The sequence below is a fragment of the Peromyscus californicus genome, unplaced genomic scaffold (assembly GCF_007827085.1).
Source record: "Peromyscus californicus insignis strain IS unplaced genomic scaffold, ASM782708v3 Scaffold_4__1_contigs__length_199733344, whole genome shotgun sequence".
NCBI classification, from domain to species: Eukaryota; Metazoa; Chordata; class Mammalia; order Rodentia; family Cricetidae; genus Peromyscus; species Peromyscus californicus.
The window spans coordinates 193,005,276-193,149,454 of record NW_026294562.1 but is presented as its reverse complement, the minus strand read 5'-3'; the positions used below and the strand labels follow the sequence as shown (position 1 = coordinate 193,149,454).

Sequence of the window (144,179 nt, the reverse complement as noted above, 5' to 3'; positions counted from 1 at the left end):
AAGCACTGAGTCATCTCTAAATCTTAGTGGAGCCATGAGTTTTATTGGGGTGACCTCCAAGACTGGTGGTTAGAAGTAATTTATAGAATCACAAAGAACTCAGAGACAGCTGAATCACCCCATCATGGAGATGCCTAATGAAGCGAGAAACATGGGAAATCACTGCACATCTTGTAGGCAGCTTAAGGTAGGTTGGAAGTGTCTCTCAAGCCACTCACTACCTCTTCCAGGCAGCTTGTCTTCTCTTGTCTGGTCCAGGCAACTTGCATAGTGTCTGTTAAATGCCTTGTCTGAACATCTTCTGTGCATCTCAAATGTCTGACAATTTCAGTAGTCCTTGCTGATTATGTATGCTTGAGGGAGGAGGGCACTGATGAATCTTTCCAGTTTCTGTGACTTCATGGATTTATTAAGTTGTCTATGAGTTTCTGCAGTTTTTCTGCATAATGGGGTATTTCATCTTTCTTCACAAAAATAGCAGTCAACTCTTGTGTCAGAACACCCTTGGGATCACATATCAGATCCCCTGCATATCAGATATTTATATCATGATTCATATCAGTAGCAAAATTACTGTTAAATAGTATAACAAGAATAATTTTACAGTTGAGTACTACAACTAGGTACATTTTCAAAGTGACACAACAGTAGGAAGATTGAGAACTACTGCCTTGGGATATTCCATTCCTTTATGTAACTTTTAATAGCCTGTATTTAAGGATCATCCTACAAAATAAAAGTATTTAATCTCAGAGAATATAGGTATACAGTAAACACTCCTAAGCTGAACTCCATGGACTTGCCATATTTCCAATTTGAATTTTCCCAACATATTTAATGCTGCTTTATTGATAGTATTTATGATACAGAATCAACCTAGATATTCATCAACTAACAAATGGGTAAATCAGAATGAGCTTCCTACTTCAATCTTGTTGCTTTTTGTGTTCAAGTAAGACTACATGTAGAAGCCAGTAAGGTAGAAGTATACCTTTAGTGGGAAGATACAGGAAAAGAGGATGAATAGTATAATGTAGGTGATAGGAAATTAGAGACTGGACAGAATATTCAAATATGTGGTGCATGGATGGAGAAGAGAGGGGACTGCTGTAAAGTCAACCCAAATGAGATGTCCATGAGAAGCTACATGGGAACCTATCATTTTGTAACCCAAGTAAAAAATACAATAACAGAAGAGAGTAGAACACAAATATTCTTAAATATGGGTTATTGAATACTACATGCTAGGTTTTCAACTGGGGATTGGCAGGAAGAAATGAGGAGTTGTGGGAGGGTTAACTAACAGGATGACTGTATGAAGAAGTTTCATAAAATCAAACTGTTTTACTAGTTAATAGGAAGTATAATTTTAAAACTTTAAACAGAGTTATACCACATGGGTCAATAATGCTACTCCCAGACACAGGAATATTAAATGGAACTCTCTGTGCCAAGTACTGGTTACCTGCCTAGGACTTATTTGTCAGGGAGGCCTCAGAGACACCCTAAACAATAAGGACCTTACCAATGCTGGTGCTTGATTTCCTTAAGTGTATCGTGTTCCTAAAGACACCAAATACTTTGGGTGTGTTTTTTTTGTGTGTGTTTGTCTGTGTGTGTGTGTGTGTGTGTGTGTGTGTGTGTGTGTGTGTGTGTGTGTATCAGAGAGAGAGACAGAGAGAGAGAGAGAGAGACAGAGAGAGAGAGACAGAGGAAGGTGCACAATGTAGAATATACCTGGAAACACTCCTTCATGGTTACATTTTGTAGGCTGCTCTCAGAGAAAAGATGTTAACTGTCTTACTTACCCCTGGACCCTGTATCATACAATACCATCTTTCTAGGCAAGTTGTTTGTACTGGGATAATGGTAGCATGACTATTTTTGGGTGTAATCAGTGTCTTTCTTGATTAGATTTCAAAGCCGATTCATAAAGACAAATTCATGCCATGGTCAAAAACAAACTTGGGATCTCTAAGTCCAAAGAGAGAACCTATTGATGTTTTTTTAAGGATCTTTTTGTTAACCTGACCTCTAAATATTTAGAGTATAGAATTATCAATTTTTACTACTTTCAATCTTGGTGAAAGAAGTTGCCTCTTGAAATTAGTACTGAGTCATTCAGAGACTCATAACTATTTAGAAATTACTAAGAATAAGCATCTGTGTAAGATTGGGGCAATTACAATTCTTCATGTATGAGGAAGGCCCCATGAGTCTCCTTTATCTCCATGAGTGTCTAATGGAATTTAATGAAAGCTATGTCATTTTAAATTGTGGAGTAAACCCTTCCCCATTTTTTTGGTACTTCAAAATGAAATTGTGAGTTCCCTCAAGTATTTGGTTTTTATTGTTTTACTTTTTCATATGGGCTTTCTCTGTGTAGCCCAGGTTGTCTTGGGATATGGACCTTGGACCAGGCTGAACCCACAGAGATCCACCTGCTTCTGCCTCCAGAGTGCTGAGACTGTGCACCAGTGAGCTCAGAGCCTTTGGGATTTCTAAGTTGTTTGTGAGCATGCCTGTGAGGTCACATGCTGCAAGGGCATGTTGGCAGCTGCTTTGGTCAACAGGTTTCAGAGAGGACACAAGAAGGAGGTGAAGGTGGGTTGAGTCAGATCTTGGTGGTTGGGAGAATCAGAGTGACTGATTAACAGTCAGGTGCTTCTTTGTTTATATAGAAATCAGTTAAAATGGATAGATTCATGTTGTTCCAAAACATTGATCATGTCATTTTTGTTTCTGGATATGTGTTTAACATTGTGTTGCATCTTCTGGTCATCATTTATAAATTGTGAAAAAGCAGAGATAACTTTAGCAATCATTTTTACTCACCAACCCCATAACCAAACTTCTAAGAATATAGAGGCACATGACTGCCCATTCTGAAGCTGGCAGCTCTAGTGGCTTCAAGGATATTAGACAGAGAAAAATATCTCAAGCTACCACAAACAGACTGCCTTGTTCCAAGTAGTGTATTATCAACATTTAGGGGTCAGAGTGCCCAAGAAAAACCCTGAGGCCCAAACTGCGGCAGTTACTATTCGATTTGTGGCATAAAAATTTATATTTTATTTCATTATAAAATTAATTTATATGTCTATTCCTGGTATTCTTTTTGTTTTGCTCACACAGTGGCTCTGCACAAGATACTTTTCTAAGAAAGGGAGGTCCTGCCACCTCATTGTTTTAATCAATTTTTAACAACAGTCTTTGCCCATCAACATAAATCCCTGTGTAGGGCAGATGTATTCCCCCCAATCTAATTTTTTTTGCTGGATATGCCACATCATCACCTAACTGTATAGTAGTAGTAGGAGGCTTGTACTTTGCTTTGTTTTTTTTTATTCCTGAGTAATTACAGGGGCAGATGTTTCAAGAATATCTCAGAGCCTCAACATGAGATCTCTGACTTCTTTACGTGCATCACAACACTAAGACAAAAGGAAGACATTCAAGTAGATGATGATATCTCCCCCAAATAGGAGGGGTATAATGCTCAGGACTTTCCTGGGGAATCTTAGAAACAGTACTTTTGGAGGATAATGATTCATAAGAAATTCATAAATGATTCATAAGAAATTTCCCATCAAAGTAATATCCCAAAGTTGCTCAAATATGAATGCCCCCACAAGCATGCCACACATGAAGATCAAAGCCTAATATAGCACAGTGGTCATCCTGTCGCTCAGCTCTGCTGAATCTGTGTCAAGCAGCTATGCAGACTTTATGACTTTCAACATTTCCATCAGAAAGGGCTGCACCAATATTGACATCTTCTCTCTTTACAGGTTATCACCTTCTTTCTATGTTAAGGTTTAGCTCTAGTATGAAGATTTTGAAAGTGAACAAATGATGAGACTTTATTGGAGCATTTTTGTGTTTTCTTTTGGGTTGGGTTTGCTTTGATGTCATCAATGTGAGCACTAGGTAAAGGATTTGTCAAACTGAATGCATTTGGTGAATGTCATTTTTAATGAACAACAAGAAATATGGATTATATATGGTATAATATGGGATACATTTTTGTCATTTCTCAGAACTATGACTTTTATGATGTACAGCCACTGCCATATTTCTTATGTTCTATATTTTGTATTATTATTATTATTATTATTATTATTATTATTGTTATTATTACTGAGACAGGGTCTTTGTATTTTAGGTAGTCCTGGAACTGACTATGTTGACCAGGATAACCTCAGACTCACCGATCTGCTTGGTGCTGCTTCCTGAGGGCTGGGATTGAAAGCTTGACATTATTTTCAATTTTTAGATGGAGGGCAAGATAAATGTTTTTATTACACCAATTCTTTGGTGGTGGAGATATGGTTTAGTGGGTAAGAGCACTGTTTGCTCTTCCAGAGGACCAGGATTCAATTTTCAACACACACAATAGCTCACAACTGTTTTTATCTTCAGGAAATCTGATGCCCTCTACAGGCCTACACAGGCATCAGACAAACATGGAGTGCACAGAAAATTTTGTAGACAAAATACTCATACACATAAATAACAATTCACACAGTTACTGTTGTAGAACTTTATTTGAATATAAACTCTGACAATTTATAACTTTTAAAACGTCAATGAGTCCTTTCATAAGTTTCTAAATTTGTTTCTATTATGTGTACTTGTGCCTTTTAAGTACAGAACACCATAGAAATATCATGTCACATGGTTCACAATGCTATTTTACAGTCCTGTATGAACTGTCTGATGTCTTCTGGTACTGAAAAGTGGATATAGGATATGCCATAGTCTTTGCATTTGTGATGTTTCTCTCCAGTATGAATTTCCTCATGTGCTCTAAGATATGACCAACTAGTGAAAGACTTGTCACATTCCTTACAGCTGTAAAATCTCTCTCCAGTGTGTACTCTCTGATGTGTTCTAAGATTTGACATGTAGGTAAAGAATTTGTCACATTCCAGGCATTTGTTAAGGTTTGACTCCAGTATGAAGTTTCTGATGTTGATTAAGAAATGAGCATGTAGTAAAAGATTTGTCACATTTCCTACATTTGTAAAAGTTTCTCTCTAGTATGCAGTTTGCGATGTTCTCTATGAGTTGAACCAGTAGAAAAACATTTGCCACATTCCTTGCATCTATAAGACCTTTCTCTGGTATGAACCTTCTGGTGTTTTTTAAGATGTGAGTACTGGATAAAAGATCTGTCACATTCCATACATTTGTAAGGTCTCTCCCCAGTGTGGACCCTCTGATGTCTTCTAAGATCTTCAGAAACTGCAAAGTATTTATCACATTTGTCACAATTGTAAGGTCTCTCTCCTGTATGTATTCTCTGATGTCTTTTTAAATGTGAACCCTGAGTAAAGGACATGTCACATTCTCCACATTTGTAAGGTTTCTCTCCAGTATGAATTCTTTGATGTCTTTTCAAATGTGAACCCTGAGTAAAGGACATGTCACATTCTCCACATTTGTAAGGTTTCTCTCTAGTATGAATTCTCTGATGCCTTTTAAAATTTGAATTCTGGATAAAGGACATGTCACATTCTCCACATTTGTAAGGTTTCTCTCCAGTGTGAATTTTCTGATGTTGTTTAAGATTTGAGACGTTAGTAAAAGATTTGTCACATTCCCTACATTTGCAAAATTTCTCTCCAGTATGTAGTTTCTGATGCCTTACAAGAATTGAACATGTAGATAAATACATGCCACATTCCTTACATCTGTAAGATCTCTCTCTAGTATGAACCCTTTGGTGTGTTTTAAGTTGTGAATTTTGGTTAAAGCACTTGTCACATTCCATACATTTGTAAGGTTTCTCCCCAGTGTGAATTCTCTGATGTCTTCTAAGATTTGAGCAACAGGAAAAGGATTTGTCACATTCCTTACATCTATAAGGTCTCTCTTCTGTATGAACCCTACTTTGTCTTCTAAGATATGAGTCCCAGGTAAAGGATTTGTCACTTTGTATACATTTGTAAGAGTTCTCTCCAGTATGAATTTTCTGATGTACAGTGAGTCTTGAGGCATTACTGAAGCATTTCCCACACATCCCACACTGGTTTGGTTTCTCTTCAATGTAGATTGGTTGTTGCAAAAGACTGTGTGTAGAGCTGAAATAATCATCACATTCTTTCTGCCTGTGCTTTTTCTTTTCAGTGTAGAGTCTCTGATCTTGAGTAAGGTTGGAACTCGAATTTAAGAATATCTCACAGTCTTTAGATTTGCACGGTTCTTCTCCAGTGTGCATGCTTTCATGTCTATGTGAGTTTGAAGACTCAATGAATTTATCCCTGTGATTACGGCACTTGTAGTTATTAGAGTTTTCAGGAGTTTCACTTGTTTTATAAGAAGCACATGTGGAGGGGTCATGAACCATTTTACCAAGCTCATTACACTGACAAGCCTCCTTTTCAATCTTCACATGTTGATGGACAGGATCATATTTGCAATAGTTCACTGAAAAAGTAACAATTCAGATTAGCAGGGCTGCTATCAAACTTTTGATAAATGATGGTTGACATCAGATTTCTCTTATGATAATTCAACTAGCAACCACTTAGACATTTTTTCACTGTATTTCAATGTATTCTCACAAAAACTGCACAACAAACTTCAAGGGTCTGTGATTACTAATAAATAACTTGTCTTCATCAAAAATGTCTAATGGCACAAGAGGGATCAGGGATCTGTGGAATCAGTAATTAGCTTTATGATAGCTCATGGCTGTGGGACTGTGGGACCAAAAAAATTTCAGTAACATCTAATAGTTACAACAGGCAGGATGCATCCTGGCGCCTTAAAACTATAGTACATTAATGATGAGGAATCCTTTCAAGTGGAATTGAAACTCACAAAACCATTTTCAACTCTTGTTTTCTCTTTCACTTGGAGCCTTGAAGGTTGTCCTCCTAATACACTAACCCACCATACTTGCGGATACTCTCTGTTCTCCACATTCCCGGGCAATCTCATTTGCTCCTGACATGTGTCCAGGTCTACCTTTCATCAACCATATGTTCTGTAAAGTAGCCCATGACCCATGCTAGATTTTTTAGAAGGAACACAGAAGTCTAACATATTATTGTGCTTATTACACGAAATAAAAACAAAGTAGAGGAATCTGGGAATGATTTCCAATGGCTCTTTCCCATCAGAAACTATGTGAGGAGTACTTCTCAATTTGCACATCTTGAGCTTTTCTCAAAATTAAAACTAGGTGAGGTATAGTGATGTAATTGGAGCTTAAAAATATGGGTATAAATATTATATAATACTAAATTTCTGAATGTATTGTGGAACCAAATTAGGGATGCATGACACTTCTAATATGCAAAATGGAAAGAAAAATATTAAATACCGTGAAAAAGTAGTGGTGTCCCTAGTCTTCTGTACTTTCTAAGAAAGCTTAAGAGAGAGTTTACAACCTATAAAGCCAGTATATAAGAAGGATTACTTAGAAGCAAAATGTCCTCACCCACAGAAACCAGGTTGCTGTAATTCTCCAACATCACATCAATGTACAAAGCCCTCTGAGCAGTGTCCAGGCATTCCCATTCTTCTTGGGAGAAGTCCACAGTCACATCTTGGAATGTCAATGGACCCTGTAACAAAAAAGTTGTTAGATCATGTGCTACCAGACAGAGTGTTTTCCTGGATAAAAGTAGGCTTGAGGAAACGAGGGATTTAGACGATGAAGACCATTCCACAATCAGATGATTTCAATATAGTCACATCATATGATGGCTTTTCTAACTCTGTGGAAACAGGATGACACAATAGGCTCACATACAATATAAACAAAACAACACACATTTAAGGTCTGGACATGGATGTCTATCTATTATGGATGCTGTGTTTATGTCCCACAGTATCCCAGTGTACATGTCTCAGAATGAACATTCATGATGAGCAAATGTGCTTTAAATTGCTGTACCTGTAGATCATAGTAAGAACCTGCCACTCAACATTAAACCACATATGTATGAACACCTAATTTTGGACAAAGAGGCCAAAACTGTACAATGGAAAAAAGATAGCATCTTCATCAAATGGTGCTGGCATAACTGGATGTCAAAATGTAGAAGATTGCAAATAAATCCATATCTGTCACTGTGCACCAACCTTAAGTCCACGTGGATCAAGATCTCAACAAAAATCCAGTTACTCTGACCCTGATAGAAGAGAAAGTAGAAAGTACTCTCCAATGCATTGGCACTGTAGATGACTTCCTAAATACAACACCAGTAGCACAGACACTGAGAGTGACAATTAATAAATGGGACCACCTGAAACTGAGAAGCTTTTGCAGGGCAAAGAACACAGTCCATAAGACAAAACAAGAGCCTACAGAATAGGAAAAGATCTTCACCAATCCCACATCTGACAGAGGGCTGGTATCCAGAATATAGAAAGAACTCAAGAAACTACACATCAAAATACCTAACAGTCCAATTAAAAATGGGCTATAGAGCTAAACAGAGAATACTCAACAGAAGAAGCTCAAATGGTTGTAAGACATTTAAGGAATTGCTTAACATCCTTAATCATCTGGGAAATGCAAATCAAAAGGACTCAAGATACCATCTTACACGTGTCAGAATGGCTAAGATCAAAAACACTGAAGACAGCTTATGCTAAAGAGGATGTGGAGCAAGGGGAACACTTCTCCACTGTTGGTGGGAATGCAAACTTGTACAACCACTTTGAAAATCAGTATGGTGCTTTCTCAGAAAATTAGGAATCAATTTCCCTCAAGACCCAGCTATACCACTCTTGGGCTTATACCCAAGGAATACTCAATCATACCACTAGGACACATGCTCAACTATGTTCGTAGCAGCATTATTTGTAACAGCCAGAACCTGGGAACAACCTGGATGCCTTTCAACTGAAGAATGGATGAAGAAATTGTGGTACAATAAACAATTTTTACTCAGCAGAGAAAAACAATGACATCATCAGGTTTGCTGGAAAATGGATAGAACTAGAAAAAATCATCCTGAGTGAGGTAACCCGGACTCAGATAGACAAACATGGTATGTACTCACTCATAAGTAGATACTAGATGTAAAAGATAACCAGAGTGCATGTCAAAGCTCGAGGGAGGTAGCTAGTAAAGAGAACCTTATGCAGGACACAGGGATCTCCCAACAATGGAGAAATGGATGAGATCTACAGGAGCAAACTGGGAGTAATGGGGCTTTAATGGAGGGCAAATGTCAGGGGAAAGAGAGCTTAGGGGAGCAGGAGGTCCTAGCTGGACCAGGAATGGATTGGGGAGAACAAGAAAAGAGATAACATAATAAATGAAGACCCTATGAGAATAGGAAGAAACAGAGTGCTAGAAAGGTCCCCAGTAATCCACAAAGATGACTCCACTATAGAATACTGGCAATGGTCAAGAGGGTGCCTGAGCTGACCTACTCTGGTGATTAGATGGTCAAACACCCTAACTGTCATGACAGAACTCCCATCCAGTGATTGATGAAAGCAGATGCAGAAATCCATAGCCAAACCCTAGGTGGAGCTCCTGGAGCCCAATCAGTGAGAGAGAGAGAAGGGATCATATGAGCTAGAGACATGGAGATTATGATTGGAAAAAGTACAGAGACAACTAGCCAAACTCGTGAAAACATGTGAACTGTGAACCAATAGCTGAGGAGCACCCATGGAACTGCACTAGGCCTTCTGGATAAATGAGACAGTTGTTTAGCTTAAACTGTTTAGGGGATCCCCAGGCAGTGAGACCAGTACCTGTTCTTAGTGCATGAGCCGGCTTTTTGGAACCTAGTGCCTATGCTGAGACACTTTGCTCAGCCTTGGTGCAGGGAAGAGGGCATTGGACCTGCCTCAACTGAATGTATCAGGCTCTGCTGACTCCCCAGAGAAGACCTTGCCTTAGATCAAGTGGGAATGGGGGGTGGGTTGGGGAGGGAAGGTTGTGGGTTGAAAGGAGGGAGGACAAGGAAATCTGTCGTTGATATGTAAAACGAATAGAAAATCTCTCAAGAAAAAAATAAAATAAAATAAATTTTAGGAAATAAAAAGAATGAAAAGAAACTGCCACTCAATCAATTCTATGCATTCCCTGGACTTACTTGGGTATATACTAACATGCTCAGTTTGTATGTTTAAATTCTAGTTCGAATCCCATTTCAGTAGAAAGCAAAGTGGTATTGGGAAGGTAGAATTAATAATTGATTAGATAAGCAAAGAATTTTCCTTTTTTCCACAGTAACAATGAGTGTAAGAATATAGCATGCTGTCAATTTTAACATTGACATCCAAATTCAGGTAATATATGGGATTATTTTATAAGCATTTTGATCCACTACCAAGCAGGTAGAAAAATCTGTATCAATCTCATTTGATATAATCAAAAATTTCCCTAATACATTATAAATATTCTAACATAGGCTAATCAACAATTTCAGAAGTTTTGAAGAACATTTCATTTCTGAATAGCTACAAAAATTGAGGAAACTCTTGTTACAGGATATTTGTTTACATTGCGTGAGAAATACCATCACTTTTAAGTGCTTTTCAAACATAATAATGCTCAGATCAGTTCAGGAGAAAATATCAAAATTTTTTGTGCCCGAAATTTGTAGTTTTTAGTGTGTTCCTTTTTAGTACTTATCCTACACTGTCTAACGCTTTTAGGTTATTAGTGTTTATGATTCTTCCTTTATTTCTGTCAAACTGCATAGTGGTGACATATTGTTTCTGAGTCATGAGTCAAGAATAAATGCAAACCTGGCAGTCAGAGCTCATTCCCCAAATCTCTGCTTTAAAACTTTGCAGGTTCAGGGTTGGGGAGTAGAGTCATGACTCTCACAGGAACTGACTGGGGGAAAGCAATCCTGAGGAATGTCCTTTCTGCAACAAATGTGATGGATTGTGCACATCAATCAGTCAGTGTCCTCAAGACATGTTTTCTGATGCATTCTGTGTTCTGCTACCCAAGAGTCCCAGACAGTAATGACTACACAGTGGGATCCTGTTTAGGCAATAAAAAAAGAAATAAAAATGCTGCTCTCAAGCCAGGTGTGTTGGTACATGCCTTTAATCCCAGCACTTGGAGAAAAAGAATAGTGGACCTCTGTGAGTTTGAGGCCAGTCTGGCCTACAGTGACACTTCTAGAAGAGTGGGTATACAGAGAAACCTTCTTTCAAAATCCAAACCATAACAACACACCCAAAACTCTAATCTCTCTAGTTTTGGATATCCCAACTGAGCATTCTAACCAAGAGTGTGATGTGAGTAGCAATTCTCCTGAGACAAACAGATAGCAGGTGTCAACAAACATGTGCAGACATCATCATTACCATGATATTCAACACTGAAGAGAAATAAGTAGACTGCTGTGGTAGTTTGAATGTAATTAGCCACCAATGGGAGTGGCACTATTAGGAGGTGTGACTTTGTTGGAGGAAGTCTGTCACTGTGGGAGTGAGATTGGAGATCTCCTTTGTTTAAGCTTCACTCAGTGTGACATTCAGTTGACTTTCTGTTGCCTGGAGATATAGGACTCTCAGCTACTACTCCATGTTGTCTGCCTCTATGCCGCCATGATGATAATGGAATGAACTCTGAAACTGTAAGCTGCCTCCTCAATTAAATGCTTTCCTTTATAAGAGGTGCCATGGTCTTAGTGTGTCTTCACAGTAATTGCAGTCTTAACAAAGTCAACTACAATCTGAATCTACATTCAAGAACATGATTTTCATGGTAGGATCAAGCCACTTATGTAAGCCTTGCTCTGCATTGTCTAGTTTCCTTAAAATTTTGGTATTAGGAAGGAAATATTACTTAGCATTCAAAACCAAGCTTTGTCTCCTCAGTGCACATAGTGCTAAGATGTTGTGAAAACTCTCATGTGCTTCAATATGAGCTCTTTATAACCATGATTCAAGGAAATGGGACAGTTCCCACAAATAAAGCCTACATGACACAGGAGTCTTCAGTCACTAATATATAAAGATATAGCCCATCTTATACAATAATTACACATGACATAAATGTATTTATTGTTCACATGTTAAAATGGAAATTTTTTCAAAATTACTAGTCATAATTTCATGTAAGATACTTATTCGTAGGGGAATATAATCTGGGAAGTGCAGAATAGACAAAAATGCTGTAAGTGTGGATTTATGAAATTACATTGTATACCTGTATCATAAGTACAGCATGGTACAGTCATGTAAAAAAAGGCAATGAAAAGAGATTATGATAGAAGATCCAAAAAGAAATAAAAATAAGGTACTTAATATTTGAGAAAGGAGGCAAAATATACAGTATAAAAATGTTGTCTTTTTAACAAATGGTTTTGGTAAAACTGAACACAGCAGAAGAACATAATTAGATTCTTATCTTTCATTTGTACAAAAGACCATTCAAAGTGGGTCAAAATCTTATTTTAAATCAGAAACACATAGACAACTAGAAAACATAGAAAGGATCCTTCAGGATATTGGGATAGGCAAGGCCTTATTGATTAGAAAGAACACCAACAACACAGGAAGTGAAAAAATGGGACTACATGAAAAAAAAGTTTCTACTTGGAAACCATCATCCCAGCACACAGACCACCAAGTGATGGAAGGGAATCTGTACCAGTGACATTTTTGATAAGGGCTCATACCTAGAATTTATCAAGATTTACAGAAATTAAATACCAAGGAAATTATACTGCCATTTACAGATGCACAAAGGAGCTAAAGACATTTTTTAAAGACAAATACACAAATGGCCAATAAATATTGCAAAAGAGTTCATGATCCCTGAAAAAATGCCATCATGGAATCCCAAATTAAAACTGCTTTGAAACATCACCTCACCCCAGGCTGAGAATGGCTTTCATCAACTAACCAGAAAACAAATGTTAGGCAAGGTGAGGAGAGAAAGGAAGCCTTATTCACTGTGGTTGGGTATGTGTGGAAATTATACACTCAGTGTGGTAATAAGTTTCAAGATTATTAAAAAAATTGAAGATAGAACTAATGTATGACCCAGCAATGTCACTCCTGGAAACATAACTTGAAAACTCTACACGTCACTACAGAGATGTTTATAATCCTCATTCATTGCTACTGCCTTCAGCATGGCAAAATATTAGAATTAACCTAATTATATGAAGGCTGTACACATACATAGTGGAATAACATTCTGCTGAAGAGAAAATTGTAAAAAAATGGTTAGACATAGAATGTGTAATACTAAGTTCGGTCACACAGTGCCAGAAAGAAAAAATCTCGTTTTTTCTCATATGCAGAAACTGGCCAATAATATGTGTCTATGAGAAACAAAATGCATGGGGGCTTAGCAGAACATGGACAAAAGAGATCAAGAAATGTTAAATAACAGGGTTGAGGTAGGACTGAATACAGGTAATGAACAACAGTTGTGAAAAAGGACATAACCTAAGTAATTTTCTAGCTGTGATGCTTCCACAGTAATTATTCTTTTTTTTCTGATGGATAAGTTGATAAAAAATATATTCAATAACAAAAATATAAAGATCCACTTGAAAGACTCCAGAGCTTAATTTCCCATAGACTACTCTAAATAAAATTGCAATATTTGTACAGTACTTGTACAGTAATTGAGTCCAGTTAATTTCAGTGTGTGTGTGTGTGTGTGTGTGTGTGTGTGTGTGTGTGTGTGTATGTGTGTGTGTGTGTGTGTGTGTGTTTTATTTGCAACAATTGTCATAATAAAATTTAAAATATTGTCAGTAGCAGAAAATTAAAGGTTTGCAATATCTGAACATATAACATTTATAGAAAAGTAGGCATGACCACTGACCTGGAAAATACATACTGGAGAATCTGCCATTTCTTTCTGTATCTTTTCTCTGAGTTTTTCTTTCAGGAACAAGGAATAGATGACTTCCTGACCTTTCATATAAGGGGTCAAAAAGAAAAGGAAAAAATTAATAGTAAAAGCTGTAGCACAAATTCTAGTTGGTCTAATTAATAAAAACCCACAGTCTGATATCAGGGGGAAAGCTGAAAGATAAGAGAAGCAACAGCACAGAGCCAGCTGCTAGTTCCTAAACCTGTGAGATTCTCCAACTGGAAGAGTGCTGAGCTCCTGTCTCCTTCCACCTTATATTCCTTTCTCTGCCCAGCCATACAACTGACATCCTAACCCAAACACCTTAGCGTAGGGTTTAAAAGTGTGTGTGCCTCCCCAGCACTGGGAACAAAGACATGAGATCCCAAGTGCTGAGATTAAAGGAGTGTGCCACCACTGCCTGGCTCTGTTTCTCTTTTAAACTGGATCAGTCTTTTGTAGCTTAGGGTGACCTTGACTTTGCAGAGATCTGTCTGCCTCTGCCTCTGCTTCCTGAGTACTCAAATTAAAGGTGTGTGCCACCACTGTCTGGACTCTGACTAACTAGTGGCTGGCTTTGTTTGCCCTCTGATCTTCAGGCAAGCTTTATTTGTAAGAGCATACACAAACTACCACCACAGAAACCTGTTAGAAAACAATGTCAAACCACATGAAAACACCGAAGCAACAGAATATGACCAGGTGTCCAGACAATGATCCCAAATACAGAAGAGAGTGGAATAATATTTCAAGCTTGAAGAGAAAATCAATGTCAACCCTATTTTTGCATCAAGAAAAAAAAATTATCTTAAAATTGATAGAGACATAAGTGCATTTGAAGATAGCCTTGAAATAACGTAATTGTTTTCACTAAAGCAGCTTTGCTGACAATAACTAGAGGCTATCAGAAGAATTATCCATGTAAATACAGGAAATAATAATTTTATGTGGTGACTATATAAATACAGGAGAACTTGGAAGTAATCATCCATGGGCAAGACAGCAAATCACCAATTCTCACACAGAAGAAAGAAAAACATTTGTTGTAAGATTCTTAAAATGGTCTTGTAGCATGAATCTTAAAAGTTCTTATTAATAAAACAAACCCGGGCCACGTATTGGGGTGAAATGCTGCATGGTCAGAGAGACAGAACAAGCCACAGCTAACTCACCTCGCTGGATCCTCAGCTGGTCTTGCTTCCTCAGACTGGAAGCCTCTGAGTCCTCATCTAGAATGAATCTCAGCTGAACTGTGTTGCTCCGAAGCCTGAAAGCTTAACCAGCCAAATGCTTAACCAGCCAAATGCTTCTAGTTTCTGGTCCTCATGCCTTATATACCTTTCTGCTTTCTACCACCACTCCCTGGGTTTAAAGGCTGGCTTTCTGGGATTAAAGGCATGAGTCAACATGCTTGTCTCTTTCCAATGTGGCCTTGAACTCACAGAGATCCAGAGGGATTTCTATCTCTGGAAAGCTAGGATTAAAGGTATGAGTGCCACCATTTTCTAGTCTCTGTATTTAGTGGTTGTCTGTTCTCTGACCCCAGATAAATTTATTAGGGTACACAATATTTTGGGGAGCACAAAACCACCTCATGGTCTTATAAAAAAAACCTGAAACAACATATTGGGGTAAAGGCTGAAAGATCAGAGAAGCAGAGCAAGCCCCAGTAATGACCTCTTACCTCACCAACTCCTCAGCCTGAAAGAACTCAGCCAAGAGGCCTCCAGCTGAATGAGCTTCCTCAGCTGAAAAGGTCTCAGCCCAAATGCCTTTAGTTCTTGTCTCCTCAAGCCTTATATACCTTTCTCTGCCCAGCCATCACTTCCTGGGATTAAAGGGTGTGTGCTTCCCAGTACTGGGATTAAAGGTGTGTGCCACCACTGCCTGGCTTTGTTTTCTCTCCTACGCTGAGTCAATCTAATGTGGTCCAGGGTGGCTTTGAACTCTCAGAGATCCAGATGGATCTCTGCCTCCCGACGCCTAGGACTACGGTGTGTGTCACCATTATGTGACCTCTATGTCTAATCTAGTAGCTTGTTCTGTCCTCTGATCTTCAGGCAAATTTTATTAGGGTACACAACACATCACCACATAAACGCTACCAATAATCTAACCCACCAACAATATAAAAGAAATCTGAGTAAATGATAATGCCATGATCAAAAATCTAGCCATTCTGGAAGTTGATATGGAGAGTACTCAATTAAACAAATGCAGAAGTTAAATAAATCTAGCGCAATACTGCTCTCACCACTAGATGGTGGTCTTGTCATTTTACTAACTCAGGAACAAGTTTGTCTTCTGTGACTCATAATAAGCTGATTTGACTCACCCCAACACACAGACACACACACACACACACACACACACACACACACACACACACACACACACACACACACACACACACACACTAACCCCACCCATTTCTGGTGGGTGCAGAGACTCTTGCTGTGCCAAAAGTAGAAAGTAAGTAAGGTATGTGGTTCCTGGCCGAAAAATGTTGGTTACACCTTCCATCTATGGTTCCAGAAACAATGAGGAAGAGGAGAAGGAAAGGGAATAAGAAGGGAAAGAGGAGGAAGGGCGAAGACATGCCGTTCTCTAGACTCCACACAGCTGTTGTAATCAGTAACCAACAGCAGCTGTACTGACCTGCATGGACCTCACACTAGACCACAGACTAGGAAAGGGAAAGGCTCGCAGAGCCCACTCTTTACATTTCAAATGTTGGCTATAGATAGAGTGTAGGAGAAGAATCTCTGCCTTTAGCTGTAGTCCTCTCCTGAGCCAACCAGACTCCAACACAGAGCTCCAAACCCACAGTCTCACAGATGGCCCTGGATAATCTCGTGGGATCCCAAGCAAAATTAATAGAGATGAACACTCTAGAGAAATTGGTTGTAATTGCGGACCAGGATAGCAGACAGGTAGGAGGTGAGAGTGGGCAGTGTTTGATGTGTGCATGCTCAGACACACACAGAGAGTGTGTATATGTACACGTTTGTATGTGAGTGTAAAACAGGTATTATATAAAAAAAATCCTGGTTTTTGAATCAGGGTTACTATGTGGAACACTGGCAGTCCTGAAACTTCAGGCTGAGGTAAATTCCCAGAGATCTGCTTACCTCTGTCTTGGGTGTATTACTATGAATGGTGTGCACCACCCTGCCCTTCTCAGAAATTTATCATAAATGTCAAGACAGTCTGTACATTCCTTTTCATTGTATAATTATCTAGTTTTTTTGTTTTGTTTTGGTTTTGGTTTTTTGAGACTGTGTTTGTCTGAGTAACAGCCCTGGCTGTACTAGAATTCCCTTTATAAAAAAGGATGATCTGGAACTCACTGAGATTGACCTACCTCTGCTCTGGCATGCTGGGATTAAAGGAGTGTGCCACCACACCCTGCACATTATCTGGTTTAATATCAGGTAAAATTAAGAGTCAAGGGGAATTTCCTTTTTTGTGTGTCAAGGAGATTTTGTGTGTTTGTTTTTGGTTGCTTATTTTGTTTTGTTTTGAACAAGGGTTTTATGTTATAGTCTTGTCTGTCATGGAATATGAACACTAGGCTATCTTTGAACTCACAGAGATATGTCTGCCTCCGGTGTGCTGGTATTAAAGGTGTGTGCCACTGTTAAGAATTATTTCAAGCTGGGTGGTGGTGGTGGTGGTGGTGGTGGTGGTGGTGGTGGTGGTGGTGGTGGTGATGCATGCCATTAATCCCAGCACTGGGGAGGCTTGAGGCAGGCAGATCTCTGTGAGTTCAAGGCCAGCCTGGTCCACAAAGTGAGTTCCAGAAAAGGTGCAAAGCTTCCCAGAGAAACTCTGTCTCTAAAAAACAAAAAAAAAAAAAAGAAGTATTTCAAGTAACTTTGATGTTAGTTTTTGTCTGGGGTTCTGATGGAATCCTGTCAATCTGTTCAAGGGGTACTTTTAGAGGTGGCATTTTATACCTGCTTCAGTCACATTGCTACTGATGTTCTGATTACATATCTATTTACTTATTATTTCATGTTGTTTAAATTTGGTGTGTTATATTCATCTATTTCAATTAGAGTTTCCAATTTGTGTAACAGAAGTCTTTAATGTCAGGTAACAAGAGATCCAATTGATCACTCATTTCTATCACGTCAGCTGTGCAGTTACCTTGTATAATTGTCAAGACATGATAACAGGACAGGTGGTGGTAGCAAACAGCTTTAATCTCAGCACTCAGGAGGCAAAGACAGACACATCTCTGTGATTTCAAGACCAGCCTGGTCTACAGAGTGAATTCCAGGTCAACAAAAACTACAGAGCAAATAACAAAAACAATAATAACAAAAAGTTATGCTTAGTTCAGCAAGGTCATGCAAGCCTTTTAACCCAGCACTCAGGAGGCTTGGGCTAGGGAACTCTGAGTTCATGGCCAGAGACATTTACACAGTGAGATTAGGAAAGTGGAAAGACACAGAGACATTGTCTCAAAATCATGTAATTTGCTCCATGAGCAATAGCTTTCATGGTTTCAGAAGTACCATGCAAGCTTCCAAAGCAGTGAGCCAAACAAAAGTCCTGTGATGCCTATGAACCACATCAACTGTCATCCTCAAACAGTAGCCCTAAGAAAGAAGTAGTGGCAAGCATACCTTGGTGGTAACCTGAATTGCAATCTTAATTAGCATTATTGTAAAAACCCATCAACAGATATTGAGGGAGAAAACTGAAATATTAGAAAAAGGAGAGCAGCCAGCCACCAGAGAATTCTTACCTCTATGAAATCTCAAACCAAATGCTGGAGGGAACCTGTCTCCATATATTGTAAGACTGAATAGGCCAAGATCCTGAGTCCACTTGCCTTATATTCCTGTCTCTAACTCCCTAGTGCTGGGATTAAAGGTGTGAGTCAATACCACCTTGCTCTGTTTCTCTTTTAGACTGATTCAATCTCATGTAGCCCAAGGTGGCCTTGAACTCTAGATCTTCCTGCTTCTTCCTCTCAAACCAAGATTAAAAGTGTATGCCAACACTGCCAGTCCTCTATGTTTAACTACTGGCTAGCTCTGCACTCTGATCTGCAGGCAAGATTTATTTGTCTGAACACAAACAAAGTATCATACAACAATAACCCACACCTCTCTCATTAAACTTAAGACCGCTTCACCAAAGAGAACAATGACAGATAAAGAAAAACTGTCTACATTATTGGTGCGAGTGAAGACATGAATCATGGAGGACAACAAACAATTACCATTTTAGTTAACCATCATAATCCTTAACAGATAACACAATGTTTTTTTTTGTACCCACAGGCAGTCTTAGCTTTCACCTCTTATCAGGGAAACTTCTTTTTTGAACAGATATCACTACAAAAATCCACAATGAATACAAATGCAGAGTTGTGGAGACTGGGCCAATGGATGCATGTGTAAAACACTCCTGAAGAGGAGCTACAATGATTAAAAGAGGCTGAGGACCTGGGAGTTTGTTGTGAGATTGTGTCTACCAGTGTATTAGTCAGGGTTCTATAGTGAAACTGAACTTATGGAATGAATATATATACATATATATGTATATATGTATATATATATGGTGAGATCTTACTGTAATGACTTACAAGCTGCTGTCCAGCTCATCCACCAATGGCTGGTTATAAAGGAAAGTCCAAAAATCCAGCAGTTGCTTAGTCCACATGATTGGATGTCTTGGCTCTTTTTCAGTATGTGATGTAATCCCAAAGAAGTAGGCTCCAATGCCAGTGAAACAATGGATGTACTAGCAAAAAAATGAGCTAACAAATGGGCAGTGAGCAAAATGATGCCTCTTTCCAGGTTTCATATAGTCTTCCAGCAGAAGGTGCGGCCTACCTTCACTATTCTATTCAAAGGTGTTGGTCCTTCAGCCTCAAGAGGTGGATTAATGAATGGCATTTGTCTTCCTGACTGAAATTGCAGACTAAAAATAGATTCGTTATTTCCAAACATGCAAAAATAATGTCTCTCAGATATGCCCTCCATTTCTGGATGCTAGTTCATTTCAGATGCAGTAAACTTGATAACCAAGAATAAACATCACACCTAGCAATATCAGAAGCCATGTTATAAAATCTCACCAATATGACCTCCCAAATGTGGGCTGGACAAAACCAAGAGCAGTGGACATTCCAAAGTAGTTAGGGAATTAACCACAGGATGAGCTTAGGGACCTACTGGGCCTCCAGTTAATGAGGTATCAGCCAAAACTCCATTAATCACCTGGCCTACACACACACACACACACACACACACACACACACACACACACACTACCAACACACACCATGTTTTTGGTGTCTTTAGGAAAACCATCAACTTAGGGTACTCAAGCAAGAGCATTGGAAATGTCCTGTTTTGATTAGGGTGGCTCTGAGGCCTCCTTGACCAGTAAGTCCTAGGCAGGTAACCAGTGCTTGGCACAGAGATTTCCATTTAATATCCCTGTGACTGGGAGTAGCATTATTGCGCCATGTGCAACACCTCTAATCAAAGTTTTAAAATTATACTTCCTATTAACTAGTAAGGCAGTAGGATTTCATGAGGCTTCTTCATAAAATCACCCTGTTAGTTAACCCTCCCACAACTCCTCCTTTCTTCCTGCCCATCCCCCGTTGAAAATCTAGCATGTAGTATTCAAGAACCCATATTTAGTAATACTTGTGTTCTACTATCCTCTGTCAATGTATTTTTTACTTAAGTTGGTAGATGTAACCAACCGTCTTTTTAAATAAGAAACACAGAACCAATGCAAAGAAGAAAGCCAAGAGGTTAGTGCTAAGAGCTAAAACCTTACCCTTCCTCCTGAGGTGGTCCTACCTCTCCAAACCAGAGCTACTTTCTGTGTTAAAGTCCTTATATAGAATTTGTATTCTGCCTTCTCATTGGTTGTAAACACAACCACATCACTTCCTAGTCACGGCCTGTCTGTATAGACCTCCAGGTTTTCCATGATTGGTATTGAGATTAAAGGCATGTGTATCCAATAATGGCTGTATCCCTGAACACACAGAGACTTACCTAGCTCTGCCTACCAAGTGCTGGAATTACAAGCGTACGCCACCACTGCCCTGCTTTCCTATGGCTTGCTAATAGCTCTGACACCCAGGCAATTTTATTTATTAACATACAAATAACATTTTAATACAAATAAAATATCACCATATATCCCCTTTTCTATTTTAATAAAAAGAAAAAAGGAAAAAGCTTTTAACTAACATAAGAAAAACTATATACAAAAGTACAATAACGATATACAATATACACAAGCAATAAATACCTAAACAATGTCTAGTTCATTTGTATTTGACAAATTCAGAGAAAATAATTCCATCCACTAGAGTATGTCCATTGTTCTTGACATTTAAAACTCACATTTGGGATGCCCTGTTGGTGAGATTTTTTAAAATATTTTTATTTTATAATTAATTTAATTTTACATATCAGCCACAGATTCCCCTAACCTCCCTCCTCCCACACCCAGCCTTCCCCCCCCCAAATTCACCCCCTATTCCCACCTCCTCCACTGCATGATCTATCCTGGGGAGTGAGCCCAACCTGGTAGATTCAGTTGAGGCAGGTCCAGTCCTTTCCTCCCTACACCAAGGGTGAGCAAAATGTCTCAGCCTAGACCCTAGGTTCCAAAAAGCCAGTTCATACACCAAGGACAGGTCCAGGTTCTACTGTCTGGGGGCCTCCTAAACAGTTCAAGCTAATCAACTGTCTCCCTTATCCAGAGGGCCTGGTCCAGTTCCATGGTGGCTCGGCAGCTGTTGGTTCACAGCTCATGTGTTTCTACTAGTTTGGCTATTTGTCGCTGTGCTTTTTCCAATCATAGTCTCAATATCTCTTGCTCATATAATCCCTCCTTACTCACACACATGGACTCCTGGCTCCACCTGGCACTTGGCCATGGATCTCTGCATCTGCTTCTATCAGTCACTTGATGAGAGTTCTATCATGACAGTTAGTGTGTTCGGCCACCCAATCTCAGAATAGGTCTGCTCGGGTACTCTCTTGACTGCTGTGGGATGGTCTGTATGTCAAATGTGTTGCTAATTGGTCAATAAATAAATCACTGATTGGCCCGTGGCCAGGGAGGAAGTATAGGCCGGACAAGGAGGAGAATAGAGCTGGGAAGGAAGGCTGAGTCAGGGAGACACTGCCAGCCGCCATCAGGACAAGGAAGATGTAAAGTACCGGTAAGCCACAAGCCATGTGGCAAGGTATAGATTAATAGAAATGGATTAACTTAAGCTGTAAGAACAGTTAACAAAAAGCCTGCCACGGCCATACAGTTTGAAATAATATAAGTCTCTGTGTTTACTTGGTCGGGTTTGAGCGGTTGTGGGACTGGCGGGTGGCAGAGATTTATCCTGACTGTGGGCCAGGCAGGAAAACTCAAGCTACAAATGGCGCCCAACGTGGGGCAAGAGTTTCCACCTAAAAACTGAGAAAAAAGATTCTAAAATGGAGCTAAAAACACTTCCTAATTGTCTCTCTCAAATGAGCGGCAGCTGCCGGTTTGAGCTACTGGTGGGTTCCTAGCATGTGCGCTGGACCTACAGTATGGTGGAATTGAGGTCTCTACAAGTGACACATTAAGCTGCATGGTGGATTTAGCCTTTGCTAGTACAAAACAAAAAAAGAGGTTTCTGGGCTACTCGCTGCTTGGATAAAAGCATAGACCCACGATAGCTCCCAGAGCTGGCGGAAAACATACTACCGCCATGTTGGGAAGCTGAGGTGGGCGGAGCCAGCAGCCACAGCTGCTGCAGTTTAAGGCAATAGATTCACAATAAGACAGATTCAGATGTAATAGTTTACAATGTGTGTAAAATATACATAGGCTTAAAAGAGACAAAAAAGGTGATATATACAGTTATATAAACAAATACATAGTTTTAAAAAATAAAGTCTTTAAAGAGACAGTAAAATTAATATAAAAAATAAGCCACGTGAAGATAAATATTACACAGAGAATATGGATTGTGTTGTCTTTGGGATTTTTAACTAAAAAAAAAACATTTGATTACAAAAGCTGTTGAGTTATGCCAAAATGTATATTTTAAAGGTACCTTGACTTCAAAATTTGGATGTAAGGATATGTTGCTTTAGAAAGGAGGCTCTGCTTTTGTTTCCACAGAAAGCCAGAGGCTATGGATTTGTTCCAGATTAAGATACATCAGGTTTGACCAGCCAAGACCCCCTGAAAGGTCTCTGATGACACCATGGCCCAGATGATCCAACATCCAGAACCGTTTCAAGGCAACTGGCTCAGACGATACACCTTCATGGACTACTCCATAATCCTAAAATATTCTTTGTGTCCCCATAAGATACAGCGCCCCCCTCCAGCAGGAAGTAGTAAGAGAAGCTACGCCCAAATTCCCAAATATACCAAGCTGACTTTGGAGATGTGTAAAGGTTAAAACCTTTCTTTTTAAGAAAAGAAAAGGGGAAGTGCTGTGGGATGGTCTGTATGTCAAATGTGTTGCTAATTGGTCAATAAATATATCACTGATTGGCCTGTGGCCAGGGAGGAAGTATAGGCGGGACAAGGAGGAGAATAGAGCTGGGAAGGAAGGCTGAGTCAGGGAGACACTGCCAGCCGCCATCAGGACAAGGATGATGTAAAGTACCGGTAAGCCACAAGCCACGTGGCAAGGTATAGATTAATAGAAATGGATTAATTTAAGCTGTAAGAACAGTTAACAAAAAGCCTGCCACGGCCATACAGTTTGAAACCAATATAAGTCTCTGTGTTTACTTGGTCGGGTTTGAGCGGTTGTGGGACTGGCGGGTGGCAGAGATTTATCCTGACTGTGGGCCAGGCAGGAAAACTCTAGCTACACTTGACATTGCCAGTAGTCTATAGTTGAGGTATCTTGTGGATTTCTGGGGACCTCTCTAGCACTCTGCTTCTTCCTATTCCCATGGGATCATCATTTATCATGGTAGACAAAGCTTCTGGCATTGCTAGGTGTGATGGTTATTCTTGGTTGTCAACTTGACCAAATCTGGAATGAACTAGAATCCAGAAATGGAGGGCATCCCTAAGAGACATGTTTTTGCTTATTTTTAGAGTGACTGAATCCACTTCTAGTATGGATCTTTGAGATAGGTAGACAAATGCCATTAGTTCACCTCTTCAGGCTGAAGGACACACTCTTTTGATCAGGATAGAGAGACTAGAAGGTATACTTTTAATCTGGCCACACCTTCTGTTGAAAGCATACAAAGACGTGGGAATAGGAGTCATTTTCTCTCTGCCTGTTTGTTGGCTAAGTTCTTAGCTAGCATATCCATTCCTTCACTAGCATTAGAATCTTGTTCTTTGGGCTTCCAACATATACTGAACAGCAGCTGAGACAGCAATCCTTTGGGACTAAGAAATTATTGGATTTTTGGACATTCTGTTACATCCAGTCAGAGGTGGATTAACTGGAAAGCAGCCTGTAAGTCATTACAGTAAATCCCTAACACACACAAACACATACACACACACACACAAACACATTTCTTTTATAAATTCTGTTACACTGGAGAACTTTGTCTCATACACCAGGAGAAACAATCTCACAACAAACTCCCTGGTCTTCTAAGTCTTACAGTGTTTATATCCCCCACTTCATGAATGAAGCTTGAGCTTTAGGTGCAGGTGTATTTTAAAGATGTATCCATTGGGCCTGGCTCCAGACTCTGTATTTTAATTACTTGCAGATTTTTGTAGTGTTCTCTGTTGAAAAGAGAATGTTCCTTGATGAGGGGTGAATACTAACTTACCTGTGGGTACAAAGAAAATGTTTAGTTATTTGTTAAGGATTATGATGGTTTAGTAAAGTGGTGGTTGTTTCTTTTCCACCAAGATTCATGTCTGCATCAGCACCAGTCCTGTTATCATGTCTGAAAAATTACCCAGCCTACTTCATTGAAATGAGTTATCAACTGGATCCCTTGTTTACTGCCATTAAAGATGTCTATGATACTAAATTTGAAACTCTTATTGACATAGATGAATTTCTGGTTGGGTGGTGGTGGCACCCACCTTTTTTTTTAATTTCATCATTAGTTTATTTATCCAGTTACTACTTTTGTTATTATTGTCCCAAGAATATTTATTTTACATTTTGGTTTATAGTTAAATATAATAATTAGTTTATAATAAAATTTACAGCTTTGACCACTGGGACCTTGTTTAGTTGGATTCTTTGTTTCTTTTTGATGCCCTTCAAACCTCCCTTATTGTTTATTTCCTCTTTGGCATCTTAAATTTGTCTTTATATTTTCCAAGTATATGATCTATAAGTGGCACACACCTTTAATCCTAGCACTCAGGAGGCAGAGCCAGGTGAATCTTTATGAGTTTGAGGCCAGCCTTTCTACAGAGGAAGATCGAGGACAGGCCCCAAAACTACACAGAGAAACCCTGTCTCAAAACAAAAATACCAAAAAAAGAAGAAATAAGTGCATTTCCAGCTGAAGATAACATACCGAATTTCAACAATATGAAATAAATATGTACACAGAACACCAGAACCAATGTGACTGAAGGAGGTATAAAATGCCACCTTGAAAACAACCACCTGACCAGATTGACTGGATTCTATCAGAACTACAGAGGAAAATTATCTAGTCTTCAACTCCATCAAAGTCCCCAGAAAGATATAACATTACCTAAGTAAACAGGAAGTGCATTGCAAGCAAATTCCAAAATTCAGGAAATGGCAGAGACAGTTGCCTGCCTGGACAGTGATCCAAAGATCCTCTGTAATGTTGAGGTGTCCATCTTCAGTCAATAGGTCTAGAGTTTATAGTTGCTTCTTGTGTCCTGTAGAATATTTGGGAGTCTTCCATGCAAAGCAGGAACTTGAAGAATCATTTCACTGCATTTTGGCAAATTCAGTGATAATGTTCCTATGGGCCCTGTATGTCCAGGTTTTTGTTTGTTTGTTTGGTTGTTTGTTTTGTTTTTTCGAGACAGGGTTTTTCTGTGTAGCTTTGTGCCTATTCTGGAACTGGCTTTGGAGACCAGGCTGGCCTCAAACACATAGAGATACGCCTGCCTCTGCTGGAGGGATAGCTCAGCCGTTAAAGACTAGGCTCACAACCAAAAATGTACGTCCAGTTTTTGCTGACAGTGTGTTGTAAAAACTGGATGTACATTTTTGGTTGTGAGCCTAGTCTTTAAGAGCTGAGCTATCCCTCCAGCAGAGGCAGGTGGATCTCTATGTGTTCAAGGCCAACCTGGTCTCCAAAGCCAGTTCCAGGAAAGGCGCAAAGCTACACAGAAAAACCCTGTCTCGAAAAAACAAAACAAACAAACAAAAACCTGGACATACAGGGCCCATAGGAACATTATCACTGAATTTGCCAAAATGCAGTGAAATGATTCTTCAAGTTCCTGCTTTGCATGGAAGACTCCCAAATATTCTACAGGACACAAGAAGCAACTATAAACTCTAGACCTATTGACTGAAGATGGACACCTCAACATTAGAGAGGATCTTTGGATCACTGTCCAGCAGGCAACTGTCTCTGCCATTTCCTGAATTTTGGAATTTGCTTGCAATGCACTTCCTGTTTACTTAGGTAATGATATATCTTTCTGGGGACTTTGATGGAGTTGAAGACTAGATAGTTTTCCTCTGGAGTTCTGATAGAATCCAGTCAATCTGGTCAGGTGGTTGTTTTCAAGGTGGTATTTTATACCTCCTTCAGTCACATTGGTTCTGGTGTTCTGTGTACATATTTATTTCATGTTGTTGAAATTTGGTATGTTTTCTTCAGCTGGAAATTCACCTATTTCTTTTTTTTTTTGGTATTTTTGTTTTGAGACAGGGTTTCTGTGTAGTTTTGGGGCCTGTCCTGGATCTTTCTCTGTAGAAAGGCTGGCCTCAAACTCATAAAGATTCACCTGGCTCTCCTCCTGAGTGCTGGGATTAAAGGTGTGTGTCACCACCACCCAGCCAGAAATTCATCTATGTCAATAAGAGTTTCAAATTTAGTATCATAGACATCTTTAATGGCAGTAAACAAGGGATCCAGTTGATAGCTCATTTCAATGAAGTAGGCTGGGTAATTTTTCAGACATGATAACAGGACTGGTGCTGATGCAGACATGAATCTTGGTGGAAAAGAAACAACCACCACTTTACTAAACCCTCATAATCCCTAACAAATAACTAAACATTTTCTTTGTACCCACAGGTAAGTTAGTATTCACCCCTCATCAAGGAACATTCTCTTTTCAACAGAGAACACTACAAAAATCCACAAGTAAATAAAATACAGAATCTGGAGCCAGGCCCAATGGATACATCTTTAAAATACTCCTGCACCTGAAGCTCAAGCTTCATTCATGAAGTGGGGGATATAAACACTGTAAAACTTAGAAGACCAGGGAGTTTGTTGTGAGATTGTTTCTCCTAGTGTATGAGACAATGTTCTCCAGTGTAACAGAATTTATAAAAGAAATGTGTGTGTGTGTGTGTGTGTGTGTTTGTGTGTGTGTGTGTGTGTGTGTGTGTGTGTGTGTTAGGGATTTACTGTAATGACTACAGGCTACTTTCCAGTTAATCCACCTCTGACTGGATGTAACAGAATGTCCAAAAATCCAATAATTTCTTAGTCCCAAAGGATCGCTGTCTCAGCTGCTGTTCAGTATATGTTGGAAGCCCAAAGAACAAGATTCTAATGCTAGTGAAGGAATGGATATGCTAGCTAAAAACTTAGCTAACAAACAGGCAGAGAGAAAATGACTCCTATTCCCACGTCTTTGTATGCTTTCAACAGAAGGTGTTGCCAGATTGAAAGTATATCTTCTAGTCTCTCTATCCTAATCAAAAGAGTGTGTTCTTCAGTGTGAAGAGGTGAACTAATGGCATTTGTCTACCTATCTCAAAGTTCCAGAGTAGAAGTGGATACAGTTACTTAAAAATAAGCAAAAATATGTTTCTCAGGTATGCCCTACCATTTCTGGATTCTATTTCATTCCAGATGTAGTCAAGTTGACAACCAAGAATAACCATCCCACCTAGCAATGCCAGAAGCTTTGTCTACCATGATAAATGATGACCCCATGGAATAGGAAGAAGCAGAGTGCTAGAGAGGTCCCCAGAAATCCACAAGATACCTCAACTATAGACTACTGACAATGTCAAGAGAGTACCTGAGCTGACCTATTCTGAGATTGGGTGGCCGAACACACTAACTGTCATGATAGAACTCTCATCCAATGACTGATGGAAGCAGATGCAGAGATCCATGGCCAAGCCCCAGGTGGAGCCAGGAGTCCATGTGTGTGAGTAAGAAGGGACTATATGAGCAAGAGATATTGAGACTATGATTGGAAAAAGCACAGCGACAAATAGCCAAACTAGTAGAAACACATGAACTGTGAACCAACAGCTGACGAGCTCCCATGGAACTGGACCAGGCCCTCTGGATAATATAAGACAGTTGATTAGCTTGAACTGTTTAGGAGGCCCCCAGACAGTGGAACATGGACCTGTCTTTGGTGCATGAACTGGCTTTTGGAACCTAGGGTCTAGGCTGAGACACTTTGCTCAGCCTTGGTGTAGGGAAGAAAGGACTGGACCTGCCTCAACTGAATCTACCAGGCTGGGCTGACTCCCCAGGGGAGATCTTGCCATGGAGGAGTTGGGAATAAGGGGTGAATTTGGGGGGAAGGCTGGATGTGGGAGGAGGGAGGACAGGGGAATCTGTGGCTGATATGTAAAATTAAATTAATTATAAAATAAAAATATTTTAAAAAACCTCACCAACAGGGCATCCCAAATGTGAGTTTTAAATGTCAAGAACAATGGACATACTCTAGTGGATGGAATTATTTTCTCTGAATTTGTCAAATACAAATGAACTAGACATTGTTTAGGTATTTATTACTTGTGTATATTGTATATAGTTATTGTACTTTTGTATATAATTTTTCTTATGTTAGTTAAAAGCTTTTTCCTTTTTTCTTTTTATTTAAAAAGAAAAGGGAAAATATGGTGATATTTTATTTGTATTAAAATGTTATTTGTATGTTAATAAATAAAGTTGCCTGGGTGTCAGAGCTATTAGCAAGCCATAGGAAAGCAGGGAATTGGTGGTGTACGCTTGTAATCCCAGCACTTGGTAGGCAGAGCTAGGTAAGTCTCTGTGTGTTCAGGGATATAGCCAGTATTGGATACACATGCCTTTAATTTCAATACTAATCATAGAAAACCTGGAGGTCTATACTGACAGGCCGTGACTAAGAAGTGATGTAGTTGTGTTTACAACCAATGAGAAGGCAGAATACAAATTCTATATAAAGACTTTAACATAGAAAGTAGCTCTGGTTTGGAGAGGTAGGACCACCTCAGGAGGAAGGGTAAGGTTTTAGCTCTTAGCACTAACCTCTTGGCTTTCTTCTTTGCATTGGTTCTGTGTTTCTTATTTAAAAAGACGGTTGGTTACATCTACCAACTTAAGTAAAAAATACATTGACAGAGGATAGTAGAACACAAGTATTACTAAATATGGGTTCTTGAATACTACATGCTAGATTTTCAACAGGGGATGGGCAGGAAGAAAGGAGGTATTGTGGGAGGGTTAACCAACAGGATGACTTTATGTAGAAGACTCATGAAATCCCACTATCTTACTAGTTAATAGGAAGTATAATTTTAAAACTTTGATTAGAGGTGTTGCACATGGCGCAATAATGCTACTCCCAGTCACAGGGATATTAAATGGAAATCTCTGTGCCAAGCACTGGTTACCTGCCTAGGACTTACTGGTCAGGCAGGCCTCAGAGCCACCCTAAACAAAACAGGACATTTCCAATGCTCTTGCTTGAGTTCCCTAAGTTGATGGTGTTCCTAAAGACACCAAAAACATGGTGTGTGTTGGTAGTGTGTGTGCGTGTGTGTATGTGTGTGTGTGTGTGTGTGTGTGTGTGTGTGAGAGAGAGAGAGAGAGAGAGAGAGAGACTGACAGAGAGAGACAGAGACAGAGACAGAGATAGAGGCAGAGAGAGAGAAACAGAGAAACAGAGAGAGAGAGAGAGAGAGAGAAACAGAGAGAGAGAGAAAACTGGACAATATCGAATATATCTGGAAACTCTCCTTCATGGGTACATTTTGTAGGCTGCTGTGAGAGAAAAGATGTTAATTGTCTTAGTTACACCTAAACCCTATATCATACAATAACATCCTTCTAGGCAAGTTGTTTATACTGGTATAATGTTAGCATGACTATTTATGCATGTAATCAATGTCTCTCTTGATTGGATTTCAAAGCTGATCCATAAAGACAAATTCATGCCATGGTCAAAATCCAAAGCTTGAAATTACAAGTCCAAGGAGAGAACCTATTGATGCTTTGTTAAAGATCCTTTCGTTAATCTGACTTCTTAATGTTTTTGTTTAGAATTATCAATTTTTACTGCTCTCAATCTTGGTGAAAGTAGTCTCCTCTTGAAGTTAGTGCTGGGTAATTCAGAGACTCAAAACCATTTAGAAAGTACTAAGAAAAAGCAACTGTGTAAGATTGGGGCAATTACCATTCATCATGGAAATGAGAGGGTCCCAACACTCTTCATTTACCTCCCCGACTGTCTAATGGCATTTAATGAAAGCTATGTCATTTTATTTTAAAGTGTGGAATAAACACTTCCCTTTTTTCTTTATCAGTACTTCGAAATGAAATTGGGCATTCCCTCAAGTTTTTGTTTTTTTTAATTGTTTTATTTTTTCATATGGGGTTTCTCTGTGTAGACCTGGTTGTATGGGGATATGGACCTTGGACCAGGCTGAATCCACAGATATCCATTCTCTTCTGCCTCCAGAGTGCTGACATTATGCACCACTGAGACCAGACCCCTTGGAGATTTCTCAGTTATTTGTGAGAATGCCTGTGAGGTTACATTCTGCAAGGGCTTGTTGGCACCCCTTTTGGTTTACAGGTTTCACAGAGGTGGAAAGGAGTAGGTAAAGAAGGGTTGAGTCAGACCTTGTTGTTTGGGAGAATCTTTCAGAGTGACTGATTAATTTAGTAAACAAGGATAGATTCATACTGTTCCAAAACATTGATCATGTCATTTTTTGTTTATGGATATGTGTTTAACTTATGTTGCATCTTTTGGTGATCATTGATAAACTGTGAAAAAGCAGAGATATCTTTTACAAACATTTTTACTCACCAACCCTATAACCAAACTTCTAAGAATACAGAGGTATATGACAGCCCATTCTCAAGCTGGCAGCTCTTGTGGCTTTAAGGACTTTCGACAGAAAAAAAATCCCAATCCAGCCCAAGCAGACTGCCTTGTTCTGAGTAGTGTATTATTAACATTTAGTGGTCAGAGTGCCCAAGAAAAATCCTCAGGCCAAAGCTGTTGCAGTTATTATTCAATTTAAGGCATAATAAAATATTCATATTTTATATCATTGTAAAATTAATTTACATATCAAATCCTGATATTCTTTTAGTCTTGCTCACACAGTGGCCCTGCACACGATAACTTTTCTAAGTAAGTAAGGTCCTGGCGCCTCATTTTTTTAATCAATTTTTTTACAACAGTCTGCCCATCAACATATCCCTGTGTACGGCAGATGTACTCCAACCAATCTAATTTTGTTGCTGGATATGGTACATCATCATCTAAGTGTATAGTAGGTAGTAGGAAGAGCCTTGTACTTTGTCCTGATTTTCATATTCCTGAGTAATTACAAGGGCAGATGTTTCAAGAATATCTCAGAGCCTCAACATGAGATCTCTGCCTTCTTTATGTTCATCACAACTACCAAGGCATAGGAAGAGCTTCAAGTAGATGATATCTTCCTAAAAGTAGTAGAGGGATTCTGCTCAGGACTTTGCTGGGGAATCTTAGAAGCAGTACTTCTGGGGGAATTCATAAATGATTAATAAGAATTTTCCATTAAACTAACATCCTAAAGTTGCTCGAATATGAATGTCCCCCCAAGCATACCACACATGAAGATCAAAGCCTAGTAAGGTACGGTGGCCATCCTGTGGCTCAGCTTTGCTATATCTGGGTCAAGCAGCTATGCAAACTTTATGCCTTTCACCATTTCCATCAGAAAGGGCTGCACCAACATTAACAGCTTCTTTCTCTACAGGTTATCACCTTCTTTCTATGTTAAGGTTTAGCTCTAGTATGAAGATTATGAAAGTGAACAAATGATGAGACTTTATTGGGGCATTTTTGTATGTTCATTCAGGTTGGGTTTGCTTTGATGTCAACAATTTGAGCACTAGGTAAAGGATTTGTCAAATTGAATGAATTTGGTGACTTTCATTTTCAATGGACAACAAGATATAGGGATTATATATGGTATAATATGGAATACATTTATGACATTTCTCAGAAGTATGAGTTTTGTGACATACAGCCATAATCATATAACTTATGTTCTGTATTTTGTCATATTATTACAATTATTACTGAGACAGGGTCTATGTAGTGCTGGCAATCCTGGAAATCACTATGTTGTCCAGGAAGGCCTCAGACTCACAGAAATCTTCTTGCTTCTGCTTCCTGAGTGCTGGAATTGAAAGCATGTATCATCTTGCTTGGCATTATTTTCAATGTTTAGATGTAGGACAAGTTAAATGTTTTATTATAGCAATTTCTTAGGGGTGGAGAGATGGATTAGTGGGTAAAAGCACTGTTTGCTCTTCCAGAGGACTAGGATTCAATTTTCAACACACACAATAGCTCACAACTGTATTTATCTACAGCTTCAGGGACTCTCATACCCTCTTCAGGACTACATAGGTATCAGACAAACATGGAGTGCACAGAAAATTTTGTAGACAAAAGTACTCATACACATAAAGAACAATGCACACAGTTAATGCTGTAGAATTTTATTTGAATATAAACTCTGATATTTTACACCATTTAAAACATCAATAAACCCTTCCATAAGTTTCTTATCTTTATGTTTCTATTACATATACTTGTGCCTTTTAAACAGAGAACACCATAGAAATACCATGTCACATGGTTCACAATGGTATTTTTCAGTCCTTATGAACTGTCTGATGTCTTCTAAGAATTGAAAGGTCGATACAGGATATGACACAGTCTTTGCATTTGTGAAGTTTCTGTCCAGTATGAATTTTCTGATGTGCTCTAAGATATGAGCAGCTAGTTAAAGACTTGTCACATTCCTTACATCTGTAAAATCTCTCTCCAATGTGTACTCTCTGATGTCTTCTAAGATTTGACATGTAGGTAAAGAATTTGTCGTATTCCAGGCATTTTTAAGGTTTCTCTCCATTATGAAGTTTCTGATGTCTCCTAAGTTGAAATCTGATTGAAGGATGGGTTACAGTCTTTGTGTTTGTAAGGTTTCTCTCTAGTATGAATTTTCTGATGTTGTCTAAGATATGAGCACATACTAAAAGATTTGTCACATTCCCTACATTTGTAAGGTTTCTCTCCAGTATGAAGTTTCTGATGTTCTCTAAGAGTTGAATGAGTAGATAAAGATTTGCCATATTGCTTACATCTGTAAGGCCTCTCACTGGTATGAATCCTCTGATGTTTTCTAAGTTGTGAGTCCTGTTTGAAGGACATGTGACATTCCATACATTTGTAAGGTCTCTCCCCAGTGTGGACCCTCTGATGTCTTCTAAGATGTGAGGAATTGGTAAAGTATTTATCACATTCCTTACAACTGTAAGGTCTCTCTCCTGTATGGATTCTTTGATGTCTTCTAAAATTTGAACGCTGGATAAAGGACATGTCACATTCTCCACATTTGTAAGGTTTCTCTCCAGTATGAATTTTCTGATGTACACTAAGATGTGAGCCTGTAGTAAAGGATTTGTCACAATCCCTGCATTTGTAAAGATTCTCTCCGGTATGTAGTTTCTGATGATTTGTAAGAGTTGAAAGTGTAGACAAAGATTTGCCACACTCCTGACAGCTGTAAGGTCTCTTTCCAGTATGAACCCTCTGATGTTTTCTAAGATGTGAGTTTTGGTTAAAGGACTTGTCACATTCCATACATTTGTAAGGTTTCTCCCCTGTGTGAATTCTCTGATGTCTTCTAAGATTTCCACAAGTGGTAAAGGATTTGTCACATTCCTTACATCTGTAAGGTCTCTCTCCTGTATGAACCCTACTTTGTCTTCTAAGATATGAGTCCCAGGTAAAGGATTTGTCACTTTGTATACATTTGTAAGAGTTCTCTCCAGTATGAATTTTCTGACGTACATTGAGGCTTGAGGAATTACTGAAGCATTTCTCACATTTCCCACACTGCTGGGTTTTCTCTTGAATGTAGAATGGTTGTTTCAGAAGACTGTGTGCAGAGCTGAAATAGTCATCATATTCTCCCTGCCTGTGCTCTTTCTTTGCAATGTAGAGTCTCTGATCTCGAGTACTGTTGGAACTCAAATTTAAAGATTTCTCACAGTCTTTAGATTTGCAAGGTTCTTCTCCAGTGTGCATGCTTTCATGTCTATGTGAGTTTGAAAACTCAATAAAGGCCTCCCTATAATTACTGCACCTGTAGTTATTAGAGTTTTCTGGAGATTTACCTGTTTTATCACGAGCACATGTGGAGGGGTCATGAAGCACTTTGCCAAGCTCATTACACTGACAAGACTCATTTTCAGTCTTCACATGTTGATGGACAGAATCATGTTTGTAATAGTTCCCTGTAAAAGAGTACAGTTCAGATTAGTAGGGCTGATGATTAATCTTTTGATAAATGACTGTCCACCTCAGTTTTCTCTTAAGGTAAGTCAACCAGCAACCACTTAGATATTTTTCTTTCACTGTATTTCAATGTATTCTCACAAAACAGCAAAAAAACCTTCAAGGGCCTGTGATTCATAATAAATAACTTGTCCCTATAGAAAAATGGATAATGGCACAAGATGGATCAGGAAATTGTGGAATCAGTAGTTAGCTTTGTGACAGAGCTCATGGACTAATTATATTTAGAATACTTGTCTCTATTTAAATATTTCTTCTCAGAAAATGATGAAGAAGAGTTTAATCCAATCCCAGGTCACTGTATTTATACTGACTAAGTGATAAGCAACAAGGAGTATTGTTCATTAGACCTGAATCCTTAAAAGGTTAAAGTCTTAAAAAAAACATCACAGGGTTTATTTATTTTCTAGAAAAACACATTAGATTTTCTTATGTAATGGAGGCAAAGCAAGTATTCTGGCAGGTACCAGAAATCAGATTATTTGAGGCAGGGCTGTCATGGGCAGCTATTGCTGATTTCTATCCTCTACTGTGTGAGCTCCACACAGGACTGTGTTTCTTTACTTTTATGGTTTTTCTCAAGTCTAGTCTGTATACCAAATCCTGAGAATATTTTCCAGATGGATGTCTGAGTATCAGCCACTGGGAAGAAAATGAAGAATGTAATAAAAAAGATAGACAGTAAGGAAGGCTATTAAAGAACAATCCTACTTCATCAACCCACATTAGGCTTATAATCTATAAAATTATTCTAATCTGTTGTCAACATAGTCAAATAACATTGCATTTTGTACTCATACTGTCACCAGAGTTCAAGTGCAATAGGCCCAATGTCTTCTAATAGTGACATCAGGCAGGATGCATCCCGGGGCCAGAACACTACAGTAAGTTAATGATGAGGAATCTTTTCAAGTGGAATTGAATATCACAAAACCATTTTCAACTCTTGCTTTCTCTTTCACTTGAAGCCTTCAAGGCTGTTGTCCTGCTAATTCACTAACCCAACATAATTGTGTATACTCTCTGTTCTCCACATTCCTGGGCATTCTCATTTGCTCTGGACAGATGTCCAGGTCTATCTTTCATTAACCACATGTTTTGTGATGTAGCCCATGACCCATGCTAGAATTTTTAGAAAGAATACAGAAATCTAACATAGTACTGTGTTAGTACATGAAGAAAACACAAAGTAGAGGAATCTGGGAATGATTTCCAATGGCTCTTTCCCATCAGAATCTTTAGCATATAAATATGCTAAAGTACCTCTCAATTTGCACATCTTGAGCTTTTCTCACAATTAAAACTATGTGAGGTACAGTGATATAATTGGAGCTTAAAAATATGGGTATAAATATTATATGATACTAAATTTCTGAATGCATTGTGGAACCAAATTAGGGGTGCATGACACTTCTAACATGCAAAATGGAAAGAAACATATTAAATACTGTGAAAAAGTAGTGTTCTACTACCAAACTTTCCCTAGTGTTCTGTTGTTTCTTACAGCTTGAGAGAGTTTACAACCTATAAAGTCAGGTATATAAAAATGATTACTTAGAAGCAAAATGTTCTCACCAACAGAGACCAGGTTGCTGTAATTCTCCAACATCACATCAATGTACAAAGCCCTCTGAGCAGAGTCCAGGCATTCCCACTCCTCTTGGGAGAAGTCCACAGTCACATCTTGGAATGTCAATGGACCCTGAAACAAAAAAGTTGTTAGACCACGTGCTACCAGACAGATTGTTTTCCTGGATGCAAGTAGACCTGAGGAAATGAGGGATGTAGACGATGAAGACAATTACTCAATCAGATGATTTCGATATAGTCACATCATATGATAGATTTTCTAAGTGTGTGGAACTGGATGACACAATAGGCTCACATACAATATACACAAAAAAAACCCCCACTCATTTAAGGTCTGGACATGTATGACTATCTATTATGGATGGTGTTTGTGTTCCACAGGATCACAGTGTACATGTCTCAGAATGAAAATTCATGATGAGGAAATGTGCTTTAATTGCTGTACCTGTAGATCATAGTAAAACACTGCAACTCAATCAATTCTTGCATTCTTTGGCCTTACATGATTATATTCTAACAAGCTCAGGTTGTATGTTTAAACACTAGGAAGAATACCATTCCATTACAGGGTAAAGATATGGAAAGTAGAATTTATATTTGACTAGGTAAGCAAAGAGTTTGCCTATTTTCCACAGTAACAATGAGTGTAATAATATTGCATATTGTCAGTTTTAAAATTAACATTCAAGAACAGGTAATACATGAGATTATTTTATCAGCATTTTGATCCACTACCAAGCAGGTTGAAAAATCTGTATCAACCACATTTGATATAATCTAAAATTTTCCTAATAAATTGTGAAAATGCGAACTTAGGCAAAAACAATAATTTCAGAAGTTTTGAAGAACATTTCCTTTCTGAATAGTTACAAAAATTGAGGGAAGTCCTGTTGCAGGATTTTTTTTACACTGTATAAAAAATACCATCACTTTTCAGTGCTTTTCAAATGTCATGGTGCTCAGAAGGTCAATTCAGGAGAGAATATAAGAATTTTTGTGCCTGAAATTTGCAGTTTTTAATGTGTTTCTTTTTAGTAGTTATCCTGTATTGTCTAACAGATTTTAGGTTAGCAGTGTTTATGATTCTTCCTTTATTACAAACTGTCAAACTGCATAGTGGTGACATATTCTGTCTGAGTTGTGAGTCAAGAATAAATGCAAACCTGGTGGTCAGAGCTCATTCCACAAATCTCTGCTTTAAAACTTTGCAGGTTCAGGGTTGGGGAGCAGAGTCATGACTCTCACAGGAACTGACTGAGGGAAAGCAATCCTGAGGAAAGTTCTTTCTGCATCAAATGTGATGGATTGTGCACATCAATCAGTCAGTGTCCTCAAGACATTATTTCTGATGCATTCTATGTAATGCTACCTAATGAGTCCCAGACAGTAGTGGCTGCACAGTGGGATCCTGTTAGGGCAATAAAAAAGAAGAAACAAAAATGCTGCTCTCAAGCCAGGTGTGGTGGTGCATGCCTTTAATCCAAGCACTTGGAGAAGAAGATATGTGGACCTCTGTGAGTTTGAGGCCAGTTTGGCCTACAGTGCCACATCTAGAAAAGACAGGGTTATACAGAGACAACTTGTTTCAAAAAACAAAACGTAACATAAAACCCAAAACTCTGATCTCTCTAGTTTGGGATGTTCCAGCTGAGCATTCTAACCAAGTGTGTGATGTGAGTAGCAATTCTCCTGAGACAAACAGATAGCAGGTGTCAACAAACATGTGGAGTCATCATCATTACCATGATATTAAACACCGAAGAGAAATAAAAGTAGACCACTGTGGTAGTTTGAATGTAATTAGGCACCATTGGGAGTGGCACTATTAGGAGGTGTGGCTTTGTTGGAGTAGGTATGGCCTTGTTGGAGGAAGTGGGTCACTGTGGGGGTGAGATTGGAGATCTCCTTTGTTTAAGCTTCCCTCAAGGTGACACTCAGTTGACTTCCTGTTTCCTGGAGACATAGGACTCTCAGCTACTACTCCCTTCTGTCTGCCTCTATGCAGCCATGATGATAATGGACTGAACCTCTGAAACTGTAAACTGCCTCCTCAATTAAATGCTTTCCTTTGCAAGATGTGCCAGGGTCTTAGTGTCTCTTCACAGCAATTGCAGTCTTAACAAAGTCAACTACAATCTGAATCTACACTCAAGAACATCATATTCATAGTAGGATCAAGACACTTGTGCAAGTCATGTTCTGCACTGTCTAGTTTCCTAAACTATTTAGTGTTAGGAACCAAGTATTACTTAGCAATAAAAAAAACAAGCTTTGTCTCTTAAGTTCACATAGTGCTAAGATGTTGTGAAAACTCTCATATGCTTCAATATGAGCTCTTTATAACCATGATTCAAGGAAATGGGACAGTACCCACAAATAAAGTCTACAAGACACAGGATACCTCACTCACTAATATATATAGATATAGCCCTTATTCTACAACAGTTATACATCACATCAATGTATTTTTTGTTCATGTGATAAAATGGAAATTTTTTCAAAATTACTAGTCATAATTTCATGTGAGATACTTATTTTTTGGGGCAAATAGTTTGAGAAGGTTGTATGGACAAAAATCATGTAAGTGTGGATTTTGAAATTATATTGTATACCTGTAGTCATAAATACAACATGGTACAGTCATTTAAAAAAGACAATGATAAGAAATTATGATAGAGGACCCAGAAAGAGAGAAAAATTGAAAAGCTTAGGTACTTAATATTTGACAAAGGAGACAAAAAGATACAGCAAAAAAATGCAGTCTTTTTAACACATGATGTTGGTAAAACTCAACACAGCAGAAGAATGTAATTAGATGCTTATATTTCATTTGTACAAAAGTCTTTCAAGGTGGATCAAAAATCTTATTTTAAATCAGAAACACATAGACAACTAGAAAATGTAGAGAAGATCTATCAGGATATTGGGATAGGCAAGGCCTTATTCTTTAGAAAGAACACCAACAACAGCGGAAGTGAAACAATTGGACTACATGAATAGAAAAAGTTTCTGTTTGGAAACAATCAGCACAGCACACAGACACCCAAGTGATGGAAGAGAATCTGTACCAGTGACATTGTTGACAGGGACTCATACCTAGAATTTACCAAGAATTACAGAAATTAAATACCAAGGAAATTATACTGCCATTTATAGATACTCAAAGGAGCTGAATAGTTATTTTTTAAAGACAAATACACAAATGGCCAATAAATATTGCAAAAGAGTTCAGGATACCTTTTAGGTATGCCTAAAATGCCATCATGGAATCCCAAATTAAAATTGCTTTGAAATATCACCTCACCCCAGGCTGAGAATGGCTTTCATCAACTAACCAGAAAACAAATGTTAGGCAAGGTGAGGAGAGAAAGGAAGTCTTATTCACTGTGGTTGGGGGTGTGTGAAAATTATACACTCAGTGTGGTAATGAGTTTCAAGATTATTAAAAAAAATTGAAGATAGAACTAATGTATGACCCAGCAATGTCACTCCTGGAAACATAATTTGAAAACTCTACACCTCACTACAGAGATGTTTACACTCCACATTCTCTGCTGCTGCCTTCAACATGGCAAAGTATTAGAATTAACCTAATTATATGAAGACTGTACACATATATAGTGGAATACCATTCAGCTGAAGAGAAAAATGCAGGAAAATGGTTAGACATAGAGTGTGTAATATTAAGTTCGGCCAGAAAGAAGAAATCACATTTTTCCTCTTATGCAGAAACTGGCCAAAAATAAGTGTCTATGAGAAACAAAATGCATAGGGGCTTAGCAGAACATGGAAAAAAGAGATCAAGAAAGGTTAAATAACTGGATTGAGGTAGGACTGAATGCAGATAATGAGAAGCAGTGGTGAAAAAGTATATAAACTAAGTAATTTTCTAGCTTTGATTCTTCCAAAGTAATTTTTCAGTTTTTCTGATGGAAAAGTTGTTAAAAATATATTCGATAATAAAAACATAAAGCCCTGTTTGAAAGACTCCAGAGCTTATGTTCCCAATAAATAGTCTAGATAAATAAAATTGCAATATTTGTACAGTACTTGTACAGTGAGTCCAGTTAATTTCAGTGTGTGTGTGTGTGTGTGTACTGTTTATTTGCAACAATTGTCATAATAAAATTTAAAATATTGTCAGTATCAGAAAACTAAAGGTTTGCAATATCTGAACATATAACATTTCTAGAAAACGAGGCATGACCACTGACCTGGAAAATACATACTGGAGAATCAGCCATTTCTTTCTGTTTCTTTTCTCTGATGTTCTCTTTCAGGAACAAGGAATAGATGACTTGCTGACCTTTCATATAAGGGGTCAAAAAGAAACAGAAAAAATTAATACCAAAAGCTGTAACACAAATTCTAGTTGGTCTTATTAGTAAAAACCCCAAGTCTGAAATCAGGGGGAACCTGAAAGATCAGAGAAGCAACTCAGTCAGCGGCTAGTTCTTAAACCTGTGAGATTCTCCAACTGGAAGATGCTGAGCTCCTGTCTCCTTCCACCTTCAAGACCAGCCTGGTCTACAGAGTGAGTTCCAGGTCAGCAAAGGCTACAGAGCAAATAACAAAATATAATGATAAAAAAATTATGTATAGTTCAGCAAGGTCATGCAAGCCTTTTAACCCAGCACTCAGGAGGCTTGGGCTAGGGAAATGAGTTCAAGGCCAGTGACATTTACACAGTGAGACTAGGAAAGTGGAAAGACACAGAGACATTGTCTCAAAATAATGTAAATTGCTCCATGAGCAATAGCTTTCATGGTTTCAGAAGTACCATGCAAGCTTCCAAAGAGGTGAGCCAAACAAAAGTCCTATGATGCCTATGAACCACATCAACTGTCATCCTGGAACAATAGCCCTAAGAAAGCAGTAGAAGCAGTAGTGGCAAGCATGTCTTGGTGGAAACCTGTATTTTGATCCTAATTAGCATTATTTTTAGAACCGATATTCAGATATTGAGGGAAAAAACTGAAATATCAGAGAAGGGGATCAGTCAGCCACCAGAGAATACTTACCTCTATGAAATCTCTAATGAAATGGTAGAGGGAACCTGTCTCTATATATTCTAAGACTGAAAGGGCCAAAATCCTTTCTCCACCTGCCTTATATCCCTGTCTACCTCTGTAGTGCTAGGATTATAGGTGTGAGCCACCACCCACCTCTGTGTCTTTTTTAGACTGATTCAATCTCGTGTAGCCCAAGGTGGCCTTCAACTCCTGATCTTCCTGCTTTCTCCCTGGAAAGACCAAGATTAAGGTGTGCTTGGCATCTTGGCTAACTAGTGGCTAGCTCAACCCTCTTATCTCCAGGTAAGCATTATTTGTCTGAACATATAATATCATTAAAAAGTAACTAATACTCTCTCAATGAACTTAAGACTCTCTTCACAAAAATGAAACAATGACAGGTAATGAAAAATGGTCTACACTACTGGTGCTGGTGAATACATGAATCTTGGAGGACAACCAAAAAACACCAGTTTATTAAAACATCATAATCCCTAACAAATAACTAAACATTTCTTTGTACCCATAAATAAGATAAATTTTGACCCTAATCAAGGAAACTTCCCTTTTCAACAGAGACCAAAACAAAAATCCACAACTTATCAAAATGAAGATTTGTGGATCCCAAGCCCACTGGATGGATCTTTAAAACACACCTGAAGAGGGGCTATAATGATTAAAAGAGACAGAAGACCAGAGAGTTTTTGTGAGATTGTGTCTACTAGTGTAGTCATCATGTTCTCTAGTGTTTGATACATATATCAAAATGATATATCTCATTATATATATAATGAGAATTTGTTAGAATGATTTAGAGGCTGCTGGCAAGGTAATCCAACAATGGCTGGATGTAACAGATAGTCTAAAAATCAAGTATTGCTTAGTCCACAGTTTGAGTGTCTTGGCTGATTTTCAGAATATGCTGGAATCCCAAAGAAGTAGGCTCCAATGCCTGTGAAGGAATGGATGTGTTAGCAAGAAAATGAGCCAACAAATGGGCAGTGAGCAAAATGATTCCTCTTTCATATAGTCTTCTAGCAGAAAGTGTGGCCTTCCATCTCGATCCTATTCAAGGGTAATGGTACTTCAGCCTCAAAATGTGGATTAATGGCATTTGTCTTCCTGTCTGAAATTCCAGACTAAAAGTAGATTCATTCATGTCCAAATAAGCAAAAATAATGTCTCTCAGGTATGCCCTCCATTTCTGGATTCTCGTTCATATCAGATGTAGTAAACTTGAAAACCAAGAATAACCACCACACCTAGCAATATCAGAAGCTATGTTTATAAAATTTCACCAACATGACCTCCTAAATGTGGGCTGGACAAAACCAAGAACAGTGGATATGCCAAAGTACTTAGGGCAATAACCACAGGATGAGTCTGGGGACCTACAGTGTAGTGGGTAGCCATTTCAGCTTTGTTCTGGAAGTTCCAACCCCCATTGAGACTTCAGCAACTGTCATGCCTACAAGGCGGGGCCAAGGGAGGCGCCTGGGGACCCGTGATCTGGATGGGGGGGCGCTCTCTCTTGGCCCAGCCTTAAATAATTTGCACTGTAATTTGCACTGTTATGGATTCTTATATGTTGATACAAATGTAAACTATTTTTATATTCCTGTTTAAGATAATTTGTATATTGATACAAATACAGAACTATATTTGTTATAATGTACATATATTTCTACTCTTATTTGAAATATTTGTATATTGATACAAATGTAAATTTATATCTGTCATACTTTATGTAGGTTCTACTTCTGTTTAGGATATTCGGTATATTGATATATATTTAAGATTATTGTCATATTGCATATCACACTACATACTCCTACCTCTGTTATAAATATCGATATATATATTTAAGATTATTGCCATATTGCAGATCGCACTATATACTCCTACCTGTGTTATAACATCTTGTGTATTGTCACAATTTTGAAGTCATCATTCTTTACCATACACTTGCTTATAGACTGTTTACCTTGTTTATGTGAAGCCTTAGTCCTTAGGCTATTTCGGTAGATAAGACTTATAGATTTATAGTCACCTATGCTTGTCATCTCTATAGTTACGTTAGTTAGGTTATCCAGATTTACAGATACATTGGTCAGATGGACAAGCAATCTTCAAACACTTCATAGACCTAGAGAATATGGCATTTAAATAACTTAGAATTCTGTTGATGTGAGACACAATTGCTCCTGGCTGCACCAATTTGATCCTGAGAGAATGTTGGGCTTCTAAGACATTTCCATTTGGAAGTTTGTCTTCTTGGCACAAAATGGCCTACTGGGCAAAGAACTGCCCTTGCCTCGATGGCTGACAGTACAAATGCAATGCTGTCCTTTCTGGACAAGCGGGACACAAGGAAAGCGACCACTGTACTCTGCCAAGACAGGGTAAGATGGTCTTTCAGAATTCCTGCTTCTGAAAATGGCCTGTCAGATACTTTAGGCCTGTAGCCAATTTGAATGCACCAACAATGCTGAGAAACATTAGGTGACTGTCCAGGCTGCCAGCTGTCTCGGTCTACTCTCGCAAGATTCTCGAAAGTTGCTTGCATCCATCTACCATTTCTCAGGTACCATTATATTCCTTCTCAGGTCTTTGATGGGATTGAAGACTAGCAGTTATAGTTACAACTTAGTAGATAGAACATATTAAGTATTAGATTCAGGTTCTTTAGGATAGGGCACCTTTTGGAATGATCTTTGTAACATGTCATTTACCTATGCTCTATACTTCTCTGGATTGTAGTATGTGTTTCTTGCTTGATATTGTTTGCATTGGTTGTAGTTCCATCTTATCTAGGTCATTATCCCTCATTATTCTTGGACAATATTTAATAACCATTCCTTTGTATATAGTCTTGTATTAGGTTAGAACTTTCTTATTTAGACAAAAGGGGGGAGATGTAGTGGGTAGCCATTCCAGCTTTGTTCTGGAAGTTCCAACCCCCATTGAGACTTCGGAAACTGTCAAGCCTACAAGGCGAGGCCAAGGGAGGCGCCTGGGGACCCGAGATCTGGATTGGGGGGGCGCTCTCTCTGTGGCGGTACCCTGGATAGTGGAGATGGACCGAGCAGAGCTCCAAAGAACACTGCTGGACTGTGATACACCTTCCCTAGACTCTGCGACCTACCTACCCCTTAATTTGTAAGTTATGCCATTAAATAAATCTCCCTTTAACTATGTGGAGTGGCCTTAATAATTTCACCAATACTACTGGACCTACAGTGAATGAGACATCAGCCAAAACTCCATTAATCACCTAGCCTCCATAAGCCCCTACTTTAACTGGAGGGCCACCATGTTTCTTGGGATCCTCTGGAATCAGCATCAGTTCAGAATCAGTATCCAACATACCCTGGAAAGTATGATTGTTTCTTTCCCCCAAGGTACAGTTACCCTTGTAAAAGGCCATGGTCTCTCTGGGGAAGAACTGGGGAAAGGCTATCTGCAAAAATTTTAGTTTTCTTATCAGGATGCTTCCTCAGGGGAATTTGGCCTTCATTCAAGTGGGTCTAGGTCTTCAAACTGGCTCTAGTCTAGAAACTGATTCACTTGTCAAGATTGTCTATTACATGATCTTATGCAGCCTTTCTTTCATTTGTTAGAGAATTTTTCTGCTCATACAGATCAAACAGAAGTGCTGTAGAGTTCTTATCTATTTCATGCCTAGAAACACCATATGAGTCATGCCACTATAAAATTCACCTTGCCTGCGCTGACAATAATGGGATGGGCCAGTACAAACATTGTTTTGTCTATGTTGCCTATTATGATAACAATGATCACCTTGCCTCTGGCAGTTCATTGCAGCTACCTGGTCATTGTTACCTTGGAGCCCAAATAAACTCACTGCATTTCATTGGTCCAGTAGAGCAACATCATCACCAACAGTAAGGTTTGGCACAAGGACGAGGATGACAATGAAACATTTCAAATGTGCTGGTACCCCTACCACTGGTTTGCATCTTATAGGACTTGTGAAGGGCATGTCTTCTGGGTCTTCCCATTAGAGATGATTGGGTTTTACACAGCATACACACTGTAGCATTGCAGTTTCCCTGAGCCTTTAATTCCCTTCATTAACACTCAGCCAAGGGATATTAGGCATAAACAAATCCCTTTCAGTAGTCCAGCTTTTGACAAATGCTTCAGCCAACCATTCAAAAATACTTTTCACACCTTTTTCTTTAAATATGTGAATTTCTGTATTAAACCTAGAATCTCCACTGAGTAGGCCCATATCAATAAACTCGGCATGATCTAGTTTTATTTTCTTCCAACATTATTCCACACTCTTAACATCCATTCCCACACATTTTCTCAGACTTATGCTTGAACAAATTACCAAAACCATTAAGCTCCTACCTATTGTAGCTCACTTCCCCATTGACTACACTTTCTATTGTCCCTTTTAAGCCTGTTTTGCTGTAAGTTTGATTATAGGTCTACAGCCAACTAGTAGTGGGACCCTGAGAAATGTTAGTACTATCTTGCCTGGGATATCCTTCAGAAAATGTCACTTCTGGATTAGCAGATAGTGAAGAATTGGTTTCCTCAGTCATATACGGAAAGGTCAATATTTCAAGGGTTGGGGCTCATGGTACTACTTCCTCAGGTAAGATAAACCCTTGAAAATCTGAGAATTCAAGTTCTCAGATATAATAGGGTCCTCCCGCACATCCCCACCCCAAGTTATAGGATACTATCCTTGATCAATTAATGCCCTTACTTCAATTGCCTACACTATCTGAGGCTGAGACTTGAAATTTTGATGTAATTCAGTCCACCTTATAGTAAGGGCTTTAGTTTGATTTTTTGAAACTCAAACTCTCGGACTACTGGAGGGAAGATTCTCTTCCTGGGTACACTTAGAAAACCTTAGACCATTTATTGGCATCTAAATCTGGGCAATTTCATCACTAAGTTCATTCTTCCTGCAGGTGATTAAGATTATCATGCACTTATTCCTATCCTTTATTAAGAGTTATTAAGAGTAACCAACCAGCAGCATCATCTTCAACATTTCCTCCCAAACTGTCAAAAGTTTCTATATAGTGTCATTAAATCCATAGTCACTCACTATTGATGAACAAAGATAATCAAAGACATTTATCTCTTTAAGTTTGAAATATAGTTTGCACCATGGACTTTTAGTAGCCTCTGGGATTCCAGGAGACAGAGTAAATGGAGAGGTTTCAGAAATTGAAGGTGCTGGTGAGTTTGAAGGTGCTGGTGAATTAAAAAACCTATTCCAAATACTTAAAAGATGCATCCTTATACTTCCTTTTCTCTAGAACCACTCAGATACCACAACTGTCTTAGGGTTCTCTAGAGTCACAGAACTTATGGAATGAATATCTCTTTCTCTCAGTATCTGTCTGTCTCCCTCTCCCTCATGGTCTCTGTCTCTAGGTCTCTGTTTCAGTCTCTCTCTCTCACACACACACACAGAAATATCTCGATATATAAATTCACAGGAAAAACTTACAGGCTGCATTACAACAAGGGCTAGTTGTGAATGGAAAGTCCGGGAATCTAGTAGTTGCTCAGTCCTTTGAGACTGGGTGTCACAGCTGGTCTTCTGTATGGACTGGAATCACAAAGAACCAGGCTCCAAAGATAGTGAAGAAATAGAAGTGCTGGCAAGGCAAGGGTTAGCAAGCAAAGAAGGAATGCACACCATTCCTTCTTGTCCGTATATAGGCTTCTTGTAGAAGGTGTGACCCAGATTAAAAATGTACCTTCCAGCCTCAAGGTTTGGATCAAAGGCATGGGTCATGCTGCCTCAAGATCCACATCAAAGCCATGTTGTTGTTGTTGTTGTTGTTGTTTTGCCTCAAGATCTGGATCACAAGTGTGCCCTCCAATTCTGGATTATGGTACACTCCAGATATAGTCATTAACAACCAAAAATAGCCATCACAATATACAAAGACATACTATAACAATTAGTGTGAAAGAGGCCATGGAATTTAAACCAAGCAGGTAGGGTATATGGGAAAATTTGTCAAGAGGAAAGCAAGAGTAGAAATATTCTAATTATATAATAAATTCAAATTAAAATGTAAAAACAAAACAAACCAATAAACAGCAACAACAAATCCAAACTAAACCAAAACAAAAAAATCAAAAGTCATATACCTATTAGGGAAATGCAGACTAGGGGTCTTATAAGCTTCCATACTTCCCTAGTTATAAGGTCAATCAATCATCAGGAATAGAATTCATAGTTAAGGTTGGCATACATTTGAGGAAAGGAGGTCAAACACTGCTGTGGGAGTTAGAACTACAGAATCATCTTAGGAAATCATTACAGTGTTCCCAAAAGAATGAATAAAGGAAAGAAAGTAAACTACTGCACTATGCAAACTAGTGTGTGACACTATTCTTCTGGAAACAATGACAAATGTCTCTTTAGCATAGGTAAGGAGCTAATGACCAACAAAAGCTGGGAGACCAACAAAACCTCATTGGTGAACCAATAAGGATTTTGTTTGCTTTCTTATTGGTAGGTGTTCTGTCTGCATGGATATCTGTGCACCAGTGTGTTCCTAGTGCTAGCAGAGGCCAGAGAGGGCATTGGATGCCCTCAAGTTCAGCTGACACATTGAGTGCCCATGTGAAGGTGTTTGGAATTCAAAATGAATCTTTTGAAAAAGGAGACATTCAGGCAAAATGATTAGTCACCCCTGGGCCTTACATCCTATGTAATGGATACATATGTGCAGCATGGCCAAGTAATCTATAGCAATCTATAGACATGAGTGACATGGCTACATAAGTCCTTATATGCATGTGCTGAGCTACCTATAAAGATGTATATGCCTGTTCCACACCCTCTCCCCACCACATTTCTTCCAGACAGGCCTCCACACTCCCCCTTTCTCTACTCTCTACCAATAAAACAATTAAAGTGGGTTTCATTGTATACCTTGTGGTCCATTCTCATGTACAGTAAATAATACTGGCTTTGCTCTATGAATATATAAATGTTCAGAAATGATATCCAATAACATACCAGCATCAATACATGTATGGAGAGTACAACATTCACAAGTGATACTACAATTATTAGGGTTTCATTGTATAGGTCCTTTCAATAATATATAAAGTAAAAGTATATGTGTTATAAAAGTGTGACTTTGATTCAATTCAAAGGACAAAGTGTACTTAGGATCATAATATTTACCTTTCATTTTTCAAGTTTAAGAGGGCATAAGGCACTTGCCAATTTTCACAAATTAGTCTGAACTGAATTGCCAAATTATAATATGGAACCTGACATTCCAACTCCATTCTATTGGATAGGTTCATCAACAGTAGAACTTATTTGCAAAGTTCCATTCAAGTTATATCACTCCATCGAGGAGAATATTTTCCTCGAGGTAAGCCATAAGGGCTCCAATTAATGATGTCTCCATGGGAGATATTAATAAGCCCTTGAGGTTTCTCACCTTTGTATTGTTGCCAATGTGTCCAGTCAGATTCCTTGTTGGTAATCCACATCTCAAAGATGGTGGATTTATGGACTAGTAGAATTAATTTCCTGTCCTCTAAAACCAGATGCATGAAGCATATAAAATTTATCATGAAAATGATTAACTAAAGATAGCCAAAATTGAAAAGTTCCATTTAGAAAGTAAATTCCATTATCCATAAAGATATGAGTTGCTTGCACTCCCACAGTGTAATTTGAAATATCCTCATCCTCTCCCTCAAGTTTAGCAGGTCCTCTGTGGTCCTAAGAACCAGATAGCCAGGAGGATTCACTGACCACAACAGGAATATCCATATCTCCCTAACTTACTCCTTTGTTAATTGGAGGATCAGGAAAATAAGCCCAGTAAGTATGATCAGTCACCGTTACCTGTTTATTTATCATGGACAGCATAGCAAGGAACAAAGTTGTAGCACTCAAAGGTTTTGCAGCCAGCAAATCTATTGCTTCTCCTTCTGAAGTCAATTTCTTGAGCTGTCCCCATGTAGGAGGATGAGCTCTATGCTTCAGGGGTTTTCCTGTATCTTTTTCTCCCCAGAGCTGTGGTATCCGTATCAGCAGGCAAGCCATCCAGGAGACTGCTCTTGTTCATGTTAAGTTTTATTAATTTTGATGATATCCACAATTTCCTGTTTTCTGGAGAAACATGAGCATAACCTTGATCCCATTATAAAACCTTTCCCAGTTTCCACACTGATGTCAAGGCTTTCCTGTAGTACACAGGCTGATTTAATTCAACAGTATTTTCTTTTTCTTTTTTTTTTTACACAATTATGCTAGTATTTTATTAATCCAAAATCACTTTACAAGAAAATATAAGTATGGCTTTCAATAAGAATGTTATACTTGGACTTGATACCAAGCTCACAGATCTGAGTGTGCAAGGAAAAACAGACTTTCAAGTTAAACAACAATTTGTAACCAAAACTTTAATCCCAAGGATTCTCACAAACATATTACAAATGGCAGCATGAAAAAGATATCTTGCACAGTAAATCAAAAGTTCAGCTGTACAATGTACCCTTAAACTGATAGGGACACTGCTAACTTAAAGCCTTCCATTTCAAATAAAATGTTACAAACAGCTTTCTGTCCATCTATAGCACTCAGTGAGGAACCTCTTTGCAAGCCTTCGGAGTGCAGTTCCCACCTGCTGGCTTGTGTTCACAGCAGCTTTTAAAGACTGCTTATCATTCCCCCATAGCTCCACACGTATTCCAGCTACTAGAGAAACTACAGCTTTTCCATTTCTGCCAGCTCTTTCTATATCATTAGCACATCACACTTTAACTAGGCAGGATCTAGGTTTATTTCAATCTAAACTAAAGTTCAAAGCAAATTGAATCTTGCTTAAGGGAACACTGTAAAGTAACACTTCTTGATATTACATGCCTCCTAGGATCCATTTGGAACCATAGAGAATTACATCGTTGTGTGTCACCATTCCAAGAGACAAAACAAATTTGAACAGCTAAAACATCTTTAAAATGCACCAAGCTTATGAAGTCTCAAACAAACTTGAATTTCCTGTACATACTCCTGTCAAATGAAGTTCTTTCCTGTACATCACTTCTTTTGCAAACTGGTCTTCTACTTCCTTTCATTTGACCTAGATCGGCTACGAGACCTAGAGCAGGATCAAGATGGCTTGTGATTTCTCTCGTGAGACAGAGACCTTTCTCTTTCTTCTCCTATCTCTAGAAAGTGACCTGCTGTGGCTTCAAGAGAAGCTTCTCCTTGGAGATCTTAGCCGAGGTGAAGGACTCCCCCTACGGAAATCATCTCCAGGGCAACGACCCCAGGAAGAAGGTGGACCACGATTCCGAATTCTTTTTACACCATTTGAAAGTTCCACCCTTACGAGGTAGCCACATAGTGTTTTTCCATTGAGCTCTCAGACAGCATCAATGGCATCTTGGGGATCCTCACATTCAAGGAACGCAAAGCCAGGAGGGTTTCGAGCAACCCACACACTTCAGAGTGGTCCATAATAGCCAAAAGCCCTTTCTAATTCAGTCTTGTTCCCATTGTTTCCAAGATTACCTACATACACCTTACAATCTAATGGACAGGAATCATGGACAGAAATCACGATGCATTTCGAGATCCTGGGTTCAAACAACCAAAGCTCAAATCCCAACACTCCAACAGGCCCACCCACACCCTTCGGGATCTGCTTCCGCAGATGCTCTCTGTTCCCTGGCGTCCACGAAATGGCGGCTCAGCATTTTTTTCTATGGTCCAATGCCTTTCAGCAACTGTCATCCCTGCATCATTAGCATTTAAAAAATTTAAAGTTAGTAAAGCATTATGTAATCTATCTCTGGGTGTCCTCAAATCTTCCTTTGGTTTTTATGAGCACCTCCTTTAGAGTGCAACTGCTTGTTCTGTAGGATTATATGTTATTCCTATAATGTTTAATGTTACCAGGTGTAAAAAATTGTTTTATTTTACCTGAAAAGTAAGCGAGAGCACTATCAGTTTCCATTTGTATTGATATATCCATTAGAGCCATTGTCTCTGATAAATGTCTAATTACAAAATCAGCCTTTTCAAAATTAAGGCAGATGCCGATTGAAATCCAGAGTATGTATCAATAGTATGATGAACATATTTTAATTTTCCAAATTACACTAAATGAAATACATCTATTTTCAAGGAAGGGTTTCCAGAAGTGTCATTTACTTTAAATTTGAATAGCTGTTTGTTGTCCTATCTTGTTTTGTACAACCTGTTTAATCTACGATTTTTTCTGATAACTCTTCCTGATGCTCTTTCCACTTCAGATAAGTATAATTCAAACTTTCCTGGTCCTGGGACCTCCTCCCTAACCCTTGGATCCCTCAGCAACCTCCCCTGCCATGGTAAAATTTTTTCTAAACTTCATCGTCTACCTTGCCTGCACCTTGTCAGACCCAAACAATCACAGAGAATGGGCAGCAGAAAGCAATGGACAATTCCAAAAGCAGCAGAGGACACTCCACTACCTCAGGATGTCTGGCTACCCCAAAGCTTCAATCCTCACCCCAAAAGTTAACTGATGCCCACCAAGTCAGCTAGAAGCAGTTTCAGGAGACAAGGCACCCATATACCCATTTACCCAGCACTCTTGTTTTTTACAAAGAAAAGGATCCGGAATATTAGAATTCCTAGCCACTCCCCAGCTACATGAACACACATGTGCTATCCAGTAGTCAGGCAAGATGCTTAGTCATCCCAGGGTATTATCTTATATCCTATGTAACCCGTGTGCTCCATGATCATGTATTTGCAAGCAGCATAATCACATGATGTATGCACATGTGTGGTGTAGCTACATAAGTCCATATGTTCATCTGCAGGGGGAGTACCTATAGAAGCATGTTCCACCTATTCCTTGTCTCTCTTCCTGCATAATCATTCCGTAGGCCTATGCACATGCCCTCTCTATTCCCTCAATAAACTCTTACAGTGGGTTTTGTGGTGCCTCATGGCTTTTCTTGCACGGTAAACAGCACTATTTAATAAATAACATTTTGCCACTTACTAAATAACAGGCTAACAGTAGCCAAGTGAGAGACAGTGAGAGACCAATATGGTGATGTCAGCAGTAGCAGCAGCAAGAGGGAGTGCATAGCCCAATAATCCAGGGATATATTGCATCATTGGCAGAAGCTGCAAAGAGAAGGAATATGGGACCAAGTCTCATTGTAAGGGTGGATGAGTTTTAAAAACTTCAAAAAGGGTATTAAGCATAGAGTTTGGTGATGGTAGGTTTATTTCCCATGAGTGAGGCAGAATGATTACGATGCAAGCTACTGTGTAATTCATCAAACACAGAGCAGGGGCCCTAAGGATGCTGGGATCTGAGAGACGAGACAGGCACAGGCTGCTTCAAAGTTTTGTCAAAGAAAAACCAGGAGCCAAAGGGCTGAGCCTGAGGGGCAGAAATTCTGAGAGACTAAATGAGGCCTTGTTGATGGGGGGTGGGGGGAGCTTGCCAATTATGCCTGTGTTGGATAAAGTGAGCAATGAAGGTTCTAGGGATCCTAGCATGTTTCAGACAGCTAGCAGGAAGGAGAGAGCACCAGGAGGGCCTCTGCTCAACACAGAACCAACGTTATAAAATGGAGGGAGAGAGACCTTGGTGGGCTACAGCCAAGGGGCACCGTGGATAGTCACTCACACCATGCAATAGTGCCCATGTGAAAAGTTTTATTATAGAAGGGAGAAGGGGGAAGGGCGAAGGGAAGAGAGGGGGAGAAAAAGAGAAAGAGTGGAGGTGCATGTGCCCTGGTGGCAAGAAAGAGGAAGGAAGAGAGAGGGGAAGGAGTTTTCTCTTAAAGAGGACGTGACATGAGACGATGATGTCAAAAGGCTGGTGGGTCCCCAAGTGCAGGTCTGAATGCTGACCTGTATGTTGTGCATTCGTTTGTGGATAGGTACTGTTTAAATCAGGTTTTGTCATGGACATCTTGTCTCCATCTATGGTGATTCAAATATTTCTGGGTAGAGCAACCTGGGAAGGCTTCTGTGGTCTCTTAGTGTCTGCAAAATGTCTGTCCAGGGCCTTCTGGTTTTTATGTCTCCATTAAGAAGTTGGGTGTATATTTTACTTGGCCTTTTCCTTTTTTGTTTTTTGGTTTTTTTTTTTTTTTGGTTTTTTTGACACAGGATTTTTTCTATGTAGCTTTGGAGCCTGTCCAGGAACTCACTCTGTAGCCCAAGCTTGTCTCGAACTTAGAGTGATCTGCTTCTCTCTGCCTCCCGAGTGCTGGGATTAAAGGTATACACCACGACTGACGAGCTGGCTTTTTTCCTTTGCAACTCTTAATAATCAAAATACTAAAAATACATATTAAAGAAAGAATGTGGGGAGGGGAGTTTTCTTTTGGTCCAGTTTATTTGGTATTCTGTAAACTTTTTGTATATATATTTTTAAAGATTTATTGTGTACAGTGTTCTGCCTGCATACATCCCTGTGGGCCAGAAGAGGGCACCAGATCTCATTACAGAGCCATCATGTGGTTGCTGGGAATTGAACTCCAGGCTTTGGAAGATCAGCCAGTGCTCTTAAACTCTGAGCCATCTCTCCAGCCACAACTTTTTGTATCTTAATAGGCGTGTACTTCTTTAGGTTGGTAAAGTTTTCTGCTATGATTTTGTTGAATATTTTTTAAGCACCTTTGAGCTGAAATTCTTCTCCTTATTCTACTGCTGTTATTCTTAGGTTTGGTCTTTTCATGGTGTCCTAGATTTTCTGGATGGTTTTGTTAGTTTTAACATTTTCTTTGAGTGATGAATCTATTTCCTCTATTGTATCTTCAATGCCTGAGAGTCTCTCTTCCACCTCTTGTATTCTGTTGCTTATGCATGAATCTGTAGTTCTTGTTCATCTACCCAGATTTTCTATTTCCAGCATTCCCTCGGTTTATGTTTTCTTTACTGTTCTATTTCAGTCTTCAGTTCTTGAACTGTTTCCTTCACCTTGTATTTTCTTGGCTTTCTTTAAGGGATTTATTGATTTCTTCCATTTTTTGTTTGTCTTTTCCACCATTTCTTTAAGGGACTTTTTCATTTCCTCTTAGGAGCCTCTATCATCTTCATAAAGTTATTTTTAAGGTTGTTTCCTTCTGCTTCATCTTGGGATACTGGGATATTCAGGTCTTGATGTTGTAGACTCACTAGGTTCTGGTGGTACCATATTTCCCTTTATGTTGTTGAATGTATTCTTACACTGCCGTTTACCTACCTGTGTTTGGGATAATTACAGGAACAGGTGTTGATTCTTGTGATGTTATTGTTGGTTGGGTCTTTTGTTCCATTATTGTCTGTTTTCTTTATTGTCTTTTGGCCTGAATGACCAATGGTTCTGGTGATTGACTGGTTGTCAGGTCAAGTAGGATTGTCTCAACTGAGGTTTGTAGGGGTTTCAGTACCTAGATCCAGCATATCGTCCAGTTCTTTTGGCTGGTGTGGGCTGTCCTTGTGCCTATGAGCTCCGTTCTTCCAACTGGTATAGGTTTTGCCAATGTTTGTTCTTCCAGCTGGCATGAGTAGCACTTGTGCTGCTTAGATCTGCTGGTGTTGGTAGAGAGGGCTGTTCATGGGGAGGCTGCTTTTCATCCAATATGTGCAGGTGGTGTTTGTGTTTCTAGGGGCTAGTGCTGGCTGGCTGCTGGTGCTCTTCTTCCAAAGGTTCAGGTGGTGCTTGCACCTCTAGGTACTGAAGACCCTCTTCTTCCAGTTGGTCAGGTGGTGTTTATGCCTCTGGAAACTACTCCTCCTACAATTTGTGCAGGTGGTGATAGTGTTTCTAGGGGCTGCTAACTTTGCCAGGGATGGTTGGCCAGGGGGAAGATGATGGCCTTGGTGGGCTTGTGTGGCAGAGGATACCCCCAGGCTTTGGAGGCCAATGGGTGGAGGCAGTGGTGGTGAGGCCTGCCTTTAGGACTATTTACTGCCTGGTTTCTGGGACTCAGAAGGGAAGAAGAGGGTCATGGGACATGTCCTGGGGCTTAGCATCTAGGGATTGGAGTAGTTCATCTGGGAGACCAGTCACTCACCTCTTCCTCCAAATGGTGCCTCACAGTGCTTGTTCTTTTATGGGCAACTGATTTTGCATGGGATGGTTGGTCAGGGGGAAGATAATGGGTTCCATGGGTTTGGGTGTTGGAATGGGTCTTCTAGGTCACAGGGTCCAATGGGTGGTGGAAGTGGTAGCTACAGGACTCTTACATGCTGGCCTTGGGGTTTATTTTTATTTATTATTTAGTTTTTAGTTTTTCAAGAGTGGGTAACCATGTGTAACAGCACTGGCTCTCCTTTATATACAATGATAGCCTTTAATTTACTGACATCTACCTTTATCTGTCACTGATAAGCCGTGATAAAAGGAGTATGCCACCAAGAACCACTTATTATCTGGTTTAATATCAGGTAACACTAAGAGTCAAGGAGAGTCTTCTTTTTGTGTAAAGATTTTTGTTTGTTTTTTGTTGTATTTGAGGCAGGGTTTCATTTTCTAGTCCTGATTGTCCTGGAAATCTGATCACCTGGTTGGCTTTGAACTCTGGAGTACTGGGATTAAAGGCATGGGCCATCACCACCCTGCTGTCAAGAAATATGGTAAGTAACTTTGCTGTTAGTATTTCTCTAGAGTTCTGATAGAATCCAGTCAATCTGGTCAGGTAGTTGTTTTAAAGGTGGCATTTTATACCTCCTTCAGTCACATTGGTTCTGGTGTTCTGTGTATATATTTATTTCATGTTGTTGAAATTTGGTGTTACTTCCCCTGAAATTTATCTATTTCAAAAAGAGTTTCCATTTTAGTTTAATAGATGTCTTTAATGGCAATAAACAAGAGATCCAGTTGACTTTTCATTTCTATTAATTAGGCTGTGCAGAAACCTTGGGAAATTTTCGAGTCATGATAACAGGAATGTTTCTGATGAAAACCTGAATCTTGGAAGACAAGAAACAACCACCACATTACTAAACCACTCTAATCCCTAACAAATAACTAAACATTTTCTTGGTACCCACAGGTAAATTAGCATTCACCCCTCATCAAGTAACATTCTCTTTTCAACAGAGAACACTACAAAAATCCACAAGTAATCAAAATGCAGAGTTGTGGAGCCAGGCCCACTGGATACATCTTTAAAGCACTCCTGTACCTAAAGATCAAGTTTCATTTAAGAAGGGGAGGATATAAAATTGTAAAACTCAGACAAAGTTATTTAATGTAACAGAATTTACAGAATGAATGTGTGTGTGTGTGTGTGTGTGTGTGTGTGTGTGTGTGTGTGTGTGTGTGTGTGTGTGTTGGGTTCATTGGAATGAAGTGAAGGCTGCTTTCCAGGTAATCCAACAATGGCTGGCTGTAACAGAAAGTCCAAAAATTCAGTAGCCGCATAGTCCACTAGCATTGATGTCTTAGCTGGTCTTCAGTATGTGTTGGAGGCCCAAAGAGGTAGGCTCGAATATGAGTAAAGGAATGGTATGCTAGCTAGAAAATGAGCCAACAAACTGGCAGAGAGAAAAATGATTCCTAGCTCCATGTCCTTTTATATGCTTTCAGCAGAAGGTTTGGCCCAGATTAAAGGTGTATCTTTCAGTCTCTAAATCCTGATCAAATGAGTGTGTCCTTCAGCCTCAAGATGTGGATGAATGGCATTTGTCTACCTATTTTAAAGTTCCAGACTAGAAGGGGATTCATTCATTCAAAATTAGCAAAAATACTGTCTCTAAGGTATGCCTTCCATTTCTGGATTCTAGTTCATTCCAAATGTAATCAAGTTGATAACCAAGAGTAACCATCAAATCTAACAAAGCCAGAAGATTTTTCTATAAGATCTCACCAACATGGCATCCCAAATGTGAGCTGAACAAAGACAAGTACAATGGACATGTCAAAGTGGAGGGTGTAAAAACCCATAATGCCTCAACTCTACAGAGAGAATTATAGGCAAGTAGGGGATTCTGGGAGCAGGAGAAATAGTCTCCTGTAGATGTAACCAAACATCTTATTAAATAAGAAACACAGAACCAATGCAAATAAGAAAGCCAAGATGTCAGAGCTAAGAGCTAAAACCTTACCCTTCCTCCTGCGGTGGTCCTACCTCTCCAAACCAGAGCTACTCCCTGTGTTAAAGTCTTTATATAGAGTTTCTGTTCTGCCTTCTCATTGGTTGTAAACCCAACCATATGACCGCCTCATCACGGCCTGTCTGTGTAGACCTCCAGGTTTTCTATGATTGGTATTGAGATTAAAGGCATGTGTATCCAATACTGGCTGTATCCCTGAACACACAGAGACTTACCTAGCTCTGCCTACCAAGTGCTGGGATTACAAACATACGCCACCACTGCCCTGCTTTCCTGTGGTGTGCTAATAGCTCTGACCTCTGGGCAACTTTATTTATTAACATACAAATAACATTTTAATACAAATAAAATATCACCATATTTCCCCTTTTCTATTTTAATGAAAAGAAAAAAGGAAAAAGCTTATAACTAACATAACATACTATATACAAAGTACAATAACTATATACAATATATACAAGTAACAAATACCTAAACAATGTCTAGTTCATTTGTATTTGACAAATTCAGAGAAAATAATTCCATTATCTATCCTATTGTATCTAATTCATTTCCTATCCTAATTAATCTTCAACTATAACTAACTAAACTTCAACTCCCTCAGAGACCCAAGAAGGAAATAATATTAGCTAACAAAAATAAAAACAGGAAGTACATGCAAGCAAGTTCCAAAAAATTGTGAGTTGACAGAAACAGCCAGCTGCTTGGACAGTCATCTGAGGTTTCTCCTCAGTGTTGGGGCATTCAGCCTATAGGCTTAGCGTATCTGACAGACTCATTTGTGAAGTAGGATGTACACAAGGTCAACAGTTCAACCTCAGATTGGGTGAGAGCAGTCTATATACCAGAAACACCTGAATTCCACTAGTGTCATGTCATGATTCAGGATTGTAAATTCTGGAAATTGTTGATGTTTTTTGAATTCAACTGTCCATTCTTCTTGGCTATGTGTGTATGTGGCTTCATCTCAGCATCCCATTCTTCTCCACATCCCTCTATTAAATGCCATTCTACTGTTGAGAGGCGCGAGCTTAATTACTCTTCAAGAATAACTGTTTCAGCTACTGTCCCATTGCACATCAGAAGTCATTGGCCCACTGCCTGTTCAGCTGCCTTTGAAGAAAAGGGCACTGTACCTTTTCCAGATTGCGAAGACCACTTCAGGGATGGTGCCATATTGTCCTGGCCTCAGAAGATGCCTTTTGATAAAGCCATAACCACACTTGTTTTGACAAGAATCAATAGTCCTTTGTTTCGTGTCCTGTCTGTCAGTTGATTCGAGGATATTTTGTTGTCCAGTGGCTAACTTTTGCCACAATGAAAGTTAACTCCAATTGCAGTTTTTTCAATGCCCATATTTTCTCTGAAGTAGATTGGTATTGCCAGGAGCCAACATGTCTCATAGTCATAACAAAATAGAAAAAAATTCTAAGTTATTAAAACATTCTAAATGCCATATTCTATAGATCTCTGAAGGGTTTGAAGATAACCTGTCTATCTAAAATATATCTACTCAATCTTGAAAACATACTTAATATGACTACAAGTTCTATTATAATGTCTAACTACTAACTTTCATTTCTTTATATCCTAATAGTTGGTAATAACAACATTCAAGGATCAGAAAATTGCATTACATTGTTAAATGAACGGTATAAGTACAATTAGAAATATACATATAGCATTTTCTAACTATCAATTTCAATATATATAATTTGTATACAATATGAAACAATCCAATCAAATATAAAGTATTCACATTTTTCTTTTCTTTTCTTTCTTTTTTTTAAACAAGAACCTTAAATCTAATCTCCTTTGCTTAGCCCTTTTCCTAACCCTTGACATACTTGTAACCAACACCCCTAATCAATGAAAATTATCCCAGACTCAAAACCCATTAAAAGACCAAAAAACCACCTGTCCCACACCACCTCTTTGGAATGTGGGTGTTGTATTCTTGAAATTGCTTCCTGCTGGGTATGGGCGAAGGTATCTTTACCTTGAAAAGAATAATTTTAGGTTAATTGTCAAATTCTAAGAAAGGTAACTATATCCTTCTGTAGCTAGAGTTTTCCTGCCTGGCCCATGGTCAGGGCAAATCTCTCTCACCTGCCAGTCCCACAGCCGCTCAGCCCAACCAAGTAAACACAGAGACTTATATTGCTTACAAACTGTATGGCCGTGACAGGCTTCTTGCTAACTGTTCTTATATCTTAAACTAATCCATTTCTATAAATCTATACCTTGCCATGTGGCTTGTGGCTTACCAGCATCTTTACATGTTGCTTGTCATCATGGTGGCTGGCAGTGTCTCTGACTCAGCCTTCTACTTCCCAGCTTTATTCTCCTCCTTGTCCTGCCTATACTTCCTCCTGCCTGACTACTGTCCAATTAGTGTTTTATTTATTGACCAATCAGAGCAACACATTTGCCATACAGAACATCCCACAGCATCCTTCGTTATCCAGTCTGTGTATAATGCCAAAGTTCAGGGTTTATCTCAAATTCTTATTCAAGTAGTCTTTGAGACTGGATCATCTCAGCTAGCCCTCTCAAAATTGCTCTGAGCACTTTGTAGTTCAAAGCTGATCTGTAGATGATGTTTGTCAACTTAGTGATGTTATTATTGTCCACATGGAATTGTTGTTGTTGTGGGGCCCCATATTCTTCCTGGAGACTTCAGTTCATGTTAGGCCTGGCCATGATTTCCTGCAAAAAACTGATAAGAGACTTGAACACAAAGACATATATATGCAGGTAATTGAAGCCTTTTTTCTTTTTAGAATTAGTTAGTTCTCTATATGACCATTCATATCTTAACAAAATTTAAAATGTATATATATCTATATGTATTAATCTTGTAAATTTTGATGTAAAATTCATACTTTAAGAAAAGTTTAAAGAATCAGAATAGAATCAAAGAGTTGAGATTAGTAATAGAATAGTCCCTTAATTAATTTGGCTTTTCTCCTGTCCCATATCAGAAGATGGCTCTTTTCTTCTGGCATGATACAGGGAGTTTGCATTTTCCTTTTAACAACATGCTTGAGTTTAAAGAAGGAGAGAGCCGTTCTCCAACTCCAAAGTCAGCTTTAAATTTTAATTGAACACTGACTATTAGAAGATCAATCTTTAAAGAAAAGCAGAAACAAACATTTAGGAAGACATAAATTTTTTTTAGATAACATACCCATACGTCATTTCACTCTGTTTCCTGGGATAGATGATTTGTCCCTTTTCTTCAGCTGTTTCATTTGTCCAGTGTTCTTCAGATTCCTTAACCTTCATTCTCCTAAAAGACAAAAACAAAAAACTTTCCCCAAGGTTTTTTTTGGGGATGTTCCTTTTTGGCAAGTTATTATCTGATTAAATGAAAAGGCATGTGTTACTGGTATAAGTGAGTTTAAATTGGATTTTCATGCTGGTTGATGAACTATCACCTCCTCTAATTAAGAGGTCTCTCTTGTTCAAATCGAACCTTTATCAATTTTGATGATACCCACAGCTTATCTTCTCCTGTAGAAATAAAAGCAAAACCTCGTCCCCAATGTAACACATATCCTGGTTTGCTTTCTGAGGTTAGCACATCCTTAAAGTATATAGGTTGATTTAATTCTGTAGTTTCTTCTATTATCCAATGTCTCTCTGTAGCTGTTGTTCCTTTCTCATTGGCATTGAGAAAATTCAAAGTTAATAGAGCATTATGTAGTCTATTTCTGGGGGTTTTTGTTACCCCTTTCTGTTTATTTAGCATACCTTTAGAGTTCTGTTTGATCTTTCTATAACTGCTGGACCTGTAGAATTATGTGGTATACCTGCAAGATGGTTTATATTATGATAAGCAAAAAACTGTTTCATTTTAACAGAGACATATGATGGAACATTGTCAGTTGTGATTTGTGCAGGTATACCCATGATGGCCATAACTTCTAGCAAATGAGTGATTACAGAATCAGCTTTTTCAGAACTCAAAGCAGTTGCCCATTGAAATACTGAATAAGTAACAATAGTGTGGTGTACATATTTCAATTTTCCAAATTCTGCAAAGGAAACACATCCATCTGCCAGATTTCATTCCTCTGAGTACCCTTTGGGTTACATCCTGCTGGTAATGGCGTTTGATTGTAGAAGGAACAAGTAGGACATTTCTTTACTATTTCTTTGGCTTATTGCCAGGTTATGGAAAAATCCTTTTTTAAACCTTTCCTATTGACATGATGTCTTTTATGAAATTCTGAGGCCTCCAGCACATTTCCTATCAATAATTTATCAATCTCATCATTGCCTTTTGCTAGAGGGCCTGGCAGACCAGAATGGGTTCGGATGTGAGTTATATATAAAGGATGACTCCTTTTCCTGATTGTATCTTGTAACTGAATAAATAGTGAAGTTAATTCTGAAGCATCAGGGATAAATTCTGCAGTCTCAATATGTAATACTACTCTTTCAGCATACTGAGAGTCAGTTACTACATTGAGAGGTTCTGAAAAATCCATTAATACCAACAGAATTGCATACAATTCTGATTTTTGAACTGAATTATAAGGACTTTGAACCACTTTATTTAAATTTTCGGATTTGTAACCCGCCTTTCCTTGTTTGTTGGCATCTGTATAAAATGTACAAACTCCAGATATGGGTCCCCCCTCCCCCGACAATTCGAGTCAAGATCCAATCAGCTCTCTTTATAAGATCAGTTCTATTGCTTTTGGGATATTTGCTATTAATTTCTCCCAAAAACTTACTGCAAGCTTTTTGCCAAGCTTCATTGTCTATCCATAATTGTTCAATGTCCTCCTTAGTTAAAGGTACGACAATTTCTGCTGGGTCTCTTCCTGCTAATTGACAAAGTCTCAATTTTCCTTTCCAAATCAAGTCAGAGATTTTTTCGACATATTTTTTTAATTTTTTATTTGGTTTATTTGGTAAAAGTATCCATTCCAATATAATATCTTCCCTTTGTATTAATATTCCTGTTGGAGAATGCCTAGAAGGTAAAATAACCAAAATGCAATCCAGCTTTGGATCAATATGATCTATGTGCCCTTCATGTACTTTCTTTTCTACCAAGGCCAATTCTTTCTCAGCTTCAGGTGATAATTCTCTTGGACTATTTAAGTCCTTGTCATCTTCTAAGGTTTTAAACAAATTATTCAGTTCATTATTTTTTAAACCAACAATAGTTCTTAGATGAGAAATGTCTCCAAATATTCTTTGAAAATCATTAAGAGTCTGTAGTCGATCTCTCCTAATTTGTACCTTTTGATGTCTAATTTTTTGTAGCTCTATTTTATATCCTAAATAATTAATAGAATCTCCTCTTTGTATCTTTTCAGGAGCAATTTGTAATCCCCAGCAAGGCAAAATTTTCTTTACTTCTTCAAACATTCTTTCTAAAGTATCTGCATTTGAGTCAGCTAATGAAATAGCATCCATATAATGATAAATTATAGATTTAGGAAATTTTTTACATACCACTTCCAATGGCTGTTGTACAAAATATTGGCACAGAGTTGGGCTATTCAACATTCCCTGTGGGAGAACCCTCCACTGAAATCTTTTAACCAGTTGAGAATTATTATAAGTAGGCATTGTGAAAGCAAATCTTTCTCTGTCTTTTTCTTGTAAGGGTATTGAAAAGAAACAGTCTTTTAAATCAATAACTATGAGAGGCCATCCTTTTGGTAACAGAGTAGACAAAGGAATTTCAGATTGTAGAGAGCCCATTGGCTGAATTACTTTGTTAATTCCTCTAAGGTCTGTTACCATTCTCCATTTACCAGATTTCTTTTTAATAACAAATACAGGAGAATTCCAAGGGCTGGTTGATTCTTCAATAGGATGAGCATTTAACTGTTCTTCTACCAGCTCATCTAAAGCCTGAAGCTTCTCTGTTGTTAAAGGCCATTGCTGAACCCATACAGTCTTGTCTGTTGACCATTTCAAAGGTAGAGCTGCTGGTGTTTTTGGAAGATTATCAGTTGTTGTGCCTGTTCTTGTATGACATGGATGGCTGGTGAGCACTCATTAGAGTAATATCTTCTAATATTTCTCTCAGAAACATGTACTAGTTTATGATTTGCTTCTGAGATTGAAGGAATACTAATCTGAGTATTCCATTGTTGTAACAAGTCTCGTACCCACAGGTTCATAGCTATGTTAGCCAATATATGGTTTTAATTTTCCTTTCTGTCCTTCTGGACTTATACATTCAAGCCATCTTGCACTCTGTTTCACTCGAGATAATGTCCCAATTCCTAACAGTTGAATGTTTACCTCGTGAAGAGGCCAAGTTGGATGCCAAAATTCTGGTGCAATTATGGTAATGTCCGCACCTGTGTCTACCAGAGCAGACAACAAAACACCATTTATTTTTATTGTTAGTTTTGGTCTTTGTTCATTAATAAAAGTTTGCCAAAAATTTTTCTTTATGTTTTTTTTTCCTGAATTTCCTATTCTCACTGTTTCATCATCCCAACCATCATGATTTATTCCAATAGGCATTTGGTTGTTTAGTTGCTTTGAGTAGGGGTTTCCTCTACAACTGCAGGAAAGGTTTGAACTGGATTTACTGCGGGGACCTGCCTGAGGCCCCTCTGGGAGTTTCCTGAAGCTCAAGGCAAAGGATTACCCTGTCTGTCCCTTGTTGATCTACATTCGTTGGTCCAGTGTTTTTCCTTACCACACCTTCTGCATACTCCAGAAGGAAGGGGCATTCTGTTGCCAGTGTTCCTTGAAGAAACATTATTTCTAGGAATGACCTGTTTACAATCCCTTTTCAAATGTCCTTGCTTTCCACATCTAAAACATCTAACATTTTTCAAACCTTTTGAAATTGCTTCTCCTACCCACATATCATCATGGTCATGAGCCTCAACATTAACTGTGTCTCTAATTCAATCTTCCAAAGGTGCAGATCTTGCCTTTAACAGCCTGATTATTCTTTTGCATGCTGCATTTGCGTTCTCAAAGGCCAAAGATTCAATATTATCTGACTAGCCTCTGAATTCAGGACCATTCTCTGTACTGCTGAAGTCAAGCTTTGTAAGAAATCTGTGAAAGATTCTTTTGGGCCCTGTATAACCTTTGTAAATGACTCAGTTTTTTTCCTGGTTCCTCAACTCTGTCTCATGCATTCAAGGCTGCTGTTTGACATGGAATTAGGGTTTGGAAATCATATAAACATTGTGTTTGTACTGAAGCACATTGACCTTCTCCAATAAGCTGATCCTGGCAGACTTGTATTCCTTTATCCCTCCATTGTTTTTCTATAATTTAGCCTCATTATTGCTATTACCACATTTTCCACTGGAGATTTTGTCCGGGTTCAAGAACAGCCTGTGCCAAATCCCGCCAGTCTTTTGGTAGAATCCTATTACAAGTTGACCAGGTGTTTAACATTTGCTTTACATATGGGGAATGCATGCCATAAGATGCTATTGCCTCCTTAAATCTTCGTAAGTCTAACGTTTCAATTGAAATCCAAGTATTTTGTTCATTCTCTTCACCAGGTAGCTGCTGTATGACTACCGGATAAATTAAGGGTGATTGTGTGAAAACTGGCTTACTTTCTGTAACCTTATGATCCAATTTTGAAACAACTTCACTGTTAATTTCTTCTGTCTGAATTTGAATTTCTCTATAATTCATTTTTACAGGTTTAACAGGTTTTTCTAAGACTGTTATCCTGGCACTTAAATTGACTATCTTTTTAAATAGTAAAATGAGGATAAGAAAAGTAATAAACTGAATAATTTGATCAATATTAATCTTCTCATATAGTTGTTCCATTGTCAGAGTGCCTAAAATTTCAAAAAAAGCCCAATTTTCTTCCAATGTACACATAAAGCCCATTTTTTATGTAGAAAAAAAAATCTCTTTTAAATAGATATGTTAATTGACTTACCAAGTCTGTGTAGAACAGTAAAAATCTGAGGGAATTTCAAAACAACCAACTGGTGTTTGAGGTGTGAATCCAGAGAAAGAGAGAGAGAGAGAAAGAGAGAGAGAGAGAGAGAGAGAGAGAGAGAGAGAGAGAGAGAGAGAGAGAGAAAGAAAGAGAGCAAGAAAGCATAGTCACTTGAGCCAAGTCAAGCCTTTGCTTTACAGGCAGGGGCCCTGTTCAGCAGGGCAGGCCTGAGTTGTTTGTAGCACCAGTTTTAAGCAAGTAGCAACAGCTGCAGGTCAGTCAGACCTGGGCCCGAGCTAGGGAGACAGGCCACCCAGGTTGGAAACCAGACCTGCCACCAAGCCAAGCCAAGTGATATTTAGTGGATTCTTATCACGATGGGCACCAAATGTAGATGTAACCAACCTTTTTATTAAATAAGAAACACAGAACCAATGCAAATAAGAAAGCCAAATGGTCAGAGCTAAGAGCTAAAACCTTACCCTTTTTCCTGTGGTGGTCCTACCTCTCCAAACCAGAGCTACTCCCTGTGTTAAAGTCTTTATATAGAGTTTCTGTTCTGCCTTCTCATTGGTTGTAAACCCAACCATATGACTGCCTCATCACAGCCTGTCTGTATAGACCTCCAGGTTTTCTATGATTGGTATTGAGATTAAAGGCATGTGTATCCAATACTGGCTGTATCCCTGAACACACAGAGACTTACCTAGCTCTGCCTACCAAGTGCTGGGATTACAAACATACGCCACCACTGCCCTGCTTTCCTGTGGTGTGCTAGTAGCTCTGACCCCTGGGCAACTTTATTTATTAACATACAAATAACATTTTAATACAAATAAAATATCACCATAGTCTAACCCTGGGAAGAGCACAGTAACTGGTTATTCAATACCAAATGGTCACCAATGAAGACACATATAGAAATAACATAATGTAGACTAAGCAATTTAGTTATGATTATATATGTATAAATACACATAAATGCATACAATAAAAATTAATGAAAAAGATGCCATGAATTTAAGTGAAAGCATAGAGGTGTATGGGAGAAGTTGTAGAGAAGAAAGGGAGAGGAGAAAAATTCTAATTATGTAATAAATTGAAAATTATAAATCTAAAAAATGTAAAACTAAAATGAAACAAATGAACAAACAATTACAAACCCAGACAAAAACTGAAACAAACATACAAGTTATATGATTTTTAGGGAAAGCAGATAGGAATCATTTAAGCCTCAATGATGTCCTAGCAACAATGACAGTCATGAATAGAAATGATAACTAATGTTGACATAATGTGGGGAGAGGAGATCAAACACTGCTGTGAGAGTGAAAATTAGAAAATGATCTTTTGAAATCAGTCTCATATTCTCAAAACAATGAACAAATGAAAGGAAGAAAACTACTCTGCTACCCAATTACAGCACTGATGTTGACACTATTCCTGTGGAAACAATTACAAACATCTACTAATGGCAGATAAAGAATTAATGAAAACCAAAGATGGGAACCAAAAATGCTTATCTTGGTGAACCAATGAATTTGTTTGTTTTCTCTTTTTGGAATGCTTTTTCCTGCATGTATGTCAGTATACAGATGTGATCCTAGTGCTTGCAGAAGCCATAAGAGGGCATTGGACATCCAGAAATTGAGGTTACAGGTTGAGTGCCCATGTGAGGGTGCTGGAAATACAAAGTGAGTTTTCTGAAAGAGCACACAGTACTCTAAAGCACTGAGTCATCTCAAAAACTAAGTGGACCGAAGAGTTTTATTGGGATGACTGTCAAGACTGGCGGTGAGAAGTTACTTATAGAATCACAAAGCACTCAGTGACAGCACATCACCCTGTATGGAGAAGCCTAATGAAGCAAGAAACCTGGGAAATCACTGCACAGCTTGCAGGCAGCTTAAGGGAGGTTGGAAGTGTCTCTCAAGACACTCACTGACTCTTCCAGGAAGCTTGTCTTCTCTTGTCTGGTCCAGGAACCTTGCATAGTGTCTGCTCCATGAGTTGTCTGAGCATCTTCTGTGCATGTGAACTTGTCTGACAGTTTCAGTAGTCCTTGCTGACTATATATGCTTGATACAGGAGGGCACTGATGAATCTTTCCAGTTTCTGTAAATTCCTGGAGCTATTAAGTTGTCTATGAGTTTCTGGAGATTCTCTGCATAATGGGGTATTTCAACTTCCCTCACAATAATGGCAGTCAACTCCTGTGTCAGAACACCTTTGGGATCACATATTAGATACCCTGCATTTCAGATATTTACATTATGATTCATATCAGTAGTAAAATTGAAGTTAAATAGTGTAACAAGAACAATTTTACAGTTGAGGGACACTACAACTAGAGGAACATTTTCAAAGTGACACAAAAATAAGAAGATTGAGAACTACTGCCTTGGGGTCTCCCATTAATTTATGTAACTTTTAATAGCCTGTATTTAAGGATCATCCTACAAAATAAAAGTGTTTAATCTCAGAGAATATAGATACACAGTGAACACTCCTAGGCTGAACTTCATGGACTTGCCATCTTTCCAGTGAGAATTTTCCCAACATATTCAACGCTGCTTTATTGATAGTATTTATGATACAGAATCAACCTAGATGTTCATCCACTAACAAATTGGTAAATCAGAATGAGCTTCCTACTTCAAACTTGTTGCTTTTTCTGTTCAAGTAAGACTACATGTAGAAGCCAGTGAGGCATAAATATACCTTTAGTGGGGAAATGCAGGAAAAGAGGATGAATAGTATAATGTAGGTGATAGGAAATTAGAGACTTGGCAGAATATTCAAATATGTGGTGCATGGATGGAGAAGAGAGGGGACTGCTGTAAGGTCAACCCAAATGAGATGTTCATGAGAAGCTACATGGGAACCTTACATTTTATAACACAAATAAAAAATACAATAACAGAGGATAGTAGAACACAAGTATTACTAAATATGGGTTACTGAATACTACATGCTAGGTTTTCAACTGGGGATGGGCAGGAAGAAATGAGGAGTTGTAGGAGGGTTAACCAACAGGATGACTGTATGAAGAAGCTTCATGAAATCCCACTGTCTTACAAGTTAATAGGAAGTATAATTTTAAATATTTAAACAGAGGTATACCACATTGGTCAATAATATTATTCCCAGTCACAGGAATATTAAATGGAACTCTCTGTGCCAAGTACTGGTTACCTGCCTAGGACTTAGGCCTTACTTGTCAGGTAAGCCACCCTAAACAAAACAAAACAGGACATTGCCAATGCTCTTGCTTGAGTTCCTTAAGTGTATGATGTTCCTAAAGACACCAAATACTTTGGGTGTGTTTTTTTTGTGAGTGTGTGTGTTTGTCTGTGTGTGTGTGTGTGTGTGTGTGTGTGTGTGTGTGTGTGTGTGTGTGTGTGTGAGAGAGAGAGAGAGAGAGAGAGAGAGATGAGAGAGAGAGAGAGAGAGAGAGAGAGAGAGAAGGGTGCACAATGTAGAATATACCTGGAAACACTCCATCATGGTTACATTTTGTAGGCTGTGGTCAGAAAAAAGATGTTAACTGTCTTCCTTACCCCTGGACCCTGTGTCATACAATACCATCCTTCTAGGCAAGTTGTTTGTACTGGCGCAATGGTAGCATGACTATTTATGGGCATAATCAATATCTCTCTTGATTAGATTTCAAAGCTGATCCATAAAGACAAATTCATGCCATGGTCAAAAACCAAAGCTTGGGAACTATAAGTCCAAGGAGAGTACCTATTGATGCTTTGTTAAGGATCTTTTTGTTAACCTGACCTCTAAATATTCGTGTTTAGAATTATCAAATTTTACTACTCTACACTTGGTGAAAGAAGTTTCCTCTTGAAATTAGTATTGGGTAATTCAGAGACTCATAACTATCTAGAAAGTACTAAGAATAAGCAACTGTGTAAGATTGGGGCAATTACCATTCGTCATGTATGAGGAAGGGACCCATGTGTCTCCTTTATCTCCACGAGTGTCTAATGGCATTTAATGGAAGCTATGTCACTTTATTTTAAAGTGGGGAGTAAACAATTCTCAATTTTTTTTCAGTACCTCAAAATGAAATTGTGAGTTCCCTCAAGTATTTGGTTTTTATTGTTTTGCTTTTTCATATAGGGTTTCTCTGTGTAGCCCAGGTTGTCTTGGGATATGGACCTTGCACCAGGCTGAACCCACAGAGATCCACCTGCTTCTGCCTCCAGAGTGCTGAGATTATGCACCAGTGATCCCAGCGCCTTTGGGGATTTCTAAGTTGTTTGTGAGCATGCCTCTGATGTCACATGCTGCAAGGGCATGTTGGCAGCTGCTTTGGTCAACAGGTTCCAGAGAGGACACAAGGAGTAGGTGAAGGAGGGTTGAGTCACACCTTGGTGGTTGGGAGAGTCTTTCATAGTGTTTGATTAACAGTCAAGTGCTTCTTTGTTTATATAGAAATCAGTTAACATGGATAGATTAATGTTGTTCCAAAACATTGATCATGTCATTTTTGTTTCTGGATATGTGTTTAGCATTGTGCTGCATCTTCTGGTTATCATTGATAAATTGGAAAAAGCGGAGATAGCTTTTACAATCATTTTTACTCACCAACCCCATAACCAAACTTTTAAGAATATAGAGGCATATGACTGCCCATTCTCAAGCTGGCATCTCTTGTGGCTTCAAGGATATTAGACAGAGAAAAATATCTCAGGCCAGCCCAAGCAAACTGCCTTGTACCAAGTAATGTTTTGTCAACATTTAGTGGTCAGAGTGCCAAGAAAAATCCTCAGGCCCAAAGTGCTGCAGTAATTATTCAATTTATTGCCTAAAAATTCACATTTTATTTCATTATAAAATTAATTTATATGTCTATTCCTGGTATTCTTTTAGTTTTGCTCACACAGTGGCCCTGCACAAGATACTCTTCTAAGAATGGAAGGTCCTGCCACCTCATTGTTTTAATCAATTTTTAACAACAGTCTTTGCCCATCAACATAAATCCCTGTGTAGGGCAGATGTATTCCACCTAATCTAATTTTTTTTGGCTGGATATGCCACATCATCACCTAACTGTATAGTAGGAGGAGGAGGCTTGTACTTTGCTTTGTTTTTTATATTCCTGAGTAATTACAGGGGCAGATGTTTCAAGAATATCTCAGAGCCTCAACATAAGATCTCTGACTTCTTTACATGCATCACAACGTTAAGACAAAAGGAAGACTTTCAAGTAGATGATGATATCTCCCCCAAATAGGAAGAGTATAATGCTCAAGACTTACCTGGGGAATCTTAGAAACAGTAATTTTGGAGGATAATGATTCATAAGAAATTCATAAATGATTCATAGGAAATTTCTTATCAAAGTAATATCCCAAAGTTGCTCAAATATGAATGCCCCCACAAGCATGCCACACATGAAGATCAAAGCCTAATATGGCACGGTGGCCTGTGGCTCAGCTCTACTGAATCTGGGTCAAGCAGCTATGCAGACTTTATGACTTTCAACATTTCCATCAGAAAGGGCTGCACCAACATTGACAGCTTCTCTCTCTACAGGTTATCACCTTCTTTCTATGTTAAGGTTTAGCTCTAATATGAAGATTTTGAAAGTTAACAAATGATGAGACTTTATAGGAGGATTTTTGTGTATTCTTTTGGGTTGGGTTTACTTTGATGTCATCAATTTGAGCACTAGGTAAAGGATTTGTCAAAACGAACACATTTGGTGACTGTAATTTTTAATGGACAACAAGAAATATGGATTATATATGGTATAATATGAGATACATTTATGACGCTTCTCAGAAGTATGAGTTTTGTGATGTACAGCCATAATCATATTACTTATGTTCTGTATTTTGTCATATTATAATAATTATTACTGAGACAGGGTCTATGTAGTGCTGGCAATCCTGGAACTCACTATGTTGGCCAGGATGGCCTCAAACTCACAGAAATCTTCTTGCTTCTGCTTCCTGAGTACTGGGATTGAAAGCATGCATCACCTTGCTTGGCATTATTTTCAATGTTTAGATGTAGGACAAGTTAAATGTTTTATTATAGCAATTCCCTAGGGGTTGGAGAGATGGCTTAGTGGGTAAAAGCACTGTTTGCTCTTCCAGAGGACTAGGATTCAACACACACAATAGCTCACAACTGTTTTTATCTACAGCTTCAGGGAATCTCATACCCTCGTCAGGACTACATAGGCATCAGACAAACATGGAGTGCACAGAAAATTTTGTAGGCAAGAGTACCCATACACATAAAGAACAATTCACACAGTTACTGTTGTAGAATTTTATTTGAATATAAACTCTGATATTTTACACCATTTAAAACATCAATAAACCCTTTCATAAGTTTCTTATCTTTATGTTTCTATTATGTATACCAGTGCCTTTTGAACAGAGAACACCATAGAAATACCATGCCACATGGTTCACAATGGTATTTTTCAGTCCTTATGAACTGTCTGATGTCTTCTAAGAATTGAAAGGTCAATACAGGATATGTCACAGTCTTTGCATTTGTGAAGTTTCTCTCCAGTATGAATTTTCTGATGTGCTCTAAGATATGAGCAGCTAGTGAAAGACTTGTCACATTCTTTACACCTGTAAAATCTCTCTCCAATGTGTACTCTCTGATGTCTTCTACGATTTGACATGTAGATAAAGAATTTGTCGTATTCCAGGCATTTATAAGGTTTCTCTCCATCATGAAGTTTCTGATGTCTCCTAAGCTGAAATCTGATTGAAGGATGTGTTACAGTCTTTGTGTTTGTAAGGTTTCTCTCTAGTATGAATTTTCTGATGTTGTCTAAGATATGAGCACATACTAAAAGATTTGTCACATTCCCTACACTTGTAAACTTTCTCTCAAGTATGAAGCTTCTAATGCTCTCTAAGAGTTGAATGAGTAGATAAAGATTTGCCACATTCCTTACATCTGTAAGACCTCTCTCCAGTAGGGATCCTCTGATGTTTTCTAAGTTGTGAGTCCTGTGTAAAGGACATGTGACATTCCATACATTTGTAAGGTCTCTCCCCAGTGTGGACCCTCTGATGTCTTCTAAGATGTGAGGAATTGGTAAAGTATTTGTCACATTCCTTACAACTGTAAGGTCTCTCTCCTGTATGGATTCTTTGATGTCTTCTAAAATTTGAACTCTGGATAAAGGACATGTCACATTCTCCACATTTGTAAGGTTTCTCTCCAGTATGAATTTTCTGATGTACAATAAGATGTGAGACTGTAGTAAAAGATTTGTCACAATCCCTGCATTTGTAAAGATTCTCTCCGGTATGTAGTTTCTGATGATTTATAAGAGTTGAAAGTGTAGACAAAGATTTGCCACACTCCTGACAACTGTAAGGTCTCTCTCCAGTATGAACCCTCTGATGTTTTTTAAGATGTGAGTCCTGGTTAAAAGACTTGCAACATTCCATACATTTGTAAGGTTTATCCCCAGTGTGAATTCTCTGATGTCTTCTAAGATTTCCACAAGTGGTAAAGGATTTGTCACATTCCTTACATCTGTAAGGTCTCTCTTCTGTATGAACCCTACTTTGTCTTCTAAGATATGAGTCCCAGGTAAAGGATTTGTCACGTTGTATACATTTGTAATATTTCTCTCCAGTATGAATTTTCTGATGTACATTGAGACTTGAGGCATTCCTGAAGCATTTCCCACACATCCCACACTGCTTGGCTTTCTCTCCAATGTAGAATGGTTGTTTGAACAGACTGTGTGCAGAGCTGAAATAGTCATCATATTCTCCCTGCCTGTGCTCTTTCTTTGCAATGTAGAGTCTCTGATCTTGAATAAGGTTGGAACTCAAAGATTTCTCACAGTCTTTAGATTTGCAAGGTTCTTCTCCAGTGTGCATGCTTTCATGTCTATGTGAGTTTGAAGACTCAATAAAGGCCTCCCTATAATTACTGCACCTGTAGTTATTATAGTTTTCTGGAGTTTTACCTGTTTTATCACGAGCACCATTGGAGGGGTCATGAAGCACTTTGCCAAGCTCATTACACTGACAAAACTCATTTTCAGTCTTCACATGTTGATGGACAGGGTCACATTTGCAATAGTTCCCTGAAAATAAGTACAGTTCAGATTAATAGGTCAGCTTACAAGATTAACCTTTTGATAAATGACTATCAACCTCAGTTTTCTCTTAAGGTAAGTCAACTAGCAACCACTTAGATATTTTTCTTTCACTGTATTTCAATGTATTCTCACAAAACAGCAAAAAAGCCTTCAAGGGCCTGTGATTCATAATAAATAACTTGTCCCTATAGAAAAATGGATAATGGCACAAGATGGATCAGGAAATTGTGGAATCAGTAGTTAGCTTTGTGACAGACCTCATGGACTAATTATATTTAGTATACATGTCTCTATTTAAATATTTCTTCTCAGAAAATGATGAAGAAGAGTTTAATCCAATCCCAGGTCACTGTATTTATACTAACTAAGTGATAAGCAACGAGGAGTATTGTTCATTAGACCTGAATCCTTAAAAGATTAAAGTCTTAAATAAAACCATCACAGGGTTTATTTATTTTCTAGAAAAACACATTAGATTTTCTTATGTAATGGAAGCAAAGGAAACATTCTGGCAGGTACCAGAAATCAGATTATTTGAGGCAGGGCTGTCATGGGCAGCTATTGCTGATTTCTATCCTCTACTGTGTGAGCTCCACATAGGACTGTGTTTCTTTACTTTTATGGTTATTCTCAAGTCTAGTCTGTATACCAAATCCTGAGAATATTTTCCAGATGGATGTCCAAGTATCAGCCACTGGGAAGAAAATGAAGAATGTAATAAAAAAGATAGACAGTAAGGAGGGAAATTAAAGAATAATCCTACTTCATCAACCCACATTAGGCTTATAATCTGTAAAATTATTCTAATCTGATGTCAACATAGTCAAATAACATTGCATTTTGTAGTCGTACTGTCATCAGAGTTCAAGTGCAATAGGCCCAATTTCTTCTAATAGTGACATCAGGCAGGATGCATCCCAGGGCCAGAACACTACAGTAAGTTAATGATTAGGAATCTTTTCAAGTGGAATTGAATATCACAAAACCATTTTCAACTCTTGCTTTCTCTTTCACTTGAAGCCTTCAAGGTTGTCCTGCTAATTCACTAACCCAACATAATTGTGGATACTCTCTGTTCTCCACATTCCTGGGCATTCTCATTTGCTCTGGACAGGTGTCCAGGTCTATCTTTCATTAACCACATGTTTTGTGATGTAGCCCATGACCCATGCTAGAATTTTTAGAAAGAATACAGAAATCTAACATAGTACTGTGTTAGTTCATGAAGAAAACACAAAGTAGAGGAATCTGGGAATGATTTCCAATGGCTCTTTCCCATCAGAATCGTTAGCATATAAATATGCTAAAGTACTTCTCAATTTGCACATCTTGAGCTTTTCTCACAATTAAAACTATGTGAGATACAGTGATATAATTTGAGCTTAAAAATATGGGTATAAATATTATATGATACTAAATTTCTGAATGCATTGAGGAACCAAATAAGGGGTGCATGACACTTCTAACATGCAAAATGGAAAGAAAAATATTAAATACTGTGAAAAAGTAGTGTTCTACTACCAAACTTTCCCTAGTGTTCTGTTGTTTCTGACAGCTTGAGAGAGTTTACAACCTATAAAGCCAGTATATAAAAATGATTACTTAGAAGAAAAATGTTCTCACCCACAGAAACCAGGTTGCTGTAATTCTCCAACATCACATCAATGTACAAAGCCCTCTGAGCAGTGTCCAGGCATTTCCACTCCTCTTGGGAGAAGTCCAGGGTCACATCCCGGAATGTCAAAAGATCCTGAAACAAAATAGTTGTTAGACCACATGCTACCAGACAGATTGTTTTCCTGGATATAAGTTGACCTGAGGAAATGAGGGATGTAGACAATGAAGACAATTACTCAATCAGAGGATTTCGATACAGTCACATCATATGATGGATTTTCTACTCTCTGGAAACAGGATGACATAATAGGCTCACATACAATATACCCACAAAAAAACACACATTTAAGGTCTGGACATGGATGACTATCTATTATGGATGCTGTTTGTATCACACAGGATCACAGTGTACGTGTCTCAGAATGAAAATTCATGATGAGGAAATGTGCTTTAATTGCTATACCTATAGATCATAGTAAAACACTGCAACTCAATTAATTTTTGCATTTTTTGGCCTTACATGATTATATTTTAACAAGCTCAGGTTATATGTTTAAACACTAGGTCGAATACCATTCCATTACAAGGCAAAGATATGGAAAGTAGAATTTATGTTTGATTAGGTAAGCAAAGAATTTTCCTATTTTCCACAGTAACAGTGAGTGTAATAATATTGCATACTGTCAATTTTAAAATTAACATGCAAGAATAGGTAATATATGAGATTATTTTATCAGCATTTTGATTCACTACCAAGCAGGTTGAAAAATCTGTATCAACCACATTTGATATAATCTAAAATTTTCCTAATAAATTATGAAAATGCCAACTTAGGCATATCAACAATTTCAGAAGTTTTGAAGAACATTTCATTTCTGAATAGTTACAAAAATTGAGGGTAGTCCTGTTGAAGGATATTTTTTTATACTGAATGAGAAATACCATCACTTTTCAGTGCTTTTCAAATGTCATGGTGCTCAGAAGATCAATTCAGGAGAGAATATGAGAATTTTTGTGCCTGAAATTTGTAGTTTTTAATGTGTTTCTTTTTAGTAGTTATACTGTACTGTCTAACAGATTTTAGATTAGCAGTGTTTATGATTCTTCCTTTATTACAAACTGTCAAACTGCATAGTGGTGACATATTCTGTCTGAGTTGTGAATCAAGAATAAATGCAAACCTTGCATTCAGAGCTCATTCCCCAAATCTCTGCTTTAAACTTTGCAGGTTCAGGGTTGGGGAGTAGAGTCATGACTCTCACAGGAACTGACTGGGGGAAAGCAATCCTGAGGAATGTTCTTTCTGCATCAAATGTGATGGATTGTGCACATCAATTAGTCAGTGTCCTCAAGACATTATTTCTGATGCATTCTATGTAATGCTACCTAATGAGTCCCAGACAGTAATGGCTGCACAGTGGGATCCTGTTTAGGCAATAAAAAAAAAAAAAAGAAATAAAAATGCTGCTCTCAAGCCAGGTGTGGTGGTGCATGCCTTTAATCCCAGTACTTGGGAGAAGAAAATATGTGGAACTCTGTGAGTTTGAGGCCAGTCTGGCCTACAGTGCCACATCTAGAAGAGACAGGGCTATACAGAGTCAACTTGTTTCAAAAAACAAAACATAACAAAAAACCAAAACACTGATCTCTCTAGTTTGGGAAGTTACAACTGAGCATTCTAACCAAGTGTGTGATGTGAGTAGCAATTCTCTTGAGACAAACAGATAGCAGTTGTCAACAAGCATGTACAGACATCATCATTACCATGATATTAAACATCAAAGAGAAATAAGTAGACTGCTGTGGTAGTTTGAATGTAATTAGCCACCAATGGGAGTGGCACTATTAGGAGGTGTGGCTTTGTTGGAGTAGGTATTCCTTTTTGGAGGAAGTGTGTCACTGTTGGGGTGAGATTGGAGATCTCCTTTGTTTAAGCTTCACTCAGTGTGACATTCAGTTGACCTCCTGTTGTCTGGAGATGTAGGACTCTCAGCTACTACTCCATGTTGTCTGCCTCTATGCCGTCATGATGATAATGGAATGAACTCTGAAACTGTAAGCTGCCTCCCCAATTAAATGCTTTCCTTTATAAGAGGTGCCAGGGTCTTAGTGTGTCTTCACAGCAATTGCAGTCTTAACAAAGTCAGCTACAATCTGAATCTACAGTCAAGAACATGATTTTCATGGTAGGATCAAGCCACTTGTGCAAGCCACGTTCTGCACTGTATAGTTTCCTTAAATTTTTAGTGTTAGGAACCAAGTATTACTTAGCAATAAAAACAAAGCATTGTCTCTTAAGTGAACATAGTGCTAAGATGTTGTAAGAACTCTCATATGCTTCAATATGAGCTCTTTACAACCATGACTCAAGGAAGTGGGACAGTTCCAACAAATAAAGCCTACATCATAGGCGTCTTCACTCACTAATATATAAAGATATAGCCCTCATTCTACAACAATTATACATCACATCAATGTATTTATTTTTCATGTGTTAATATGGAAATTTTTTTTAAAATTACTACTCATAATTTCATGTGAGATACTTATTCTTGGGGGAAAAATAATCTGGGAAAGTTGTATGGACAAAAATCATGTAAGTGTGGATTTATGAAATTATATTGTATACCTGTAGTCATAAATACAGCATGGTACAGTCATTTAAAAAAGACAATGATGGCCGGGCGGTGGTGGCGCACGCCTTTAATCCCAGCACTCGGGAGGCAGAGCCAGGTGGATCTCTGTGAGTTCGAGGCCAGCCTGGGCTACCAAGCGAGTCCCAGGAAAGGCGCAAAGCTACACAGAGAAACCCTGTCTCGAAAAACCAAAAAAAAAAAAAAAAAAAAAAAAAAGACAATGATAAGAGATTATGATAGAGGACCCAAAAAGAAAGTAAAATTAAAAAGCTAAGGTACTTAATATTTGACAAAGGAGGCAAAAATATACAGTACAAAAATGTAGTCTTTTTAACAAATGGTGTTGGTAAAACTGAACACAGCAGAAGAATGTAATTAGATTCTTATCTTTCATTTGTATAAAATTCCATTCAAAGTGGATCAAAAATATTATTTCAAATCAGAAACACATAGACAACTAGAAAACGTACAGAAATCAATCAGGATATTGGGATAGGCAAGGCCTTATTCATTAGAAAGTATACCAACAACAGAGGAAGTGAAACAATTGGACTACATGAATAGAAAAAGTTTCTGTTTGGAAACCATCAGCACAGCACACAGACACCCAAGTGATGGAAGAGAATCTGTACCAGTGACATTGTTGATAGGGACTCATACCTAGAATTTACCAAGAATTACAGAAATTAAATACCAAGGAAATTATACTGCCATTTATAGATGCACAAAGGAGTTGAATAGATATTTTTTAAAGAAAAATACACAAGTGACCAATAAATATGCAAAAGTGTTCAGGATCCCTAAAAAAATGCCATCATGGAATCACAAATTAAAACTGCTTTGAAATATCACCTCACCCCAGGCTGAGAATGGCTTTCATCAACTCAACAGAAAACAAATGTTAGGCAAGCTGAGAAGAGAAAGGAAGCCTTATTCACTGTTGATGGGGGTGTGTGAAAATTATACACTCAGTGTGGTAATAAGTTTCAAGATTATTAAAAAAGAAATGAAGATAGAACTAATGTATGACCCAGCAATGTCACTCCTGGGAACATAATTTGAAAACTCCACACCCCACTACAGAGATCTTTACACTCCACATTCACTGCTACTGCCTTCAGCATGGCAAAGTATTAGAATTAACCTAATTATATGAAGACTGTACACATATATAATGGAATATCATGAAGCTGAAGAGAAAATTGCAGGAAAATGGTTAGACACAGAATGCGTAATATTAAGTTAGGACACACAGTACAGAATGCGTAATATTAAGTTAGGACACACAGTGCCAGAAAGAAGAAATCACATTTTTCCTCTTATGCAGAAACTGGCCAATAATATGTGTCTATGAGAAACAATATGCATGGGGGCTTAGCAGAACATGGAGAAAAGAGATCAAGAAAGGTTAAATAACAGGGTTGAGGTAGGACTGAATACAGGTAATGAACAATAGCTGTGAAAAAGTGCTGTGGGATGGTCTGTATGTCAAATCTGCTACTCTGATTGGTCAATAAATAAAACACTGATTGGCCAGTGCCTAGGCAGGAAATATAGGCGGGACTAACAGAGAGGAGAATTGAGAGAACAGGAAGCTGAGTGAGGGAGACACTGCCAGCCACCACCATGACAAGCAGCATGTGAAGACGCTGGTAAGCCACGAGCCACGTGGCAAGGTATAGATTTATAGAAATGGATTAATTTAAGATATAAGAACAGTTAGCAAGAAGCCTGCAACGGCTATACAGTTTGCAAGCAATATAAGTCTCTGTGTTTACTTGGTTGGGTCTGAGCGGATGTGGGACTGGCGGGTGTCAGAGATTTGTCCTGACTGTGGGCCAGGCAGGAAAACTCTAGCTACAAAAAAGGATATAAACTAAGTAATTTTCTCGCTGTGATGTTTCCAAAGTAATTTTTCTGTTTTTCTGATGGATAAGTTGATAAAAATATATTCAATAACAAAACTATAAAGCCCCGTTTGAAAGACTCCAGAGCTTAAGTTCCCAATGACTACTCTAAGTAAATAAAATTGCAGTATTTGTACAGTATTTATACAGTAATTGAATCCAGTTAATTTCTGTGTGTGTGTGTGTGTGTGTGTGTGTGTGTGTGTGTGTGTGTGTGTGTTGTGGGTGTGCGTTGTGTATTTGCAACAATTGTCATAATAAAATGTAAAATATTGTTAGTAGAAGAAAACTAAAGGTTTGCAATACCTGAACATATAATATTTCTAGAAAAGTAGGGATGACCACTGACCTGGAAAATGCTTACTGGAGAATCTGCCATTTTTTTCTGTTTCTTTTCTCTGAGTTTCTCTTTCAGGAACAAGGAATAGATGACTTGCTGACCTTTCATATAAGGGGTCAAAAAGAAAAGGAAAAAATTAATACTGAAAGCTGTAGCACAAATTCTAGTTGGTCTAATTAATAAAAACCCACAGTCTGATATCAGGGGGAAAGCTGAAAGATCAGAGAGGCAGCACAGCCAGCTGCTAGTTCCTAAACCTGTGAGATTCTCCAACTGGAAGATGCTGAGCTCCCGTCTCCTTCACCTCATGTTCCTTTCTCTTCCCAGCCTTATGACTGACATCCTATCCCAAACTCCTTAGCACAGGGTTTAAAGGTGTGTGTGCCTCCCCAGCACTGGGAACAAACACATGAGATCCCAAGTGCTGCGATTAAAGGAGTGTGCCACCACTGCCTGGCTCTGTTTCTCTTTTAAACTGGATCAGTCTTGGGTAGCCCAGGGTGACCTTGAAATTGCAGTGATTTGCCTGTCTGTGTCTCTGCCTCCCGAGTCCTAGGATTAAAGGTGTGTGCCACCACTGCCTGGACTTATGGCTACCTCGTGCCTGGCTTTGCCCTCTGATGTTTGGGAAGCTTTATTTGTAAGAGCATACACAAACTACCACCACAGAAACCTGTTAGAGAACAATGTCAAACCACATGAAAACATCGAACAACAGAATATGACCAGGTGTCCAGACAATGATCCCAAATACAGAAGAGAGTGAAATGATATTTCAAGCTTGAAGAGAAAATCATTGTCAACCCATATTTTTGAATCAAGAAAAAAATTATCTTAAAATTGATAGAGACATAATTACATTTGAAGACAGTCTTGAGATAACATAAATAATTGATTTCACTAAAGCAGCTTTGTACACAGTATTCTGTTTTGCATGTATCCCTGCAGGCCAGAAGAGGGAGCCAGATCTCATTACAGATGGTTGTGAGCCACTATGTGGGTGCTGGGAATTGAACTCAAGACCTCTGGAAGAACAGCCAGTGTTCTTAACCTATGAGCTATCTCTACAGCCCCTAAAGCAGCTTTGCAGACAATAACTAGAGGCAAAATTTATATGGGGGTATCAGAAGAATTATCCATGTAAATATAGGAAATAATAATTCTATGTGGTGACTACATAAATACAGGAGAACTTGGAAGTAATGATTCATGGGCAAGACAGCAAATCACCAATTCTCACACAGAAGGAAGAAAGATATTTGGTAAGAATCTAAAAATGGTCTTATAAAAAACCTGGATCCAGATACTGTGGTAAAGGCTGAAAGATCAGTGAAGAAGATCAAGCCCCAGCCATGACCTCTTACCTCACCAAATCCTCAGCCTGAAACAGCTCAGCCAAGAGGCCTCAAGCTGAATGAGCTTCCTCAGGTCTCAGCCCAAATGCCTTTAGTTTCTGTCTCCTCATATTTTATATACCTTTCTCTGCCCAGCCATCATTTCCTGGGATAAAGGCTTGTGTACTTCCCAATACTGGGATTAAAGGTGTGTACCACCACTATCTGGCTTCTATGTTCAATTTAGTGGCTTGTTCTGTCCTCTGATCTTCAGGCAAATTTTATTAGGGTACACAACATATCACCACATAAATACTAGCAATAATCCAAACAGCAAAAATATAAAAAAAGCATAGTGAATAATAATGCCATGAACAAAAATCTAGCCATTCTGGAAGTCGATATGGAGACTACGCAATTAAACAAATCCAAAAGTTAAATAAATCTAGCACTGTACTGCTCACACCACTAGATGGTGGTCTTGTCATTTTACTAACTCAGGAACAAGTTTGTTTCCTGTGACTCAGGATAAGGTGATCAGACTCCCACCCCAAACACACAGACACAGACAGAGACAGAGACACAGACACACACAGACACACACACACACACACACACACACACACACACACACACACACACACACATACACTAACCCCACCCATCCCTGGTGGGTGCAGAGACTCTTGCTGTGCCAGAAGTAGAAAGTAAGTAAGGTATGTGGTTCCTGGCCTAAAAATGTCGGTTACACCTTCCATCTATGGTTCCAGAAACACTGAGGAAGTAGAAAAGGAGGAAAGGGAGTAAGAAGAGAAAGAGGAGGAAGGGCTAAGACATGCTGTTCTCTAGACTCCACACAGCTGTTGTAATCAGTAACCAACAGCAGCTGTACTGACCTGCATGGACCTCACACTAGATCACAGACTAGGAAAGGGAAAGGCTCACAGAGCCCACTCTTTACCTTTCAAATGTTGGCTATAGACAGAGTGTAGGAGAAGAATCTCTGCCTTTAGCTGTACTCCTCTGCTGAGCCATCCAGAATCCAACACATAGCTCCAAACCCACAGTCTCACAGATGGCCCTGGATAATCTCGGGGGATCCCAAACAAAATTAATAGAGATGAACACTCTAGAGAAATTGGTTGGAATTGTGGACCAGGATAGCAGACAGGTAGGAGGTGAGAGTGGGCAGTGTTTGATGTGTGCGTGCTCAGACACACACACAGTGTGTGTATATGTACACACATGTATGTGAGTGTGAAACAGGTATTATTAAAAAAAAATTCCTGGTTTTTGAATCAGGGTTTCTCTGTGTAACACTGGCAGTTCTGGAATTTGCTTTGTAGATCAGGCTGGACTAAATTCCCAGAGATTTGCCTACCTCTGTCTTGGGTGTGTTGGGATTAATGGTGTGCACCACCCTGCCCTTCTTAGAAATTTATTTTAAATGACCATATCAGTCTGTACATTCTTTTTCATTGTATTATTATCTGGTTTTTTCTTTTGGTTTGGTTTTGGTTTTTTGAGACTAGATTTGTCTGAGTAACAGCCCTGGCTGTACTGGAATTCCCTTTATAAAAAAGGTTGATTTGGAACTCACTGAGATTGACCTACCTCTACTCTACCATGCTGGGATTAAAGGAGTGTGCCACCACACCCTGCACATTATCTTGTTTAATATCAGGTAAAACTAAGAGTCAAGGGGAATCCCCTTTTTTGTGTGTCAAGAAGATTTTGTTTGTTTGTTTCTTTGTTTTTGGTTGCTTTATTTTGTTTTGTTTTGAACAAGAGTTTTATGTTTTAGTCTTGACTGTCATGGAATTATGAACACTAGGCTATCTTTGAACTCACAGAGATAAGCCTGCCTCTGCCTGGTGTGCTGGTATTAAAGGTGTGTGCCACTGTTAAGAAGTATTTCAAGCCGGGTGGTGGTGATACACGCCATTAATACCAGCACTGGGAGGCAGAAGCAAGCAGATCTCTGTGAGTTCAAGGCCATCCTGGTCTACAAAGCGAGTTCCAGGAAAAGCGCAAAGCTACACAGAGAAACTCTGTCTCAAAAAAACCAAAAAAAAAAAAGAAAAAAGAAAAAAAAAAGAAAAAGAAGTATTTCAAGTAACTTTGATGTTAGTTTTTCTCTGGAGTTCTGATGGAATCCTGTCAATCTGTTCAAGGGGTATAGTTGTAGGGGTGATGTTTTATACCTGCTTCAGTCATGCTGCTACTGATGTTCTGATTACATACCTACTTACCTATTATTTCACGTTATTTAAATTTGGTGTGTTATATTCATCTATTTCATTAACGTTTCCAATTTGTGTAAAGAAAGTCTTTAACGTCAGTCAACAAGAGATCCACTTGATCACTCATTCCTATCATGTTGGCTGTGCAGTTACCTTGTATAATTGTCAAGACATGATAACAGGACAGGTGGTAGTAAACAGCTTTAATCTCAGCACTCAGGAGGCAAAGACAGACACATCTCTGTGATTTCAAGACCAGCCTGGTCTACAGAGTGAGTTCCAGGTCAGCAAAGGCTACAGAGCAAATAACAAAAAATAATAGTAACAAAAAGTTATGCGTAGTTCAGCAAGGTCATGCAAGCCTTTTAACCCAGCACTCAGGAGGCTTGGGGTACGGAACTGAGTTCAAGGTCAGTGACATCTACACAGTGAGACTAGGAAAGTGGAAAGACACAGAGTCATTGTCTCAAAATAACGTAAATTGCTCCATGAGGAATAGCTTTCATGATTTCAGAAGGACCATGCAAGCTCCTAAAGCAGTGAGCCAAACAAGTCCTGTGATGCCTATGAACCACATCAACTGTCATCCTCAAACAGTAGCCCTAAGAAAGTAGTAGTGGCAAGCATACCTTGGTGGTAACCTGAATTGCGATCCTAATTAGCATTATTTAAAAAACCCATATTTAGATATTGAGGGAGAAAACTGAAATATTAGAGAAGGAGAGCAGCCAGCCACCAGAGAACTCTTACCTCTATGAAATCTCAAACCAAGTGCTGGAGGGAACCTGTCTCTATATATTCTAAGACTGAATAGGCCAAGATCCTGAGTCCACTTGCTTTATATTCTTGCCTCTACCTCCCTAGTGCTGGGATTAAAGGTGTGAGTCAATACCACCCAGTTCTGTTTCTCTTTTAGACTGATTCAATCTCATGTAGCCCAAGGTGGCCTTGAACTCCAGATCTTCCTGCTTCCTCCTCCCCAACCAAGATTAAAAGTGTATGCCACCACTGACAGGCCTCTGTGGTTAACTACTGGCTAGCTCTACACTCTGATCTCCAGGCAAGATTTATTTGTCTGAACACAAACAAAGTATCATACAACAATAACCCACACCTCTCTCATTAAACTTAAGATGGCTTCATAAAAGAGAACAATGATAGGTAATGAAAATCTGGCTACACTACCTGTGCAGAAGACATGAATCATGGAGGACAACAAACAATTACCATTTTAGTAAACCATCATAACCCTAACAAATAACTAACATTTTCTTTTGTACCCACAGGCAATCTTAGCTTTCACCCCTCATCAGGGAAACTTCACTTTTCAACAGATATCACTTCAAAAATCCACAGTCAATCAAAATGCATAATTTTTGAGCCCAGGCCCACTGGATGAATCTGTAAAACACTCCTGAAGAGGAGCTATAACGATTAAAAAAGGCTGAGGACCTGGGAGTTTGTGAGAGTGTGTCTACTAGTGTATTAGTCAGGGTTCTCTAGTGTAACTGAAATTATGAAATGAATATATATTTATGTATTTATTTATATTTATATATAATGAGTATTTATTGTAATGACCTACAAGCTGCTGTCCAGCTAATCAACCAATGACTGGTTATAACAGAAAGTCCAAAAAATCTAGCAGTTGCTTAGTCCACATGGCTCGTTGTCTTGGCCCTTTTCAGTACATAATGGAATCCCAAAGAAGTATGCTCCAATGCCAGTGAAACAATGGATGTGCTAGCAAAAAAAAAAAAAAAAAATGAGCTAACAAATGGGCAGTGAGCAAAATGATGCCTCTTTCCATGTCTACCAGCAGAAGGTGTGGCCTACCCTCTCTATCCTTTTCAAAGGTGTTGGTCCTTCAGCCTCAAGATGTGGATTAATGGCATTTGTCTCCCTATCTGAAATTCCAGACTAAAAGTGGATTTATTCATGTCCAAATAAGCAAAAATAGTATCTCTTGGGTATGCCCTTCATTTCTGAATTCTAGTTCATTTCAGATGTAGTAAACTTGATAACCAAGAAATAACCATCATACCTAGCAACTTCAGAAGCTGTGCTTATAAAAATCTCACCAACATGACTTCCCAAATGTGGGCTGGACAAAACCAAGAACAATGGACATGCCAAAGTAATTAGGGAAACAACCACAGGATGAGTCTGGTGACCTAATGGACCTACTGTGCATGAGACATCAACTAAAACTCCATTAATTACCTGGCCTCCATAAGCCCCTACTTTAACAGGAGGGCCACCATGTTTCTTGGGATCCCCTGGTATAGCACGAATTGTTAGAAGGTTTTATTAATAAAAACAATCTTGGAGCCTGGTACTGGGGTCAATACTGGAAGATCAGAGAAGCAGAACAAGCCACAGCCACCTCACCTTGCCAGTTCCTCAGCTGATCCTGTTTCCTCAGACTGGAAGCCTTCGAGTCCTTATCTGAAAGTATTTCAGCTCAACTGTTGCTAAACGCCTAAAAGCTTATCCACCTAGTTTTTCATGCCTTATATACCTCTCTGCTTTCTGCCATTACTTCCTGGGATTAAAGGCATGAGTCCCCCTGCCTGGCTATTTCCAGTGTGGCTTTGAACTCACACAGATCCATGCCTCCACAAGGCTAGGATTAAAGGTGTGAGTGCCACCATTTTCTGGCCTCTATGTCTGTCTAGTGGCTGTTCTGTTCTCTGACCCCAGATAAATTTATTAGGGTGCACAATATATTGGGAAACACAATATCACCACACCCTGGAATAAGCTTCAATTCAGAACCTACTGATATAGAAATGTAGGATATAGACATGATAGGATGAAAGGGTAGATTATTGAATGTGCTTTTAAAGAGCAACAACTTGTTTAAAATATTTTACATTGCTATAGATTTTAGTTTATTGATACAAATTTAAAGTTAATTTTGTTATACTTTATATATATTTCTACTCTTGTCTAAGGTATGTTTGTGCAGCTCATTTGAAATTGTAACGGATAATTAAGAAATACAGGTTTATAATTAGTCTTCTTGAAAGTCAATCTTTAGTCATGTTAATTAAGTTTTTAGGTATACATAGATATAATTCAATTAGTCACATAAACTTCAAACACTTCAAAGACCTACAGAATATGGCTTTTAAAATGCTTTAAAAATTTAGTCTTTCTAGACAGTGAGACATGTCTGCTCCTGGCAGCATCAATTTACTTAAAAAAGAAAGATGGACATCAAAGACTCTCTATAATGAGTTTATCTTCTTCTTAGCAAAAACTGCCATTTGGGGAAGAGGCTGCTCTTGTCTGGACTGATGATAGTATGTTGTATAAACTGGACATACAGGACTCATAGGAAAATGACTACTGAATTTGCCAAAATTGGGCAAAATGGTTCTTCAGGTTCCTGCTTTGCAGAGAAGACTCACAAGTATTCTACAAGACACAAGAAGAAGAAGCAACTACAAACTCTAGGCCTGTTGACTGAGGATGGACACCTCAACATTACAGAGGATCTTTGGATCACTGTCCAGGCAGGCAACTGTCTCTGTCAAATACTGAATTTTGGAAGTTGTTCGCAATGCATTTCCTGTTTACTAAGGTAATATTATATCTTTCTGTGGTCTTTCATGGAGTTGAAGACTAGATAGTTTTTCTCTGGAGTTCTGATAGAATCCAGTCAATCTGGTCAGGTGGTTGTTTTCAAGGTGGCATTTTATACCTCCTTCAGTCACATTGGTTCTGATGTTCTGTGTACATCTTTATTTCATGTTGTTGAAATTTGGTATGTTATCTTAACCTGAAAATTCATCTATTTCTTCTTTTTGTGGTATATTTTTTGAGACAGGGTTTCTCTGTGTAGTTTTGGTGCCTGGCCTGGATCTTCTTCTGTAGAACAGGCTGGGCTTGAACTCACAAGATCTGCCTGGCTCTGCCTCCTGAGTGCTGGGATTAAAGGTGTGTGCCACAACCGATGGGCCAGAAATTCATCTATCTCAATAAGAGTTTCAAATTTAGAATCATAAACATCTTTAATGTCAATAAACAAGAGATCTAGTTGATCTTTCATTTCTATTAAGTAGGCAGAGCAGTTACCTTGAGAAATTTCTGAGTCATGATAACAGAACTGTTTCTGATGAATACATGAATCTTGGTAGACAAAAAACAACCACCACTTTACTAAACCATCATAATCCCTAACAAATAACTAAACATTTTCTTGGTACCCACAGGTAAGTTAGTATTCACCCCCTCATCAAGGAACATTCTCTTTTCAACAGAGAACACTTCAAAAATCCACAAGTAATAAAAATGCAGAGTTATGGAGCCAGGCACACTGGATACAACTTTAAAACACTCCTGTACCTAAAGCTCAAGCTTCATTCATGAAGTGGGGGATGTAGAGACTGTAAGATTTAGAGGACCATGGAGTTAGTTGTGAGACTGTTTCTCCTGGTGTATGAGACAAAGTTCTCTAATGTAACAGAACTTATAGAATGAATGTGTGTGTGTGTGTGTGTGTGTGTGTGTGTGTGTGTGTGTGTGTGTGTGTGTGTTAGGGATTTACTGTAATGACTTACAGACTGCTTTCCAGTTAATCCAAGTAAGGCTGGATATAACAGAAAGGCCAAAAATCCAATAATTTCTAGTCCCAAAGGATCGCTGTATTCAGTATATGTTGGAAGCCCAAAGAAGATTCCAATGCAAGTGAAGGAATGGATATGCTAGCTAAAAAATTAGCCAACAAACAGGCAGAGCAAATGACTCCTATTCCCATGTCTTTGTATGCTTTCAGCAGAATGTGTGGCCAGATTAAAGGTATATCTTCTAGTCTCTCTATCCTGATCAAAAGTGTGTCCTTCAGCCTGAAGAGGTGAACTAATGGCATTTGTCTACCTATCTCAAAGTTCCAGAGTAGAAGTGGATTCAGTCACTTAAAAATAAGCAAAAATAATGTTTCTCGAGTATGCACTCCATTTCTGGATTCTAGTTCATTCCAGATGTAGTCAAGTTGACAACCAAGAATAACCATCACACCTAGCAATGCCAGAAGCTTTGTCTACCATGATAAATGATGGCCCCATGGGAATAGGAAGAGTGCTAGAGAGGTTCCCAGAAATCCACAAGATACCTCAACTATAGACTACTGGCAATGTTTGAGAGAGTGTCTGAGCTGACCTATTCTGAGGTTGGATGGCCGAACATACTGTCATGATAGAACTCTTATTCAATGACTGATGAAAGCAGATGCAGAGTTCCATGGCCAAGCCCCAGGTGGAGTTAGGAGTCCAATCGGCAAGAGAAAGGAGGGAATATATGAGCAAGAGATATTGAGACTATGATTGGAAAAAGCACAACGACAAATAGCCAAACTAGTGGAAACACATGAACTTTGAACCAATAGCTGAGGAACCCTCATGAAACTGGACCAGGCCCTCTGGATTAGTGACACAGTTGATTAGCTTGAACTGTTTAGGAGGCCCCCAAACAGTGGAACCCGGACCTGTCCTTGGTGCATGAGTTGGCTTTTTGGAACCTAGGGTCTAGGCTGAGACACTTTGCTCAGCCTTGGTGTAGGGAGGAGGGGACTGGACCTGCCTCAACTGAATCTCCCAGGCTGGGCTGACTCCCCAGGGGAGATCGTGCCGTTGAGGAGTTGGGAATAGGGGGTGAATTGGGCGGGGGGTGGGGGAGGCTGGGTGTGGGAGGAGGGAGAACAGGGGAATCCGTGGCTGATATGTAAAATTAAATTAGTTATAAAATAAAAATATTTTAAAAAAATCTCACCAACATGGCATCCCAAATGTGAGCTTGAAATGCCAAGAACAATGGACATACTCTAGTGGATGGGTAAAAGTCCACAATGCCTCAACACTACAAAGAGAATTACAGGCAAGTGGGGGGTTCTGGGAGCAGGAGAAATAGTCTCCCCTGGGAAGAGCACACTAACTGGTTACTCAACAATGAAAACACATGTACAAGTAACATAATATAGACTGAGCAGTTTAGTTATCATTATATGTATATACAAATAGACATATATGCATACAATAAAAATTAATAAAAAGATGCTATGCATTTAAGTACAAGCATAGAGGTGTATGGGAGAATTTGTGGAGAGGAAAGTGAGAGAAGAAAAGTTCTAATTATGTAATAAATTCAAAATTATAAATCTAAAAAGTAAATAAAACAAATAACAAACAATTACAAATCCAGACTAAAACCAAAACAAACAAATGAGATACATATCTACTTGGGAAAGCAGACAGGAATCATTTAAGCCTCCATGATGCCCTAGCAACAATGACAGTCATGAGGCATTGAAATGATAACTAATGTTGACATAATGTGGGGAGAGGAGATCAAACACTGCTGTGGGAGTGAGTGTTAGAAAATGAACTTTCGAAATCAGTCTCATATTCTCAAAACAATGAATAAATGAAAGGAAGAAAACTACTCTGCTACCCAGTTACAGCACTGATGTTGACACATTCCTGTGGAAACAATTACAAACATCTACTAATGGCAGATAAATAATGAAAACTAAAGATGGGAACCAACACTGTTTATCTTGGTGAATCAATGAGGTTCTGTTTGTTTTCTCTTTGGGGGGTCCTTTTTCCTGCATGTATGTCTGTGTACCGTGTGTGATCCTAGTGCTAGCAGAGGAGAGAAGAGGGCATTGGACATCCAGGAATTGAGGTTACAGGATGAGTGCCCATGTGAAGGTGCTGGAAATACAAAGTGAGTCTTCTGAAAGAGCACACAGTACTCTAAAGCGCTGAGTCATTTCTAATGCTATGTAGACCCATGAGTTTTATTGGGGTGACCTTCCAACTGGCAGTGAGAGGTTAGTTATAAAATCACAAAGGACTCAGAGACAGCTGCATCACCCTGTCAAGGAGAAGCCTAATGAATGGAGAAACCTGGGAAATCACTGCACAGCTTGCAGGCAGTTTAAGGTAGGTTCGAAGTGTCTCTCAAGCCACTCACTGCCTCTTCCAGACAGCTTGTCTTCTCTTGTCTGGTCCAGGCAACTTGCATAGTGTCTGCTCCATGCCTTGTCTGAACATCTTCTGTGCATGTGAACTTGTCTGACAGTTTCAATAGTCCTTGCTGATTATATATGCTTGAGGCAAGAGAGCACTGATGAATCTTGCCAGTTTCTGTGACTTCCTGGAGCTATTAAGTTGTCTATAAGTTTCTGGAGATTCTCTGCATAATGGGGTATTTCACTTTCCCTCACAAAAATGGCAGTCAACTCTTGTGTCAGGACCACTTTAGGATCACATGTAAGATAGATACCCTGCATATCATATATTTACATTATGATTCATATCAGCAGCAAAATTACAGTGAAATAGTATAACAATAATAACTTTACAGTTAAGGGACACTACAACTAGAGGAACATTTCAAAGTGTCACAACGATAGGAAGGTTGAGAACTACTGCCTTGGAGTGTCCCAATCCTTTATGTAGCTTTTAATATCCTGTGTATAAGGATCATCCTACAAAATGAAAGTGTTTAATCGCAGAGAAAATTGATACACAGTAAACACTCCTAGGCTGAACTCCATGGACTTGCCATTTCTCCAATGAGAATTTTCCCATCATGTTCAATGATGCTTTGTTGATAGTATTTACGATACAGAATCAACCTAGATGTTCATCAACTGACAAATGGGTAAATCAGAATGAGCTTCCTACTTCAAACTTGTTGCTTTTTGTGTACAAGTAAGACTACATGTAGAAGCCAGTAAGGCAGAAATATACCTTCAGTGGGGAGAAGCAGGAAGAGAGGATAAATAGTATAATGTAGGTGATAGGAAATTAGAGACTGGACAGAATATTCAAATATGTGATGCATGGATGGAGAAGAGAGGGGACTGCTGTAAGGTCAACCCAAATGAGATGTCCATGAGAAGCTACATGGGAACCTTTCATTTTGTAACGCAAGTAAAAAATACAATAACAGAGGATAGTAGAACACAAGTGTTACAAAATATGAGTCATGGAATACTACATGCTAGGTTTTCATCTAGGGATGGGCAAGAAGAAAGGAGGAGGTGTGGGAGGGTTAACCAACAGGATGACTGTATGAAGAAGCTTCATGAAATCCCACTGTTTTACAAGTTAATTGGAAGTATAATTTTAAAACTTTAAACAGAGGTATCACACATGGGTCAATAATATTACTCCCAGTCACAGGAATATTAAATGGAACTCTCTGTGCCAAGTACTGGTTACCTGCCTAGGACTTAGGCCTTACTTGTCAGGGAGGCCTCAGAGCCACCCTAAACAAAACAAAACAGGACATTGCCAATGCTCTTGCTTGAGATCCTTAAGTGTATGGTGTTCCTAAAGACACCAAATACTTTGGGTGTGTTTTTGTGTGTATGTGTTTGTCTGTGTGTGTGTGTGTGTGTGTGTGTGTGTGTGTGTGTGTGTGTGTGAGAGAGAGAGAGAGAGAGAGAGAGAGAGAGAGAGAGAGAGAGAGAGAGAGAGAGAGAAGGGGTGCACAATGTAGAATATACCTGGAAACACTTCATCATGGTTACATTTTGTAGGCTGCTGTCAGAGAAAAGATGTTAACTGTCTTACTTACCCCTGGACCCTGTGTCATACAATACCATCCTTCTAGGCAAGTTGTTTGTACTGGTGCAATGGTAGCATGACTATTTATGGGCATAATCAATGTCTCTCTTGATTGGATTTCAAAGCTGATCCATAAAGACAAATTCATGCCATGGTCAAAAAACAAAGCTTGGGAACTCTAAATCCAAGGAGAGTACCTATTGATGCTTTGTTAAGGATCTTTTTGTTAATCTGACCTCTAAATATTCATGTTTAGAATTATCAATTTTTACTACTCTCAATCTTAGTGAAAGAAGTCTCTTGAAGGTAGTATTGGGTAATTCTGCGTGGAGTGGTCATACAATCTGTGCCTTAAAATCTGGATGCAGACTTCACCCTCTCTCTCTGCTCTCTCTCTGCTCTGCTCCCTCTCCCCCTACCATCTCTCTCTCCAGGCCTGGCTCTCCTCTTTCTCCTCCAACCCTTTCCCTCCTAATAAAGCTCTAAAAACTGACACTGGGTTCTGTCGTGATCGTGACCTTTCCATGAGGTAACCAGCGCCACCACCAGTGCTGTTTATCACCCTTTCACTTATGCTCTGAAGCTTCTTAATTCCCACAGTTCAAAAAATCACATTCAGCACTACTGTCTTCCATGCTTCCACTAGTATGGCACATTAAGCATGACTTAAAGCAGAAAATAACTGCTTTTTAAATCCTCAGTCCCAAAGTCCTTATTACTGCAAACAAAAACATGGTCAGGCCTATCATAGCAATACCCCAGTTCCCGGTACCAACTTCTGTCTTAGAGTTTCTATTGCTGTGAAGAGACACCTTGATCATGGCAACTCTTATGAAAGAAAACATTTAATTGGGTCGGCCCTAGAGCCACCCCAAACAAAACAGGTCATTGCCAGTACTCTTGCTTGGCCACCTGCCAGAGGCCATTAAGAATATACAGCAGATGGCAACTGATAATCCAGGTGCTGACTCACCAGAGAAATAACTCCCTGATGGAGGAACCTCACGCAAGGCTTACGGGATTACTGACTGTAAACACTGTTGCTTCTGTCTGTAATTTTTCCCATGTGCTACTACATTTCTTCCTTAAAAACAGCTATGGGTATTTCCCCAATGCTTGTGTTTATAGCATGCATATATTCCATCTATTGAGCATATATATTTATGAATGATCAAGACAATGACTTCTCATTAAGCTATATAATTTTGATAAACAAAAATTTACTAGGATATGCTTCATAACTAGATCTATGGTTCCACAAAGACTTTAAGACACTTAGGCCCTGTTTTTTTATCATTAGTTCAGATTGGTATAAAGTAAACAATTTCTTCACAATTCTAAGACAAGCCACATACAGTTTACTGATTCAAAACCTCAAGAGCAAATTCAAACTAGACTGAATGTCTCTGTAAATGGATATGCACAGGGACAGAGTTGCAGATGTCTAACCAAGGTTATTAAATACAAAGCAACCTAAAATACTATACCAGTTTCTCTAGTGAGGCCTGGCTGATAACAGAGACCAGCAACCACTCCCTACTAAATCCCTTAGCAATTAACACCACGCACAAACTTCCAACCTTAGTTTCTGGTATAAAATTCAAGGCTCAGGTAACTAACTGCTTAAGTCCTAAAATTTATATGGAGGACAACAATAGCAATTAACCAATTAACCAAATCCAGACAGAAACAGCTTTATGCGGGAAAAGTTTCACTATTAGCCAGAACAACAGAGAATGGTTTGTCCTCACAGTCTTGAATAAAGAGTATCAAGTTCCCTGCCTTACGATGTGGGGTTAGAAACAGGATAAGAGAATATATTTTTAGATTTGGGACACTTTCAATACCACTGCCGGGAAAGTGCCAAGCACCATGTCCCTGTGTATGTGTTGTCATTGAATGTGCTATGACCCTGAGATGTAGCTTTTGTAATTTTTCTTTTTATTGCCTCAAGCCTTCTGTTGACTGTGTATATAAGCCACATAGAACAAAGAAGCCAGGAAATTAGAACTGAAAAGAAGCTAGAGAATTAGAGCTAAAAAACAAACAAACAAACAAACAAAAAACCCAGAAAATTGGAGCTGTAAAAGAATAACATATGACCCCCTCAGTTCATGTCTGAGTCTAATTCACTGAGATAGACAAACTTATTTCTAAAGATCCTCAGATTAAAAAAAAAATTCCTAAAATCCCACTGCTCTGTAAAGCATTCTTTCTGCAACCCTGGGTGCAGTTTTGGGAGCTGGTCTTTCAGGCTGCAATAGCTACCGTAAATACATGGTGCTGCTGAAGACTCCAAAGACTTTGGTTGTAAAGAGACAGAGAGCAATCTTGAATTTACCAGGGAACTCTCCTGGCTGGCTAGATTTTGTAGCACTGTAATGTAAGGTCCTGTGCAGGCTGTTCTCAGAAAAATAATGTCAATGATCTTACCCCTGGGCTATGAATCCTACAGTACCAACCTGCTAGCCAAGATGTGTGCACTGGTGCAATACCGGCATCACTATTTAAGGACATAACCAACCTCGCTCTTCATTGGATTTCAAGCCTACATCATAGACAGAAATTTATGCCATGGTAAAATCATGGCTTGGGAACTACAGGTTCAAGGGCAGAATCTATTGATATTTTGTTAATGATCATGTTGTTAATCTGCCAGCAAAATATTCATGTTTATAATTATCAACTTGTACTACTCTCATCTAAGGCTGTCTGCGGGACCAGCCTCCAGGCAGCACAGGACTTGAAGGGAAAATCCATAGCATTGACACAAACTAGATTTCTTTTTTTTTTTTATCTGAGAGGGTTAGTGAAAAACATACTCACATACTCTCTTGATGGTTTCCTTCTTTATTCTCCAGCTTTTTCTTATGGACTGACTGAACTGGACTAGGTTGGCCATGAACCTCAACAGCCATACAAAAGCATACTTATAGATTGTTACATAAAGTATTTCCTCATACCAAGGTCCCTAACCTTAATTTGCATGTCTTACTGAAGAAGACTATCACATCCCTCCATGACTCTAGTCCTTCATTATGCATTGTGTGTAATACACAGTAATACAAGAGCCCCAGGAGTGCCTAAGGTGTCTTGTGACCAAAGTCATGGGATGGCTGCAAGGTCCCCCTCTGTAAAACAATCATTGTTTTCCACAAGGATTCTTTAAGGTCAAGGTGCTCCTAAAAAAAACACATGTTCAATCTAATATCTACCCCATATAGTGATTCTCCTAAATCCCTACAGAGTAAAGGTAAAAACATTTTGTTTCAGGTAATGATGCACACCAAGACTTGTGACTGTGTCTCTCAGCATTAAAATTAAAGGAATTCATGTTGGCCTGGCTCCTGGGATTCAACTGTTTCTCTAACCATTAACTTCAGTTATGATCTAGGCAGCTCCTTAAGTGAAATTCATAGGCTCTAGACATGTAACATTTCCTTGTATTTACCTTTATTCATCAAAACTCTGTATAAGCTAATATTATTATTATCAATTAGATAGTACAGTATAAGAAGAAATCATCTTCATAGTAATCCACAGGTAAAAATGCCCAGTAGAATGGGATGTTTCCATGAGATAAACACATTACATTACAGGCAGCAGGGAATCTCCCCACACCCAATTCAACCATGGCAGATATCAGAGAAAGATAGCAACAGCAAACATGTAGAGGCACAGCAGAAGGAAAAGAAACTGTGGTCTGTGGTCTTGGGGAGCCTTGCCTGACTGAGATTGGCCCATCAGTGAGTCTCCTCCTGGTGGGCTGACACCTTGAACTTCAATTGCCACCTGCTGCTACTCTGACATGGCCACTGGCACTCATCCTTGGTGAAAGAAGTCTCCTGGTGCAGTTGGTGGTGAGTAATACAGAGACTTAAAACTATTCAAAAGATACTAAGAATAAGCAATTTTGTAAGAATGGGAAATTGCCACTTCATCATGGCTAAGGGTGGGTCCCACAAGTTTCCTTTACTTCCATGAAGGTCTACTGGCAGTTAATGAAAGCGTGGTAGTTTGACTATTTGGCCTACATAAGCTCATAAGCAGTGGCACTACTAGGTGTGGCCTTGTTGGTGGAAGTGTGGTCTTGTTGGAGAAGGCTGGATGACACACACCTTTAATCCAGAACGTGAGGCTGAAGGGCACACTAATCTGGGTCACACCTTCTGTTGGAAGTATGTCACTGTGTGGGTGGACTTTGAAGTCTTTTTCTGAAGCTTCCCTCAATGTGACTGTCAGTCAACTTCCTGTAGCCTCTTGAGTCAAGGTATAGGACTCTCAGCTCCAACACCAAGTCTGCCTGCACGCTGCCATGCTCCCCACCATGATGGACTGAACCTCTGAAACTGTAAGTGAGCACCCCCAATTAAATATTTTCATTTATAGGAGTTGCCATGGCCATGGTGTCTCTTCACAGCAATAAAAACCCAAACTAAGACAGGAAGCTATATCATTTTATTTTAATTCAGTTAAATTTCCCATTTTCCTTCAGTACTTCAAAATGATTTCCCCCAGTGCCCTCATTTCTTTCCCCAAGACTGAGTGTCTCTGTGTAACCTTGGCTGTCTTGGAAATTGCTGTTTATACATGACTAGCCTTGAACACAGAGATTCACCTTCCTCTGCCTCCAGAGAGCTGGGATTAAAGGTATGTGTTACCATATCCTTAGCCTTTGGGGATTTCTAAATTGTATGTCAGCATTCCAGTGATGTCACATTCACAGCCTATTTCTTTAGTTAGTCATCTTCTTGATATTTGTATGATTTGACTCTAGTATAAAGATTTTGAAGGTAAATAAAAGATATGAATTTAACTGCTTTTTCTTTCATGATGGAATTTTCTTTTATCTCTGCAATTTCAGCACTATGTAAAAGATCTGTCAAATCCAATGCACTTGAGGGGTGTACTTTCCAATGAACAGCAAGATATAGGGATTATACAAGGTATACCTTTATATGATTTCTCAGAATTATGAATTTGATCATGTACAGAATTAAAGGAAAAATCAAAGGCTTTGTCATGTGCTTTGTTACTTTATCATAACTTTTTTTTTTTGAGACAGGATTTGTGTAGTCCTGGCTGTCTTGTAACTCAGTATGTAGATGGTGATGATGTCCTCCAACTCACAGAGATCTTCTTGCCTCTGCCTCTTGAGTGTTGGAATTAAAGAGGTATATCACATTGCCTGGCACTATTATAAATTTTTGGATGTGGAACAAGATAAATATTTTTATTACAGCTTTTCACATGGGCTGGAGACATGGCTTAGTCATTAAGAGCTCTTCCAGAGGATGGGGTTTAAATTCCCAAGACATACACAGCAGCTCACAACTGCTTAGAATGCCAGTTTCAGGAGATCCAACGAACCCTTCTGTCCTCTGCATGCACCAGGCATACATGTAGTGCACAGACATATTTGCAGGCAAAGCACGCATACACATTAAAAGAAATAAAAAGCTTGTCCCACTCTTACATTTGTAGAGTTTTATTTTAATATACACTCTAGGATATTGTTTTAAATGTAAACCTTCATTAAAGACTTTCAAATTTTTCTTATCTATATCTATTTTGTATACTGTTGTGATTTGTAAACAGAGAACACCAGAAAATGCTATGTCACATTATTTACAACAGTATTTTTCTCTTCAGTATGAATTTTTTGATGTCTTCTAAGATTTGACATCTGGATAAAGGAAAAGCCACAGTCTTTGCATTTGTATGGTTTCTCTCCAGTATGAATTTTCTGATGTGCTTTAACATATGAGCGCCTAGTAAAAGATTTGCCACATTCCTTACAACTGTAAGGTCTCTCTCCAGTATGAACTCTGCGATGTGTTCTAAGATGTGAGTCCTGGGTAAAAGATTTGTTACATTCCATACATTTGTAAGGTTTCTCTCCAGTATGAATTTTCTGATGTGCTTGAAGAGTTGAACACTTAGTAAAAGATTTGTTACATTCTTTACATACGTAAGGTCTCTCTCCAGTATGAATTCTCTGATGTATTCTAAGATTTGACCGCTGGATGAAGGATTTGTCACATTCTCCACATTTGTAGGGTTTCTCTCCAGTATGTATTTTCTGATGTTCTCTAAGAGTTGAGAACTCAGTAAAAGATCTGTCACATTCCTTACATCTGTAAGGTCTCTCTCCAGTGTGAATACTCTGATGTCTTTTAAGATGTGAGTACTTGGTAAAGGATTTGTCACATACCTCACATTTGTGAGGTTTCTCCCCAGTATGAATTTTCTGGTGTGTTCTAAGAGTTGAATTCACAGTAAAGGATCTGTCACATACCTCACATTTGTAAGGCTTCTCACCAGTATGGATCCTGTAATGTCTTTTAAGATGTGATAATTCAAGAAAGGGCTTACCACATTCTTTGCATTTGTGAAAATTCTCTAGAGAATGAGTTTTCTGATGCCTACTCAATGATGAATAGTGGGGAAAGGATCTGTCACAGTCATTGCATTTGTAAGGCTTCTCTCCAGTATGGAGTCTGTAATGGCTTTTAAGGTGTGAAATCTGATGAAAGACCTTGCCACATTCTTCACAGCTATAATGTTCCTCATCAGTATGGATTTTCTGATGTCTCCTGAAACTGGAACAGTGGGCAAACAATTTGTCACAGTCCTTACATTTGTAAGGCTTCTCTCCAGTATGCAATTTTTGATGGCTTTTAAGTGCTGACAGCTGTGGAAATGACTTTCCACATTCTTTACATTTGTAAGGTTTCTCTCCAGTATGAAGTCTCTGATGTGTTTTTAGATTTGCACACTGGTTAAATGATTTGTCACAAAAGTTGCACTTGTAGGGTTTTTTTCCAGTATGAATTCTCTCATGTACAGTAAGGCTTGAGGCAGTACTGAAGCATTTCTCACATTTCCCACATTGGTACGGTGTTTCTCCAATATAGATTGGTTGTTGCAAAAGACTGTATGCAGCGCTGAAATAGTCATCATATTCTCGCTGCCTGTGCTCTTTCTTTGTAGTATAGAGTCTCTGATCTTGAGTCATGTTGGAACACAGATTTAAAGATTTCTCACAATCTTTAGATTTGCAAGTTTCTTTTCCAGTGTGCATGCTTTCATGTCTGTCTGGGTTTGATGAGTCAGTAGAAGCATCCCTGTGGTTACTGCAAGTGTAGTTATTAGAGTTTTCTGTAGTTTCACCTGTTTTATAAAGTGTACTTGTAGAGGGGTCATCAAGCACTTTGTCAAGCTTATTATATTGAGAATACTCCTTTTCATTAGTTATGTGTTGATGGACAGGATCACATTTGCAATAGTTCTCTGAAAATGAGTATAATTCAGATTAATAGGTGTTTGTTCCAATAATAAATATATGATAAATGACTGTCTCACTAAGTTCTCTTTTAAGTGAACCTGGAACTTTTTAGGTTAGAGCTGCCAGTAGTTGACATTTTTCATTCACTGTAATTATATGGATTCTCACAAAAATAGCAGGACAGCCTTCAAGGTCAGTGATTTATAATAGATATCTCATCTTTATTGAAAACATCTAACTTAGAAAAACATGGGAAAAATAATTGAGGGTCAGTAATTAGCTTTGGGATAGAGATCACTGAGTGATTATATTTATAATACATGTCAATATTTTAAAATATTTTTCTGTGAAATTGAATAAGAAGAGTTTAACCCAATCCCAGATTCACAGTATTTGTACTTACTAAATAAATGGCCCAATTCCATTTAAGATTAAAGGCTTATTAAAAGCATCAAAGGGTTTATTTTATTTTCTAAAACAAGGCATTAGATTCTTCAGACATAATGGATGCAAAGACAGTATTCTGCCAGACACCAGAGGCTCTAGATCATTTGAGGCAGGGCTGTCATGGGCAGCTATTGCTTATTTCTATCCTCCAGTGTCTGCGCTCCACACACTACTGTGTTTCTTAACATTCCTCACAGGGTTATTCTCAAGTCCATTCTGTACACTGACTTCTGAGATTATTTCCCAGAAGGGTGTTTTAGTATCCTTCACTGGGAAGAAAATGAAGGATATAATATGAAGATATGCATACAAGAAAGGCAATTACAGAATAATCTTATTTTGTGGGTTCACATGAGGCTAACAATTTGTAAAATTATTCCAATTTGATGTCAGCATAGTCAAATAAAACTGCATTTTGTATTAATATTATGTCACCATAACTCAGGTGCAATACGACACAACACCTTCTAACAGTTATTACAACAGATAGGATGCACCCTGGGGCCAGGACACTATACTAAGTGATAAGAAATCTTTTTAAGTAGAATTGAATATAGTCAGAGCATTCTCATCTCCTGCTTTCTCTTTCACTTGATCCCTTCACTGCTGTCCTGCTTATTCGCTAGCCCACCCTGGTTGTGGCTCCTCTCTCCTCTCCACATTCCAGGGCAATCTCATTTGCACTGAACCGGTGACCAAGCCAACCTTGCATATAATAATGCACGTGTTCTGTGAGGTAGCCCACGACCCATGCTAGAATTTTTAGAAAGAATACAGATGTCTAACACAGTACTGGGCTCAGTACATGAAGAGAACAGAAAGTAGAGGAATTAATGATTTCCTATTGCTATTTCCTGTCAGCATCTACAGCATATTTAGGGGGAATTGTCAGTTTGCACATCTCACATTTTCCCCACAATTAAAACAATGTAAAATGCAATGATGGACATGGAGCTTTAAGATAGTGGTGGAAATATTATATGCTACTGAGTTCATGAATGCATCCTGGAACCTAAATGAAGGGTGCATGACACCTTGAAGATGGAAAATGGAAAGAAAAAACTAAATACCACAAAAAGGTTCCCTTCTACTATCAAAATTTCCCAGTCTCCTGTGACTTCAAGGATAGCTTACCAGAGAGTTTACAACCTATGAAGTCAGTACACACAAAGGATCAGTTAGGAATTCTACAAGCAAAATGTTCTCACCCACAGAGACCAGGTTGCTGTAATTTTCCAACATCACATCAATGTACAAAGCCCTCTGAGCAGAGTCCAGGCATTCCCACTCCTCCTGGGGGAAGTCCACAGCTACATCCCCGAATGTCAACAGACCCTGAAACAAAAGCATATGGTTTGACCATGTACAACCTGGAAGTGCTTTCCTGGACATAAAGAGATGGAATGTGAGTGAAGATAATTACTAAAAAAGATTATTTCTAACATAGTCATATTCTATCATGAATGTTCTAACTCCATGAAAATAGGATGAAACAACAGTTTTACAAGCAGTATACAGGAAGGAAGAAGAAATACATTTAAGGTCTGGATACTGTTATCTATTATGGATGCTGTTTATGTCACACAAGATCACAGCAGACATGTCTCAGAAGGAAAATTTATGATGAGGAAATGTGCTTTAAATGCTGTAGCTGTAAATCACGGTAAAACACTCACACAAATCAATTCTGTTTGTACTTGGGTCTTACGTGAATCTATTCTAAAAGGTTCAGTTGGGATGTTTAAAGTCTAGGTCCAATGCCACACCATTAAATAGCAGAGGGTTAGGTAAGGAAGATGGAATTCATGATTGACTTTACAGACAAAGAGATTTGCTTTTTTTCCCCACAGTAAAAAGGATACTAACAGCACTGCATACTGTCAATTTTAACATTACCATATAAGATCAGGTACTCTAAGGAACTAATTGTATAAGAATATGTGGGCCACTGTGAGGCAGATAAAAAAATCCAAATCAGCCACATTTGATACAATCTAAAAATTTCCAAAGCATATGCCTAAGTCAATATAGGCAATTTTAGAAGTTTGAAGAATATTTCACTTTACTCACAAAGAGTAATAAAAATTGAAGGAAGTTAAAAATACATAAAATAATGTTTAAGTATAGGTAAGCATGTATATGCAAGTGTAGATGATAGCATTCAGAACCACTTCCTGGAATTCTGGCCAATAAGCAGATAATACCCTGGCCCACCCAGCGTCCTGATGTCATCTTAAGTAGAGCCCACTTTAAGAGAAAACTCCTCTTCCTCCTCCTCCTCCTCCTCCTTCTTCTGTCTCTCTCTCTCTCTCTCTCTCTCTCTCTCTCTCTCTCTCTCTCTCTCTCTCTCTCTCAAGACAGGGTTTCTCTGTGTAGTTTTGGTACCTGTCCTGGATCTCGCTCTGTAGACCAGCCTGGCCTCGAACTCACAGAGATCTGCCTGGCTCTGCCTCATGAGTGCTGGGATTAAAGGCGTGCGCCACCACCGCCTGGCTCCCTTGCTTTCTATTCCCGTGAGGTGTGCACCTCCACTCTCTCTCCCTCCCTTCTCTTTCTTCTTCCCTCCATTCCCTTCTCTCTTCCCCCAATAAAGTTTTCCACATGGATGCCATGTCTGCATGGTGTCAGTAACATTCCACCACTCCATGCCGCAGCCCTCCTCTGCAAGGTGTCTCCCTCATCCACCGAGGTACCTTGGCCCAACCTGCTGAGGCCTCCTGCCCACCATATCATAATAGTAGAAACTGTGGAGGCATTCAGAAGTTGGGGGACCTGCTTGACTCCATTTTGAAGGCAGGAGCCATTGTGCCGTATTTTTAAAATTAAGTTTTTATTTACTGTGAGAGTTGAGTTGCTCTGTTTCCTGGAACCTGACCTTCCCCAACCCATGACCTTGATATACTTCTGAGAATTCCCTAAACCTCCCTTACCCCTCCCTAATCACATGGTGACCATATGATGCTTTTTAAAGATTTCTTTTATTTCTTTATTGCCCCATTCTCTCCCTTCTGTAAACTTCTCACGATTTTACTCCTTAAAAGGGACTAAGAGGTGGATTTGGTGCTGCTCTCTTTAACCTGACTTAGGAGGCAGTTGCTGGCCAGCTCTTGGGTGCACCCCAATAAAAAATCAAGCTTGCTTCAAATTTGGCTCAAATTGGGATAATGGTCTTATTCTTGACATTGGGATTAACAAACCGACATACATTTCCTGTGAGTAAATGAACGAATATATTAAATTCTGCAAATTATAGATACTTCCAGTGCTTTGCAAATATAATAGAGCACAGAAGGATGGCTCAGGAGAAATCTGAAATACTGTGTGTGAATTTTGTAGTCATCGATGTGTTCTTTTTCAGTACTTATACTGTATTGTCGAGCAGATTTTACGTTAGTAGTGTTTATGATTCTCCTGTTATTCCCATGAAAGCACAAAGTGGTGACATATTCTGTCTGAGCCATGAATCAAGGACAGAAATGCAAACCTGCAGGTCAGAGCCCATTCCTCAAATCTCCACTTTAAAACACTGGAGCCTCAGCACAGAGGAGTCGAGCCACGACTCTCACAGGAACTGACTAGAGGAAGGCAATCATGAGGAATGTTCTTTCTGCATCAATTGTGATGGCTTATACACATCAATCTGTCCATGGCCTCAAGACATTTTTACTGATGCATTCCACATAATGCTACATAATGAGTCCAAGTCCAAAAGCACAGAGGATGCTGTTTGGGGGGAAAAAAGACAAAGGAAAAATAATGATATTTCTACTTTGGGAAGTTACCATTGAGCCCCCTAACCAAGTGAGTGATGTGAGCAGCTATTCTCCTGAGAGAAACAGATATCAGGTGTCAACAAACAGATGGACACATCATCACTACTGTAATATGAAACACCAAAGAGAAATACAAGTAGACTACAATCTGAATCTACACTCAAGAACATCAATTTCATGGTAGGATCAAGCCACATGTGACAGCCATGTTCAGCACTCTACAGTTTAGTATTAGGAATTAAGTATTATTTAGCATTAAGAACCAAGATATAAGTCTCTTTTAATTCCACACATTTCAAAGATGCTGTGGAAACTTATCTATGTGTTTCAATATGCATTTTTATGAGCATGATTCAAGGAAATGGGACAGATCCCACAAATGGAGCCTCTATGACACATGGATCCTTACTCAACAGTATATAAGGATATAGTCCATTCTCTACAGATAATGGGCATCAACATACATTTGTTCATGTGTCAAAGTGGAAATATTTTCAAAATTAAAGGTCATAAGTTCATGTGAGATATTTGCCCTGGGGGATGGGAGGGATAATCTGGGAAGGAGGAAAATGGAGAAAAGTGATATAAGTGTGGATTTATGGAATTATATTATAAATTTGTAGTTATAAATACAGCCTAGTATGATCATAAAATCAGAAAGAAGGATGACAGAACTATATCAAAAATGATGATAGAGGACCCAGAAAGAAAACCATAATTCTATGCCTACTTAATATTTGACAAAGAAGACAAAAAGATACATTACAAAAACATGGCCTTTTCAACAAATGGTGCTGGCCAAACTCTAGCAGGAGAATGAAATTAGATTTTTATTTTTCACCTTGTACAAAATCCATTCAAAATAGATCAAAAGCCTTACTTAAAACCAGGAACACAGAAACCTGGAAAACATAGGGAAGACCCATGAGGATATTGGGATGGGCAAGGACTTATTGATTAGAAAGAACACTACCAGGATAGGAACTAACCCAAGTATCAACAGAAACTGTCAGCAGAGCACACAGACACCCCACAGAATGCGAGAAAATCTGTACTAGCGACGCTTTGGATAGGGGGTCATATCTAGAATTTAGAAAAAAAATGAAGGAAATTAAATTACAAGAAAATAAAACTACAAATTAACAAATGGGCAAATGAACTGAGTAGACACTTTGTGAAGAGAGAAACATAAATGTTCAATAAACATTCAATAAAGTCTTCAGGATCCCAGGAAGGAAATCATGGAAATGCAAATTAAAAACTACTTTGAAATACTGCCTCACCCAAGGCTGCATGGCTCTCATCAACTGACCTGACAACTGTTCAAGGGGATAGAGAGAGAAAGGAAGCCTTATTCACTGTTGAAGGAGGGGAGGGTGCAAACTAATACAGCCATTGTGGAATCAGTTTGGAGATTACTGAAAAAATTGAAGAGAGAACTTACATATGATCCAGCTCTTGAACACATGGTCATGTACTCAGAGAACAACACAGCCCACTACAGAAATATTTATACCCCATGTTTACTGCTGCTTAATTTACCTTAGGAAGTACTGAAATCAAGTTAATTATCTACTAAATATATGAATGGATAATGAAAATTGTATAAAATAGAATATTATTCAGCTGAAGAAAAAAATGTAATAAAAACTGCAGGAAAATGGATGGACTCAGAATGTGTAATATTAAAGAGATCATACAGTGTCAGAAAGAAGAAATCCCATTTTCACTTATATGAAGAATCTAGCCAATAATATAAGTATATGGAAAAAATGGAGGAAAGAGAAGAAGAAGGTTAAATTATCAGGGACTGAATGCAGGTAATGAACAAAAGTTATGAAAAAGGATGTAACGCTAATTGCTTTTTTCCTTCTAATTCTGTCTAATTTTGGTGGTTGATAAGTAAGTCAAAATATATTCAATTGTGAAAATATAAAATCCCCTGTGAGGCTCTAGAGCTTCTGTTGCCTATGACAACTCTAACTGTATAAAAGGACACCGAGTTGCATAGTCGTTGGGTCTGCTTAATTTCAGCATGTGATTTTGTTGTTTATCTATTTATATCATTTTTCATAATAAAATTTTTAAAATTATCAGAATCAGAAAATTCAAGGCTTTTAATACATGAAAGTATAACAGATTTAGATAAAGAGTGGAAAGTACCACTGACCTGCGACATGTTTACTGGGGAATCAGCCATTTCTTACTGATTCTCTTCTTTGAGTTTCTCTTTCAGGAACAATGAATATATGACTTGCTTCCCTTTCAAATCAGGGGTCAAGAAGGAAAAGTTAATATTAACACTGAAAGCTGTTAGAGAACAATGTCAAACCACATGGAAAAACCCAACCAACAGAATTCTATCACATGTCAGATCAATGATCCCAAAGACAGAAGAGCATGGAAAGACATTTGAGGCTTAAAGAGAAAATCACCATCAAGTATCCTGTAGCACAAAGTAAACGACTCTCTTAAAATTGATGGGGACATAAGTGCATTTCAAGATAGTCACCAATTAACACAACTGATTTCACTAAAGCAGCACTGCAGATAAATAAATGAAGGCAAAATATACACAGGAGAGTCAGAGAATCATCCATGAGAACATGGGAAATAATAAATTTCATGTGAAGAATAGAGAAATACAGGAGAACTGGAGAGTAATCATCAATGAGCAAGACAGCAAATCACTGTTTCTTAAAAAGAAAACAGAAGAATACCAATAATCCAACCAGTAAAAACATAAAAAACAAAATCATAGGAAATAAAAACACCATGAACAAAAAAAACTAGCCACACTGGAAATCAAAATAGAGAATCCTCAATTAAATAAACAAACCGTCAAGTTAAATAAATTCAGCACATGACCCAGCTGTTCCATTCCTTGGTATATGCTCAAAGGATTTGACATCCTACTCCAGATACTTGCTCACCCATGTTCATTGCTGCTGTATTCCCAACAGCTACAAAAGGGAAACAACCTTAATGTCTTTCAACTGTCAAACGGACAGTAAAAGTGTAGTACATATACACTGTGGAATACTATTCAGCTGTAAAGAAAGTTGAAATCACGAGCTTTGCAAGTAAATGGATGGACTTACAAAAGATCATATTAAGTGAGATAACCCAGACCCAGAAAGAGATACATAGCATGATCTCTCTCATAGGAAGTTCTTAATTCCAAATCTTCAGATGTGAGTACATAACCTGGAGTAACTAGAGTAACCAGAAAAGTAAAAAGAGAGCACTATGGGATATAGGGGAGTAATAGAGAGTAATGGAGAGTAGTAGGGAACATGTGATCTGAAGGGAGAAATGGAAAAGAAAGAGAGGGATTTTAATTATGGAGAAGGGATGTCTGAAACCATCATAAGGAATCATACTATTATCCATCTACCAAATATGCCTATAATACATATAAGTGTGTGCATGCAAATACAGTTAGAGTATAAATAAAAATTTCTCATCTGGGCTGATGATGCTCCTCATAAGAGCTACAGATTATCTAACAAAATCAGCAACACCAGGGAAGAGAAGTTTGCTTTGAAGTAACTGGTCACAGCTGCCCAAGAGACTTCCAAATCATTATATACTAGTACTGTTGCCCTTTTCTGCCTCCCAGACATAGAAGTCACCTTCCTTGTTGTTGAACAAGCCATGCCCTTCAGACAGAAACCAGAAAATTCCAGATGGATATGACCTTAGACCCTCCTTCCTGAGGACTAGCTTTCATGGTACCAGAATGCAACATTTCACCTTCCAAAGGAGGGAGCCAGTCAACAGTCCAACCCAGCTATTGACACCCATGAACCACAACAATAATCTGCACTGCATGATAGCCCTACGGGTGCAAGAGAGGCACACAGACCTTGGTGGTAATGAACAGCTTATATATGGATTAAGACCCTCTCAACAAGAGGCAAAACATGTCTGGTACTGAAAACCTAGCCAGTTTCCCTAGGGCTAGTAAAGGCATGGATCTTGGAGGAGAACCTACAACCAGTACTTTACTAAACAAGCATAACCCTTAATTACATTCTAAATATTTATACTAATTCCCAACAGACAAGAGCAGATATCAATGGGAAGACAGTGTAGACACAGTTTAACAGTCTGGATATGTACTTCCTGATTCTTCATCAAAACACTGTTGGCATGATTTTCAGGGACAGAGACAAAAAAAACACTAAAAGGTAGAGAATGTACTAGAATACCAAAGCTCAAAAATTCTGAAAACAATAAATAAACCCTGAGGCATTAATTTTCATCATTTTACAATATATTAAAACAAAGAAGTGAAAATGACTCAATAATGGTATGAAAACATGATCCGTGATGTGAATGAATAAGCATCACTCACATGCATAGTCAAAGAAAATTTTATTTGACTCTGTTATCAATTCTTCTGTAGAAATCTTCTCATGCCTGCATTAGGATAATCCTGAGAATTTTCTCCTCAGTGGAAGTCTCCGGAATTATCTCTAGTGAAATAGAATGTGGGAAAACTGATTTCATGTCCCACTTCCACATTCACTTGATCCCCTTTCTACTCCTTCACCAATGTCTACATGATACCTGCATCCTTAGTGTCTCCTCTCTCCTTCCAGGTCACTTTGTTCTGCTGCACAGGTGAGCAGGTCTGGGTGATCAGTGAGACCTGCACATGAGAAAGAGATTGTTCAGGAAGCACCTGGATTTCTAACACAGGACTGTGCTCAGTAGATGAAGAGAAAACTAAATACAGGATTAGACAAGTGATTCCCCCACTGTCCTGCAGGATCAGAACTGAAAACAATTAGAAAGCATTTTTAGTTATTGTAACTTGAATCCCCACTTCCAATCACAGCTCAGTCAAAACTCAGGGGCAGAAATGGTACTGAACAGAGTATTATACCCTAATGAGGTTCTGAATTGATCACGGACCAATAATGATGAAGCCTTACACCTCCCAAAGGGACACAAAGGGAGAAAATTTCTTGAAAATTTTCTTTTTTCATCTGAGGATTTCACTATTCTCTGCGAGAAGTGAGACTCACTCACACACAGGTCACACACTTGCAGCGCAATTGGCCAAGAAGCCAGCCTTGAGGAAACCTATGCCTGGGACATCCATGTGGCCTTTGGTGAAAAAATGGGCCGGGGACGTCAGTACGGACCAAGGCAGTGGTAGGACACGGGATCCAGACATGTCTTTGGAAACAGCTGGGGCTGGGATGTCACCATGGCCCCAGGTGGCAGCAGAGGCCACAATACCTTTTAATTTCCTCTCCCTCTCTCTTTCCCAAACAGGGTTTCTCTGTGTAGCCTCGGCTATCCTTAAACACACACTGCAGACCAGGCTGGCACGGATCCAGTCACTCTAAGATCCACCAGTCTCTCCCTCCCCAATGGTGGGATTAATGAATGGAGTGTGCCACCACCACCTGGCTTAGAACACCTTTACTAACTGCGAAAATACTGTGATCTGAAACCATAAGACAGCATACTGTGCTCTTCCAGGCCCTAAGATGCAGCACTAAGAACTCAGCACAAAAAATACACATTTTGGATTTCATGGTCTATTTTTTTCTTTGTATTTTTTTTGTTGTTGTTGTTTTAATTTATTGTTCTTTGAGACAGGGTCTCACCAAATAGCCCTGGCTGTCCGCAAACTCACTATGTAGACCTTGCTGGCCTCCAAATCACTGCAATCCACCTACCTCTGCCTTCTGAGTGTTGGGATTAAAGGCCTGAACTGCCAGGCCTGCAAAGACACTTCAGAATGCTGTATTTACATTGCATATGACTCAGATGGAAAATTAATGGTGGATAAAATTTAACTTTTAAAGGTTAATGTTTACAACCATACTTGAGGAACTCGCAAAAAAATATACTTTCAGATTCAATGAAATTTGCAGGCGTTGCGTTCATGATTAATATCTAAAAGTTCATGGGAAATTCAAGTCTCCCTCTTTTGAATAAGGAAGCGGTATAACAGGGGAGTTAGTATGGATGATTGTCAATTTCAAGAGCTTTGTTGTTTCCACCATTGCAAACAGAACCGTGTTTGCAAATATCAACAGATAAATTCAAATATCCTACTTAATTATTATTAGGATATTTTGACATCAGAAGATAAGGGGAGGAAAAAAACCAGGATTGTTCCAGTTATTATGATCGAAAATTTACCGATAAGGGAAAGAAATATACAGCAGAACTTCAGATCTGGCTTCCTTATGAACAGCAGAGAAACTGCTCGCGCCCCGGTCCCTCCCTCCCGTGTCCCAGCCCCGCAGCTCCTCTGACCTGGGAGGTTCCAGGGCCGCCGGGCTGCGGTTCCCGCCACTGCGCTGCTGACTGGTGACTTTCCCAGGCTGCCCCGTGCGGCGACTGCGGCTCCGGGGAGGTTTCGGGTCCCCGCGACACCCCGCCGTGTCCTCCGCACCCAGGTCTGCACCACGGGACTCCCCACCGTGCAGGCCCCGAAGCAACTACAGACAATGTAGTTGGCACTTCTGGCTTTGGCCCACAATTCAACTTCACAGTGCTCACACAAATTTAGTCCCAGCTTCCGTTTACATCACGCCTCTAATCCCTCCCATTCTCCATCATTCTTCTACACAAGCCAATATGCTACATCCTCCCAACCTCCGTTTCCGGGTGAGTGTCCCCGCCTCAATGAACGGGTCCTTCCCAGTCTCAGGCTGCCTTCCGCACAGCTCCAGCTGTCAGGCTGCCCTGGACCCGCTCTGCACAGCCTCCCCACATGCTTGCTGCCAGCCTAGACCAGAACTGGATCTAGGAGGACGCTGCACCCCGGTATCTGACCCCCACAGTGAGTCTGAACCCTTCGGATAAAACACAGGCAGCCAAACCTCGACTTGACTACCAGCCTCAGGGGCTACATACTAACACCAAAGATAACCCGCTAAATTCAGATTCCAGAGTGCCATCGCCAACACAAACATGACAAGCCAAAAAAAAAATACTGCAATTGTGCCTTGGAGAGAGACATTTCAGGAGCTTGGATTTTTAAAAGAAACAAGTGAAGTCACTCATAAGCCCATTACTAACAGGCTAGGGCTGAGTTCATCCCGCGCTGTGCTGCTCTTACTTGATGGTGGTCTTGTTGTTTTACTAACTCGGGAACAAGTTTATCTTCTGTGACTTATGCTAAAGGTCCTTTTAGATAAAACAGAGGAAAGAATTTTAATGCAGTGGTGAATGCAGACTATTGGCTGCCCCAAATGTAGAAAACAAGAAAGGTGTGTGGTCGCAGGCATAAAAACATCAGTTACACCATCCCATCTATGGCTCCTGGAACACTGAGGAAGAGGAGGAAGAAGGGAATAAGAAGGGAAAGAGGAGGAAGGGTTAAGACATGCCATTCTCTAGACTCCACACAGCTGTTGTAATCAGTAACCAACAGCATCTGTACTGACCTGCATTGACCTCACACTAGACCACAATCAGTCTAGGAAAGGGGAAGGCTCATAGGACCCACCCTTTACCTCTCAAATTTTGTCTATGGATGGATTGTGGAAGAATCACTGCCTTTAGCTGTAGTCCTCTGTTGAGCTCCAACACATAGGTCCAAACCCACAATCTCACATGTGGCCCTGGTCAATTTCATTGGGTTAAAGAGCAAAATGAATTGAAGAAAACATTTTTCCAATGGTAATATGTATCAACCACCCCTCCTAACATGTTTATTACTTTCTTAGCTTCTTGGTTTAAGGGCATTAGAAGCCAAAATTGACCAGAGGGAGGTCTGCGCTTCCAGATCAATGGGATGTTTGTTTCAGATCCTGGCAGGAACTGAAATTACATGGAACCAAAACTTCTAGAGCAGCTGAATTTAGAGTTGAGGGAACAGGAAGCAAAAATTTCCTAGTAGGTCACTAGGAATGATAATAAGAGGAACTATCTTTTACTTTCCCTTCCCATGTTTTCTGGGACACCTGGATCCTGGGTAAAGGAGAAACCATATGATATATTGGACACTGATTGAAAGCATTTATTGCCTTCTGGAAAACCCTGCCACGCCCTCCAGGCTGCTGCCACCTAATTGGCCCTGTAACTGTTTCTTCAAAAAGCCATTCCTTCTTTCTATATGGCCAGCTGCTTCTGCATGGTGGGGAACAGTGGATTCCATGATCGTGGGCCCACTGTTGTGCCTCTCTTCTGTGTGAGTCCCAGTTAGTCCAGCTAGCTTGAATTCTTTTAACCTTAATGTTGGGAGATGTGTTCACAGGTTTCAGAGTGCATCACAGCTGAAACAAAGCTTTGAAAATAACTTAGACTAAGATTTTTTTTTTTCAAATAGCTTTAAGGTGAAAAACTCAAGAAGATAATCTAAAGTTTTAGAAAAGCACATAGTTGAATGAGGAACCCTCTTTAAGGTCAGGGAACAAGAACAAAGCAGCTGATGCACCATTTTTGCTGGATTGGTTGATGACCAAACATGATGATTAATTCTTTACACCCATTTTTGCCCTCAATCTTCTGATATAAAAAACTATTCATGAGTGGGTATACAATCTAAAGAGTTAAAGTAGAGCTGACTGATTCTTTTTCACATATAAAAGTTTAGGTTTCTGATTCCTTTAAGATTCCATATAAGACTGCCTTTCAAGATAAGTAACAAAATAATCGGTCCTTTCTTTGTAACTGCAAAGTGCAGCCTGTCAGTAAAAGGCCTAAGAAGAACACTTTGCTTTCCCACTCTGTTAATCTATAACAAGTTGCTTGGTTATGAATGTACATGGGTTCTTGGGAAAATTTGTTCTTCACCTGTAATATGTAAATGTTTAATCAAGTAAAGGATATGTAAAACATGCTGTTTTTTACTGTTTGTTTTGTATTCATTATAATCATTCACTTGAAAAACAGAATATAACTGCATTATAATTTTTATATTGCCTGAAAGATTTTGTGGGTTATATAAGCTATAAGAAAGAAAATAAATATAGTTAAAATGGGCTAGAAGGAAAACATCAAGATGAGATTTAAATTAGTTAGAAGAAAAACATCAAGAATGAGAGTTAAAATGAGTTAGAAGGATAAGAACAAGAATGAGAGTCAGAAGAAAAACATCAAGAATGAGAGAAGGTAATCACCAGGAAAATAAAGAATAGAGAATGGAAAAGAAGAATAAAGAAAAGGTCTGAAGGAAAACATCAAAAGTGTGTGTCTTTTTCCCTAACCCCCTTAAATGGAAAAGTCTAGTACATGCCGATTCTGTGGATTTCCCTGAGCCCTGTGCTACTGGGGGCAGTCACCTCAGGCAGAGATACTACCTCCTCCAAGCAGCTTGTCTGGTCTGGTCCAGGCAGCTTGACGACTGTCTGCCTAAAGGCTGGTCTGAGCATCTTCTGTGCAGTTCAGCAGTCTGACAGTGCAAGCACTCCTTACTGATTATATATGCTTGAGGCTGGGGAGCCCTAGTGAATCTTGCTAGTTTCTGTGACTTCCCAAAGCTATTAAGTCGCCCATTTCTGAGCTTAAAGAACTCTGCAGGACTGAATGTATCACCTCCCCCTAGAGCAGCGTCTCTCAACTCCTTTGTCACAATCCCTTTGGGGTCTCATATCAGGTATCCTGCATATGAGATACTTACATTACAATTCATAACAGTAGCAAAATTACCACTATGAAATAACAAAATAATAATTTTATGGATGGGGGGTCACCACAACATGAGGAACTGTATTAAAGGGTTCCTGTATTCCACTGCCTTAGAGCATCCTGTTCCTTTACCTTACTTTTCATGCCCTTTGTTTGAAGGAGATTCCTCCAAGACGGAAGGATTTAATTTCAGAGGAAATTGACACACTATAACCATTCCTGGGCATGAACTTCAAAGACTTGCCATTTTACCAATGAGCATTTGCCCATCATGTGCATTGCTGCTTTATTCACTGTATCTAGGAAATGGTAACAACATAGATGTACATAAACTGAAACATGAGTAAATGATAATGTGATACTTATCTATGTAACGCAGCATATTGTTCAGGTGTAAATTAAAATGGAAGTGTGAAATCTAGGTGTACATGTAGGTAACTAGAAATTATTATGACCAGTTCAAATACCTAGACCCCAAAAGTCAAACATCACATGTTCTCTCACATATGTGTCTAAGCTACAAACTTTGTTTTGTGTGTTAAAGTAAGACTACATGTAGAAGCCAGGAATCCTGAAATAGACAATTAGTGGGGAGAAAAAGATGGGGTGGATAGCAGAATATAGGTGATATGAAATTAGAGAGTGGGAATCCTGGGGGCAGAATGGTTCAAATATGTAATGCATATGGAGAAGAGAGGGGGCTGCTGAAAGATCAACCAAGGTCATCTTCATGAGATGACCATGAAGAAGCTATATAGGAGCCTATCATTTTGTAACACAAGAGATGTGACTCTACTATGAAGATTTTGAAGGTGAATAAAAGGTAAGAATTTATCAGAGTGTTTTCTTTAATGATGAATTTTCTTTTATCTCTACAACTTCAGAAAAATGTAAAGGACTTGTCAAATTCAATGCATTTGAGGAAGTATAATTTCCAATGTACAGAAAGACATCGGGATAAGGGATGTGTCACTCTTTGCATTTGTATGGTTCCTCTCCATTATGGATTTTCTGATGTCTCCTTAAACCAGAAGAGTGGGCAAAAGATTTATCACATTCCTGACAACTGTAAGGTCTCTCTCCAGTATGAACCCTTTGATGTGTTCTAAGATGTGAGTCCTGGGTAAAGGACTTGTCACATTCCTTACATTTGTAAGGTTTCTCCCCAGTGTGAACACTCTGATGTCTTCTAAGATTTGAGCAACTGGTAAAGGATTTGTCACATTCCTTACATCTGTAAGGTCTCTCTCCAGTATGAACTCTCTGATGTCTCCTAAGACTTGCAATATGGATATAGGATATATTACAGTCTTTACATTTGTGAAGTTTCTCTCCAGTATGAATTTTCTGATGTGCTCTAAGATATGAGCAGCTAGTATAAGACTTGTCACATTCCTTACATCTGTAAGGTTTCTCTCCAGTGTGAACACTCTGATGTCTTCTAAGATCTGAGTGTTTGGTAAAGGATTTCTCACATTCCTCACATTTGTAAGGTTTCTCCCCAGTATGAATTTTCTGATGTGTTTTAAGAGTTGAGTTTAAGGTAAAGAATTTGTGACATACCTCACATTTGTAAGGCTTCTGACCAGTATGGAGTCTGTAATGTATTTTAAGATGTGATAATTCAAGAAAGGACTTACCACATTCCTTGCATTTGTGAAACTTCTCTAAAGAATGAGTTTTCCTATGCCTACTCAATGATGAATAGTGAGGAAAGGATCTGTCACAGTCACTGCACTTGTAAAGCTTCTCTCCAGTATGGAGTCTGTAATGACTTTTAAGGTGTGAAATCTGATGAAAGACCTTGCCACATTCCTGACAACTATAATGTCTTCCAGCAGTATGCATTTTCTGGTGTCTCCTAAAATTGGAATAGTGGGCAAAGGATTTGTCACATTCCTTACATTTGTAAGGTTTCTCTCCAGTATGCAATTTTTGATGGCTACGAAATGCTGACAACTGTGGAAATGACTTTCCACATTCTTTACATTTGTAAGGTTTCTCTCCAGTATGAAGTCTCTGATGTGTTTTAAGACTTGACCACTGGGTAAAGGATTTTTCACAATCTTTGCACTTGTAGGGTTTAATTCCGGTATGAATTCTTTCATGTACAGTGAGGCATGAGGCAGTACTGAAGCATTTCCCGCATTTCTCACACCGGTGTGGTGTCTCTCCAATGTAGATTGGTTGTTGCAACAGACTGTATGCAGCACTGAAATAGTCATCATATTTTCCCTGCCTGTGCTCTTTCTTTGCAGTGTACAGTCCCTGACCTTGTGTAATGTTGGAACACAAATTTAAAGATTTCTCACAGTCTTTAGATTTGCAAGGTTCTTCTCCAGTGTGCATGCTTTCATGTCTATCTGAATTTGATGAGTCAATAGAAGCATCCCTGTGATTACTGCAAGTGTAGTTATTAGAGTTTTCTGTAGTTTCACCTGTTTTATGCGGTGCACTTGTGGAGGGGTCATAAAGCACTTTGACAAGCTCATTACACTGACAACACTCCTTTCCAGTCTTCACATGTTGATGGACAGGATCACATTTGCAATAGTTCTCTGAAAATGAATACAATTCAGATTAATAGGGTTTGTTCCAATAATAAGCATGTGATAAATGACTGCCTCCCTAAGTTCTCTCTTAAGATATGTCAACCTGCAACTATTTAGACTAGAGTTCCCAGTACTTGACATTTTCCATCCAATGTAATTGTATGGATTCTCACAAAAACAACATGACAGCCTTCAAAGGTCATTGATTTATAGCAGATATCTTTATCAAAAATCACTAGGAAAAGGATGGAAAAAATAATTGAGAATCATTAATTAGCTTTGAGGTACAGCTCACTGACTGATTATATTAAGAATACATGTCTGTATCTTTAAATATTTCATCTCAGAAATTAATGAAGGGGCATTTATTCCAATCCAAAGTTCACAGTGTTTTTACTTACTAATTGATTAGCAATGAGAAGTACTGACCAGACCCAATTCCATTAAGATTAAAGTCTTAATTAAAAGCATCACAGGGTTTATTTTTCTCTCTAGAAAAACAGACTAGATCATTCAAAAGTAATGGATGCAAAGACAGTATTCTGGCAGGTATCAGAGCCTCTAGATCATTTGAGGCAGGGCTGTCATGGGCACCTAGTGCTTATTTCTAACCTCCACTGTCTGAGCTCCACACACTGCCGTGTTTCTTAACTTTCCTCATAGGGTTTTTAATCAAGTCCACTCTGTATAGTAACTCCTCAGATTATTCCCCAGAAGGGTATCTTTGTATTCTCCACTGGGAAGAAAATGAAGGATTTAATATGAAGATATGCATACAAGGAAGGCAATTACAGAATAATCCTACTGCATGGACTCATGTTAGACATAAATTTTGTAAAATTATTACAATATGATTTCAGCATAGTAAAAAAATACCCTGCATTTTTGTACTAGTATTAAGTCACCATAATTCAGGTGTAATAAGATATAACGCCTTTCAATAGTTATTACAACGGACAGGATACATCCTGGGCCAGGACACTACACTAAGTTAAATGATCAGGAATCCTTTCAACTGGAATTGAATATCACAAAACCATTCTCAGCTCTTGCTTTCTCTTTCACCTGAAGTCTTCACTGTTTTCCTGCTCATTCACGAGCCCACCCTAGTTGTGGCTACTCTCTCCTCTCCACATTCCAGGGTAATCTCATTCTTTCCTGGCAGGTGAGCATGTCTACCTTCAATACATAATCCACATGTTCTTTGAGGCAGCCCATGACCCATGCTAGAACTTTTAGAAAGATTACACAAGTGTAAGACAGTACTGCACTCGGTACAGGAAAACAAAAAGCAGAGGAATTTAGGCAAAATTTCTCAATTGATTTTTTTTTTCTCAAATTTCTCAGTATATTTAGTATTTTCAGTTTGTATATCTTGAATTTTTCTCACAAGTAAAAGCATATCAATTGCAATAATGGACATAGAGCTTTAAGATATGAGTGGAAATATTATATGCTACTGAGTTTATTGATGAGTCTTTGGAACCAAAATGAAGGATGGATGATACCTCTGACATGGAAAATGGAAAGAGAAAACTAAATAGCATAAAAAAGTTCTTTCCTAATACTAAACTTTGCCTTGTCACTTGTTGGTTTTTTCAGGACAGCTTAACAGATTTTACATCTTATGAAGTCAGAAGAAACAAAAGATAGGTTAGGAATTCTACAAGCAAAATGTTCTCACCAACAGACACCAGGTTGTTATAATTCTCCAACATCACATCAATGTACAAAGCCCTCTGAGCAGAATCCAGGCATTCCCACTCCTCCTGGGGGAAGTCCACAGCTACATCCCCAAATGTCAACAGACTCTGAAAAAAAAAAAAAGTATGGTTTGACCATGTGTTACCTGGAAGTTTTTTCCTAGATATAAGGGGACATAATATAGCTGAGCGAAGATAATTACTCAAAAAGATGATTTCCAAATAGTCACATTCTATCATGAATGTTCTAACTCTATGAAAACAGAATGAAACAACAGTCCTACAAGCAGTATACATGAAACAAGAAATACATTTAAGGTCTGGACATGCGTGTCTATCTGTTATGGATTCTGTGTTTATGTTACAAAGGATCACAGCAGACATGTCTCAGAAGGAAAATTCATGATGAGGAAATGTGCTTTAAATGCTGTTCCTGTAGATCATGCTAAAAGACTGACACAAATCAATCCTGTGTGTACTTGGGCCTTACATGACTCTATTATAACAGACTCAGTTGGGATGTTTAAACTCTAGGTCCAATGCCACACCATTAAACAGCAAAGGGGTAGGTATAGAAGACAGAATATATGACTGATCTTATAAACAAAGAGTTTTGATTTTTTTCCACAATAGCAAGGGATTGTAACAGCAGTACATACTGTCAATTTTAACATTAACATATAACATAAGTAGTCAATGGAATTAATTTTATGTGAATAGGGCCAGTAAGAACAGATAGAAAAACATGCATCAGAATATTTGATATAATCCAAAATTTCCTGAAGAATATGCATAAGCCAACAGAGACAAATAACAATTTCAGAAGTTTGGAAGAATATTTCACTTCACATCAGAAGAGTAATAAAAATGGAGGGAAGTACAAAAACACATCAAAAATGCTTAAGGTATATCTATGAGACTCTATACCAGTGGCATTTTGATAAGGCTCATAGCAACAACTTACCAAAAATTAAATTAATAAAATACCAAGGAAATAAAACTGCAAATCAGCAAATGGCCAAATGAATTAAATAGACAATTTTCAAAGAAAGAAACTGAAAAGGCCAATAAATTTTGCAAAAGCATCCAGGATCCCAAAAAGGCCACCATGGAAATGCAAATTAAAACTACTTGGAAATACTGCCTCACCCCAGGCAGAATGGCTGATAACAACTAACCTGACGACAAATGTTTGAAGGGATATGGAGAAAAAGGAAGCCTTCTTCACTGTTGATAGAGGGAAGGGCGTAAATTAATACAGCTATTGTGGGAACAGGAGATTACTGAAAAATTGAAGAGAGAAGTAACAGACGACCCAGCTCTTTCACTCCTGGCCGTATACTCAGAGAACGACACACCCTACAGAGACATTTATACCTCATGTTTACTACTTTTTTAATCAGCAATGGAAAAGTACTGGAATCAAAGTAATTATCTATCAACAGATCAATGGATAATGAAAATTGTATAAAATGGAGTACAATTCAGCTGAAGAGAAAAATAAAATGAAAATGTGCAAGAAAATTGATGGACCTAAAATGTGTAATATTAAGTGCGGTTGTACACTTTTAGAATGAAGATACCACATTTTCACTCATATGACAAATCTACCCAATAATATATGTATATGGAAACAATGTATATGTGGGCACAGTATAACATGGAGTAAAGAGAACAAGAAAGGTTAAAATATCAGGGACTGAATGCAGGTAATGAACAACAGTTATGAAAAAAGGATATAAAGCTAAGTGCTTTTCTTCTAATTCTGTCAAAGGTTTTGGGGTTCTAGGTGGTGGATAAGTAAATCAAAATATTTCATTGTGAAAATATAAAATCCCATGTGAGGCTCTAGAGCTTCTGTTCCCTATGATGATGTTAACTGCATAAAAGTACATCGAGTTGTATAGTCTTTGGGTCTGCTTAATTTCAGTGTGTGATTTTGTTGTTTGTCTGTTTGCACTATTTTTCATAATAAAATTTTAAAAAGTATCAGAATCAGAAAATTAAAGGCTTTTAATACATGAAAGTATAACATATTTAGATAAAAAGTGGAAAGGACCACTGACCTGCGACATGTTTACTGGAGAATCAATCGTTTCTTACTGTTTCTCTGCTTTGAGTTTCTCTTTCAGGAACAATGAATAGATGGTTGCTTCCCTTTCAAACCAAGAGGTCAAAATGGAAGAGTTAAAATTAATACTAAAAGCTGTTAGAGAACAATGTCAAACCACATGAAATTACCCAAGCAATAGAATTCTACCAGGTGTCTAGTCAATGATCCCAAAGATAGAAGAGCATGAAATAACATTTGAAGCTTGAAGAGAAAAGTACCTTGTAGCACAAAGAAAACTACTCTCTTAAAATTGATGGAAACATAAGTGCATTTAAGATAGTCACCAATTAACACAATTGATTTCACTAAAGCAGCACTCAGGTAATAAATTAGAGGCAAAACATATACAGGAGAGTCAGAGAATCATCCATGAGAACATGGGAAATAATAACTTTCATGTAAGGAATAGAAAAATACAGAACTGAAGAGAAATCATCAATGGGCAAGACAGCAAACCATTGTTTCTCAAAAAGGCAGAAGAATACCAATAATCCAACCAGCAAGAACATAAAAACAAAATCATAGGAAATAAAAACACCATGAACAAAAAAACTAGCCACACTGGAAATCAAAATAGAAAATCCTCAATTAAATACACAAACCCTCAAGTTAAATAAATTCAGCACATGGCCCAGCTGTTCCATTCCTTGGTATATGCTCAAAGGACTCTACACCCTACTTCACAGATTTGCTCACCCATGTTCATTGCTGCTCTAATCACAACAGCTGTAAAATATATACAACCTAAACTTCCTTCAACTGACAAATGGATAGTAAAAGTGTGGTACATATACATTATGGAATACTATTCAGCTGTAAATAAAATTGAAATAATGAGCTTTGCATGTAAATAGATGGACCCAGAAAGGATCATATTGTGTGAGGTAACTCAGACCCAGAAAGACAGACATTGCATCTCTCTCATAGGAAGTTCCTAATTCCAAATGTTCCGATGTAAGTCCACAACCTGGAGTGACTGCAGTAATCAGAAATTTAAAAAAGATCACTGTGGGGTGTGGGGGAGTAATAGAGACAGAGTAACAGGGACCAAGTGATCTGAAGGGGGAAATGGAAAACAGGGGTGAGGATTTAACAGTGGAGAAGGGATAATATGAACACAGAAGAAGGAGAGTATAATAACAGTAAGGATGTCTAGAAAATTCATAAGGAATCCATCTATTCCTTGACTATTATCCATCCACTAAAAAAAAAATAAAATAAATAAAATGTAAGCATATACATTTAAAGTGTAAATGAAAATCTCCCAACTGGACTGATGATGCTCCTCAGAAGAGCCATAGAATTTCTAACAAAATGACCAATACCAGGTGTAAGAAGCCTGCTTTGAAGTTGTTGGTCACAGTCGTCCAAGAGACTTCCAAACAGTACACAGTATTTCTGTTTCCCATGGTTCCCTCCCAGAGGCAGAAGTTTAGTCCCTGATGTTCAAGAAGCCACACACTTCATGCACAAAGCTTAGAGGACTCCAGATGGAACTGACCTTAAAGCCTCCTCCCTGGGGACTAGCTTTCATAGTATCAGAAAGCAACATACAACCTTCCCAAGGAAGGAGCCAGTCAACAGACCTACCCAGCTAGGACACCTATGAACCACACCAATGATCTGCACTGCATGATAGCCCTAAGGGTGCAAGAGTGGCACACAGACCTTGGTGGTAACCAACAGCTTCTAACTGGATTAAGACCCTCCCAACAAGAGGAAAGTCATGCCTGGTACTGGAAATCTAGCCTGTTGCCCCACGGCTAGTAAAGGCATGGATCTTAGAGGAGAACCCACAGCCAATACCAGCATAAGCCCTTGCCGCATTCTAAGTATTTATCCTAATTTCCAACAAACAATAGGAGACAGTATAGATGGAATGTAGCAGGCTGTAAATATACTTCCTGATTCTTCTCAAGACTTTGTTAGCATTATTATCAGGAACGCAGACAAAAACACTAAAAGGTAAAGAATATGTTAGAGTACCAAAGCTCCAAAATTCTGAAAACAATAAAGATAAAAGTATTTTCTTCATTTTCATAAAATATTAAAATAAAATAAATGAAAATGACTTAGTAATGGTATGAAAACATGATCCATGATGTGAATGAATAAGGACAGCATCACTCACATGCATAGTCAAATAAAATTTTATTTGACTCCATTATCAATTATTCTGTAGAAAGCCTTCTCATGCCCACATAGGATAATCCTGAGGACATTTTTCTCAGTGGAAGTCTCCAGAATTATTTCTAGTGAAACAGAATGTGGCAAAACTGATTTCATGTCCCACTTCCACATTCACTTGATCCCCTTTCCACTCCTTCACCAAAGTCTCCACCATACCTGGATCCTTAGCTACTGTCTCCTCTCTCCTTCCAGGCCACTTTGTTCTGCTCCACAGGTGAGCAGGTCTGGGTGATCAGTGAGACCTGCACAAGAGAAAGAGATTGTTCAGGAAGCACCTGGATTTCTACCTCAGTACTGTGCTCAGGAGATGAAGAGAAAACTAAATACAGGATTATAAAATGATTCCCCAACTGTCCTGCAGGGTCAGAATACTGAAAACAATTAGAAAGCATTTTTAGTTATTGTATCTTGAATCCCACTTCCAATCACAGCTCAGTCAAAACTCAAGGGCAGAAATGGTACTGAATGATTGGGAAGAGAATATTATACACTAGTGAGGTTCTGAATTGATCATGGACCAATAGTGATGAAGCCCTACACCTCCCAAAGGGACACATACAAAGAAGAGAGAACATTTCGTGGAAATTTTCTTTTTTCCTCTGAGGATTTCACTTTACTCTGTGAGATATGAGACCCCCTCCACACAAAGCTCATATACTTGCAGAGTAATTTGCCAGGAAACCCCAAGGAGGAGCAAGGGAGACTGCAGGCAAACTGTTCTCACCCACAGATCCAGTCTCTGTACAAAGCCCTCAGGGCAGGGTCCAGGCATGGCCACACCTCCTGGGAGAAGTCCCCAGTCACACCACTGGCTGTCAACAGACCACAAAAGAAAAAAACAACAGTCTGAATCATCCTGTTGGTGCACACATTTAATCCTAGCATTTGGCAGAAACAGGTGGGTGGAACTCTGTGTTTTCCCGTCCAGCCTGGTCTATATGGTGAATTTGGGCCAGACAGAGCAACACTGTGAGTTCAATTTTCAAACACAGCAAACCCAAGAACAAAAAAATCTAAGAGTTTGGTCATGTGTCCATGGACAGAGTGCTTTTCTTGGATCAAGGAGACAAAAGACTATTGTAGAGATTTTTCTGATATAGATGAGTTATCGTTTTCAGAAGGTGCTTTCTAATATAATTCTACACTACAATGCATTTCAATTTCCTTTTTTGTTTCCTATTGTCCCCTGTAACAAGGTTTTTCTGTGTAGTGCTGACTGTCCTTGAAGTCACTATGTATCCCCTGCCAGCCTCCAAATGACTGTGGTCCACCTGCCTCTGCCTTCTGAGTGCTGGGATTGAAGGCCTGTGCCATCATACCTGGCAAAAACACTTTTCAGAATGCTGTATTACATCCCAGTATGCACATGTCTCAGATGGAAAATTAATGGTGGATAAAACTTTACTTTTAAAGTTAATGTTTAGAAGTAAACTGCGGAACTTGCAAAAAAAAAATGTACTTTCAGATTCAATGAAATTTGCAGGCGTTCCTTTCATGACTATTATCTAAAAGCTCCTGGCGAATCCAAGTCTCCAGGTAAATACGCCACTCTCTTGAATAGGGAAGCGGTACAACACGGAAGTTAGTATGGATGATTGTAAATTTCAAGAGCTTTGTCGTTTCCAGCATAGCAAAGAGAATCGTGTTTGCAAATCTCAACAAATAAACTCAAATATTTGATTAGATTATTTTTACAAGAATATTCGGGCAATCAGAAGATGAATTTTAAAAAACAGGCTTATTTCATAGGATCTAAAATACACCAAGGGAAAGAAATCCACAACAGAATTTTGAAAGCTGTGTCCTTCTGAGCAGCCTCCGCGAGCACACCCCGGTCCCTCCCCTCCCGTGTCCCAGCCCCGCAGCTCCTCTGACCTGGGAGGTTCCAGGGCCGCCGGGCTGCGGTTCCCGCCACTGCGCTGCTGACTGGTGACTTTCCCAGGCCGCCCCGCGCGGCGACTGCGGCTCCGGGGAGGTTTCGTGTCCCCGCGACACCCCGCCGTGTCCTCCGCACCCAGGTCTGCACCATGAGATTCCCCCGGTGCAGGCCGCAGAGCAACCACAGGGATGGGTACTCAGCACTACCGACTTTGGCTCCTCCCAACTTCTCACGGCTCAGGTTGTGTCCCAGCTTCCGTTTATGACACTCCTCCAACCCCTCCCATGCTCCACGCTCCACGCTTCCCTTAAACCCAGCGATTAGGCCACATCCTCCCAACCGCTGTTTCCGGGTGAGTGGCCCCGCCCCGCCGAGACCCGCCCCTCCCACTCGGTCTCAGGCTGCCTTCCACACAGCTCCAGCTGTCAGGCTGCCCTGGACCCGCTCTGCACAGCCTCCCCACATGCTTGCTGCCAGCCTAGACCAGAACTGGATCTAGGAGGACGCTGCACCCCGGTTTCTGAGCCCCACAGTGAGTCTGAACCCTTCAGATAAAAGACAGGCAGCCAAATCTCAACTTGACTATCAGCCTCCTGGTCTACATACTTAGACCAATAGATAACAGGGTAAATTCAGATGTCAGCCTCCCAACGCTAACACAGTGTTACAAGCCAGAACCAATACTGCAATTGTGCCTTGGGCAGAGACATCTCAGGAACTTGGATTTTTGAAAAGAAATAGGGGTCTCAAGAAGTTAATAGCCCCGGGCTAAGTTCATCTCACGCTGCACTACTTTCACCACTAGATGGTGGTCTTACCAATTTTACTCTCAAACAAATGTTTCTTTTGTGGCTCATGTTAAAAATGCTTTTAGATAAAATATAGAAAAAAAAATTCATGGCAGCGGTGAATGCTGAGACTCTTGGCTGTCCCAGATGTAGAAAATGAGTAAAGTATGTAACCACAGTTACATTTTCCTATCTAAGGCTTTGGTAACACTGAGGAAGAGGAGGAGGAAAGGGAATAAGAAGGGAAAGAGGAGGAAGGGCTAAGACATGCCGTTCTCTAGACTCCACACAGCTGTGGTAATCAGTAACCAACAGCAGCTGTACTGACCTGCATGGACCTCACACCAGACCATCAATCAGTCTAGGAAAGGGAAAGGCTCACAGGACCCACCCTTTACTTCTCAAATGTTGGCAATGTTGGATTGTAGGAGGAGAATCACTGCCTTTAGCTGCAGTCCTCTGCAGAGCCCACCAGGCTCCAACACATAGCTCCAAACCCACACTCTCACATTGTCCCTGGTTAATCTCAGTGGGTCCCAAGCAAAATGAATGGAGATGAACACAACAGAGATTTGTTGGGATTGTGGACCAGGATAGTAGAGAGGTAGGAAATGAGAATGGACAGTATTTGAGGTGCACATACAACACAGACACACTTATATACACATACTCTGTTATATATATATATATATATATATATATATATATATATATATATATATATAGAGAGAGAGAGAGAGAGAGAGAGAGAGAGAGAGAGAGAGAGAACTAACAACAGAAATTTTTTGAATGAGCATGGCAGTCAGTAATTTCTTTTTTTGTTGTATCAGTACCTGGTTTAAAATCAGGTAACACTAAGAGTCAGGAAGTCTTCATTTTTGTTTCAAGTATTTAGATAGCTCTGCTGTTCTTCTTTGAATTTTGATAGAATCCTATCAATCTGGTCATGGGGTATTTTTTGGGGGGGTCATTTTATTACTTCTGTCTAATTGCTACTTGCATTTACATATTATTTTCATGTTGTTTAAATTTCATATGTCATGTGGATCTGGAAACTAATCTATTTCAATTAGAGTTTAAAATCCAGTGGAGGATTGGGGATTTAGCTCAGTGGTAGAGTGCTTGCCTAGCAAGTGCAAGGCCCTGGGTTCGATCCTCAGCTCAAAAAAAAAATCCAGTGGAATAGAGGCCATTAATATCAGTAGAATTAAGACCCACTTGTTTATTCATGTCTATCAAGTCGGCTGTTATAACATGACAATAAAAAATTATGTCTAGTTTGCAAGGTTATGCAAGCCTTTAGTCCCAGCACTCAGGGGGCAGGGGCAAGGGGAACTGTGAAGTCACAGCCAGCCTGGTCTATAAACTGAGTCTAGGACAACTGGTAATAAACAGAGAGTCCTTGTCTAAAAACAAAGAATATTCTCCCTGAAGAGTAGCTTTGATGGTACCAGAAGCACCATTCAAGCTTCCAAAAGTGGAAGCGAATGACCAGTCCTATCCAGCTGTGATGCCTATGAACCACATCTGCTGTCATCATGTTACAATAACCCTGAGTGCAGCAGTGGCAAGCATACCTTGGTGGTAACTAATACCTCTCTAATTGGACTTAAGAAATTCTTAACAAAAGAGAAACCATGACTGGTACTGGAAACCTGGCTAACTACTTAGTGCTGGTGAAGTCATGAATCTTGGAGGAAAACCAACAACTGCCTATATACTAAACCTACATAATCCCTAACAAAAATCCAAACATTTTCCTGATACCCACAGGTAAGTGTAGTAATCACCTGTTATCAAATAAACTTCTCTTTGCAGCAGACAGAGAACACTACAAATAAACCACAACTAATCAAAATGCAGAGTTGTGGATTCCAGGCCAAATGGACACATATATAAAATACTCTTGAATATAAGGCTGAAGGAAAATTTTTGAAGAAGAGTGTATAAAGATTATAAGAGCCAGATGATCAGGGAGCTTGCCATGAGATTGTGTCTCCTCTTGTATTAGGCAGGATTCTTTAGAGTAACAGAACTGAAAGAATGAATCTCTCTCTCTCTCTCTCTCTCTCTCTCTCTCTCTATATATATATATATATATATATATATAGATATATATACATATATATATCTATGTATATATATATAGACATATATGTATATATAAAGGGGATTTATATGAATTGCTTATAGCTGGATGTCCAGCTAATCCAACAATGGCTAGCTGTGAACAGAAAGTCCAAGAATCTAGTAGTCAGTCCTGAAGACTGGATATCTCAACTGGTCTTTAGTATATGCTGGATTCCCAAAGAAGTATGCTCCAATGCCAGTGAAGGAATGGATGTGCTAAAAAGGCTAGGGCAAGCAGACAAGGAGCAAAAGCCTCATTCTTCCATGTTGTTACATAGACTTCCAGCAGAAGGTGTGGCCCAGATTAAAGTTGTGTCTTTGAGCCTCATGATCCTTTTCAAAGGCATGTGTCCTCTCACCTCCAGATATGGATTAAAGGCATTTGTCTTCCTGCCTCTAAGGTCTGGACTAAAAGTGGATTCACCCACTTCAAACCAAACAAAAATAATCTCACAGGTGTGCCCTCCTTTTCTGGATTGTAGTTCATTCCAGATGTAATAAATTAGAAAAACAAGAGTAGCCATCACAAGTCCATCATCCCTTGTCAACTTGACACACAATCATATCTCCTTATTGTGGTGATATATTGTGTCTCCCAATATATTGTGTACCCTAATAAAGTTTATCTGAGGATTAGAGAAAAAAGCCAATCACTATAGTAAACATAGAAGTCAGGCAATGGTAGCACATGCCTTTTATCCTAGCATTCAGGAGGCAGAGATCCATCCAGATCTCTGTGAGTTCAAGGCCACACTAGGGAACAGAGGCTGGTGGTGGTGGCACAGGCCTTTAATCCCAGCAGTAACCATAGAGGTCTGGAGGTCTATACAGACAGAAAGGAAGTGATGTAGCTGGGCGGAGAGAAGAAGTGAGATGCAGAACAGAAAAGCATATGGTGTGGGAATACAGGAAGTGGGTCTCTTTGGCTGAGGATCTCCAAGTGGTAAGAAGGTAGCTGGCTTCTTTCTGCTTTTCTGATCTCTCAATTTTTACCACAATATCTGGCTCTGGGTTTTTATTAATAAGACCATTTAGCAATTCATCTTACACCTTATGTCATGATTAATTTCCATTTGAAAACAATAAACAGGTCATAATAACAGATAAACACAATATAACTATACCAAATAGAATAGCAAATGCATTATATATTTAACCATGTCATAATTACACCTAACATGATATGACTTGCTCTCATACAACTGCAAACACATTTGAAATTTAGAATAATTGTCAATGTCTCTTGCAGAACAGGACTTTAGTATCTCAAATTTAGATATGGTAACCATTGATATTTTCTTAGTTGATGTTACATCACTTGATAAAGAAATTGAAAGAAAACATAAGTATGTGTACAAAACATTCTTAGGAAAATACAATGGAAACACTAATGTCAACGATAATATTCCCTGTTACTGGTCACATGACCTTAACAAGTATTTATAACAACCCTCCTCTACTACTCATTTTGTATTTTCTCCACCCTCAGCAGGTCTTGGCTCCTTTCCTGGAAAGTGACCCATTCCTTCATTCCAGATATGTCTGTGCCCTTTGTCATCCTTCCTGGATTAGGCTATTGTTGTTTCCCATTGACTTTAATCACAGGACATAGTAGCACTTAGAGACACCCTAAAGGCTCTCCTGCACTGCAGATGTAATGCCTCTAAGCCACATGTGGAGAGGCAATCCCGTTTCCCCATGGTAATCTGGATCAATCACCCCTCCTAATACATTTATTCCTTTCTTAGCTTATTGTTTTAAGGGCATTAGAAGCCAAAAGTGACCAGGAGGGAATCTTATCTTCCAGTTCCAAGGAATGTTTGTTGAGGCTCCTGGCAGGAATGCTTCCCTGTCTAGAATCAAAACTGCTATACCAGCAGAATTTAAGGTTGAAAGAACAGGAAGCAAAAATTTCCTAGTGGATCACTAGAGGTCATAGTAAGGGGACCTATTCCTTTCCCTCCCCCCTTGATTCATGGGACACTTGGATCCTGGCTAAGGGAGAAACTATATGATGTATTGGACACTAATTGAAAGCATTTATTGCCTTCTGGAAAACCCTGTCACGCCCTCCAGGCTGCTGCCACCTAATTGGCCCTGTAACTGTTTCTTCAAAAAGCCATTCCTTCTTTCTATATGGCCAGCTGCTTCTGCATGGTGGGGAACAGTGGATTCCATGATCGTGGGCCCACTGTTGCACCTCTCTGCTCTAAAGTGAGTTCCTCGGTCAGAAGCAATAATGTGTGGAATACCATGATGGTAGATAAGGCATTCTGTAAGTCAAGAGATGGTGATTTTGGCAGAAGCATCCCATGCAAAAAAGGAAAATCCATATCCAGAATAAGTGTCTAATGCAGTAAGGACAAAGTGTTGTGCTTTGCATGGAAAAAGTGGTCCAATGTACTCAATCTGCCACCGGGTTGCCTGGCTGATCACTCTGGGGAATGGTGCCATATCTGGGGCTGAATGTTGGTTGGGCTTTGGGCAGATCTGGCATTCAGGAACAGCTGTAGCCATGTCAGCCTTGGTGAGTGGAAGTCCATGTTGCCAATCCCCTGCATAATTCCCATTTCTGCCACTATGGCAACTTTGTTCATTGGCCCACTGGGCCATGAGAGGAATGGATAGGGAAAGAGGCTGACTGGACAAAGAATGGGTCATCCTTGATCACTGAAGTAATTTTGAGCTGAAATGAACTTTTGATGAGCATTTACATTGGACACTGTGGACTGAACTTTCTCGGTCCCGCCCAGTTCCTCCTGAGCAGTAGCCATTTTTATAATAATCACTCAGAGGCTTAATATTAACTACAGATGGCTTGGTTTATGGCTCAGGCTTATTGCTAGCTACATATTACATCTTAAATTAACCCATTTCCATTAATCTATGCATCACCACTGTCTCGTGGCTTTACCTGTATTCTATTATATCTTGCTCCTCAAGTCAGGTCACAGCATCTCCCCAGACTCTGCCTTCCTTCTGCCTGTATCTTTGCTTGGATTTTCTTCCTGGTTATAGCATGTCTTGCCATAGGCCAGAACAGCTTCTTTATTAACCAACAGTAGCAACACATATTCACAGCATATGGAAAGACCTTCCCACAGCAGGAAACAATTATCTTCACATCCTTTGCCCACTTGGAGTGATCTATCTACATACTTTCCCAGATATCTTTCTTACCAATTTTCCAGTCAGGCTCTTTCCAGGTCCTGACCATCCAGCCAATCCATTGGCTACAGCCCATGAGTCAGTGAAAAATCACACATTTGGTCATTTTTTCCTTTCAAAAAAACTGTACAACCTTGCGTACTACCAAAAGTTCTGCCCACTGTGAAAAATTCTCTTCACCTGTGTCTCTCAGAGTTGTTCCAGAAAGGGGTTGCAATGCTGTAGCTGTCTTATTCTGGGTGGTGCCTGTATAATGTGCAGAGTCATCAGGAAACCAGGACATATTCTTCTCTTCCTCAGTCAACCATTCATAGAGCACACAACATGAGGCCATACGTGAATGCTTGGCAGCAGCCAGCATTGCAATAGGAATAGACAACATGGCATTTGGACAACTTCTTCAAGTACCTTGCCTTCAAGACCTATTCAGGCCTGATCATATATATATATTCCTTCCCACAGCAGGAAACAATTATCTTCACATCCTTTGCCCACTTGGAGTGATCTATCTACATACTTTCCCAGATATCTTTCTCACCAATTTTCCAGTCAGGCTCTTTCCAGGTCCTGACCATCCAGCCAATCCATTGGCTACAGCCCATGAGTCAGTGAAAAATCACACATTTGGTCATTTTTTCCTTTCAAAAAAACTGTACAACCTTGCGTACTACCAAAAGTTCTGCCCACTGTGAAAAATTCTCTTCACCTGTGTCTCTCAGAGTTGTTCCAGAAAGGATATATATCACTTCCATCTGATAAAACATTGCTGCTGTGCATGTCCTACTTTATGACTTGATAACACATAGTTCATGTCACATGGTAATTTGGTGGTTCATTGTCAAACATTCAGTTTCCACTAAGGTCCAATAGGTGGCCAAGAGCTGTCTTTTTTTTTTTTTTTTTAACATATATCGATTCATGTGGATTTCACATCAAGAATTCCAATCCCACTTATCTTTCTGTCCCCATACATCTGCCATCTGCCCTTTCAACTTCCCCACCCCAAACAAAACCAAATTTAAAAGAAAAACCAAAAAGAAAACAAAAACAAAAACAAAGAAACAGCACAAAACAAAACAAAAACCCAACAACTTACAAACAAACAAACAAAAAGAAGAATCCTGTCATGGAAGCTGAATTGTTGCCCTTTGAGACACAGTTTACCATTTAGTCTGTTCATCTTTACTTGCAAGTTTTCATTACCATGAATCATTTGTCTGGCCAGAGGCCTCTGGTCTCTGTTACCCCACTAATAATGGGCTCTCACTGGGGTTCCTCTTTGATATCCTGTTGTCCTGTGTCGTGGAGATACTGATGTTTTGGATCTGTAGGTTTGTCCCTTTCACATGCTCCAACCGTTCATAGATTTGGTGGATATTGGGGTGGACCAACTCATAGCCCTGGTTCTGCGCCTAGGTTGGTCAGCTTGCCAGCTTTCCCTCATCATCACTACCTAGATGAGCTCTCCAGCAGTGCCTCAGCCAGCCCACCCAGTGCAGCCTACAAGGGCCAGTTCTGCTCTTGGGCCCCCAGATACTGGTCCCCATCACTCAAAATGCCATGGCCAGCTCTACTGTTTGCCCAGGCAAGCTGAACGGCTGTTTCCCAATTGCTGTAGGAAGCACATGAGGAGAGGCAGGGTAAAGTCTCCTGCTCTCACTCCCTCAGAGCTGGCTCAGATGTGACCATGAAAACAGAGTTAGCTCTAATATGCTGCCCAGGTGGGGTTCAGGGCCCACTCTTTTGTATGCTGTAGCTGATATAAGGCATGGCTAGTTCTCTCACTCTCTTGGCCCAGAGGCCGCAAGAGATGTCTTTGAGAGCAAGAATCGTTGGCTGCAGATGATGGTAGAGCCTTGTTCCCAAATCCCAATGGTCTATTCCTTGGAGATTCACTTATATCAGCCTCCCAAAGGCTCCAAACAGCTTATGTTTCTGCCTCTGACACCTCAATTACATTTGGGTCAGCTGGATCATATGGTCCATGTGGTAGAGCAGCCTTCACGCAACCTGGATCTGTTGAAGAACATTCTCCTGTTCCAGGCCCCACACAAAGGTAGCAGATTTCCTACTCACTTGGTATATGGGCCAAAGGAACACATCCAAGTGAGGAATGTGCTGTGTCCAAATCCTAACAGGCCCACTAAAGGTTGAGCTTCTTTCTTGGTGGTGTGAAGAGCCAGGGACAATAACTTATCTTTCACCTTAGAAGGAATATTTCAGCATGCGCCACACCACTGAACTCCTAAGAGTTTCACTGGGGCAGAGGCCTTTGAATTTTGGTTGGATTCATTTTCCATATTCTGTTGCACACATGTGTTTGCAGTGGGTTCAAAGTGGTTGCTCCTTCCTGCTCACTTGGTCCAATCAGCATAATGTCGTTAATATAGTGTACTTGTGTGAAATTTTGTGAAAGAGACAGATATTGAGATTCCTTCAAAGTTATAACAAAGGGCTGGTGGGTTAACACATCCTTGAGCTTTTTTGCAGGACTGAATGTATCACCTCCCCTTAGAGCAGCATCTCTCAACCCTTATGTCATGATCCCTTTGGGATCTCATGTCAGGTATCCTACATATGAGATACTTATATTACAATTCATAACAGTAGCAAAATTACCACTATGAAATAACAAAATAATAATTTCATGGATTGGGGGTCACCACAACATGAGGAACTCTATTAAAGGGTTGCAACTTCAGGAAGCTCGAGAATCACTGCCTTAGAGCATCCTGTTCCTTTATCTTACTTTTCATGCCCTATGTTTAAAGGAGATGCCTCAAAGATGGAAGGATTTAATCTCAGAGGAGACTGATACACTATAACTATTCTTGGGCATGAACTTCAAAGACTTGCCATTTTATCAATGAGCATTTGCCCATCAAGTTCATTGATGCTTTATTCACTGTATCTAGGAAATGGAATCAACCTGGATGTACATGAACTGAAACATGGGTAAATGAAAACATGATACTTATCTATATAGACCAGCATATTATTCAGGAGTTAAAAAAAATAAGCATGAAATCTAGACATACAGTAGGTAACCTGAAATTATGATTTCAGATACCTCGGCTCCAAAAGTCAAACATCACATGTTCTTACACATATGTGTGTCTAAGCTACAAACTGTTTTGTGTGTTCAAGTAAGACTACATGTAGAACCTAGGAATCTAGAACTAGACCATGAGTGGGGAGATGGAGTAAGAGAAGATATGTAGTAAAATATAAGTGATATGAAATTAGAGAGTGGGAATCCTGGGGGCAGAATGGTTCAAATATGTAGTGGAGAGTGGGCTGTGAACTGAAACGAGGTCTGTGAAGAAGGTACATGGGAACCTATCATTTGTAACCCCAGTAAAAAATACAAGGAGAGGATGGTAGAACACGTGTTATAAAAGAATGGGGCATTGGATGATGTGTGCTAAATCTCTAACTGGGGATGGGGCAGGGAGAAGGGATGAAGCATAGACGGTTCAACCAAAAGTAAAGATTTGTGAAGAAGCCTTATGAAATCCCCCTTACAAATTAATAGTAAACATGATTTTAAAACCTTTGAACACAGGTGTCCTACATGGGTGAATAATGCTGCTTCCAGTCACCAGGTCTATTTAATGAAACTCTCTGTACCATGTACTGGTTATCTGTCTAGGACTTATTGGTCAGGGAAGTTCCATTGTCACCCTAAACCAAACAGGTCATTCCCAGTGCTCTTGCTTGGCCACAAGTATATGGTGTAGCTAAAGACATCAAATACTTTGCTTGCAAGATAGAGAAAGAACAGTATTGAACTTACCAGGCAACTCTCCCTCATGATCAGTTTTTGTACATTGGAAAGTCCTGTGAAGGCTGTTGGCAGAGAAATGATGTCAACGGTTGTACTTACCCTAGGCCATGCATCTTACAATACCAACCTACTAGCCATGATGTGTTCAATGATGCAAAACTGGCACCACTGTTCATGGACATAAATAAACTCTCTTGATTGGGTTTCAAGCCTGCACCAGAGAGGAATTCATGCCATGGTTTAAAAAAAAAAAAATACATGACAACTATAGGTTGTAGGGCAGAACCTATTGATGTTTTGATAATGATCGTAAGTGTTAATCGGCCATCTAAATATTCATGTTTAAAATGATCACTTTGTACTACTCTCAATGTTGGTGAAAGGAGTCTCCTTTTGCAGTAGGTAAATGTAGTTGGTAATGCATTCTCATAACTGTTCAAAAACTACTAAGAACAAGCAACTGTGTAATACTGGTACAATTACCATTTCATCATGGTGGAGGGTGGGTCCTACAAGTCTCATTTACCTCAGTGAAGGTGTACTGGAAGTTAATGGAAGCTGTATCATTTTACTATAGAGTTTCAAGTAAATTCTTCCCAAGTTTTCTTAAGGACTTCAAAATGAATTCCTGCATACTCTCAGAGCTTTTTCTTTTTCTTATTGTTTTGGATTTTCCAGATAGGGTTTCCCTCTGTATCCCTGGATGACTTGGAATTTGCAATGTCAACAATGCTGGCCTATAACTCACAGGGGTACACCTTCCTCTGCCTCTAGAGAGCTGGGATTAGTGTGTGTCACCACATCCTCAGCCTTTGGGGATTTCTAAGTTGGATGTCAGCATTCCAGTGATGTCACAGTCACAGCCTATCTCTTCACAGTCAGTTACTTTCTTGCTATTTGTATGGTTTGACTCTAACATGAAGACTTTGAAGGTGAATAAAAGAATTCATCAGAGTGTTTTCTTTAATGATGAATTTTCTTTTATCTCTGCAATTTCAGCACTATATAAAGGGTTTATCAAATTCAATGCATTTAGGGAGGTGCAATTTCCAATGGACAGAAAGACATGTGGAGTATATACTCGCTACCTTTATATGTTTTCTCAGAAGTATGAATTTTGTGATATATAGCACAATTGGAGGGAAAACTAAAGGTTTTGTCATATTTCTTGTTACTTTGTTTTTTTTTTTTTTTTTTTTTTTTGACAAAGGGTTTATTTAGTCCTGGCTGTACTGGAACTCAGTATTTAGATGATTATGTCCTCAGACTCACAGAGATTTTGCCTCTGCACCCTGAGTGCTGGGAATAAAGGAGTGCATCACCACACCTAGCATGATTATGAATTTTTGATGTTGAACAAGAAAATGTTTTCATTACATTTTTAACCAGGGACTGGAGACATGGCTTAGTGGATAAAAGCACTGGTTGCTCTTCCAGAAGACCAGTGTTCAATTCCAAACACATGCACAGCAGTTCACAATGGTCTATAATTACACATTCAGGGGATCTGATGACCCCTTCTGCCCTCCGCCTATACCAGGCATACATGTAGTGCACAGGCATACTTGCAGGCAAAGCATACATATACATTAAAAAATTAAAAAAAAAAGCTTTTCCCACTGTTACATTTGCAGAATTTTATTTTAATATAAACTAGGATATTTTTTAAAATGTAAACCTTCATTAAAGAGTTTCACAAGTTTCTTATCTTTATGTTTCTATTTTGTATACTGTTGTGATTTGTAAGCAGAGACTATTGGAAAATGCTATGTCACATTATTCAAACCATGTTTCTCCCCAGTATAAATTTTCAAATATCTTCTAAATTTGGAACTCTGAATAAAGGATGTGTCAGTCTTTGCTTTTCTATGGTTTCTCTCCATGATGGATTTTCTGATGTCTCCTTAAACCACAAGATTGGATAAAGGATTTGTCACATTCCTGACAGCTGTAAGGTCTCTCTCCAGTGTGAACTCTCTGGTGTTTTCTAAGATTAAAGTCCTGGGTAAAGAACTTGTTGCATTCCATACATTTGTAAGGTTTCTCCCCAGAATGAACTCTCTGATGTCTTCTAAGATCTGTGCAACTGATAAAGGATTTGTCACATTCCTTACATCTGTAAGGTCTTTCTCCAGTATGAACTCTCTGATGTCTTCTAAGACTAACAATATGGATAAAGGATATGTCACAGTCTTTACATTTGTGAAGTTTCTCTCCAGTATGAATTTTCTGATGTGCTCTAAGATATGAGCAGCTAGTATAAGACTTGTCACATTCCTTACATTTGTAAAGTTTCTCTCCAGTGTGAACACTCTGGTGTCTTTTAAGTTGTGAGCAACTGGTAAAGGATTTGTCACATTCCTTACAACTGTAAGGTCTCTCTCCAGTATGAATTCTCTGATGTATTCTAAGACTTGCAATATGGATATAGGACATGTCACAGTCTTTGCATTTGTGAAGTTTCTCTCCAGTATGGATTTTCTGATGTGTCCTTAAACCAGAAGAGTGGGCAAAAGATTTGTCACATTCCTGACAACTGTAAGGTCTCTCTCCAGTATGAACTCTCTGATGTTTTCTAAGATTTGAATAATGGGTAAAGGACTTATCACATTCCATACATTTGTAAGGTTTCTCCCCAGTATGGATTTTCTGATGTCTTCTAAGGGTTGAGTTCAAGGTAAAGGACTTGTCACATACCTCACATTTATAAGGTTTGTCACCAGCATGGATTCTGTAATGCCTGTTAAGATGTGATAATTCAAGGAAGGACTTACCACAGTCTTTGCATTTGTGAAACTTCTCTAGAGAATGAATTTTCCTATGCCTGCTCAGTGATGAATAGTGGGTAAAGGCTCTGTCACAGTCACTGCACTTGTAAAGCTTTTCTCCAGTACGGAGTCTGTAATGGCTTCTAAAGTGTGAAAGCTGATGAAAGGCCTTGCCACATTCTTGACAACTATAATGTCTCCCAGCAGTATGCATTTTCTGGTGTCTCTTGAGAGTGGACCAGTGGGCAAAGGATTTGTCACATTCCTTACATTTGTAAGGTTTCTCTCCAGTATGCAATTTTTGATGGTTATTAAATCCTGACAACTGACGAAATGACTTTCCACATTCTTTGCATTTGTAAGGTTTCTCCCCAGTATGAAGTCTTTGATGTATTTTAAGAGTTGAACGCTGGGTAAAAGATTTTTCACAAACATTGCACTTGTAGGGTCTCTTTCCACTGTGTATTCTCTGATGTACACTGAGGTTTGAGGCAGTACTGAAGCATTTCCCACACATCCCACACTGGTGTGGTGTCTCTCCAATGTAGATTGGTTGTTGCAAAAGACTGTAAGCAGAGCTGAAATAGTCATGATATTCTCGCTGCCTATGCTCTTTCTTTGTAGTGTAGAGTCTCTGATCTTGAATAATGTTGGAACACAAATTTAACGTTTTCTCACTGTCTTTAGATTTACACAGTTCTTCTCCAGTGTGCATGCTTTCATGTCTATCTGGATTTGATGAGTCAATAGAGGCATCGCTGTGGTTACTGCATGTGTAGTTATTAGAGTTTTCTGTAGTTTCACTTGTTCTATAAAGTGCACATGTGCAGGGGTCATGAAGCACTTGGCCAAGCTCATTACACTGACAAGACTCCTTTTCAGTCTTCACATGTTGACGGACAGGATCACATTTGCAACAGTTCTCTGAAAATTAGTATAATTCAGATTAATAGGGCTTGTTCCAATAATAAACACATGATAAATGACTATCTCCCTAAGTTCTCCTTTAAGATAAATACCTGGAACTATTTGGATTAGAGCTCCCAGAAATGGGTATTTTTCACTCATGGTAATTGTATGGATTCTCACAAGAACAGCATGACAGCCTTCAAAGGTCAGTGATTTATAATAGATATCTCATCTTTATCAGAAATCTCTAACTGGGAAAAAGATAAAAAAAATAACTGAAGGTCATTAATTAGCTTTGGTATAGAGCTCACTGACTAATTATATTTAGAATACATGTCACTATCTTAAATAATTCTTCTCAGAAATTGATGGAGTTTAATCCAATCTGAGGTTCACAGTATTTTTACTTACTAAGTGATAGGCAATAAAGAGTACTTTTCAGAAGACTCAATCCCTTAAAAGATTAAAGTCTTACTTAAAAGCATCAAAGAGTTTAGTTTTCTCACTAGGAAAGCACATTAGATTCTTTAAAAGTAATGGATGCAAAGACAGAATTCTGCCAGGCATCAGAAGCTCTAGACCATTTGAGGCAGGGCTGTCATGGGCAGCTATTGCTTATTTCTAACCTCCACACACTGTTGTGTTTCTTAACTTTCCTCATGGTAATTCTCAAATCTACTCCGTACACTGACTCCTAAGATTATTTTCCGAAGGGTGTCTGTGTATTCTCCACTGGGAGGAAAATGAAGGATGTAGTAAGAAGATAGGCACACAAGGAAGGCAATTACAGAACAATCCTACTTTATGGACTCACATTAGACTTAAAATGTAAAATTATTCCAATCTGTTATAAGCATAGTCAAATAAAACTGCATTTTGTACTACTATTACGTCAGCATAATTCACACCACCTTCTAACAGTTATTACAACAGACAGGATGCATCCTGGGGCCAGGACACTACACTAAGTTAAGTGACCAGGAGTCCTTTTAAGTGCAACTGAATATGACAAAACCATTCTCAGCTCTTGCTTTCTCTTTCACTCAATCCCTTCACTGTTCTCCTGTTCATTCACTAACCTACCCTACTTGTGGCTACTCTCTCCTCTCCACATTCCAGGGCAATCTCATTCTTTCTGGACAGGTGATCACACCAACCTTGCATACAATAATCCACATGTTCTTTGAGGCAGCCCATGACCCATGCTAGAACTTTTAGAAAGATTACACAAGTGTAAGACAGTACTGCACTCGGTACAGGAAAACAGAAAGCAGAGGAATTTAGGCAAGATTTCTCGATTGATATTTCTTCTCAAATTCTTCAGTATATTTAGTATTTTCAGTTTGTATATCTTGAATTTTTTCACAATTAAAACCAGTCAATTGCAATAATGGACATAGAGCTTTAAGATATGAGTAGAAATATTATATGCTACTGGGTTTATGAACTCTTGGAACCAAAATGAAGGGTGGATGATACCTCAAATTAGAAAATGGAAAAAGAAAACTAAATAGCATGGAAAAGTTCTTTCCTACTACTACACTTTGCCTTGTCTCCTGTTGGTTTTTTCAGGACAGCTTAACAGATTTTACACCCTGTAAAGGTAGAATAAAAAAAAAAGATGGGTTAGGAATTCTACAAGCAAAATGTTCTCACCCACAAAGACCAGGTTGTTGTAATTCTCCAACATCACATCAATGTACAAAGCCCTCTGAGCAGAATCCAGGCATTCCCACTCCTCCTGGTGGAAGTCCACAGCTACATCCCTGAATGTCAACAGACTCTGAAACAAAAAAGTATGGTTTGATCATGTGCTACCTGGAAGTGCTTTCCCAGATATAAGGAGATGGAATGTAGATGAGCGAAGATAATTACTCAAAGAGAAGATTTTCAATACAGTGACATTCTATCATGAATGTTCTAACTCTGTGAAAACAGGATGAAACAACAGTCTTACAAGCAGTATACATGAAACAAGAAATACATTTAAGGTCTGGACATGCTTGTCTATCTGTTATGGATTCTGTGTTTATGTTACACAGGATCACAGCAGACATGTCTCAGAAGGAAAATTCATTATGAGGAAATGTGCTTTAAATGCTGTACCTGCACATCATGCTAAAACACTAACACAATTCAATCCTTTGTGTACTTGGGCCTTACATGACTATTCTAACAGACTCAGTTGGGATATTTAAATTCTAGGTCCAATGTCACACCATTAGATAGCAAAGGGGTAGGTATGGAAGGCAGAATTCATGACTAATTTTGCAGACAAAGAGTTCTGATTTTTTTCCACAGTAGCAAGGATTGTAGCAGCACTACATACTGTCAATTTTAACATTAACATGTAAGATAAGTGTTCTATGGAATTAATTTCATGAGCATGCTTGGGCCACTACAAACAGAGAGAAAAATCTGCAGCAGCCATATTGGATATAATCCAAAATCTCCCTAAGAATATGCATAAGCCAACAGAGTTTTGAAGAATATTTCACTTTACTCCCAAAGAGTAATAAAAATTGAGGGAAGTCTAAAAACACATCAAATAATGTTTACAGTATAGCTAAGAAAATCTGTACCAGTGACACTTTGGATAAAGCTCACAGCAAGAATTTACCAAAAATTAAATTAACTAAATACCGAGGAAATAAAACTACAAATCAACAAATGGGCATATGAAATAAATAGACACTTTTCAAAGACAGAAACTCAAAAGGCCAATAAATATTGCAAAAGACTCCAGGATCCCCAAAAGACCAACCACTGAAATGGAAATTAAAACTTCTTAGAAATACTGCCTCACCCCAGGCAGAATGGCTGTTATCAACTAACCTGACAACAAATGTTTGAGGAGATATGGAGAGAAAGGCAGCCTTATTCACTGTTGATGGATGGAAGGACTAATTAATACAGTCATGTGGGAAATGGAGATTATTGAAAAAATTGAAAAGAGTACTAACATATGACCCACTGCTTTAACTCCAGGCCATATACCCAGAGAACAACACACCCCACTATAAAGATATTCATACCCCATGTTATTGCTGTTTTAATCACAAAAGGAAAAGTATTGGAATCAAACTAATTATCAAGAGATGAATTGACAATGGAAATTGTATAAAATGGAGTATAATTCAGCTGAAGAGAAAAATAAAATGAAAATGTGCAGGAAAGTGGATGGACCCAAAATGTGTAATATTAAGCGGTCATATACTTTTAGAAAGAAGATACCATGTTTTCACTCATATGCAGAATCTACCCAGTAATAATATGTGTATAGAAGCAATGATAGGTCAGCACAGTATAACATGGAAAAAAGAGAACAGGAAAGTTTAAATTATCAGGGACTGATGCAGGTAATGAACACTAGTTACGAAAAAGGATATACAGCTAAGTGCTTTTCTAGTTTTAATTCTGCCAAAGGTGTTTGGGGTTCTGGTAGTGAAGTAAATCAAAATATATTCGACTGTGAAAATATAAAATCACATGTGAGGCTCTAGAGCTTCTGTTCCCAATGACAACTCTAACTGTATATAAGTACATTGACTTGTACAGTCTTTGGGCATACTTAATTTCAGTGAGTGATTTTATTGTTTGTATTTTTGTAGAATTGTTCATAATAAAATCTTAAAAAATCATCAGAAGCAGAAAATTAAAGGCTTTTAATACATGAAAGTAAAACATATTTAGATAAAGAATGGAAAGGACCACTGACCTGTGACATGTTTACTGGAGAATCAACCATTTCTTACTGTTTCTCTTCTTTGAGTTTCTCTTTCAGGAACAATGAATACATGGTTGCTTCTCTTTCAAATTAATGGGTCAAAAAGCAAGAGTTAAAATTAATACTGAAAGTTGTTAGAAAACAATGTCAAACCACATGAAAAATTCCAAGCAACAGAAATCTACCAGGTGTCTAGTCAATGATCCCAAAGCCAGGAGAGCATGGAAAGACACTTGAAACTCAAAGTGATAACCATCACCAACCATACTGTTGCACAAAGAAAACTACACTCTTAAAATTGATGGAGACATAAGTGCATTTCAAGATAGTCACAAATTAACACAATTGATTGCACTAAAGCAACACTGTAGATAATAGCAAAGGTTTGAAAAGGGCTTTTCCATCATTTGGCAACAAGCCAAGGAAACTGTAAAAAAAAAAAAGTCCTACTTTTTTCTTCTATAACCAAAGTCGTTTCATTTTGCAGAATCTGAAAGATTAAAATATGTACACCATAGCATTGACACCTACTCAGGATTTCAATGGGCAACTCCTATGAGTTCTGAAAAGGCTGATTCTGGACTACATACCTATTAGACATTATGGCCATCATGGGAATACCTGTACAAATTAAGTCTGACAATGCTCCAGCATATGTCTCCAATAAAATGAGACAGTTTTTTGCTTATTACAATATAAAGTATGTTACAAGTATACCAACAATCCCATAGGCCAAGCAGTCATAGAAAGATCCAACCAAACTTTAAAGGATATGCTAAATAAACAGAAAGAGGTAACAATGACCCCTAGAAATAGATTACATAATGCTTTATTAACCTTGAATTTCTCAATGCTGATGAGAAAAGGACAACAGCTGTGGAGAGACATTGGACAACAGAAAAAAACTCCTGAGCTAAACCAAATTGTTTACTTCAAAGATGTGTTGACCCTGGAATAGAAAGCAGGATACTTCCTACATTGGGGAAGGGCTTTTGCTTTTTTTTCTACAGGAGAAGAAAAGCTATGGATACCAACAAAATTAATAAAAATTTGATCTGAACAGGAGAAACCCCTTGATGAGGAGTAGTGACAGCTCATCCACTGATGTGACAACTCTACAAGTTGTAAGAAAAACTCAACAAACAAGGGTTGGGGCAGGGTTCTATTTTTGTCTTTACAGGATAATAGGAATACCCATCTTCAAGAAATCATAAGGCCTTGGACACCTAGATGTCTACCACACAAAGGAAGGACCTATTGGTACCAATATACTCTACAGGGATATATCTCAGTCTAACATCAATATCTCTTTAATGTTAGAAAAGTTCTTGTACCGATTCGATTATAAATCAAGCTGGCTTTGGAGTTGGAATGTGGCTCTCTCCTTCTCTAAACCCAAACTTGTTGCTACAAGAAAAAATTGGAAGATTCTGTCTCATATCAGAAAAGCCAACTGGTGTGGGATAGAAGAAAATCAATAATCTAGGGATCACTGTTGTCAAGATTCTATTTCTTTCCATGCTTATCCTTGATTTCTGGAAATTCTTCATCAAATAACCCTAAATCCAAACTTTCCATTTTGATATTAATAATGTTCAAGTTTTCCACAGTGAAAAATAAATCTTCCCAATAGCAATCACTGAAGGAAGTCTCCAGAAGGAAGATGGGGCCCCACAACAATGACTCTACTCATCCAGAAAGCTGCCATTGTACCTAAGCACATTACTCAATGATCAGCTTTGGACTGATAATTCTTCAGGACAGTTCCAAGATGAGATGGTCCATCATACTACACTTCTAGCCAGAATCTCAGACAACCTTATCCATTACTCTGAGACTGGCCCTACTGAGACCTAACTATCTATGCTTTCTTACAGGACCCCACAGAGATACTGTCACCCCCTAAACAGCAGGAAGCAATTCTAAGAAAACAATCTCCCAAAGATTTCATTTTCTCAGGGTTATGGATAAATGGTTATAGGGTTGGGGATGGAACACTAAAATTTAGACTCAGTATTCTCCTTTAGAAAAGAAAAAAGGAGAATGCATATGTATAGTATTTTAAGGTAGATTATTGTATCTTCTAGTAAACTGTTTTAGCAAACTATTAGCCTTGGATAATTTGCACTGATATGGATTCTTGTATATTTGATACAAATGTAAACTCTTCTTATATTCCCATTTAAGATAATTGGTATATTGATACAAATGCAAAACTTTATCTGTTGTATTATACTTATATTTCTACTCCTGTTTGAAATATTTTGTATATTGCTACAAATGTAAAATTATATTTGTCATACTGTATGTATGTTCTACCTCTGCTTAGGATACTTTGTATATTGATACATATTAAGGATATTGTTGTCATACTCTATATTGCACTATACATTTCTACCTCTGTTTAAGATATTTTGTGTATTGTCACAATTTTGAGTTCATTGTCCTTATACAGTACATCTGCTTACAGACTGTTTACCTAGTTAATGTAAAGCCTTAGCCCTTAGGTTATTTAGGTAGAGAAGACTTACAGATTTATAGTCACCCATGTCTGTCACTTCTATAGTTATGTTAGTTAGGTTCTCCAGATTTACAGAAGGATATGTCAGATGGATAGGTAATCTTCAAACACTTCATAGACCTAGAGAACATGGCATTTAGATGTTTTGATAATTTAGAATTCTGTTGACATGAGACACGATTGCTCCTGGCAGCAAAGATCTGATCCCGAGAGAATGTTAGCCTTCTAAGACATTTCCGTTTGGAAGTTTGTCTTCTTCTTGGCACAAAATGGCCTGCTGGGCAAAGAACTGCCCTTGCTTCTACTGATGACAGCATAAATGCTGTCCTTTCTAGATGAGCAGGACACAAGGAAAAGTGACTACTGAACTCTGCCAAGACAGGGTAAGATGGTCTTTCAAAATTCCTGCTTCTGAAAATAGTCTAGTAGTCTAGGCCTTCTGAAAATAGTCTGATAGTCTCGGCCTTTAGCCAAATCGGATGCCCCAACAATGCTGAAAAACTTTAGGTGACTGTCCAGGCTGCCAACTCTCTGTCTATTCTCGTAAGAATTTCAGAAATTGCTTGCTTGCATTTTCCATTTTCTCAGGTATTAGTATGTTCCTTCTCAGTTCTTTGATGGAATTAAAGACTAGGTAGTAACAGTTACAATCTTCTCATGTCTTAGCTAGAACATATTAAGTACTAGAGTTAGAATCTTCAAGATAGGACAGCTATTGGAGCAATCTCAGTAGTTTGTCATTTACCTATCTTCTGGACATCTCTAGACATTTAGCATGTCTTTCTTGTTTGATGTTGTTCTTGTTGGTTGTAGTTCCATTTTTGTTTATGTTATTACCCTATCTTCTTCCTGGACAATACTTGATACTC

At 38.8% G+C, this 144,179-nt stretch overlaps 3 protein-coding genes and 3 pseudogenes across 5 annotated transcripts; all 6 read right to left on the bottom strand.

Moving 5' to 3' along the window:
• Positions 1-4,682: 4,682 nt before the first annotated feature.
• Positions 4,683-13,885, bottom strand: LOC128124272 (zinc finger protein 54-like; annotated as a pseudogene).
• An 18,932-nt stretch (positions 13,886-32,817) lies between these two features.
• Positions 32,818-42,594, bottom strand: LOC128124271 (zinc finger protein 54-like; annotated as a pseudogene).
• A 7,259-nt stretch (positions 42,595-49,853) lies between these two features.
• Positions 49,854-76,169, bottom strand: LOC128124270 (serine/arginine-rich splicing factor 3-like; annotated as a pseudogene).
• On the bottom strand, positions 75,029-123,847 carry LOC128095675 (zinc finger protein 54-like). Of its 3 annotated transcripts, XM_052714871.1 has the most exons (9): positions 123,509-123,843; positions 122,358-122,445; positions 121,790-121,875; positions 119,397-119,487; positions 117,312-117,438; positions 114,716-115,633; positions 108,045-108,126; positions 79,809-79,900; positions 75,029-75,049 (listed from the first exon to the last, which is right to left on the bottom strand). In XM_052714871.1, the coding sequence occupies exons 4-7, from the start codon at positions 119,403-119,405 to the stop codon at positions 108,053-108,055; spliced, it is 1,128 nt and encodes a 375-aa protein (XP_052570831.1). In that variant the 5' UTR covers positions 119,406-119,487; positions 121,790-121,875; positions 122,358-122,445; positions 123,509-123,843; the 3' UTR covers positions 75,029-75,049; positions 79,809-79,900; positions 108,045-108,052. The 3 variants fall into 3 exon arrangements, with proteins under 3 accessions (XP_052570831.1, XP_052570830.1, XP_052570829.1); XM_052714870.1 differs by lacking the exons at positions 75,029-75,049; positions 79,809-79,900; positions 108,045-108,126 and adding an exon at positions 118,509-118,557 and having other exon boundaries at positions 111,450-115,633; positions 123,509-123,847; XM_052714869.1 differs by lacking the exons at positions 75,029-75,049; positions 79,809-79,900; positions 108,045-108,126 and having other exon boundaries at positions 111,450-115,633; positions 123,509-123,844.
• LOC128095674 (zinc finger protein 54-like) lies at positions 97,434-105,684 on the bottom strand. Its single transcript, XM_052714868.1, has 3 exons — positions 105,640-105,684; positions 100,905-101,031; positions 97,434-99,254 (listed from the first exon to the last, which is right to left on the bottom strand). The coding sequence occupies exons 1-3, from the start codon at positions 105,667-105,669 to the stop codon at positions 97,576-97,578; spliced, it is 1,836 nt and encodes a 611-aa protein (XP_052570828.1). The 5' UTR covers positions 105,670-105,684; the 3' UTR covers positions 97,434-97,575.
• An 11,160-nt stretch (positions 123,848-135,007) lies between the features above and the next one.
• On the bottom strand, positions 135,008-140,825 carry LOC128125100 (zinc finger protein 54-like). Its single transcript, XM_052762097.1, has 3 exons — positions 140,781-140,825; positions 138,719-138,845; positions 135,008-137,077 (listed from the first exon to the last, which is right to left on the bottom strand). The coding sequence occupies exons 1-3, from the start codon at positions 140,808-140,810 to the stop codon at positions 135,252-135,254; spliced, it is 1,983 nt and encodes a 660-aa protein (XP_052618057.1). The 5' UTR covers positions 140,811-140,825; the 3' UTR covers positions 135,008-135,251.
• Positions 140,826-144,179: the final 3,354 nt, after the last annotated feature.

Bases quoted from the DNA above. Each gene is read 5' to 3' on its own strand.
- LOC128095675 (XM_052714869.1), bottom strand. The intron at 115,634-117,311 runs GTGAGAACATTT...ATTCATTTTCAG, and splicing joins TAACAACCTGGTGTCTGTTG to AGAACTATTGCAAATGTGAT.
- LOC128095674 (XM_052714868.1), bottom strand. From the start codon at position 105,669: ATGGCTGATTCCCCAGTAAACATGTCGCAG. The intron at 101,032-105,639 runs GTCAGTGGTACT...CTTTTGTTTCAG, and splicing joins CCCCAGTAAACATGTCGCAG to GGTCTGTTGACATTCGGGGA. The intron at 99,255-100,904 runs GTGAGAACATTT...ACTCATTTTCAG, and splicing joins CAGCAACCTGGTCTCTGTGG to AGAACTATTGCAAATGTGAT.
- LOC128125100 (XM_052762097.1), bottom strand. From the start codon at position 140,810: ATGGTTGATTCTCCAGTAAACATGTCACAG. The intron at 138,846-140,780 runs GTCAGTGGTCCT...TTTTTGTTTCAG, and splicing joins CTCCAGTAAACATGTCACAG to AGTCTGTTGACATTCAGGGA. The intron at 137,078-138,718 runs GTGAGAACATTT...ACTAATTTTCAG, and splicing joins CAACAACCTGGTCTTTGTGG to AGAACTGTTGCAAATGTGAT.